This window comes from Macaca mulatta, chromosome 4 (genome assembly GCF_049350105.2).
Source record: "Macaca mulatta isolate MMU2019108-1 chromosome 4, T2T-MMU8v2.0, whole genome shotgun sequence".
In the NCBI taxonomy this organism is placed as follows: domain Eukaryota; kingdom Metazoa; phylum Chordata; class Mammalia; order Primates; family Cercopithecidae; genus Macaca; species Macaca mulatta.
In genome coordinates, this window is record NC_133409.1 from 30,137,924 (window position 1) to 30,268,578 (window position 130,655).

General features: G+C 39.6%; 1 protein-coding gene and 1 long non-coding RNA gene across 7 annotated transcripts; one reads left to right on the forward strand and one right to left on the reverse strand.

Moving 5' to 3' along the window:
* The first annotated feature begins 16,670 nt into the window (after window positions 1-16,670).
* Window positions 16,671-119,117, forward strand: TPD52L1 (TPD52 like 1). 6 transcript variants are annotated; one of them, XM_015137317.3, is made up of 8 exons: window positions 16,671-16,922; window positions 83,100-83,215; window positions 92,106-92,254; window positions 105,199-105,300; window positions 107,719-107,733; window positions 109,413-109,451; window positions 112,842-112,902; window positions 118,454-119,114. In XM_015137317.3, the coding sequence occupies exons 1-8, from the start codon at window positions 16,904-16,906 to the stop codon at window positions 118,580-118,582; spliced, it is 630 nt and encodes a 209-aa protein (XP_014992803.1). In that variant the 5' UTR covers window positions 16,671-16,903; the 3' UTR covers window positions 118,583-119,114.
* Window positions 54,597-61,279, reverse strand: LOC114677481 (uncharacterized). The gene is made up of 3 exons (XR_013416186.1): window positions 61,150-61,279; window positions 58,946-59,341; window positions 54,597-56,990 (listed from the first exon to the last, which is right to left on the reverse strand). It is a non-coding gene; the product is annotated as an uncharacterized LOC114677481 (long non-coding RNA).
* Window positions 119,118-130,655: the final 11,538 nt, after the last annotated feature.

Genomic DNA, 130,655 nt, shown 5'->3' on the forward strand with positions numbered 1-130,655 from the left:
GGAGCCGGTCATGGTGGTTCATGTCTCTAATCCCAGCACTTTGGCGACCCGAGGAGGGTGGATCACTTGAGGTCAGAAGTTCGAGACCAACCTGGCCAACATGGTGAAACCCCATCTCTACTAAAAATGCAAAAATTAGCCAGGTGTGGTGGTGCCTAACTATAATCTCAGCTACTCGGAAGGCTGAGGCAGGAGAATTGCTTGAACCAGGAGGCAGAGGTTGCAGTGAGCTGAAATCATGCCACTTTTACTCCAGCCAGGGCAACAGAGCGAGACATCATCAAAAAAAAAATAAATAAATAAAATAAAAAATAAATTGGAAATAAAAACACACAAAAGGAATTGTACCCCAACAATACCGCACATATTTAGAAATTTAAAACAGAATTCTCAAACAATTCTTAGGTCAAAAACGAATTAAAAATAAAAATTTAAAATTACTTAGAACTGCGTTATAATAGAAACACTACATGGCAAAACTCAGAAGGGATATATAAAACCCTCTATGTATATAGTAGATAAAGAAGACCAGTCTAGGCAACATAGTGAGACCCCACCTTTACAAAAAAAATTTTAAAAATTAGCTGGACATGGTAGCACACCTGTAGTCCCAGCTACTTGGGTGGCTAAGGTGGGAGGATTGCTTAAGCCCAGGAATTCGAGATTACAGTGAGCAATAATTGCTCCACTGTACTCCAGCCTGGGTAACAGATGGAGACCTTATCTCAAAAAATAAAAATCAAAAAAGAAACAAAAAATAAAGACAAACATGAAATAAGTCAGAAAAATAATAAAAGAATAAAGAATGTAGAAGAAAGGCATTAATAATAATAAAAGCAGGAATTAATAAAGAGAAAAAATAGAAGATTGCTAATTTGATGCCAATAAATTTGAAAATTGCAAAGAAATAGACAAATTCCTAAAAAATACAGCCCACTGAAATTGATCAAAAAGAAATACACTAAAATTGCCCTACAAACAACTAACGAAATTGAACAAGCAGTTCAAAGTCTGTCTACAAGAAAATTTCCAGCCCAAATGATTTTACATGTGTGTTCTACTACAGTCAGTAAAGAAATAATTCCAAACTTATACAACCATGCTGACATACATAAGTAGAGAACTCTAGCCATCTGATTCTAGGAGACTAATATAACCTTGATATTAATTACTGATGAGGACAATATGATAAAAGAAATACAGGCTGTTCTGAATGGACATTGCCTATTAACACTTTGCATCCATACAAAAATATTTTTATAGCAGTAATTGGAAGGGAAAAAAAGTTGTGTTTGAAAATTATATAATTATTTACCAAGAAAACTCAAAGGAATCTACAAAAATAATTGAGAGCTTAGCACATATAGTAAGTAAAAAATCAATATTAAATCAATATTAACATTTCTGAACATCGAAAGGCTAGAGATGGTCATTTAAAGGACCTCTATTATTAATAGCAACAAAATATACAAGAAGCTTAGGGATCAATATAACAAAACATATATGAAGTCTTTATTAAGAATATGATACAATTCTATTGAAAGATATTAAAAAAGGCTTAAATAAATAGAAAGGGTTACTCTGTTTATGGATGGGAAATTCAAATTTTTTTACATTTACCTGTAGATTCCATAAAATTTAGATAAAAAGTCTTATAGTAGTATTTGTAGAATTTGTCTTGCTGATTCTAACACATGTGTGAAAGGATAAGGACCATCGAGAGCCAAGATGCATTTGAAGGAGAAGTATAAACTGGGAGATATTCTTAAGCAGATATTAAAATTTAGTATAAAGCTTTATTAATTAAGATGCTGTAGTATTGACCTAGTGGTGAACAAATTGAACAGTGAAATAGAATAGATATTTCAGAAATAAAATCATGCATGTGGAAATGTGATATATGATTGAGTTGGCATTACAAATCTCAGAGGAAAAATTATACTATTAATAGAATTGTACCGGGCCTATATGCAGAAGAATGCACTTGGACCCCTTCCTCACACTATAAGCAATATTAAATTTACTTACATTGGAAGAAAATTTTATTTAAATAAGAAAGGCAAAATATTAAGACTTTTAGGAGAAAATACAATAAGAATATATTTGTAACTCCAGGGTAATGAATGTTTTCCCTTGCTAAACACAAAAGTACAAAAAGTTAGTGAAAACTGATCAGTTTATCATATTAAAATGAGAGTGCCTTTTAATCAAAGATATAGAAAAAAGGGAGGAGTCTCAAAGTGGAGATAATGTTTGCAATCCATGTAACTGACAAAGAACATACACGTAGAATATGTGAAGAACTCCCAGAAGTCGACCAGAAAATGCCAGCAATCCAATAAAAAAGTGAACAAAAGACATGAACATATATTACAAAGGAGGAAACAGAAAGATACTTAATCTCATTATTGTTCTGGGAAATCTATTTTAGGAGTACAATATAATGTGATTTTATACCCACTAGTTTGACAATACTTAAGGAATATTTAATTTTTTAAAATGTTTATAAAAATAAACACACATTGATGAAGTGTGTGCAGATAATAATAAAGAACAATATTGATTATATTTGTACATTCTATTTGTACAGCCTTTACAATTTACAAAATATTTTTACATGTCAGGAAGGACATGGAGCAAGAGTAATTCTTACAGTACACTGCTAAGAAAGTATGAATGGGAATGCAAATAATTTTAAAACTAATCTGGAATTATATCATAAAATTGAATAATATATGCACTCCCTTCAATTCAGCAATTCCACTTTTAAGTATACCTGTTAACAGAAATATTGTACAATTACACCAGAATATATTTACAAGAATGTTTATAGTAGCCCTGATTTATGATAGCACAAACCTAGAAATAAAGGACATTTAAGAGAGGAATGGATACATAAATTGTGTTACATATTTAGCCCAACCAAAATTACACTTGTTTGTTTTCCTAATGTAATTTTAAAGTTTTAAAGTTTTCATTTTGTTCATTAGAAAAGCAGAGAACGGGAAAAACTCAGAAATCAAATCGCTCATACTTCCATAGCTCAAACAGCCACAACTCAATAAAACAAAAATGTTACATTTCCTTCAGTCTTTTAAAAACATTTGTTTTTTGCCTTGAAATGTAGTTGAAATACATTTTTTATATAATTTTTAACTTTTTTATTTGAAAAACATTATATCATATCCTTTTTCATGATACCTTCTATTTTTTATTCACCTCTCTTTGAAATCATAATTTTAAAGAACATTTAATGTTTCTCCAAGTAAATATTTCAATTTATAGCTGGGCACGGTGGCTCAAGCCTGTAATCCCAGCACTTTGGGAGGCTGAGATGGGCGGATCACAAGGTCAGGAGATTGAGACCATCCTGGCTAACACGGTGAAACCCCGTCTCTACTTAAAAAGTACAAAAAACTAGCCGGGCATGGTGGTGGGCGCCTGTAGTCCCAGCTACTTGGGAGGCTGAGGCAGGAGAATGGCGTGAACCCGGGAGGCGGAGCTTGCAGTGAGTGGAGATCGAGCCACTGCACTCCAGCCTGGGCGACGAAGCGAGACTCCGTCTCAAAAAAAAAAAAAAAAAAAAATCAATGTATTTAGGAATTCTCCCACAGTTGGAATTTTTGAGTTTTTGCAAATTTTTATGATAATAAATCTCCATAAATATGATTTTGTGCATAAAGTTTTTTCTGCACTTAAAAATGACTTTAGGATAGATTATTATAAGTGTAATTACTGGGACAATTCGAACGTGATTTTGTGCATAAACTTTTTCTGCACTTAGAAATGATTTTAGGATAGATTACTATGAATGGCATTACTGGGAAAATTCTAAACGTCCCAGCCATAGTTAAATGTTAATGTTAAATGTCGAAAGGGTTGCACCAATTTACTCTCCCTCATTTCCCATTTCGTAGAATACTAACCTCATGTTTGAAAGTGGGATCATACATGAAATTGTAGTTTGGATGTTGTTTCCAGTCTGTGAATGATTCCATCTTCCAACCAGTTGTGCAAGCCTGCAGAGTGAATCCCATGCCACCTTCATTTCCTTCACCCCCGTACATAATCCATACCACATGTTACATCTTATTGCTTTTATCTTCCAAGTACTTCTCACATCCCTCCACTTCTTTCCATTTTCACAAACATCACCTTTGTCTGTTCTGATCTATTTCTACCCCTGCAACTATCTTTTTAAAACTTTCATTTAATTATAAAATATATAAAAATAGTACTGTAAAGGACATAGTATAAAATAAATCCTGTGTTCTTACTATCTAATTCTATCCAATGCTTACATTTTGCCAATGTTGTGTCAGATTTTAAAAACAAAACACTACTGAAATTGTTAAAACCCTGCATGCTTCTACTTGATTCCATTCTCTTCCCTTCCTTCCATATTATTATGAATTTGCTACATTTCATTCCTGGAAATCGTTTATACTATTGATAAATATGTCATACCCATTAGTATCATAAAGCATTGTTTCACATATTTTTAAACTTTATAGAAAAAGAGAGTACAGTAAATATTTTATAAGTTGCTTTTTTTTTTTTTTGCTCATCATTATAATTGCTGAGATTTAACCATAGTGATACTTTTAACTCCAATTAGTTTATTTCAACTTATCTCTTGTATTTCATAGAAGTATACACTTATTTATCCACTGTCTGGTTGCTAGACATTTAGACTGCTTAAAACATTTTGCAATTACAACCAATATAGCAATCAGTATCTGTGCATGTCTCCTCATGCACGTGGGCAAGCGTTTCTTTAAGTCTGGGATGTAGATCTGCCTCTTCAACTTTACTAGACATTGCCAAATTGTCCTCCCATGCTGTCATCTAAATTTACACTTCCACCAATAATGGGTGAGAATTTATAATTCTCCTTGTCCCACCCACACAATTGTTAGTTCTTTTTACCTTTTAAAAATTGATGAATGTGCAATAATATCTTATGATGTGAATTTGCATTTCTTTGATTTCCAGTGAGTTTGAATACTTTTCATCAATTTATGAACCACTGATGTTTCTTCTTGAATCACGTTTTCATTACTGTATTAGGCCATTCTTGCTATAAAGAAATACCTGAAGCTGAGTAATTTATAAAGAAAGGGGCTTTATCTTTCCATGGGTCTGCAGGCCCTCATCTATACAAAGCATGACACTGGCATCTGCATGGCTTCTGGTGAGGGCCCCAGGGAGCTTTTATTCATGGCAGAAGATAAACGGGGAGCAGACGTCTCAGATGGTGAGAATAAGAGCAAGAGAGAGAGTGAGGGGGTGGTACCACATTTTACAACAAGCAGAGCTCATGAGAACTCACTCACTATCCAAATACAGCAAAAGCCTTGAGGGATCCACTCCATGATCCAAACACCTCCCACCAGGCCCCACCCTCAAACATTGGAGATTACATCTCAGCATGAGATTTGGGCAGAGACAAATATCTAAACTATCTCACTCACCTTTGACCACTTTTATTAGGTTAATATCTTTTTGTCTTGATTTGTAAGTGATTAAAGAAAACATTTATCCTTGACTTAGGAAATTATAACATTAAGTGGTGGTTTTACCTTCTTTCCAGACAATCCAGGATTCTTAGAGCACTTTAACTCCTGACATAGATGCAATTATACCATATTCCTTGTCTTTTCCCAGATCTTTCAAAACTCACACCTAATGCTCTAGAGATATATGTCCATTGTGCTTCCTTCCATCCCCCTCACCTCCCATGGCATTAAAATATTCCATTCTCCTTGATCAATTACATGCCCAGTTGATTCTTAAGCACGGCTGGCAGTATGCAAACTTGAAACTCCAGGCTGGGGTGTCCAATCTTTTGGCTTCTCTGTGCCACATTGGAGGAAGAATTGTCTTGGGACACATGTAAAATACACTAACACTAAAAAATAGCTACTGAGCTAAAAAAATAAAAATAAAAAAATAAAAAAGTCGCAAAAGAGTCTTACAGTGTTTTAAGAGGTTCAGGAATTTGTATTAGGCAGCATTGAAAGCCGTCCTGGGCAGCACGCGGCCCGCCAGCACGGGTTGGAAAAGCTTGCTCTAGGCAATCCAATTCAATCCTTCCCCAGTTAAGATTTTAAAAAAGCAGCAGAAGAAAAAGCACACAAGTAAACAAAACCTTCAAAACACAACTGGAATTCATTGCTTAATGTCCAGGCCTTTGTTCTGTGTATCACTTTAAGAGTTGGTGCATGGACTCTGTGCCGTACATTTTAATTCCTGCATATTTTAAACCACAAAATGACACGATTTTTAATTTTATTATGCAGTCTGTTTATTTTGCTTTACCACTCATATTTACCATTTCAATTTCTTTTCATTTCCTTCTGTATTTTTTACCTTTCATCCAGATTCAGTTTCTTCTTGCCTGAATAAAATTCTTTTACATTTTATTTGAAAATTTGACAATCAGCTTTCATCAGACAGTATCAACTGGCTCCAATAATCCACTGCTTTCACTGCTACATTTTCTGGAGTTGAAACCATCCATTGATTCCTCAGTTCAACCTGGACGGGTAAAGTGATACACACACACAAGCACACACACACACTTAATACACAATGGAATTTGAATTGCCTTCATTTTATTTAGAATGTTTGCAATGATAGTAATAATTTTTCATAACATCTTTCCTAAGACTGTTCTTGTTGGGTTTTGGCATCAAGGCTATAGCCATACAAGGTCTTTTAGAGTCTAGAGAATTTGGTCCATTTTCTATTCATGAAGTTTAGGACATACCATCCCAAAATATGACTCTAGGATATCAGAATAGGCCACCCCCAAATATGCCACTTTGGCATACTGATTACTTTGAGCTAAAAATAATTGAGAGCCAGTCAAAGCAAGAAAAGCTCTTTCTCCCCTTCAACATCCTAAAATAAAACATAAAAGTTCCCTTGTGTGCAGGAATTTACACCCATGAAGGAAATTTTCATTAGTAAAGATATGTGACAATTGCATCACCTGAGAGACTTTTACTTGTGTAAGAAAGCAACCTCTATTCACAACACATTTCCTCCGTTTGCCCTCACATAATTTGCCTCTACCATTACCTAGAATCCCTAAACTCCTATTCCTTTCTGTAGGTCAGGATGATATGTAAGCCTAATTATCTGGTGAGTCTTACATTTTTGTCAAACTCCTCTATGGACATAATTAAAATTGTTTTTCTTCTGTTGATCTTTCTTATGCCAGTTTAATCCATAGACCAGCCAAAGAACCTGGAAGGGTAGCTGGAAATACTTTTTTGTTCTCTACATCTTTTTGTTAAATTATTTTTTAATTTGCTAATTTTGGTCATTTTTGATGGACAGAATTTTTAATTTTTGAAGCCACATATGTTAACCTTTCCCTTAATGATATCTCTCTATCACTTTTGAACTCTGAAAGTACTACTTACACTTTAAAACTTAATATTCAATTATATTCTATTCTAGCTTTTCTACATTTTAAAAATATTCAATATTTTAATTTCTATGGAATTAATTTTGATGTATGGAGTGAAATGAATGCATAAATTATTTTTTTTCAAAGTTCCAAATCAGAAACCTAAATGAATGATGGAAATTCTTGGATTCTTTTTCTCATTTTTAAATAAAATTTATAAATTTTTTGTTTAGTCTTATTAAAAGTAACTCACAGATTTTCACTAAGAGAACATGATTGTTTTATGCTTAAACAATTGTTTGAAGTTTTGAAATTAATAAACTAATATAACAATTCTGTAAACATGAACAACAAAATAAAACTTACAGAGTTCTTTTTACATAGATTGTGTGATTGATTGGAATTAGTGAATGTAAAATGTAAATAATTCCTGAATTAATTATAACCTAGTAATGTAAGGGAGGCAAAGGTGTGATACCTTTCCTCACCCATCATAAGGGTCACAGCCAACATTACTATAACAAAAGACAAGTTAACAAGGCAAAAGCACAACAAATTTGTGCAATCAAAGTTTGTCGTGACCCGGGATACTTCACAAACAAAGATCCAGGTAAAACAGTCTATTTTAATGCTTACATTCATTAAAGAATAGACAGCTGTGTAGAAATGTGATTGGACAAAAGGGAATCATCTTATGGTAATAGACTGAGGAGGGAAACCCAGCAAGGCCTCGCTGCTCAGATTCTTCTCTGTCTTTCTGTGTGGCATTCCTTCCTCCTGGATATGAAGCAGGGCGCCTCTGGAATGAGTCTTATGATCTACTATCAGACAAGGTAGATTAGACATTTTCCTTATGCCAACTGGTATACTGAAAGGCAGGTTAAGGTTAGAATAATGTTTCTAGGTTTTCTGACTGCTTTTGGGATTGAGGGGTTCTAATTTCTATGACCCACTGATGTGGTTTGGCTTCGTCCCCACCCAAATCTCATCTTGAATTTTAATCCCTGTAATCCCCAAGTGTCATGGGGGGAACCTAGTGGAAGGTAATTGAATCATGGGGGCAGTTTCCCCCTTCCTGTTCTCATGATAGTGAGTGAGTTCTCACATGATCTGATGGTTTTATTTTTTATTTTTTGAGATGGAGTTTCCCTCTTGTTGCCCAAACCAGAGTGCAATGGTGTGATCTCGGCTCACTGCAACTTCTACCTCCCAAGTTCAAGCAATTCTTCTGCCTCAGCCTCCCAAGTAGCTCGGATTATAGGCAAGTGCCACCACATCCAGCTGATTTTTTGTATTTTTAGTAGAAACAGGGTTTCACCATGTTACCCAGGCTGGTCTCAAACTCCTGACCTCAGATGATCCACCCATATCGGCCTCCCAGAGTGCTGGGATTACAGGTGTGAGCCACCATGCCTGGCCCTGCTGGTTTTATAAGAGTGTGGCATTTCCCCTGCTGGCACTCATTTTCTCTCCTGCTGCCCTGAGAAGAGGTGCCTTTCGCCTTGATTGTAAGTCTCCTGAGGCCTCCCCAGCCATGTGGAACTGTGAGTCCATCAAATCTCTTTTCTTATAAATCACCCAGTCTCAGGTATCTCTTCATAGCAGTGTGAGAACAAATACACTCATCATGGGAAGAGGAATTCTGGTTTCTATAACTTGCTTTGGGTGAGAAAAAGGAATGGGAGACAGGGGGGTAGGAGAAGATCAGAGGGAGACTGCATCTGAGACTGCTTCCGAGCCCTTCCAGTACTTCCTTCTTTGGTTCAAAGTACTCAGCATGTCAAAGTACCACACTTTGCGGTATTGTTCTCTGAGCCCCAACAGTATTATATGGGATATATTGGACTTCTAATTTTTCTGATATAAATTTGCTTCATAAACTGATTGTAGGAATATTCCCTGAAGAATTGAGTTCTGTGCTTCAACTATTACCATGAGAAGGAACTTACCACCAAAAAACAACTCCTAAGAGATAGCTCATGAAAATGTTTTTCTCTGCAAAATTCTATAAGTGCATTTTCTTTGCTGGCTTTTATTCAAAAGTTTAATAGTAGAATATTTGAAGAACTGAATTTTGTAGTGCTCATAAGAATTTTTAAATTGCAAAATGATTCCTTAAATAATTATTTATGCTAGACATTTTTCCTTCTTCCACAATATGCTGAAACATTGGGTAATATGCAGTAATTCAAATTCAAGTTTAAATTGTTTCATTCTATTTTATGGTTTGCCAAATCCAAAATTAATTCACTTATTTACATCCCTAGCAGAGCTGACATTCTCATTGGGTCTTAACTGAGACAAAGTCTACCTACTAGGCCAGGTCCTTGAATTTGACATCAGCTAGTGTAACAGAGCTTACTGTGCCATGTTCCTATTGACCTACTACATAGATTTTTTTAATTTTTATATTGTCCATCATGCTTATTGAAGATTCAGTTTAGGCTGTGTCAACATGTGAAAGTCACATCGAAGATTTAGAAACTGGCTATTGTTGTCACTAAGCAATTATTTGCGGTTTGCAGTGTTGCTTATGGTCTACTCTGTGATCATGAACAATAGACGTGTTTGCCATGATCAAGCTATCACCCAGATTTCTGCTTTCAAAAATTAATGAGCCTTCGGACTCCTTTAAGTTTCCCTAAAGACATTATCAATAATCTTTGTGACATTCTACTTAAACTTTCTTTAATTTGTCTATGTCACCTGTAAACAATGAGTCCAGAAGTGCACATTTGTGTTTGAAAGGAACCTGATGACATATGACTTTCTGCTTTTATTGTATGAGAACGGTATAGTAATATTCATTTACTTAGAGGTCAAACTATGCAAGTGGAGTCATGGAAAACATTACCACCAACATAATAATCCTCTAATCAGCAAAAAGGCATCCTGGAGCTGTAAAGAAAAAAAAAAAAGCATCTTTGAATAAATAAGTAAAAAACTTTTTTTTTTTTTGTATACTGAATCTCCCTCTGCCATCCAGGCTGGAGTGAAGTGGCATGATCTTGGCTCACTGCAACCTCCGCTTCGTGGGTTCAAGCAGTTCTCCTGCCTCAGCTTCCCAAGGAGCTGGGACTACAGGTGTGTGCCACCACCAAAGCCAACTCTCTGGTGGGTAGACTCCAATTTCCAAGTTTCCTGAGAACTGGGAAGTTGGTAGAGGTGGAAAAAAGGTGGTGCTGGCCCCCTTTCTGAGCAAACTATCTCTCTTTATTCCTTTTGCCCAGCTTAGTAGCACGATGTGGGGTGAAGTCAGTATGTCCTCCAGCTAGGCTGAGTTCTGAGTGCCTCCGCCTTTGTGCAGCCCCTCCTACCCTCAGGAATGATTCTCTTCACCCTTTTCTCCGTGTGGCTTCAGGAAACGGAAGCTGCCTTTTCCAGCCTCCTGGTAGTATTGACTTACTAGCTAGTTCTCTCTCCCACTAACTTCCACAGCCCACCTGGGGCTTCAAGGATACTCCTCTCCGCCTTCCTACACCACTTGAGAGGGTGAAAAATTCAAAGTGACAAAGAGCACTTGTTCTATCCCTAAGGTTCTTAAAACTATCTGACCATCAGAGTTCCCAGTGCAACTGTCGAGGCCAGGTCCTCTTTGCTGTCATGGGAGTAGGAAGAGGAAGGGTGAAATCTGTAGGCAGAACCATGTCTAAGTCTTTCATACTTCTCTGCCCTCCCCAATGTTTTTTATCTCTCCAACTCCCCTGTAATTAGGGGTAAAAATTCTAGTGCTGCCTGCTCATATTTCTTTTTCATTATTGTCTGCTTACTTGGGTGACAACGTTTTAATTTAAAAGCTGAGAATATAGATCCTTTCATCTTTGTTGTGGACAGTTTCTAAAATGGTCATTGTGAATCTTGGAAGCACATCAGTATCACCGAGAGAGATTTCAAAAGACAAATCAGAATACTTGGGGGTTAGAACCCAGGTATTAGAAATGTTTAAAAGCCACTCATGTGGTGCTAATGTAGAAGACGACTGGAAACCACTGCTTTAAAAGTACAGGTGCCCAGTGGAAGAGGAGGGAAAGAACATGTCCATTAATACCTCCAATAACATCCTGACGCAAATGCAGAAAGCCAGGCGCAGAGAGGCTGAGACACTTCCTTTAGGTGATACAGCTGGTAGTTTTCAGAGTGAGAATCTAATAGAGCCCCAAAGCTCATGTTCTCTTTCAATGTATTTGTAAGGTTCATAGGCCAGAGCAGCATACTTCACCTGTCCTTTCTACTCATTCCTCTCATTTCTGTGCCCCTTCCACCTCCCAAGATGCCTTCACACCCATACATTATAAGTGACCGGGAACTGGTGTAAGTAAAAACTGTTGAATACACTTTCCCTTTGGACAGTTGAGATTCCTACTGCATTTCACCCCTACAGAATGATCAACTTTCTAAACAAACTTCGTACTTATATGAGTTAGAGTGCTGTTGGTAGAGACGTGAGCTGATATTTCTTACTCCTTGTCATGCTTTCTAATCGCATGACCAGGCAAGCCATGGAACAGGACTGTGAGTTTCTAGTCTTGTCTGAAAACATGACTGTCTCATGTTAATGTTAATGTCAACGCCAATGTTAATGTTAAAGCAACGAAATACATTAAGTAAGGTATTTTTAAACAGAATTTCATTGAGTCAATGAACCACTTGCCCAGCGTTTTCCATGTGGAGTGGCTATAGAGATGAAGGAGGGGGTGAAGGTGGCTGTTTTACTAACCTTTAAAGAAGTTAAGAAAGTTCACCATCTTAAGTGACAAGGAAAAGACAAAGACAGAAAAGACAAAATAGAAAAATCTTCATTTTTATAAAATGTTAACTTCAATAATAGTCTTCTTTGGCTAAACCGTTATTTGGGGGATAACACAAACTTACCCAGCTAATTCCTTTACTCTTAAGACACAGTTGAGGCAAGCATTTTGAAAGAAACATTTCTGCATCTTCTCACCAGCCTGAGTTAGGAGGCTTCCCTCAGTGCTAACAGACGCACTCAGCTTACCCTCTATGCACAGCACTTACCATGAGGTGCTGCTTTATGAAAACCTGTTTCTCCCTCCTTCTCACCAGATCGTGAACTCCCTGGTAAGAAAGGATCATGTCCTTAGCATCTAGCACAGTCCCTGGCATATAGATGTTCAATAACTATTTCGGAATGAATACCAATATTTTATTATTGGTATAAATAATGATTGAAAAATTAAAAGGGTAGTAACTTAAAATGTTATAAATCAGAAAAATGAGTCAGAGTGTAGATGGTTAGATGACTCAAGCTGGAAAATCATTAACTATTTTTAGCTCATTTTAGCAGCTGGGAGTCAACCCTAACCTGGTGTTTAATTTCCAGGGTATAGAAGACCGGAACAACTGAATAGACTCTAACAGTGATTTAAGCACTGATTCTTCACTTCATGCATCCCTAGTCACTATTACCAAAAGTCATTTAAAAGCCCTATGCTTAGTGTTCTACACAGTAATTTTAATGGCAATGATTACAAGTCAGTGAAATCTTCAACATAACAAAAAACACACTGAGGTGCTTGTACATGTGCCAGGAAACCATGAATAGTATTCTTTCTTTCAAGAAAAAAATGTAAGACTCCATTTATGTTTATTAGTCTATACTGTGCAAACTTGGGCATGGATAAAATATAACCTACTGATTAGTTAATTGTTTATTAAATAAATCTTTTGAGCTACAAAATTTTTATAAGACTTTTTTGCAGGAATTATGGGAGGTTTAACATAATATCCACACTCAACTCTGACAGACTTTAACATCTATTTTAAGAAAGGAAGAGGAAACAAAACCCAAATGGCAAACTATTCAAGACCAAATGTAAATAAGTACCACATTGTATTTTACAGATGAAGATTGTGTAGATGTTGAGAAAAAGGGGAGGTCTGTAACACCCAAAAGGCAGTGGAGTAGAGATGGGAGCTGATATTTCTTACTCCTTGTCATGCTTTCTAATCTCATTACCAGGCAAGCCTTGGAACAGGGCTGTGAATTTCTAGTCCTGTCTGAAAACATGACTGCCTCATCGACCTACAAGTACAACCTACAGGGACTCATGGACAGAGACCCCAGAAGACTCAAGTTTCCTGCTGAGGAAAAGCAAGGCGGCTCTGCCCTCTTGTTTTGTCCTCCAGTCTATAAGTAAACCTTTTTTTTTGTTTGTTTGTTTTGGTGATTTTTCTGGGCCCCCAGGGATAGCATTGAAGTACTATCTAGTGTTCCTAGGTGCAAAACGGTTGTGATGTGCCTTAGAGAGAAAATATATACATGAAATAAGCTTAATAAACTTGATTCTGGTATGAGTTCTAGTGCTGTTGACTGTGAGCTCAATGTTAATGAAGCAACAATATACATGATATACATGAAATAAAGTGTCTTTAAACTAAAATATACATAAAATTGTGTATTGATGAACTGACAAAAATGTTGGAACCACGGCTTGTGGAAACCTACCTTCATATCTCCACTAAGAGTGATGGCTCAGTATTGTAAAACCATGTTCTCTTCCTCTGTCCACGGCATAGCATCAGACCTTTACAGGCACCCCTCATCTTATTGTGCTTCTCTTCATTTTTTTTTTTTTTTGACGGAATCTCGCTGTGTTGCCCAGGCTAATCTCGGCTCACTGCAACCTCTGCCTCCCAGGTTCAAGCGATTCTCCTGCCTCAGCCTCCTGAATAGCTGGGGCTACAGGCGCCCACCACCACACCCGGCCAATGTTTTGTATTTTAGTAAAGACAGGGTTTCACCACGTTAACCAGAATGGCCTTGATCTCCTGACCTCGTGATTTGCCCTCCTGCCTCGGCCTCTCAAAGTGCTGGAATTACAGGTGTGAGCTACTGCATTTTTAACAAATTGGTTTGTGGCATCCCCGTGTTAAGCAAATCTATTGGTGCCATTTTTCCAATGCCATGTGCTCACTTGATGTCTCTATGTCACATTTTGGTAATTCTCACAATATTTCAAGCTTTTTCATTATATTTTATCTGTTATGGTGATCTGTGATCAGTGATCTTGATATCACCATTGTAATTATTTTGGGGAACCATGAACCATGCCCATATAAGACAGTGAATTGAATCAATAAATCTTGTGTGTGTTCTGACTGCTCCACCGGCCAGCCATTTCCCCACCTCTCTCCCTCTTCTCAGGCCTCTCCATTCTCTGAGACACAACAATATTGTATTAATAACCCTACAATGGCCTCCAAGTATTCACATGAAAGGAAGAGTCACTTGTCTCTCACCTTAAATCAAAAGCTAGAAATGATTAAATTTAGTGAGGAAGGCATGTTGAAAGCTGAGATAGGCCAAAAGCTAGGTCTCTTGTGCAAGTTATTCAAGCTGTGAATGCAAAAGAAAACTTCTTGAAGGAGATTAGAAGTGGTACTTCAGTGAACCCACAAATGATAAGGAAGTGAAACAGTCTTCTTGCTGATATGGGGAAAGTTTGAATGGTCTGGATCAAACCTGATCAAAGCAGTCACAACCTTCCCTTAACCACAGCCTAATCCGGGGCAAAGCCCTAACTCTCTTCAATTCTATAAAGCCTGAGAGAGGTAATGAATCTGCAGAAGAAAAGTTGGAAGCTAGCAGAGACTGGCTCATGAGGTTTAAAGAAAGAAGTCATCTCCATAACATGAATGTAAGGTGAAGCAGCAAGGGCTGATGCCGAAGCTGTAGCAAGTTCTCCAGAAGATCTGGCTAAGATCACTGATGAAGGTGGCTACACTAAACAACGCATTTTCAATACAGACGAAACAGTCTTATACTGGAAGAAGATGCTATCAAGGATTTTCATAGCTACAAAGAAGTCAATACCTGGTTGCAAAGCTTCAAAGGACAAACTGACTCTCTTGTTAGGGGCAAAAGTAGCTGGTGACTTTACACTGAAGCCAATGCTGATTTACCATTCTGAAAATTTTAGAGCCCTTAAGGATTATGCTAAATATATTCTGCCTGTGCTCTATAAATGGAATAACAAAACTTGAATGGCAGCACATCTGTTCACAGCATGGTTTATTGAACATTTTAAGTCCACTATTAAGACCTACTGCTCAAAAAAAAAATGTTTCTTTCTAATTATTATTGCTGGTTAATGTCACACTTTGTCACTCAGGAGTTGATGGAGATGTAAGAAGAGATTAATGTTGTTTTCATGCCTGGCAAAACAACATCCATCTTGCAGCCCATGAATAGAGGAGTAATTTTAACTTTCAAGCCTTATTATTTAAGAAATAAATTTTGTAAGGATATAGCTGTCATAAATAGTGATTCTTCTGTTGGATCTGGGCAAAGTAAATTGATAACCTTCTGGAAAAGATTCACCATTGTATATGCCATTAAGAACATTCATAATTCATGGGAGGAGATCAAAAAGTCAACATTAACAAGAGTTTGGAAGAAGTTGGTTCCAACCCTCCTGAATGACTCTGGGGGTTCAAACTTCAAAGCAGGAAGTAATTGCAGGTGTGGTAGAAATAGCAAGAGAATTAGAATTACAAGTGGAGCCTGAATATATGACTAAATTGCTCAATTTCATAAGACTTGAATGGTTTAGGAGTTGCTTCTTATAGACAAGCAAAGAAAGTGGTCACTTGAGATAGAATCTACTCTTGGTGAAGTTGTTCACAGCATTGTTGAAATGACAGCAAAGGATTTATAATTATACACACTTAGTTGATAAAACAATGGCAGAGTTTGAGATGATTGACTCCAATTTTGCAAAAAGTTATATTGTGGATAAAATGCTATCAACCAGCATTGCATGGTACAGAAAAATCTTTCATAAAAAGAAGAGTCAATTGATGCAGCAAACTTCATTGTCCCATTTTAAGAAATTGACACAGCTATTCCAGCCTTCAGCAATCACCACCGGGATCAGTCAGCAGCCATCAACATCCAAGCAATGCCCTCCACCAACAAAAAGATTCCCATTAGGTAAAGATGATCTTTAACATTTTTTAGAAATAAAATATCTTTTTAAATTAAGGTATGTACATTGCTCATTTTAGACATCATGCTATTGCATACTTAATAGACTACACATAGTGTAAACGTAACTTTTATATGCATTAGGAAACTGAAAAATTAGTGCAACTCGTTTTGTTGCAATACCCGCTTTATTGCGGGGGTCTGGAACCTAATCTGCAATATTTCTGCGGTATGTCCGTATAGCGCCGGGAGTGGGTGCCTTCCGCCCGCTGTGCAGAGCGCCGGCAGGTGGCGCCCAGCGGCGAGCTCTTTCCAGCTTGGTTTGGGCCAGGTGGACTGGAAGGGGCGGAGGTAACCAGAAGCGGCCAGTGGCTGCTGCCTGCGTCCCCAACCCCCTCCGCGCAGCGCTCGCGACACGCGTGCCAGGAGTGGGAGAGAGCGGCGGGGCCAGCTGCGTTCTGAGGCTGAGCACAGCTGCCATCTGCTCTGGGAAGCACCGGGGTGTCCCCGCCGCCCTCAGCTCGAAGTCAGCCACCATGGAGGCGCAGGCACAAGGTGAGTGGACGCCGATCGCCCCGAGAGTCAGGTCCTGGGGCGCGCATAACTGCTCTTTTCCTGCACCTCCTAACTTAGCTCTCGGACAGAACAGACTGGTGCCATTCTACGCGTCTAGAACTCCACTCCACCCGCGCCTTCGGTATAATGCCTGCTCCCCAAACTCAGGATTTGCTGTGGGTCTGGGGATCAGTAAAGTGACAGGGGATCCGTAAGTGGAGAGGCCCCTCCTCAGGAAATGCGCTGGTGGAATGCTCTACCCTCTTCCGCAGCCAGTCGCCCCCGGCCTTCCCAACCTCGCGTGTGTCCAAAGGACCTGTTGTGCCGGGTCCGGAAAGCGTGTTTCGCTCCCTTTCCCTTGAGCGAGTGGGGAGGGAATGTTACTCTTTTCGCCCAGGGCCGTGGACTCGCGGCTTGTGGGTCCCAAGTTAGGGACTGAGGGGACCGTCAGCCGACGGGGTGGCTCCGCAGCCCGGCTACGCCAGAGGCTTCCCGTGCGGGGACCTGCCTTCGGAGGCCAGGTGAACGTTACCGGCCCCCTGACCTCCAGCAGATTCACACATGAGTCCCAGTTTCCCGCGATCGGGGCGCGACCTCTGCCTCCCGTGGCGCGCGGGGCCCCCGGCAACCCAGCTCCCTGCTCCCGGGCTGCCCGCCGGAGGAACCTGCGGTGGCTTCACGAAGGGCGGCCTCATATCTTGGGGTCACACTTGAACAGGGTTGGGGAATTCCGATGACACCGTTCAAGAATGGGGGTAAACGGACCGTGGAAAGGGGCAGAGGTGGGCGGATGTGGAGCGAGAGACAGTTGGGAAGGAAACGGACTCAGTGGTCTACCTTGGGGAGCAACGCCCAGAAGGTATGGCTTGCGGAGTTCAGCCTTTAAGGCAGTCATCGCCACCACTCTTACACTGTAGGAAACTTTGTGTTGGCTCTTAATATAAATAAAATCTCATTAAAAAAAAAAAAAAAAAAAAAAAAGAGGTTCATGACCTGATGCGCTCGCCCTCTAGGGGCAGAATGCCCTGAATGAGTGTGGGTTGGCGAGTGCGTGGGCCTGGAGTCGCCCAACAGGTTTGCTGCCAGGATTACAATTGTCTGAACAGCACGAACCTTACTCGTTTGTTCCATCTGCCTAGGTCCTGCCCATAAAGCTGCCGCTACCCATATTCTTTCCTCTATTATGTAGATAGGAAAGGATAATTCAACCGAGGGTGCGGGCTGTTGGTCAAATTCAAAAGCAGAGGTCAGGTTGGAGGCCTTCACACCAGAACTGAAGCTGGTGGGAGCAGCACCGGAGATTTCCAACCTGACTTGCAGATTAGAATTTAGAGAGTCTTCAGTACTGGCCTTGGCCAACCCCATCCCAATCAAACTGGAATCTTTGGAGCCTGAACATGGGTATATTTGAAAGCTTCCGGGGTAATTCTGTTAGTGAGGTTGGAGAAGAACTATAGCAGATGGGAAGCATTCATACAACTTCTGAAGACATCCGAAACTACAGACTGGTAACCACTGGTGTCACTGGTTTGCTTTATTGCTTTGCTTTAGTTCCAAGATTTACTTAACAAATATTTCAGTGCTTTCCTTTGCCAAGCACTGTGCTAAGAAGAGCAAAGACAGACTTGGTATCTGCTTCATAAAATTTGCAGTAGAGGAAGAGACAAGTATTAATTTGATAGCTATTTGAAAAATAACGTGTAAAATCACTGCATGCTAATGCTAAGAAACCGCCTCATAGTGCAGCGAGAGCCTGAAAAACTATAACCCTAGTATGCAATAATCAGAAGAGCAGATTGTTTATTGTGTGCCTGTCTCTGTTCTTTGTGCTTTGCGTGTATTGATGGACTCATTTCCTGTGCACAGCAGTCCCATGAGGTAGTTCATGTTCTCATTCCCATTCTACAGAGAGGAAACAAGCATGGAAGGTATTAGATTGTTACAAAAGTAATGGCAATTTTTGCCACGACTTTTTAATAAATTCCTTGTTTACAGCCAGATAGGTAAAAAGTAGCAAAGTTGATGCTGTGAGGGACTCATTCTCACTCAAAGCTTATGACTTTTGGAGAAAAGGTAAACTTCAGTCCCCACCTGAATCTCCAGCTGCCCTGTGGTGCCCTTCCTTTCCCCTCATGACTGGACGGAACCTTTGGGTGTAAAGAAGACTAGTAAAAAGGCAAATGGATATGAGAAAAGTGAACAGATTTAAGAAATAAGAGGCCAGGTGCAGTGGCTTACACCTGTAATCCCAGCACTTTGGAAGGCCAAGGTAGGAGCATCACTTAGAGCCCAGGAGTTCGAGACCAGCCTAGACAACATAGAGAGACCTCATCTCTACAAAAAATAAACAAAATTTGCTGAGTGTGGTAGCATGTGCCTGTAGGCCTAGCTACTTGGAAGGCTGGAGTGGGAGGATTGCTTGAGATCAGAATTTTGAGGCCACAGTGAGACAAAATCCCATCACTGCACTCTAGTCTGGACACAAGTGAGACCTTGTCTCAAAAAAAAAAAAAAAAAAAGACAAAAAAGGCCAGCCACACCTGTAATTCCAGCACTTTGGGAGGTTGGAGGAGACAGATTTTTTTGAGCCCAGGAGTTTGAGACCGGCCTGGGCAACATGGTGAAACCCTGTGTCCACAAAAAAATACAAAAATTAGCCAGGTGTGGTGGTGCATGTTGTATCCCAGCTATTTGGGAGGTTGAGGTGGGAGGATCACCTGAGCCCAGCAGGTCGAGGCAGCCATGAGCTGTGATTATACCACTGCACTCCAGCTTGGGTGAGAGGGCAAGACTCTGCCTCAAAAAAGATAAACAGAAAGAGAACAACAACAACAACAAAAAAAAAAACTTAAGAAAAGTCAAAATTGGATTGAATGTGAAGGAGGGCAGTGTCAAGGATGACCCCAGCTTCCTACTTGTACAATCAAATGAAAGATACTTACCTCTTAAATCTTCATTTGCCTAGCATTTTAAGATTTTCATTTTCAGAGTTTTTGTTATTTAGGAAGCAGACATATTGAGTTCTTTAAGAAAAAACCTCTCACAAACTGTTTATAGCATATATTAAAGATAAATCTTTTTTTCCACTTGCACATTTTTCTGGCTAAATGAATGATTTCCCTCTTAGATTCCAGATAAGACAGTTCTGTGATTTTCAAAGTGTAAGTTTCCACCTTCGGCACAGTTTATTTTAGAATTATCTAGAGCGGAGATGGCTTACCTTTCTGCCCGGTAATCTAGAGACAGGTAAAGATAAGTGAGGTTAAGCAGGCAGGTGCTGATGAGTTGTACCTCATATTGTCCAGAAAGCCACCAAGGCGTTATGGACATGATTCGCCCATATAGCTCAGTAAGTGCAGCAACTTAGTGTGCTAGCAACTTTCCCATAAGTGAAATTATGCAAATATGTTCTTTGGCTTTGTAAAGTAATAGATTACTTCCAGCAAAACAAGAGAACTTTCAGGGGCGGTGGTAGGACAGAAAACAGGAAGTGGGATTATGAGTGGAGCGGTTCACTGAGGAGAGCTGGAAAACAATGTGGAGAGAGATGTCCACAGGAGAATGGCATTCCTATTTGCTTTCCACTGGTACCAGATAATTTTGCTTTAAGATAATTGATGTGTTAGAGAGGGAATTGGGTTAGAAATGTAGCATTTTCCTGAAACATATAGTAGTCCTTTAAAATAAAAACTTCCTGATCCTTTTAAACTACCCTTCAATATGTTATTATTCTAAATGGAAATAACTTTGTTTTTTTGCCTTTCCCAATGTCTTTAATGTTACGAGGAAAACTGTCTCTTTTTAACATTTGCATATATTCAAATTAATAACTGTGTTAGTTTCTCATTGCCACCGTAAAAATTACCGCAAACTTTGTGGCCTAAAACAATAAAAATGTACTGTCTCATACTTTGAAGGTTAGAATTCCAAAATCACTATCATTAGGCTGAAATCAAGGTATCGGCAGGGCTGCCCTTCCTCTGGAGGTCTTCGCCTCTTTCAGCTTCTGGTGGCTGCCGACCTTCTCGGGCTGCGTCACTCCAATCTCTCTGCCTCCATGGTTACACTGCTTTCTCTTCTATTAGTGTCAAACCTCCCTCTGCCTCTCTCTCATAAGGACACTTGTGATTTCATTTAGCGCCTACCTGGATAATCCAGGATAATCTCTCTCTCTCTCAAGACCTTTAACTTAATCACATCTGCAAAAGACTCTTTTCCACACAAGGTAACATTTCCAGGTTCCAGGAGTTAGGATATATTTAGGAGCCATTATTCAGTTTAGTATAATAATTATTTTTTATATTCAGACATCCACTCAAGAAGATTCTCAGATGTCCATGAATGAAATAAAGCAATAAACATCAGATGCATCCTACTGTTTGCAAAGTCCTTTAAATGAAAATGTTACATATACCTTTCATTGTACTTTGCTCACAGAACATTAATATAATTGTATCTTGTTTCAGGAATAATAAGGCAGTTTATATGGATACTTGAAATGCAACAAGATAATGTAAATTAAAAATAGATGAAAGAAAATAAATGAGGATAAGAAGAGAAAAGGAAGCAAGGGATGAAGCTCTAGAAAAATGAATATAATCACATTACTTTTATTGATATTGCATGGAAAGCAAATTATTGCTTTGTAAAGGAAGTATGGCATTTTTATATAAAACAATAAAAGAACCGTTCTTCCCTCTGTCAAACAGCAGCAGGTTCAGTCTCTTATACAGGCATACCTTGGAGATAGTGTGGGTTCAGTTCCAGATTACCTCAAAGAAGTGAGTATTGGAATACAGCGAGTCACACAAGTTTTTTGGTTTTCTAGTGCATATAAAAGTTATGTTTATAGTATACTGTAGTTTACTAAATGTGAAATAGCATGATATCTAAGAAAAGGTACATACCTTTATGTAAGAGATCCTTTTTGCTAAAAATTGCTAACGATCATTTGTGCCTTCACTGAGTGATAATTGTCTTACTGGTGGAGGGTCTTGCCTGGATATTGATGGCTGCTGACTGATCCAGATGGTGGTTGCTGAAGGCTGAGGTGGCTGTGGCAATTTATTAAAGTAAGACAACAAGGACGTTTGTCACATAGATTGACTATTCCTTTCAAGAAGATTTATATATTGCATGTAATGCTGTTTGGTAGCATTTTGTCTGCGGTAGAACTTCTTTCAATATTGGAATCAATCCTCTCAAGCCCTGCCACTGCTTTATCGACTAAGTTTATATAATTCTAAATCCTTTGTTGTCATTTCCACAATGCTGTGAACATCTTCATTGGGAGTAGATTCCATCTCAAGAAACCACCCTTTGCCTATCCATAAGAAGCAACACCTCATTCATTCAAGTTTTAGCGTGAGATCAAAATGTCATAAATTTAGTTACATCTTCAGGCTCCACTTCTAGGTCTCTTGCTATTTCTAACACATCTGCACTTCATTTCCTCTACTGACATCTTGAACTCCTCAAACTCATTCAGGAGGGTTGGAGTCCGCATCTTCCAAACTCCTGTTAATGTTGATTTTTGACCACTTCCCATGAATTGCGAATGTTCTTAATGACATCTAGAATGGTGAATCCTTTCCAGAATGTTTTCAATGTACTTTGCCTAGTTCCAACAGAAAAATCACTATCTATGGCAGCTGTATTCTTATGAGATGTATTTCTTAAATAATAAGACTTGAAAGTCAGAATTTCTCCTGGACCCACAAGCTGAAGAGTGGATAGCATGTTAGAAGACGTGTGTTAGCAATGTTAATCCCTTTGTACATCTCCATCAGAACTCTTGGGTGACCATGTATGATATCGTTTGGCTGTGTCCCCACCCAAATCTCATCTGGAATTGTAGCTCCCATAATTCCCATATGTCATGGGAGGGAGCCACTGGGAGGTAATTGAATCATGGGTGCAGGTTTTTCCCATGCTGTTCTCGTGATGGTAAGTCTCAGGAGAGGTGATGGTTTTATAAAGGGGAGTTACCCTGAACATGTCCTCTTGCCTGCCACCATGTGAGACGTGCCTTCCATCATGATCATGAGGCCTCCCCAGCCATGTGGAACTGTGAGTCCATTAAACCTCTTTTTTTTTTAAATAAATTTCCTAGTCTCGGGTATGTCTTTATTAGCAGCATGAGAATGGACTAATACAATTGTGTTATCAACCGGAAGTAATATTCAAAAAGAAATATTTTCTTCTGAGCAGTAGGTGTTAATAGTGGACTTAAAATATTCAATAAACCATGCTGTAAACAGTTACCCAGACTTTGTTATTCCATTTATAGAGCGCATTTTCTAAATCTATAGATTTAGTACACTTATTTATTTATTTATTTGTATTTGCATTTTCATAGATGAAGGGTCTTGCTCTGTTGCCTAGGCTGAAGTACAGTGAGATCATCATAGCTCACTAAAGCCTTGAACTCCTAGGCTCAAGCAATCCTCCTGCCTTAGCTTCACAAAGTGTTGGGATTACAGTCCTGAGCCATTGCATCTGGTTACAGTTAGAATAATTCATAAGGACCTTAGAATTTTTCGAATAGTAAATGAACATGTAACTTAAAGTCACCAGCTGCATTAGCCCCTAACAAGAGAGTCAACCTGCCCTTTGAAGCTTTGAAGCCAAGCATCGACTCCTCCTCTCTAGCTATGAAAGTCCTAGCTGACATCTTCCAACATAAAGCTGTTTCATCTATATTGAAAATGTGTTGTTTAGTGTAGCCACTTTCATCAATGATCTTAGCCAGATCTTCTGGAGAGCTTGCTGCAGCTTTGGCATCAGCCCTTGGTGCTTCATCTTGTACTGTTATGTTACAGAGATGACTTTTTTTTTTTTTTTGGAGATGAAGTCTTGCTCTGTCACCCAGGCTGAAGTGCAGTGGCACGATCTTGGCTCACTGCAACCTCCCCCTCCAGGTTGATCAAGCAAATTCTCCTGCCTCCACTTCCTGAGTAGCAAGGATTACAGGTGACTGCCACCACACCTAGCTAATTTTTGTATTTTTAGTAGAGATGGGGTTTCACCATGTTGTCCAGACTGGTCTTGAACTCCTGACCTAAGGTGATCCACCTGCCTCAGCCTCCCAAAGTCCTGGGATTACAGATATGAGCCACCATGCCCGACCTGAGATGACTTCTTTCGTTAAACCTCATGAACAAATCTCTGCTAGCTTCCAACTTTTCTTGCCCAGCTTTCTCATTTCTCTCAGCCTTCATAAATTGAGGAGACTTAGGACCTTCTCTGAATTAAGCTTTCACTTAAAGGAATGTTGTGGCTGGTTTGATCTATCCAGACCACTCAAACTTTCTCCCTATCAGCAGTAAGTCTATTTCACTTTCTTATCATTTGTGTGTTCAGCGGAATAGCATGTTACGTTTCTTTCAAGAACTTTTCCTTCACATTCACAACTTGAATCAAGAGGCCTGCTTTTGATCTATCTTGGCTTTCAGTGTGCCTTCCTCGCTAAGTTTAATCGTTTCTAGCTTTTGACTTAAGGTGAGAGATATGTGTCTCTACGTTTCACTTGAATACTTAGAGACTATTATAGGGTAAATTGTCATACTAACAATGTTGTTGTGTCTCAGACAGTGGAGAGGGCCAGGGCCAGGGAGAGAGATGGGGAAATGGGTGGCTGGCAGAGCAGTCAGAACACACACAAGGTTTACTGATTAAGGTCACCATCTTATGTGGGCATAGTTCATGGTTCCCCAAAACAATTATGATGATAACATCGAAGATCACCAATCACAGATCACCGTAACAGATATAATAATAATGAAAAAGTTTGAAATGTTGTGAGAGTTACTGAAATGTGACACAGAGACACGACATGAGCACATGTTGGAAAAATGGCATCAATAGACTTTCACAACCTGCGGTTGCCACAAACCTTCAATTTGTAAAAATAACAGTATCTGTGAAGTACAATAAAGTGAAGTGCAGTGAGGTATGTCTAACTATTAAATTATCCAAGGAAAAAATGATTTTGTATTTTATGTTTCATATTTGAAATGTTACATTGCAGTTTAGGCAACATAATAATAAACCTCAAACTATGAAAGCAAGCTGTTATATGTTTTGATTTATGATTTTTAAGAGTATTATTAAGACTATTCATACTATTTTCAAAGTTGCCTCCGGTAGTTTTATTTCCTAGTTAAGTAAAGGTTTTGAAATAGGTGATGATGTATATTTTAGATGAAGTCAGTCATTTGCAACAAATCATATACCATTGTTTTATTTTAAATTATTTTAAAATCTAATTATACAAATGGCAGCTATTATAGTACATGGGAACATATTTTGAATTGCCTTCCCTAGTATACACTTTATTAATTATCTGGGTAGGCAGAATCTGAGAATTTCTTCAAAAACTTGTAAGCAAAGGAGTCCATTTTTGTGGCCTATAATAAAATATGCTACTTAATAATGTATAGTAAATAATAAACAAATACTTCAGCAGATATCGATTCATTAAATATTTTAACAAATACTTATTGATTACTGTAGTAATAGCAAATATTTGACAACCGCATACTATTGGGAAGGAAAAGGACACAGTGATTGAGATCCCAGGATGAAGGTCAACTGCCTGGATTTTAATTCTGCCAAGTTACCTACCATTAATATGACCATGAACAAGTTATTGATTTCTCTCTATCTTGGTTTCTTTTTTTTTTTTTTTTTGAGACGGAGTCTCACTCTGTTGCCCGGGCTGGAGTGCAGTGGCACAATCTCAGCTCACTGCAAGCTCCATCTCCCGGGTTTACGCCATTCTCCTGCCTCAGCCTCCTGTGTAGCTGGGACTACAGGCGCCCGCCACCTCGCCCGGCTAGTTTTTTGTATTTTTTAGTAGAGACGGGGTTTCACCGTGTTAGCCAGGATGGTCTTGATCTCCTGACCTCGTGATCCGCCCGTCTCGGCCTCCCAAAGTGCTGGGATTACAGGGTTGAGCCACCGCGCCCGGCCTTCTATCTTGGTTTCTACATATGCAAAGTGAAGATAGTAATAGCTCCAATATCATAGGATTGACATGGGGATTTAACATGTTAATACATGCAGAGTGCTTAAAGCAGGGCCCAGCACATGGTAAGTAGTATATAAATGTTTGCTGTTGCTTTTATTAGCATATGCTGAAAACTTTGCATCCATTATTTTATCAAAACCTTATAATAACATCATGAGGTAGATACCTTTACTTTTAACTCATTTTATAAACAGGGAAACTAAGAGTCAGAAAAATTAAATGAAGAAGACAGGATTCAACTCCAAGTTTAATTGGGTCCAGGAGAATGAGCTTAACTGCTATACTGCACTGTGCCTTAATGTGTGCTGTGCCACATGTGCAAAGGGGAAGCTAAGATGAACTTGACATGGTGTCATCTTTTCAGGAGGATAGGCAAAAAAGAGTTGAGAGTTGTGCCTGTGGGTTAACACCTAGAACTAATAAGAGGACATATTTCCATCCTAGTGGAATTTTTTGAGTGCTAAAGTGCTAATTAGAGCTAATTCACATTGAGGGTGATAATAATATTTTAGTGTTTTTACAAATGTCAAATACTATGGCATGCACTTTTTTAAAAAGCATGTTATTTAGCCAGGTGCAGTGGTTCCTGGCACTTTGGGAGGCCAAGGCGGGAGGATCACTTGAGCCCAGGAGTTCAAGACCAGCCCAGACAACATAGCAAAACCCTGCTTCTACAAAAAATAGAAATAAATAAATTGGGCATGGTGATGCATGTCTGTATTCCCAGCTACTTGGGAGGCTGAGGTGGGAGGATTGCTTGAGCCCAGGAGTTTGAGGTTGCAGTGAGCTATGATTGCATCATTGCACTCTAGTCTGGGCTGGACAAAGTAAGACTCTGTCTTAAAAAAAAAAAAAAAAATTCCAAATATGTTATTTAATAAGTACAACAGGCCGGGCATGGTGGCTTACACTTGTAATCCCAGCATTTTGGGAGCCCGAGGTGGGCAGATCACCTGAAGTCAGGAGTTGAAGACCAGCCTGATCAACATGGTGAAACCCCATCTCTACTGAAAATACAAACATTAGCTGGTGGGCACCTGTAATTCCAGCTACTTGGGAGGCTAAGGCAGGAGAATCACTTGAACCCAGGAGGCGGAAGTTGCAGTGAGCCGAGATCATGCCTTTACACTACAGCCTGGGTGACAGAGTGACACTCTGTCTCAAAAAAAATAAATAAATAAAACCTACAATAATAATAACAAACTCACAAGGAAGGTAACATTTTGATTTTACAGATGATGAAACTGATTGACAGACTAGTTCCACAACATTCTCCAACTCATACAACTTGGAAGTGTTGGAGTTGGGATTTGAAATCAGAGAGTTTGACTTCATACCTCGAGATTTCAATTACCATTCTATAGGTACTTTGTATGCACAAGCAGTCAGTGTGCAAAGTTTTAAATAATGGTTTTGCTTTATTTTCTATACTATCAAAGACGCTTTAAAGGGGCAGAATTTAATTGTACAGTTCATTTCATATGTGGGCAGGGTCTAAGTCTGGGAATATGAATGGGACTGGAGATCTTTAAGAATAATCCTTGTGACATGTCAAGTTGCAGGTAGAGGATGCTCATTTATCAACAGCTTGCTATTTTTGTTCTGTTTTCAAGAAGAAAAAATTCTATAAACATCACATGACATGTGATTCTTAAATCAATACAGAGTTTTATCACCAGCTCAAACAAAAGTCAGTTCAAATATGTTATTCCTCTTGGTGTTCATCCATATTCAGTCATCTCAGGACTTTAAAATAAATAAAAGTCACAGGATCTGCATGCTTCTTTCCAGAAAGCATAATCTGTATTCTTCAATGCTAGCTGAAAGGGCTAATTGCAATGAGTACCCCAAAAAAGAAAGCATTTTATTGCCTCATGAACATTATAATTACTTGCGTACATGAATATGTTTTATTCATCTCACCATCTCCCAATCATATTAGCACAATATCTACTTTAAGAAAATATCTAATAAAACTGTTGAAAAAAATGAGCCATCAGTGGATTTGTCCTTAAGCTACTCTAGCCATCTCTGTGTTGAGTTTTCATGGTTTGAAGAGGCAAGTGCAGGAAAGAGGGCATCTGCCTCAGCCATTGATCAGCTGGCATGCTCTCCATGCAGGCAGAGGTTCACCATTACTGCTGTCGCAAAATGTCCCCAACAACACCATAAACACAGTTACTTCTTCAATTTACTGAGTTAAGCTGATCGTGGTGGTGAGTGCTTATAGTCCCAACTAATCAAGGTGCTGAGGCAGTGGGATCACTTGAGCTCCAGAGCTCAAACCCAGGCTAAGCAAAATCCCTGTCTCTTTAAAAAAAAAAAATTATATATATGTATATAAATTATATATATATATATACATATATAACTAAAAGAAAAAAGTAAAACAAGAAAAAATTTACTGAGTTACTATGCAGTTAAGAACATGTAAAAGATGACCTCAAAACGTGGATATTCGCATCTGTCATCCTACTTTTCACTGAATATTTAAGCAATAAAATGTAACGATTTAAAATATATGCATTAAATTGAGAAGCATTGTTAATGTACCAGGGAAGGCAGGAGAATATTTTAATGAATTTGAAATGGCTAAAAGGAAGCTTTGGGTCCTCAAGGAAAGATGAATTTTAAGCAGTTTCTCACAGTGTGAATCGTTTATAAGTGATGCATTTTGATGCAGAGGAAGTGAAGTTCCCAGAATAAAACCACAAATCTCCAAGAATACCCTTAGTCACCAACATATTGCTTCTTTCTCAAAAGGCAAAAATCTAGCCCTTTGCTCTAGCCAGACCATGTACCACACACGAAAAATGCATGTATATGTTACACCTCATCTCCAAACTTACCTACGGTTATTTGTATCTTATACAAATTACAGTTTCCCTGACATATATCTAAAATATAGAAAACTCTTCAACTCCTTGGAAATACATTTTTCTTATAATTAGAGGTTTCTTTTGTCCATTAATAGAAAGAGCGTCTTGTCAAGGATCATGGAAGCAGAACTGATTCAAGATTAAAGAGATCTATAAAAGTCATATGACATGTAATTCTTAGAACCAGTATAGAATTTATCACCAGCTGTTAGGAAAAGTCAGTTCAAATATGGAATAGTTCAAATATGTTATTCTACTTGGTGTTCGTACATACCCAGTAATCTCAGGATTTTAAAATAAATAAGTCATAGGATCTGCGTGCTTGTTTCCAGAAAGTAGGATTTGTATCCTTTAGATGTTGGCTGAAAGGACTAATTTCAATGAGTACCCAAAAAAAGAAAGCTTTTTATTGCCTCATGAGTATTATAATTACTTGTTTACATGGATATGTTTTATTCATTTAACCATCTCCCAAGCATATTCACGGAAGCAGAACTGATTCATTCAAAAGAAAAAGCCAATTTGGGATGGGGGTAGTGGGAGGAGATCTCTTCAGATCTCTCAGTTTTAAAGTCTCTGATGGTTGGATATTTGTAGTTTTTCACTGATTTTTCTCCCCTTCACATGAATGAGCAAAGAGCTAATAGTTCATTGTCTATAAATATTTTCCAACATTTTGTTTTCCAAAATGGACTCATTTCTACATAAAGACATCATGGAAAGATGTTTTTTCTTAGTGAAGGGTTAGGTCAGCCCTGGAAAGAAGTATAGACCTTGGCTCCTGTTATTCCTCTTTAGATATCCCAGGGTTCCAACAGGAAGTTACAAGATACCTGCACTACTTGTAACAGGTATCTTACAAGTAGTGTAAGATACCTGGATGGGAGGAAAAACTTTTTTTCTACCCTCTTAGGTGAAGTGCCTAAGAACCTGTGAATTAAACTTATAGCAGACAGATTGACAAGAGAAAAAGCTTACAAAGTTACTTATTTTAAATTTTACTTGCACAAGGGTGTCATGGAAAGAAATGAATACCCCAAGGAGTGATGAGATTTGATTTTCTGTATCATTTTACTACAGGAAAGGGAGGTGGAGAAAAGGCAATATTGAGAGAGCAAATGACTTCTTTTTTTTTTTTTTTAATATAAATGGGCCCTTAGGAGAATAGATGGGAGATATGACAGTTTGTGACAATGTCTAGAAGAGAAGAAAGAGTTGCTCCCAGTGGGAGGAATTTCTGACAGCTGAGTTCTTTTGGGAACCTCTGCTTTTAGTCAGATAAAGGATTTCAGGAACTCAAATGCCTTCAGCTCAAAATAACTCTTATGTGCTGGGTAGGGTGGCTCATGCCTGTAATTCCAGCACTTTTGGAGGCTGAGGCAGGAGGACTGCTTGAACCCAGGAGCTCAAGACCAGCCCAGGCAACATAGCAATACCTCGCTTCTACTTAAAAATAATAATTTTAAAAAATTAGCCAGACATGGTAGCGCATGCCTGTAGTCCCACTACTTAAGAGACGAGGTGGGAGGGTGACTTGAGCTTAGGAGGCATTCGTCCCACTGCACTCCAGCCTGGGTGACAGAGCAAGACCCTGTCTCGAAAAAAACAAAACAAAACAATGAAAAAAACATCTCTTATGGCAAAGTGGCATATTTTGGCATGGAAAATGCTGATCCCTTTTAGCACTCATCATTTGCTCATATTTTACCCACTATATGAAGGGCATTACTGGAAAGGAAAATACCTGTTTACTGTTGGACTACTGTGTATCTGGTGTGGCTTCATTCATTTCTAAGATGTTCCACCAGGCTCTCGTAGCCCATTCTCAACAACAGTAGCCTTCAAAGCAGGAAGTATATTCTGAGATTAGGACTTGTAATTTTCACATGATAATTTAGAGAACATGTAGAAATAAGAACACACATTCGGAAAGTGTTTGAAATATTGTTACAAATATTTTTGAATTTTTACAATTTTCAAAAAAACCTGCATGTAGAAAATATGAAAGTGCTATTCATCGGTCAGAAGACATGCGATTACATCGTGCAGTGCATAACACGTGCACTTTACAGTTCCTCCTACATGTAGGAGAAGACACCAAGACGCTGGCCCCTCCTTTACGGAAGTCACTGTGGCATCCATAGGGTAGGAAAGCCCCATACTCAGCAGTGAGCAACTTTATACATTTGCAAAGCAAATCTTGTACTGAAAACACAAAACAAAAAAACAAAAAAAACCAGGGTGGATTGAGTAACAGTAAACTATCATAAAACATACATCTGAAAAGAGATTCAGACATACTTTTGAAAAGAATTAAAGTCACCATATATTTGCCACCTTGAATTAAATTCATTTGGTTATGGGGTTGGTGACTTCTTTCATTAAGTGATGGGAAAATAGATCGGTTCTATCAAGCACTGCCAGTTTATCACTCACTATCTCAAATCTTTCAATTAGACACAAATAGAACTTTGTACGACCTTTGCTAATGGAGAGCAACAGTAGAAAATTATTCATCCCACGTTTGGGGTACTTACTATTAAATATGCTTGTTTTCAATGACCCAGGAATTCACAACATATGAAAATACAAAACCTATCTTATTGTGACATCTGGCCTCAGCAAGAGAAAGAACTTGGTGCCAGTGTTCTTCGACTCTTGAGCCATCATAAGGGACTCAGTAACCTCTCCCCTGAGATGATTTCGAGACCCATCACAGGGGTACCTTCTCTTCTTAGTATCCTCTTCTCTCAGTCCCCTCTCCCCTCAAATGATATCCTGAGACCCACCTCAAGGGGTATCCTCTCCTCTCAGTCCCCTCTCCTCTCAGATGGTGTCCTACACCTGCCTCTGTAGAACTGGCTTCTGTCCTGTCCTTCTCAGGGTGTTTTTTGTTTGTTTGTTTGTTTGGGTTTTTGTTTTGTTTTGTTTTTTTTGAGACAGAGTCTTGCTCTGTCACCAGGCTGGAGTGCAGTGGCACAATCTTGGCTCACTGCAAGCTCCTCCTCCTGGGTGCACACCATTCTCCCACCCCAGTCTCCAGAGTAGCTGGGACTACAGGTGCCCGCCACCACACCCAGCTAATTTTTGTATTTTTAGTAGAGATAGGGTTTCACCATGTTGGCCAGGATGGTCTCAATCTCTTGACCTCTTGATCCACCCGCCTCGGCCTCCCAAAGTGCTGGGATTAAGATCGTCTCCGATTTTTATTTTTTGTTTTTATCCCTTCTCCCAAACTGAGGGAAAATAAATGTTTTGGTTTAATGTAATAGGACCTGTTATGTATGTTTCAAACATAATGGCCTCATATAATAGCTTGAATTTGGATTCCATTAGATTTGGAAAAAGAGAAAGTCAGCACTCACTTGCACGTGGTCGCTCTCTTACTCCCTCTTTCTTTGTGCCCTCCCCTTCCTCTCTCTACTCCTTTCCACCTCCCTTTCTCTCTCTCTCTCTCAAAGTACCAAGTCCAGTACTGTATTCTCAGTGCTCATCTTCGTTGACCTATTAGCATATCTTGGCAGGGTTGCCCACTATCTGCTCCTCAGAGCACTTTGTTCACTTGGTTTTCAGGATACTGAACAGTTCTCCTTCTTCACAGGCTCCTTTGCTAGCTGCTGGCTTGCCCCAGGGATCCGTCCTTGGCCTGCTTCTTCTTTCTATCTACGCTAGCTCTGTTCACCATCTCATGACTCATGGTTTTGAATTGGATCCATGTGCTTACAACTCCAAAATTTATTTTTCCTGCCTGGACCTCGCTTCTCAACTTCAGACTGCCTGCATGATGCGTCTGCATGAGTGTCTAATAAACATCTTGAACTCACCATGTCTAACATTGACCTCCTCCAAAATGTCCCTAGTCCTCCTAAATTCATCCTGATTTCAGTTCATGACAACCCCATTTCAAATGCAGAAGCCCAAAACCTATCCTCCACGGTTTAGCTTTGTTTCCCCCCCATTGTACCCCATTTCCAGTCTGTCATGCCAGCTCTACTTTCAAAATGTATCTAGGATGGCACAGCTTCCTACCACCTCTGCTGGTATTGCCTTGGCCCAGCCTTCCTTATCTTCAATGTGCATTACTGCAGGAGTCTCCTAGCAGGTTTCCCTGCCTTGGCCCTGGACTGGCTTCACTCCATTCTCAACATAGTAATCAGAGTGATTCTCTCAATCATGGTGTATCATGACACTCCTTCCTTTGAAGTTCTCCAGTAGTTCCTCAGTTCACTCAGAATAAAGGGCAAAGACCTTACAATGGCCTTTGCTTCTTCCCCTTTTATTTCCTGGACCTCAATTTCCTGATGTTCTTTCCCTTAATTCCCTTTGCTTACTCTTAGGAGCCTTTGAGTTTATTAATCCCTCTTCTTCAAAACGCTTCCTCAGATGTCTTCTGGGCCTGTTTCCTCACCTTCTTTGGTTTCTTACCTAAATGTTGCTGGTCACTACCACCCTTAGATCTGGCAACTGGACCCAGATCTGTTGGGACAGACAGTTATCCCTGGGTTTTGTCAAGTTTCTGCACAACACATCTTCTGATCAAAGGTATGAACAGATCATTTTCCCTGGATTCTCTTTTCCAGATGTTTGAATGTCACTCACAGCAATAGCAGTAGCCACAGTAACATCATTCTACCAGTTCTCTGAGGCTCAATTCCAAAAGGATGATGTGACAAGGGGCAGGTGTTGCCCATTAATGCAGTCAGGTATGTTACAGGAGAGTAACACTGGGGTTAGGAAACACTGAGATTAGGTTGTATAGGGGCTATTGTGTAGCCTTGAAAAATAGAAACTTTCTCTCTTAGGGGCAGATTTATTTACTGTCCAGGATAATAAAGGTGATAAAGACCAGATGTTGGGCAGATTTGCTAGTAGCTCTCATATAAATCGGGTTTTCCTAATCTCAGTGTTACTCTCCAGTAACACACCAGACTGCATGAACAGGTAACACCTGGCCCTTGTCACATCATCCTTTTGGAATTGAGGCTCGGAGAACTAGAACAAGGATGTTTCTCTGGCTACTGCTATTGCTGTGAGTAATAAGTTGTCTTTTGTATATGACCCGGAAGTCTTGTGTCTTCTGCCAACATCCATGAAACTGGCAGGCTAATGTCTTGGCTTGCAAATAGGGTAAAATTCTGACCCTTCACATTTCTGACACCTGTTCAGAGCCTTTGGTTTTAGAGAGCCCCACTTTAGCCCTCTTCTGGCTGAGCCTTTGTTTAGAGTGAGCAGCTCGTAGACTCACGTAGAACCTGTGCCTCCTCTTCTAGACCATGCTCTGGGTATCTGAGACTTCAGAATCCCCTATCCAAACAACCCTGAGTGTGTTACCAGGTGTCCATGAGCCTTTCATGGGCAGACTATGCTGCCAGAATGTGTATTCCTCACCCCAAGAGATGACCAAGGGCTGACTGATTTTGGGGGTGGCAATGAAAGTAGCTTGAACATACAGGCTAGCAAACTAGTTCTCAGTTGTGATTCCTTGACCAGCATCATTAGCTTCACCTGGAGGAACTTGTTAGAAATGCAGATTCTTAGGCCCCAGCCATTTCTGTTTCTACCAAATCGGAAACTTTGAGAATGAACGATTTGTGTTTTAACATGCACTCTAGGAGATTCTGATGCCCACTTATGTTTGATGATATGATGCACACTCAACAGACTAGGTTATCCACGTACATGTGCATAAGGTGCCTATCAATGCTTGTGGCAGACAGACCCTAAGGTGACCCCCAGTGACTTCCAGCTTCTGTTATTGATATTCTTGTATTATCTCCCTAGTTAGACTGTGGGCAAGACAGTAACTTGCTTCCAACCAATAGAATATGACAAACTGATGGGATGTAACTCCCATGATTACATTACATTAATAAGACTTCGTTTTAGCAGACTGGAGCTGAGGCCCTCCTTGTGGGTTGATGAAGTAAACAGTTGAGTTGGAGAAACCCACATGACCAGGAACTGTGGGCAGCTTCTAGAAACTGGGTGTCTTTTAGGACATAAGGCAGGCAACAAAAACCTGGTTCTTTAGTTTTGTGCTGCCAGAAAGTGAGTTCTGCCAACAGTCTGCATGAGCCTTGAAACAGTTCTCCTCCTGTCCAGCCTCTAGATGAGAGTGCAGTATGGCTGACACTTTGATTGCAGCTTCATGAGACCCTGGGCAGAGGACCCAGCTAAGCTGTGCCCGGATTTCTGATCCACAGAAACTCTGAGATAATAAATGTGTGTTGTTTTAAGTAGCTAACTCTGTGGTCATTTGTTATGCAGCAGCATTCCAGAGCTAACACAGGGCAGGGCTCTGTGTGGGAGGAGAGGATGGGATGTATATTTTTCTTTGTGCTCTTGCCTTGCCTTGGGTTCTGCAAATGTTGGTGATGGTCTGTCATGGCCCCTCTATTTAAAATGGTACCCTTCCCCCGCTGCCTCCTTCCCTCCCTCCCTGCCTCCTGCCTTTCCTCTCTTTCTTTCTTGCCTTCCTTTCCGTTCCTTTCCTCTTTCTTTCCTTCTTTCCTTCCTTCCTTCCTTCCTTCCTTCCTTCCTCCCTCCCTCCCTCCCTCCCTCCTTTCCTTCCTTCCTTCCTTCCTTCCTTCCTTCCCTCCTTTCTTTCTTCCTTTCTTTTCCTTCCTTCCCTCCATCCATCCTTCCTTCTTTCTTTCTTTCCTTTTTCTTTCTTCCTTAGACAGAGTCTTTCTAGTCACCCAGACTAGAGTGCAGTGGTGCAATCCTGCTAGTGTTAAACTTCTGGCCTTAAATGATCCTCCCACGGCAGCCTCCTGAAGTATTGGGATTATAGGCATTAGCCACCACATCTGGCCTGGATTTGTGTGTGTGTGTGTGTGTGTGTGTGTGTGTGTGTGTGTTTTGTTTTTGTTTTTAGCCGCTATTCCCCTCTATCATGCTATGTATGTATATACGTAATTTATTTTCTTCATTGTCTCTTCCCACCCCTTCTAAATGTAAGTCCTGCAGGCCCAAGATATTTTGCTGTTGGTCACTGCTTACTCTCCAGCACCTAGAACAGGGCTTGACACACAGTAGAGATTCAATCAGACTTTATTGAATACATAAAGTAAGCTATAATGTTTTTGAAAGTCCACTGGATCCTGGCAAATGCTTCACTGAAATCAACAGGTTTTTCCTACTGTCTTTCCTCATTATTAGGCAATTGCATGAATGGTAAAAGTAAATGAGAAGGAAATAATTTCAACAAAGGAGTCAGCAAATGAAAAAATTTACTTCATTCCCTGCCCTTCCCCCATTAAAAATAATAAATTGACTCTGGGTTTGCTGTTTTTACAAGACCAATTGGTTTATCGACCAATATTGTAATTGAATGTAACCCTTAATTTCTATCAGCCTGTCTCTTCTCACTCCCTGGCGGCCTGACTGCTGTGTGTTTGTGTGTGTGTGAGCACATGCTCACAGAAGGAATCCAAGAGGAAGAAAAGTCCAACTTCCTGTTAACCTGTGCCCCATTTTTCTTTCTCTCTTTTCTTAATTACAAGGCTGTTCCTGGCTCAGTCATTTAAGCTAAAGAACTTTCCACTTTGAGTCAGGCACACGGTCCAAGGAATGGTTTATAGAGCAGCTTGGTTGTCCTCCCCATTGTAAATCTAAATTTTTCTCTGGTAGTTCTTTTCTGTTGTTCTCTGCCATTTTTCTCTTGATCAAACCCTTTGGAGAGGCAGCCTGATGCAGAGAGTGTCCTGGTCCAAGACCCAGGAGGTGCAGCTTCTGATCTTGGTTTCACCACCACTCTGCCACTCCCTTCTCAGGTCCTCTGTTTGCTCACCTCTTTCTTACCCAAGAGGGTTGGATTAGTTGCCCTTTGAGATCCTGCCCAGCTTATTCTTAAAAAAACCTGTTTAAACTCCTTCAATAGGTGATGCTTTTTAAATATATATACATGCGTACATACATACCTACCAATACATGTATTAAGCTGTTCCTTAAACTATGTTTGCTTTTTTATTTCCTATGAGGAAAGTCTGCAGTCAAGTTAGATATTTGCATTTTTTAAAGTAAGTCCTAGAATGTTACTCTAGATGCTGATACTTCTCGTTTAAGGAAGGACTCTGCATGCTCATATAAGTAATTCCTCCAGTGTGAGATGACTGTGGTCATAGGGGAGGAAGTCAGGAAGAAGAACACAGAAGAAAGCAAAGCAAAGGGCCTGTCACATAAAGGGATCCTAGTGTAGTGACAAAGAGCCTACATGTCGTCACAAAGATTTGGATTCATTTCCCAACGCAGTCCCTTATCAGCGATGTGACTTTAACTTCCCCAAGTCTCAGTTTGCTCATCTACAAAATGGTGGAAATGCAGGGCCCCCAATGGATCTTGTGATGATTGAATGACATGATGCAGATGAATTGCTTACGACTGTGCTTGGGTACTGTTATGGCAATGAAAGAGAAAAGTGAGATTCATTTATCAATTTCTCATGAAATATACATTTAACATTCCCTGTGCTGGGCCCTAAATTAGGCACTAGTGAAACAGACATGAAAAAACCAAAGTCCATTCCTTTGTGAGTTTACCACCCTATTTTTGTTATAGCAGTTAGGTGTTAAGTAACTATTTGTAATGCATTATTTTACCCAAAAATTCATTGGATTTTGGTATGCTACCTACCACAAAGTTAAAAATAGCTTTCTGGAGCTAAGGAAAGATGAGTAGGTTGAAGATAGAAATAAATATGTAAGTTGATGGAATTTGGCTATCTGGCCTGCATGCAAATCTGAAGCATAAATTGTACCTACTAAAAAATACCGAAATTTTGCTAATGAGACAATAAGTGTTTTAAATGGTTGCTGCTTTTGGTCCTTCTTTATTTACTAGGATGAAAGCTTAAAGATTTGCATAGCAGATATACAAAGCAATGTTCATTGTTTGGTTACATTTTGAGGAAGAACAGGTTAAATGTTTTGCTTACATTTCCATTGCTTCTTTTGAAATAACTTAGTAGAGCACCAGGGAAAATGCCAACAGTGCTTACCTCTTCAGTTAGCAGATCCTATTTCCGGTCTCTTGTGGCTTGGATATTGCTGATAACAAGACAGACTTGCTGAAAGGAGTGCAAAGTGCATGGAGAAGGGTGCATGTCCTCCATGGCAGGACTTTGACAATCCTGGTGTCTGTTACTTAACACCATGCTTGAGACCTCCAACTGTTCTGATTTCGGCTCTTGCCATTTTAGGTATTTCAAAAAATAAATAAGGCACAAAATGAAAGCTTTTAATATGTTTGTGTATATTTACATATATACGTGTGTGTGTGTGTATCCTATCATCTATCACCTTTACTCTGCCTTATTTTTCTTCATAAATATTTTATATTTTGCATAATCATTTACTTTTTCTCCTAGCTAGCATTTAAGCTCCTTGAGGGCAGCGGCTTTGATCGTTTTCTTTATTGCCATATCCCCATATCTAAAACAAGGACTGTTCATGGAGAGCACTCTATAAATACATGTGGAGAAAACAATGAATGAATTAGTAAATGAATGAATAGTGTTGAGTGCATATAGCATTATATCCAACCAGGCAGGTGGTAGCAGCATGGACATTTCAACTTCTGTAAGAAATGAATAGTTTAAAAATTTTATAAATTATTATAAAAGCTCCTAAAATTAAAGAAATGCTAGGACGATAGAATTTTCAGTACTCCACCACTGGTATTAAATGTTGTTCCCAACACTGAAATCCTGAAGACAACTTTAAGCTTAAGAGTCCAAGTGTGTCAACATAAAGATAGAATCTAGGGTAGAACTAAATTACCCTTCTTAAGAAAGAGTGAGAGGAAGGGGAAAATATGGGAATTGGAGAGGAAATTATTCACAAAGAGTGAGCTCCAGAAGGAGAACAATAAATAGGGAGAGAGGACAATATGCCTGGAGGCTAGGGAGAGAAACGTAGGACAAGAGATGCTTCTAATGTTTTCCCAGGAAATGCTATAAACCAACTCCTAGCTTCCCCTATGAAATAATTAGTAAATTTTGCATTGCTCATTCAAACTTTTGTGGGATTAGAGTTTTGTTGTGGGAGAGGTTAAAAGGAAAGAGGTCACTGGACAGCTGATGTATATTTTACAAAGAAATAGGTATTCATTTTCTCCCTGTCTCCACTAAACAAATATTGAGGAAATTCTTATAGACTATCAGCATGAGATATGCAGCTGAGCCATATGTTTTGCGTGTCCCTGTTCTTCGGCTGTCCTGATTTGGAGGTTCCAACATAGTAGAAGAGATGGTAGGGGAGAATGTAGCCAAATCCCATGGGGATGGTCTCTTAGATTGCCATGGACTCTTAAGCTTAAAATTGTCTTCAGGGTGATTTTCAGAGTGATCACAGACCTTGGATTGGCAACACCTGTTCAAGTTATTTTAACCTGGCAAATCAAAGTCTCATTTACAGAAATAAAAATGACAATAATTTGGTGGCATTTTCTTTTATAATGCACATGCGGCCTGCTCTACTTAGCTAGTTCATAGAGATTTATGAGAAAACATAAATCCGTATTCTTGTTGCTTAAAAACATTATTCTTCATGTTGCAAGTAGTTACTGAACTAAACCCGTAAAATGCTGATTTCCTTCCCTGTATGTGCCATCTCCCCAAGTCCTCACTTATAGCCTGCTAGGGTTTGAAATATTGATGGGTACAAATCCATTCATCTCCAAATTTCAGTGGCCTTTCAATGGAGAGTATTTTTAGCTTTGTTGAGAATTTGGGGCAGAGGAAATCACTTTCAGAAATAGCAGATTATTCTTTTAGTTTTATAGAACTTGAGATGGAATCTGTAAAATGAATCTTTGAATCCTTGTTGGCCTTATACTAATACAGTAGTATAAGATCATTTTTGTGTAAGTAACCGTGAGAGTAATTTAAGAGCATATCCTTTCTGCAAAATCTAATCTTAATACAAATAGATGTTAAAATTATGATAATCAACTGTTTAGGTCCTGTGTGAATACTATCATATATTATTAAACTATCTCTGGCAGCCTGGTGTGGTGACTCACACCTGTAATCCCAGCAACTGTGGGAAGCCGAGGTAGGTGGATCACTTGAGCCCAGAGTTCGAGACCAACCTGGGCAATGTGGTGAAACCCCATCTCTACAAAAAAAATAAACATTAGTTAGGTGTGATGGTGTGTGCTTGAAGTCCAGCTGCCTGAGGTGGGAGGATCACTTGAGCCTAAGAGAACGAGGCTGCAGTGAGCTGTGATCATGCTACTGCACTCCAGCCTGGGAGACAGAGCCAGACCCTGTCTCATAAATAAATAAATAAATAAATAAATAAATAAATAAATAAATGTAAAAATAAAAAGAATATCTGTCATCTTAATGGATACAGTGACAGCTGGTGCTGGTACCTTAGCTTTTTGAGTTTTGAGATACATTCACCAGTACATTGGTGAAGTCCACTCTTGATCAGACTTGATGGCTAGCTCACCATTGACCATTTTCTCAGATTTCCAATTTTCCAAACCCGTTTTCTATGTTTCCTAATTTAGAGCATTTGCTCAGCTGGTTTTGTCCACCTGCACTGCTGTTACCCTCATTTCAGCTTGTCAGATCTCACCCATATTGTTGACAGTGAACTCCTGATTTTCCCCCTGGAAGTCATCCTCCTTTTTTTTCCTCAACTCTCACAGCATTATGAATCTTTTTAATGTCCTTAAAAAACAGCATCATAATTCAAAGTTGGAGAGAACTTAATAAATTTCCTAATACAGTCTCCACATTTTGTAGCTGAAAGCACTTGAGGGATCAGGGGATTGGCCTGAGCTAGTATCTTATATATGGGAAAACCAGAAAAAGAACTGAGGTTTTCTAACTACAGCCCAGTGATCCTTTCTCTGTATTATCAGCCCTTCACCTTCTCCAGCACTTTGCAGTTATTCATCCATATGTCTTATTAAACAGACTGTTTAGAGGCTTATTTTTAATTTAAAAGTTAACGTTTTATTAATTAAAGTTTAGGTTTCGAAAACTTCCACTTTTAAGTGAAGCTTGCAAGTCTTATACTATTTATAAAATTAACAAACCATTACTTTTAAAGCAACTTTGATAAATATGATACGTAAATAGTATGATATTAACTGATATACAAATTCAACTAATATACTCAATTTCATATTTAAGCACTTCAATTTTCTATTTGAGTAGCCTTCCTAAGTACTTAAATCTTATAAATTTAAAAGCTGAATATATAAGAAGTGAATCTAAAAATTCTCTTTAGCTGTTTCAATATTACTTACAAATTTCGTAAGATTTCCACTTAAAAATCCCAAGTTTAAGTCACTAACCTAATTAAACATTTAAAATTATAATTATAAGCCTCAATAGACCATATTCTTTCCATCATAATATAAAACACCAAATATTCAGGTGCCTTCTCACAAAAACATTAGTTCTATGATTTTGCCTTATTTATTTCTTCATTCAGTAATTATCTAAAATATACCTGTGTGCCAGGCAATACTCTAGGCTCTAGAAAAACATTAGCAAACAAAATAAAAATTTCTATTCTTGTGAGGTTCAAATTCTAGGGAAGCGGCAAATAGTAAGCAACATAAATTAGTAAAAAATACAGGCCAGGCGCAGTGGCTTATGATTGTAATCCCAGCCCTTTGGGAGGCTGAAGTAGGAGGATCACAAGGTCAGGAGTTCAAGACCAACCTGGCCAATATGGTGAAACCTTGTCTCTACTAAAAATCCAAAATTAGCCAGCTGTGGTGGCGCATGCCTGTGGTCCCAGCTACTTGGGAGGCTGAGGCGGGAGAATCGCTTCAACCCGGGAATTGGAGGTTGTGGTGAGCCAAGATCGCGCCACTGCACTCCAGCCTGGGCGACAGAGTGAGACTCCATCTAAATATATATATGCTAGATTTTGGCAAATGTTAAAGAAAAAAATCAATGAAGACAGGATGTGAAATGTGAGGGATGGGTGGAATGGTGGTTGCAGATGATGCTGCCTTTTTCTAGGATTAATACTCTGCACAAATACCTTATTAATTAATTAAGGCTACTTTCCAACAGAGAGGTGTTACCTTCTGAGTACACTTGAGGTTGTACCAGGACCAGAGATTTGGCTTGTTACATTGACTGGATTCTCACTGCTGACTCTGGTGAATACTCTGAATTTATTATTGCTTGTCCACAACTCCCGGACTTCCAAAGGGAAACCTGTAGCCGCCACATCACTTGATTGTCTTTGGCTCTTAAAATAATATGTAAACAGACTTCCCACCCAAGTGGAACAACCTTTGACACAGCCCTGAAGTCCTTCAGATTCTTCAGACCATTCAGTCTAAACAGACACATCTGGCTGAATTCTGGGCATCCCTCATGGTTTTGTCCTGAAATGTGGACACAATTTTCCCACTTTCTTGATCAATTTTAGCTCTCCAAGAGGATAGAGAACTTCAGGAGGATAAATACTATTATGTCTTAGCTCTGTTTTTTTTCTCATTTATTACTGTGTCCTGCAGAACACAATGGGTTACCCAAGCAGTCCCTCAATACATGTTGTTTAAAGCAGAATAGTGCAGCTCAATGACATAGGGTCATGTCCCACTCAGCCTCTTGGTTGCAGGCAATGGCTCAAAGACTGGACTTCCTCAAGTGTGAAAAGGAATTATAAGAATCCCTATGTGTCCCAAAGCACTGTCTAAACTAAGAACCACTATAAGAATGCTAGTTTTCCTTACTATTAATGGTTGAATGCTTATTTTAAAAATCCCTCAAAGCATTTCACAAGCAGATAATCCCTTTCCCTTTGTATTTAGGCTTTAGGATACTATGAGTGATACCACTGTTTTATTTTCACAATGCTGATCATTTTATTGTGCCTGGTGTATATTCAGGCGTAAGTTCTTTTTCACAGGATAGCTTCAATATATCAGGATGAACTTTCATTTATTTATTTTCACTCAATAGAACTAACTTCTTTTTTCTGTTCATTCAGTTATCCCACTCTAAACACCAGTGTTCTCTTTATAGATGGAAATGTGAAGAAGGCAGCTCTTACTTAAAGGAGTTTTTTTCTGCTCTCATGCACTATACCATTATTTGAGCATTCTATGGAAAATTCAGGAGTGGTTTTTAAGAGGGCCGTGTTGCTCTGGGGAACATCATCTTGACAATCTTGTTAAAGGAGGGTGTTTGAAAGCCACTTCAACTAGAAAAGTTACTTTCTACCTGGAGTCTGAGTGCACCTGTATCCATCACTGGACAGAACTCTGATGCTGTCCTGACAGTGCCTTTTCATGACCCTAACCTGTGGCTCTGGTCATCGCTGTTCCTCAGTTCTCACTCTATCACATGGGTAACTGTTGTATTCAGAGGCTTTGGGAGTACTCAAATGTCTCTCTTTCCTTCTGTCATTTTGAATAACTGCTGCACAGCCCTTGTTTATTTCTATGTAATTATTACTTCATCATATATGATTTTTTAAGTCAATTTGATTCTTTTATGGGGAGAAAGTGGAAGGGAGGGGAGATAGGAAAAGATAGGCAGGCTTGTACTATTACATTTTCACAGGTTTATTTGAAAAGTGAGTCTTTCCCAGAATTATCTACCACTTCTTAAGGTCAGTTGGAGACAGTTAATGCCAAACGCGGTTTATAACTTTTTAAAATTGATCAAAAATTTACCCTAACTTTTAAGGTCCTGAAATTACTGACACATATAAGAATTTGCAACTTAAATGTGGTACATAGTTTTTAAATATATATTTAAGATACACACACCCATAATATATACTATATATATACACACACACACACACACACACACAGAGAGAGACAGAGAGAGAGTTATTTAGTCTTTTCTTGATAGAGGACGTAAAGGAGAGTGTTAATTACCCCATTCTGGATAATTCAACTTACAATGGAAAACATGAAGGAGAGCTGTTTAACATCTGCATAAAACACTTGTTTCCTGGTCCTTCTAATGATGCATTCAGGTATGAAAAATGTTTTCTATTTACTTGTTCAGAATTATTTTAATAAAGGAAGAGAACCACAGCAGCTTCCTGCTTTGGAGGCCCACAGAGTTGCAGCCAAATGACTTGCTATTACCATAGGTCTTTATATTTGCTGAATGCTTTTCAGTACATTTGATTGTGAGTATTCACAGCCCTTTCTGGTGATGTGAAGGAGGCTGGTGTTGCTCTCATGCAGATTACAAAGCTAGAACCAGAAAAAGGGGGAAAAATGATGGCTTAAGGCATTCTTAGAAGTTGGGTTCAAGCCTACAGTTTGCTTTTCTCTTTAAGATCTGGAAAGATGAAGAATCTGATGGCAGTGAACCCAGTAATGAATATGATGTTAATATTATAATGTTATTTATTTTGTTTACTTATATGCTATAGTAATTAATTTATAGTAATTAAGTAGTAAACCTGATAATATCTGATCTAAATGATTAGCATAAAGAACTATGTCAAGATCAAAATTCAGGATGACTAAGAGGTCAGAACACAAGATACCCATTCAGAAGGATGTAGGAATAACCAAGAGAACTGAATGACCTCTCTAAGAGCACCAAGAAACATTTACGCCAGGATACACAAAGAACTAAGGCATTTGTGGGGGTTCAGTGATGGTGTGAAGAGGTGCTCGGTGTTTTACATTATTATGTGTATGCTGTCCATTTTCTAGAGAGCATAGAGAGAGAGGAAGCAAAACTGAGACTTAATCAGCATCATGGGATTTAAATATCAAACTATGAACAGATAAAGAATATATGTGTTTTACACGAGTACTGCGGAAAGACCTAAATTGAAGCACGTGTTATATTTATTTACTCACAAACATTTGGTAAACATCTTCCTTGTGCTAGGCCATGCATAGATTCTGGGGATACATAGCGTTTGTCTGATGAACTAGAATGGATGCTAACTTGTGTCAGCACAGACAACTCTGAATTACTAGGACTTGCCAGTTTACATTGGCATAGTGCAAGCCATAGATCTTTAGACATATTCTGTCTTCTCCCAGATCTTCAAAGGCCAAGATTTTCCAGGATAACTGGGAGCAAGTCAGTAGTAGATTCTGCACTGACTCCAGGAACTAAGGTGTCTCAGGGATATTATGATAATTTTAGGGCAATGGAGTTTAATTTGGAAAGTTGGCTTTGCACAGCCACTCCCCAGGTGGCCCTTGTCTAGATCACCCCTTCATGTCAGGGCTTATGGACAAGGCTTCCCCTCAGATACCTCTGGCATTAGGAGGCATAAGTGTACTTCTCTGCAGCTGTACTTTCTAAAAATGAGGTAAAGATAATGACCAAGAGCCACTTGAAAGGCAAGTAGGTATAGATGATGAGTAACTGCCTGGGGCCTTTCAAAAGCTAATATTTAGAAACGTGTATTACTTGGCTGGACATCGTACAAATCAATTTAAACCAATTCTGTGCTTTCTCTAGGGCAGATGTGCAAACATCATAAGCATGTAGAGCCCTGAAAAAGCATGCAAACACAGATCAAGTGCACAGCGCTGTGGACTTTTGTCACTTTTCATGATGTATAAGCACAGCTGCCTTTTTCAGGAGTCGTGAGCTGGAGTCGTGAGCAAAGTGTTGTAGGAGTTGCATTTTTCAGGAGAGTGAGGTGCTGATGAGTGTTACCCTCTCTGATAGTCAGGAGAGGATCATTGAGGGGGTGGTTTTTGAGAGTTGGTTTAAGGTAGAAAGGGAGGGAACCTGCCATCTGGAAGTGTGATGATGTTCCAGGCATTGGGTACAGCTTCTTAAAGTAGCCTTTGCTTCTGGAGTAAATGAAAAAAGGGGACATTTAGTTAATTTGACTGAGAAAAGCTGAGAGAGCCGGGCAGTTGAGAGCACTTGATTAGCTGTCAGATACCATTCTCCGTACAGCTTTCTGGCCTCCCAGTCCTGAAGAACTGTCAGCAAATATTGCCATACAGGATCGATTCCATTTAATCTTTTCCAAAACACAACTGTGCAGTAGGTGATGGCATCATCATTTCACAGACGAGCAAACAGAGGCCCAGAGAACTTAAGCAGCTTGTGTGCCAAGTATTTAAAAATTACTGTGTGTTTACATATCACATATGAATTCGCACACACGTAGATGGAGGGGATTACGAATGCAAGAAATGTTATTTTTTGAGTCCTTTAGGCCAGTCACAGTATTATAAACTGTGAGTAGAGCCAAAAGACAAATTCCCCTTTTTTGAGGAATTTCCAATACAACCAGTCTTTATACAATAAGTAGGGATGAAAAGCATAAAAGCAACATTAAAAATGCATGAAGAGGCCAGGCGCGGTGGTTCACCTGTACTCCCAGCACTTTGGGAGGCCAAAGCGGGCGGATCACAAGATCAGAAGATTGAGACCATCCTGGCTAACACAGTGAAACTCCATCTCTACTAAAAATACAAAAAAATCACGAGACGTGGTGGCAGGCACCTGTGGTCCCAGTTACTCACGAGGCTGAGGCAGGAGAATGGCGTGAACCCGGGAGGCAGAGCTTGCAGTGAGCCGAGATCGCGCCACTGCACTCCAGCCTGGGTGACAGAGCGAGACTCTGTCTCAAAAAATAAAAAATAAAAAAAATTAAATAAAATGCATGAAGAATACTGAAGCACCCAGAAGATTTCAGAGTGGCCAGCCTGGGACAGGGCTATGCAGGATAACTTTTGAGTGGTGAGATTGGAGCCGGGTTTTGTAGTTAGAAGTGGAGGCCAGGCGTGGTGGCTCACACCTGTAATCCCAGCACTTTGGGTAGCTGAGGTGGGTGGATCACTTGAGGTCAGGAGTAAAAGAGCAGCCTAGCCAACATGGCAAAACCCTGTCTCTACTAAAAATACAAAACATCAGCTGGACATAGTGGTGTGTGCCGGTAATCATAGCTACATGGGAGGCTGAGGCAGGAGAATGGCCTGAACCCAGGAGGCGGGTGTTTCAGTGAGCTGAGATCACGCCACTTCAGTCCAGCCTGGGTGACAGAGCGAGACTCCATCTCAAAAAAAAAAAAAGAAAAGAAAAGAAATGATAGGCTATATGTATTCAGAAGAAGCATAGATACATGAAGAGTGCCCAGTCAGTGAAGGGCCTTGAGTAGAAGCACATGATGTAGTTGATATTTCTCTTTATGACTCCCCAAGATCTTAAGGGAAGTATTTTTAATGAAAATGATGAACAAAAAGCATCACTGGATTACATGAGATTAGAACTGGAAAACATAAAATCTGTGAAGGTAACTAATATAGAACAATAAGACTTTTAGCAGCCTTTTTTTCTGCAAAGTCCAATTCCCGGAAACGTGGTTGACACTGAAATGTTGGATAAACATAAATGGAATAAATGGATTATGATAGTGACTGGGAATGTATAAGATATGAGCTAAATATAGATTCTTGATACAGAAGAGACATATTGAAAGAAAAACTTTTTCTAAAATTAAAAATATTCAATTATTATTATCTCAGTAAAATCTGGAGATTCTATGGGGACATAGGGAGAACATCTCTCAATCAGGTTCCAGTTGCAGAGGACGGAATCCACCCATCTATTTTAAACAAGAAGGAATTTGTTACAGAGCCATGGTAAGTGGGCCTCAGAATCATTGCACAGCTGAAGTAGTAGATTCTAAACTAAACTTTCAGGAACAACTCTCAAACTCAAAGCTGCTCCCAGAACTGGGGCCCCACATTGCTGCTGCCATGGCAACTTATTAAGAAGCTGTTAGGATCAGGAAGGCACCGCCATCACACCTGCCTCAGCACCAAGCAGTGGCTCCTTTCATTGGCTCCATAACTGCTCCTGTCTGCACCAGCAAAATGGATGGGATATTTTTGACACCACGTAGTTAGGGGCAGAAAACTGGGACCTCAGCCACAGAAAACTGATGCCTCCAAGACTGTGCTTGACTATAGGAACAGCAGAAGTGGCTGCTCTCTCACAAATCTCTTAGAAGGCATTTCACTGACCAGGCCAAAGTTACCCTTCAGTCTCTGGCTCCAAAGAGGCCAGCTTCCAGCACTTTGCAGCGAAGGCAGGTTTGCCCACACAGAGAGGGAGAAGCAATGTAGCAGCAAGTATCTGGAAGGAAGAAATAGTTGGTATTTTGTTTGCATATGATAACAAACATTTGGTTTCATTTGGTTCCTAGTATCAGGCATTTTGTTTTCAGAACACTTTAATACAATTATTTGTGAAGGGAGGGTAACAACTTACAGAATTGAAAACAATGATAGAACATTTACATTAACAAGAGAAAAAAAGGTAATAAGCTGAAACTCTACCAAGCCAGCAAATAGTAGAGGAAAAGAGGAGAAACCAACAAAGTAAACTAAATTGTAAATATAAAATAAGAAAAAAAAAAGGAAAAAATCAAGTGCACCATTGCTACATTAAAATGTAAAAGGACTAAATACTCCTATGTAAAGAAAGATTAGGAATATGTTGGATAAAAATAAAAACACACATGAGTTGCTTACAAAAACTTTAAGCCATATTTCTTAAAGGTTAGGGAAGTGAAAAGATGAACAGAAATATACAAGACAAAGAGCAAACAAAATAATACTAAAAGCAATTTGTGTTGGAAAGGAAGCATAAAATAGTAGAAAGAGGAGCAATTTGTAAAGTCATAAACTTGCATGTCCAAATAACACAGCAAGTATAAATGCATTTTTAAAAACTGTCACAATGCAGGAAGAATTGATTGATAATTCAGTTTTATGGTGGTATGTTTTAATGAGTAGATAGTAGATCACAGGTTAGGATAGAGAGGCTTAATGATCCAATTTAGAAACTGACTTACTAGGTATATATCACAGAATTTTATATAGAATTTCATGTCCTTTCTCTAGCCTCCTAGTGCCATGAAACATTTAGAAAAATTAGTCAAGTACTTGGCCTAGAGTACTTGACTATTCTAGCCAATTTTCTTGGCTAGAAAAATTCAAAAGAGCTTTTATAGGCCACATTCTTTAAGTATTGCCCAATAAAACTAGAAATAAGTATTAAAATATAACCAAAAATTTTTAACAACTTGGAAATTAAGAAACACACTTGGGACAAAGGTAAAATCAGAATGAAATTCTGAACTACCTAGAAAACAATGACAAGGAGAACACTTCAAAATCTATGAGACAAAGAGAGACTGCCAATAATAAAAGTTAATACATAAGAAACTAGAAAAAAAAATACACCAAAAGAAAAGAGAATTTTAAAAGATGGAAGCAGAGGTTAATACAATGGAAAATAGCAAAAACTAAAATAGCAGAATGGATAAATAAATTCAAAAGTTAATTTGTGGTAACATACAAATCCCCTCTGAAACCTTTCTCTGGAGAAAAGTTAGAAATGAGAAAACAAACATAACCAAAATATTGAAGAAATTCTAGAAGATGGAGATACCACGTATAACTTTTTGGAAACTCGATTTTTTTTTTTTTTTTTTTTGAGACAGAGTCTCACTCTGTCACCCAGGCTGGAGTGCAGTGGCGTGATCTCAGCTCACTGCAACCTCCACCTCCCAGGTTCAAGCAATTCTCCTGCCTCAGCCTCCAGAGTAGCTGAGATTATAGATGCATGCCACCACGCCCAGCTAATTTTTGCATTTTTAGTAGAGACAGTGTTTCACCATATTGTTCAGGCTGGGTTCGAACTCCTGATCCACCTGCCCCGGCCTCCTAAAGTGCTGGGATTACAAGTGTGAGCCACCGTGCCTGGCCTGGAACCTAGATTTTTAAACCTAGAGCAGGGATCTGCAAACTTTCTCTCTAAAGATCAGAGAGTAAATGATTTAGGCTTTGTGGACCATACCGCCTCTGTCACAACCACCCAACTCAATCACTGTAGCACAAAAGGAACCTTAGACATTATTATATCAAATGGATCAAATGGGTATGACTGTGATCCAACAAACTTTATTTACGAAAATAGGCCATGAGTGGATTTGGCCTGCAGGTTATAGTTTGTCAAACCCTGAACCAGAGGAACCCAGTATAGCAAAATACAAACTACCAAAATTGAGCCAAGGAGAACTGAAAACTTGAATAGATGAATTAATATTATATTTAGTGTAATTTCATTTAAAGTCCCAACAAAGATATTTTGAAATTAGATTAAGTGCTCCTAGAGCGTCTGTTGAAGAATAAACTGTGAGACATGACAAAGCATTATGATAACTATAAGCAGAAGAAATTGCCTTATGTGCTGTTAATATGTACCATAAAGCCACCTTCATCAAAACAGCGTGATGTTGACACCATAGCTAAGCACCACAGAATAGAGTACAGACAGATCATAGAATTTTCTGGGGTTTAATATTTGTGATTCTGTGGCAAATAGGCTTTATTTAGTAATAACTGACCCATCTACTTAAAAAAATAAAATGTGACTTTTATTGCATGCCTTATAAAGTTAATTTTCTATAAATTAAAATCTTAACCAAAAATTACAAAACAATGCAAATATTCACAGAAAAATGAGATGATTAAATACAATGTAGTAATTGGGGCGACTGTTTCAGCCAAGGGATTGGAAATGCAAAGGTACAAAAGAAAAAAATAGGCATTTTATCCTTTATGAAAATGTTAAATATTTGCATGGAAAAATATATCATCAAATTTAATAGACAAACAATAGATAGGAGAAAGAATTTCATCACATATAGCAGTTAATAAATTAATATCAACAAAACATGAAAAAATCTAATAATTTGATAGAGCAATAGAAAAATAGGCAGATAATTTGAATGAGCAATTTATAGAAGAGCAAAAATAACTGACCAACCATGTATGAAAAGAGTCTTAACTATGCTAAGGAAATGCAGATTTAAGTAACAATATAATATTATGCTATATCCCTTGGACAGGCAAAATATTAAAAGTATGATAATTCCAATTGCTGACGAGGATAGAGAAAGAGTAGTTTCATGTGTTGCTGGTAGAAATCTGAATTACTACACTCTTTTGGGGAAATAATCAGGCAACAGCTATTAAAATGTAAATTCTTCTCCTGGAACTAAAATTAGCTTAAGTAATGATACATGTACAAAAATTATGCATTGCAGCACTGATTATAGTAGGCAGACCCCCTCCTCAGAAAAAACAAAATAAAATAAATGTCCATGAAAAGAGCAATGTTTAAATACATGCAGTATTTGCTTACCGTGAAATATTCAGCAGTCTTTTAAAAGAATGAGTTATAACTCCAACATTTGGCATATACACTTAGTATGAATTGTGAAGATTAACAAGATGGAGAGGAGTTTATAGAATATGAAATCATTTTTGTCAAACAGTGGCAAAGACTCTGGTATGTGTATGTATAATTATATATACTGTAGTGTGTATGTATAATTATATTGTAAATGTATATGTACACACATACACGCACACATTGCCAAAGAATAAATGAAATCTTGTTTTATTTTAAATCCAGAAAGTGTCAGATGGACTTTTATTTGTAATCCCCCCCTTAAAGAGAAGATATTAGTTAAACTACCCTCTCAAACACTGGGAAATTAAGCTCAGATTTTTTTTTTCATGATGTCAAGGAACACAGCATTAGCTGGGGGGGTGGTGTGGTGGAGAGTGGGAGAGCGTTTACATTTAAGAATAATTAATAGAGATCTTGTCTTAGAAGTTTCTATTGAGAAGAGGCCCTGGTTTTATGGCATCACCTATTGAATGGGAGTATCTCATAGTTAGCCAAGCATATATTAATTAGTACATTCTACCAAAGCCTTCAGCTTCTTAGGTTTTGGAACCAGTTACCATATTTGGAAAAAATCAATGACTCAAATGGAAACTTTACAGCGCTTCTCTCCTCTGTTAAGATATCCACGTCATCAGCTTGTTATCCAAGTGGAAAGGCACATTTTTATCCTTCAGTGGATCTGTCTTCTTCACCTAGTAAGAGTTGATTCTTCCTCCCACGGCTGTGTTCTTAGTGTAGCTAAAAGTGGGTGCACCCATCCTGTTTACTCCCACCCTTACCTTCTTGAAAAGAGAGAATAGATTGGTAGTATGTGAACATTTAGATGTTATGTGAAACAATAAAATTAAATATCCTTCTTAGAAGTGGTTTTCAGACTTCTCAAAAATTGACACAGGGTAACAAATACGTTTTACATCACATTGAGTTGTGTTGGTGTGTGGATGCTTGTGTGTGTGCATATAAAATAATGAACACAATTTTATGAAACATTACTTGTTCTTATCATATGCACTCCAAACAATTTCTACTCTCTTCTAGTCTACTTTATTTTATCATGTAAAAAATGATCACAGCACACTGAGTTGACTTAGTGACCCACTAAATGGGGTAGTGACCTGCAGTTTGAAAACATACTGCATCAAAGGACTCCTATCAAAGCGGCATGCATGGCATTCCATGATCAGAAGATTTTCACTGGACTGGAGAGACAGTTGCTCAGTGAGGTCAAATACAGACCTAGGCATGTTTTGCTTCATTTCACATATGCCAATAAGGTCAGCTTATGTGAAAGACTTTCTGATAGCAGGTTCCTTAAGGTAGTTTTAAGTTTGCCTTGGGCAAAAGCATTGCAATACTTTCAGAGAATTAGCTTAAGCTAGAGGCAAAGAAATTTTAACTGCTGTGGTAGATGCTTTAGCTAACGATGTTTCCTACAGTTGGGACTGACATGAGAAGACTGGTTATCTTGGTATAAATAGAAGGCATCTCAATTGATTTCAACTCTGCCCTAAGCTTTCTTGGATTCCAATCACATTTAGGCTTTAAAATAATATGCCGAAGTTGGAAGAAGAATTTCCATATGAAACTAAGCAACACTTAAGTATATTCTTTTATAATAATAACCCCGGTTGGGCATATTGCCTAATTAATTCTTCATAGAGTCAGTAGAGATCAGTTGTACACTGTTCCAAATACAGGATTTGTGTGGGTCATAAGAACACAGGTGACTTATATACAGGTATTTAAAGTGGAAGTGTTTGAAAATCTGACTCATACTTTGACTGCAAAGTAAAATAAAGTGTGTTATATCTAACCAGATTTGGGAGCAAAGAATTTCAAAAAGCCAGTGGAAATTGTACTCTGCCTATGGCCTCTTTTACAATATACCTAATTTAAGATGTGTATAAGAAACATTTTTAAATATTCACTAGGGAAACAAAGCCTTTTCTATTCTGCCATTTACTTTATTTTTTAACCTAACTTATTTTTCTGAATGATTAACACTGATGCCTTTGATTGTGTGGGTGTTGTCAAAAGATAGTTCATCACAAGGGGAAAGGTTGGCAACCTCTCTCTGCCTGGTACTTTTCCATGAGCCTCCTTTCACTATTCTCATTGTTATTTCCTTTCACTCTGAAGTAGTTCCAAATCTGATATTGAAGGAACTCGATTTTATTTTACAGGAGTATTTGAAGTAAATTGAGCCATTTTTGCTTTTAGGTTTGGTTAGTATGCACCACACAGAGAAGAATATAAAATAAAAGCAATAGCAATAATAACTTAGGTTTGACAAAACACAAAACCAAAAAGGGTATGTTGAGACACAGAAAGTCAAATTATAGGTACTCCTAAAACTCATCCTTCCACTTTCCTTTCTTTACTAGAATTCTCTGCCAACACTGGAGTGTTGGTGGTTAGGATAGAAGGAAGTATAGATATAGCTATCTGCTTCTAAGACATTTGCCGTGTCTTTCTACGGCCGAAGACAACTTCCAAGTAACTAAACGTGCCACTGGAAATAGTTCCTGTGAACTATATTGATCATAATTTGAAGAATTTCTACCAGCTGTGACATTGTGAATGGCAGGAATGCCTGTCTTAGTTTGTAGAACTCTCAAAATATGACCCCAATTTTGTGACCAGCCTCAAATGAAGCTGACTGTTGTCCCTGGTGCTCCATTTTCTGCATAGGTTCTAGGTTATTTTTTTCTGAAAACACTACTGAAGTTAGTGGCATGCGGGAGTCACTGCAATAACCAAACTGATGACAGGAACCCATGAGACTCAGAGCCATGAAAACTGTCCCAGCAGGCTTTACAGCAGCAGTCTCCAACCTTTTGGACACCAGGGACTGGTTTTGTGGAAGACAGGTTTTCCACAGACCAAGGTCGGGGGATGGTTTTGGGATGATTCAAGCACATTGTATTTATTGTGCACTTTATTTCTATTATTATTATAGTGTAATGTATAATGAAATAATTATACCACTCACCAAAATGTAGAGTCAGTGGGAGTCCTGAGCTTGTTTTTCTGCATCTAGATGGTCTCATCTGAGGGTGATGGAAGCCAGTGACATCATCAGGCATTAGATTGTCATAGGGAGCGAACAACCTAGATCCCTTGATGTGCAGTTTACATTAGGATTTGTGCTCCTTTGAGAATCAAATGCTGCCAGTGATCCCATAGGAGGCAGAGGTCAGGCTATAATGCAAGCAATGGGGAGCCACTGTAAATACAGACGAAGCCTTGCTGGCTTGCCCGCCACTCACCTCCTGCTGCATGGCCTAGTTCCTGACTGTCTGTAACCCAGGGATTGGGGACCCCTGCTTTAGAGTATGTTGTACTGAATATATCATTCTCTGTTGCCACATTAAGGAAACAATGGCACCATTATTGCAATAGCAATAAGGTTGTCTTGTCTTCACTCTATATATTGACTATAGTGATTTGTATATCATATAACATTATGTGGAATCTTAATATGATTTTAAATTGACTTGTCCTCGTAACTACAGTTAACATTTCTCTCTTACACTGAATCATTCCTTGCTGATCTTGGGTTTTCTTTTCTTGCTGTGGAGTTGTGTTGTTGTTTATTTTGTTCCAGCCATGTTTTCTTTATTCTCAGTAATACTCTTAGCCTTATTTCCTGGTGGATGATTTTGCAGAAGAACAAATTGTCCTTTGGCTTTTGCACCTGTGTGTTGCTCATTGTCCACTTGCTTGATGTGTTTCTGTGAAAGGAAGAAACTTTTCCTTTTCTAAATGAAGAAGAGAGAGGCCAAATGTGTTTTTTTTTTCCCAGCTCCCATCAAAATATGGACTTAATTCCTTTTCTTTGATTTTGAAAAGAAATGGTGAAGGGATAACGATGTATTTAAAATTGGGTGAATTGTGTTCTTTCTTCTAACTGAAACAGTGCAGAGAAACCTACCCATTGTGTAATGTTTCATGTGCGGCATTGTAGATGTGCAAGAACAGCAGTGTTTTCTACTTGTTTGGCTATCCTGGCATATAGTTCATCAAAATAGAGAAAAAGGGTGCAGATATTCTGAGTGTAAGACCAAATGAACTCTAAGCATGTTTACCTCCCTATCATCTGAGGAGAGAGAGCTGGGAGCGAAGGAAGAAGTGAACAACTGTGGAATGTCTCCCTGTCCTCAGTGGCCTCCAGATACCTCTGTTTTTTCTCCCCCTCCCTTCTGTTCATTGGGCACTGACATACCTTGTCATTACGAGCTATTATTATTTTTAACAAGGTAAGTTCAAGAAGAAATTAAAAAGAGCCAGTATTCATACTGTATGATAGCATATGGACCTTGCTATTCTAAAGCATAATCTAAGTAGAATCAAAAGATTTGAACAAAATTATGAATGAAGGACCCTGACATATCAGCTTTCGTGATAGCTTCTGTAGATGCCCGGGGAAAGAAAACCATGTTCTCTCCTCACTGTTCCCTTAGGGCCTTTGTTGTAGGAGAATAGTGGGAGGGGCTGAGGTTGGCTTTGACTACAAGTGGAAATTTTTGTTTTCCTGATGAGCCTGGCACTCAGGACACCAGACATTTAACTGTAGGTTTATGATTGTCACCCAGCCATACTGACACCTGCTTTTAATGCCAAGAGTTTCAGAACCCGGCTGACCTGAGCAGAATAAAGTTCTTTGGGTTCAATCTGCAGCAATCAGAGTTTTGAGAACAACATAAAAAACTTTTTTTTTAATCTGGTGTTGCCTCAGCAGGATCCCAGAATGTACTTGCTGGTAGCTTAGAACATAGTCTATCCCGGGTAGGAGAAATAAAATTGCAGCTGTGATGTGACTCATTCATACTCTGTTCTTTTAATGGAGAAAAACTTGCAGTGACATCATCTGGCCACCAGGGGATGTGCTGTTGCCAGAGAGCCCTTGATTTTATCTGCCAGCAAGTCCTGGGGCAGGAAGTAGACCCTTAACAGAGAGCCCCATCTTAACTCCTAAGAAAATCAGCATCAGTTTTTTGTTCCCTGTGTTGACTTTCCAACTAGGGCTGAGCCCCCTTTTCTGAATTAATAAGAACCCAGAAAGAAAAGGGAAAATTAGTCGTGGTTCCAAATACCAACCAAGCACTTTGCTGCGTATGGTCGGCTTTGGTGGCGGGCCTGAGTCTGCACTGACCCGCATGGACTCACCTCTCTCATATCTGCACCTGACTTGCACATATACTTTGTTGATAAAGCCCAATGACAGTTGGATCTATCACAAGTGTCCCACCTGATTTCTTGGAAGCTTTGATTAGCATCCGTGTCCTCCTTAGCAAACATTTAATTATAAGGGCTGGTTGTTAATAATAATTGTTCACATCTATTTATTATCCTCATGTGTTAAACATTGTGCCCAACGGTTTATACAATTTAGTCTCATTTAATCCTCCAAGTAGCTGTTTGAGATAGTTACTATTATCTTCTCTGTTTTGCAGATGAGGAAAGTGAAGCTTAGAGAAGCTAAATGTGATGACTGAGATCACTCCACTGATAATTGTGTTGCTAGGACTAGGTTCAGGCCCCTCTAACTCTGAAAGCCATCCACTTAAATGATACTTGATTTTCAAGTTGGGGGAATGGAAGCTGTGGCTAAGACCTGTCCTGATAGGGTATAGCAGAAGGACTTAGGAACTTTTTTGTTCAAACTGCTTATGTTTATATTCCCCTTTCCTTTCCCTCATCCTTTCCTTTTCCCTCTTCTGATATGCTTTCTGGGTAGGGTGGGGTGTGGGTGTGTCTGTTCCTGTCACACGGAGTCACTGTTCCTCATAGGTGTGCCATAGTCCTCAGGAATATCGGGGTGGAAAAATAGCTGAGAACCAGTGGACTGAAGAATGGTTGCAAAAGTCCCAAGCAGCTTTTCTGTGAATTATTGCCTTTGGTGCTCTCTCTGTGATGGCAGAACTTCACAGGCCACCAAACTGCTGCGGGTGCTGAGGAAGGACAGAAAATAGCCATATATATGGAAAACATATGACTGTTACAAATATGAAAACATATATATGAAAAACATACATATGCAAAACACATATAGATGAAAAATATATGAAAAACACATATATGAATTCATGTGTGTATATATGTCCTCCTTCCCCAATTCCAGAATCAGTGTAAGAATGCAAGCTGTTATGCATTCATTATACAACCAGTTTTCATTGAGCAACTGCTAGGAGCCTTGCAGAGTGAGCTAGGGCCTTGGTGGTCATGAAGCCCGGCCCAAGTCTTCAAGGAGCTCACAACCCAATGGTTTTTTTGCTTTTCTTGAGGCTAACACTGATGGTTCAATTTTTAGATCAAGTCTCTTAAATCATAATGATTCAGATAGATAGAGAATTTTGTGGAAAAGTCTTCTGAAAAGTTTTTTTTTTTTTTTTCTAAAAAAACAGCCGATAAAAGGACAAGGCCCCATGCTTTTTAGTTTCTAATAGTAGTGGACTGGAACTACTTATGGATTTTGAGTTTTTGTTTTGCTTAATTATAGGATTAGTATTAGGTGTCATTTTCCATTTCCTTTGGAAGCTTCTAGTTTACAATAAACTAGAAATGCCAGCTGACAGCAGGCTAAGATCCAGAAGACCCATTAACTCTACAGTCTCAGCATTACTGAGCTTTTTGTTTAAAGGTTAAGGACGTTTATAACTCAACAACCCCTCAGGTCATGCATGAAATACATCATAGCACCAAGAAAGTAGTGTTTTCTTCCTTAAACACATCTCTTATCCTGTCATTCCCCTGCTCAAAAATCTGTGCTTCTCTACTACTTCCAGACTCCTTATTGTGCGATTCAATGTCCTCTATGATCTGGACCAAATGTCCTTTTTGGCGTATTTCCTACTATCTTTAGGGTGCCCTAGAACCCTGACCCTACACAATTAAGCAACTCTTGGTTCTTTTAACGTATCTGATACTTTGCCAATGACCTTCCATATAAGATGCCCTCCCTACCTCTATCTGTCAAAATCTTGTTTTAATATATGTGCTGCCGAAACGAGAATGAAATCTTCCCACTTTGTAAGACCAAACTCAGACAATATTATCTCTATGAAGATCTTTGGTATCAACTATTGGAATTAAACATTCCTTATTTGTGTTAATAGCGCATAGTTTAAACCTTGGTTAAAGCATTTAATGTCTTCTTTTCTTATTTATCGTTAGTTGGTGTCAACCTAAAATAATCAAAAGGGTCAGAATCTGACTTAAAGAGGGTTTATTCAGGGCAAAGTTTGGGGATAGCCCACCTGTAAACACCAGCTCCAAAGGAATGGAGTCAGCGTTCCGAAGTAGGGAAGTTCAAGTTTCATTTACGTATGGTCAGAGACCAGGGAGTTTTTAGCAGGATTACAACATTTTTCAGACAAAGGTGGCACACAGTTGCAGCAATTTGATTGGCTGTATAGGCTGTGTTTCTTTTTGGGAAGGATACATTTAACATTTGTTACAGAGGGTATAGTAGTTATGGGTTTTCTGTCAACTGGCCTAAGCAAAGCAGGACAAGAAAGGGGAAGTTAATCCATAACAAGCGTCATTAAGATGGCAGCAAGTTTTTGTCCCTGTTGTTGTTTAAGCCTCTCTAGTCATTGTACAGAACAAGAACAATAAGAAACAAGTTGTTCTATGATCTGAGAAACAAAAGTCACAACCCTGTGTGGTTCAGATCACAGTCACATCCCTCTCAAGGCTTAAAGTGTCTTCAGGGTTCCAACAGCTTTTAAATCATATTTATTTTCACAGTGGGTACATCATGGACCTCTAAGTCCTTTGAGATTAAGAAGCATGTCTTATGCATTTTGTGTCACCCATCCATGAGAGGAAGGTTTTATACAAAATGAGTAAATTTTTGAGTGGTATAAGATTAAGTAAATTTTAGATCTATGGAAAAGGCACTTACATGAAATTCTCTGATGGTACTGAACAAATTGCATTGTTGTCTTGCTCCAGTCAACAGGCATCTTTTTGATCCTTTGATGTACCAAGCAGGTTTTACCCTTAGGGCATCTGACCGAGCTGTTACGGCTCCCTGGAAATCTGTTTTATTCTGGAATGTCACATAGCAACTCCTTCTTAAGGCCGAGTGTACTGACCCATCTTAGAGAGGCTTTCTGCAACTTCTCGGACCATTGTTGGTCTTGCACGGTGACAAAGCCTGTCTCCAGTCACTCCATCACATTGCCCTGTTCGCGCTATCACAGCCAGGTCAGTTGTTGCTCACCTGCTCATCATGTGTCTCTAAAGCTTCAGGAGAGCAGAGCCCTGTCTGCTCTGATAATCATTGTCTCTCCAGGACCTAGAATAGTGCAGAGCTCACAGTAATGCCCCTTACATCACACTATATTATTTAAAATCAGTGGGTTTTGACATTGGCTGCCCATCATTGTCATTGGTGGAGATTAACAAAACACAGATGTGCGAAGTTAACCTCAAAGATTCTGATTCAGTAGGACTAGAGCGATGCCCTTAAATTTGGCTCTAAATGTATTAATCATCAAAGACTCAGGAAAACAAGGGAAGATAAGCTTTCCATAGCTTCCGAAGTTGTAGCTGTTTTTAAAATTGTTTATATTTTCTTTTAAACCCTCATCCCATATCCTTAAGCCTTGTGACTGCCGCGGAGAGAAAAATAAGATCAAACATGAGCTTACATTAGCCACAGAAACACCTGGGGCAGTTCCAAAGTTTTAATTACTGCTTCATTAATGTAAAAGCTTAATTATAGTTTTAATGTATAAACAACTTTCGGCATGTGCCCCACAAATACAAAAAAGTCTAAGTAATTATTATCCTGGCTCCTGTCTCAACACGAGACCAGTGATCACCAAATTATTTTTAAGACGCAGACTACATTTAAATGATTATTGAATTATGTTTTCTGTTAGCTTATATAAAGCGCATGACATTTAGTAACTTAAAAAGAAATGCTTATTTTATCTATAATATGTACTTTGGTGTTTATCAGATTCTGTTCAAATTGTGTAGCAAATTTCCTTGAAAGTAGAACTTTCTTTTTTCCTCACATTCCTGTATTTGATATCAGACTATTCTTAGACTCTCCACCTCACTCATCACCATGGTGTTTACGGATTTATATGTATGACATGCTGTCACCCTTACTTATACATGAGGCATGGAGGTGAGAGTGAATAAGAATCTTGCTCAGAGCCAATTAGTTGCAGACCCAGCATTGGAATTCCTCTCCCATAGTATCAAAATTGTAGGCATATTCCTAGATCATTAGGCAGGAAAAAGAGAAAAGAAAAGAAAAACTACTCAGAGACATCTGGCCGGATCTGTGCCTTTCATCAGAATAATCATGTCCTGAATCTCCCACTGGGGTTGTCAGAAAAGACTTTTTCCAAGCTTTTCTACACCACGGAGAGCTACATTTAATTTATAACCTGAAAGTATCCCCTAAAACAGACTCATAATCATGCTTGCTGAAATTTTAGCCCAGCCTTCTTGCTTGCTGAGAAAAGAGCTGACTGTCCTTTCTCTTTGAATAAGCCCCCTTGTATGAACAGTCTCTAGAGATGTCCCTTTTCCAGATGAAAATCTGTTTTATGTGTTATTATGTTGACCTTCCAACCCCTTCAATGATTTTACTTTTTCATCTTGGTGAGTCTGTTCTCTCTATACTCTAGTTTAATAGCTCTAATCTGCACATATCCACCATATATCTAGTTCAATATCAAGCAGGTAGCCAGTGAGTTCACAAACTCAGAAGGGCAAGAAATATAACTTTTCTTATTTTTCGGCAACTCACTTTCACTTCTATTTCGAGTTCTTTTTCTACCAGGAGAATTTTAGGGAAATGTTTGTCCCCAGATCAAGAGACACTCCCCTCTTTCTGCTTGCTAGGCCCAAAAGTACAGACTCTTTTGAAAAGTGCAGAGTTTAGAACTCTAAGAGGAAGTATAGTCAGAAGGATTTTTTTTTTAAAGCAAAGTCTATTTTTCACCCAAGGTGGAATATAATATAAAGCACTAATCATTTATACAAACATGTTATTTATAAAATAACAGCCCACTAAGCCTCAGAGGTGAGGGGTTGCCCCATCCGATTTTCAGAGTCTAAAAGAGGCATTTGAGTGTCCATTACCTGAAACAGCACAGGCACTAGTGTCTCCAGAGAAAAGGAAATGGAAGAGGGACGCAGGGGATGTTACCACAGGATGTGATGAATAGCAGCTCACTGCTGGAGTTCACTCACAAGAGGCTGGGTAAATGCTGCAGCTCAAGGTCAGTGTGAGGCAGGCCAAGGGATCGCTTAGCCCTGGAACTTCTGAGTGAGTCCTTGGCTCCAGTTAAATAAGAAGCAGCCAGGATCTGGGAAGGTCAACACAGTCAAAGCCCTACCAGGAACTAGGATTGTACCCTGGGCTTCAAGCCAAGACCAGGGCACTCTGGCTGATCTGAGTGTGATCTTGAACTCTGCTTTGCCCTCTGAGAGAAGGAGACGGAGCTCTGTCTACCTTCAGGGACAGAGGTCTGCAGTTAGTTTCCTGATTACAGCAGGAACAACCCAAGAGACCATCAGATATTGGGAGGCTCTTACAGTGCTCTAAACCCTTTCAGGCAATTTGAGTCTTCTGTGTCTATTGTCTTCACAGTCATCTTGTATACCGTTGGAAACCTATAGTGATAAGTGATTTTCAGCTACTTACTAGAGATGGGAGAATTCCAAAGTTCTTTCCTTCATTGTCCATCTCTACTCATTTGGGTAGAGTTATACCCGGTTCTATCCCTGCATACATGATTGCATGCATTGGGTAAGGGAGATCTATTTACAAACACGTGACCACAAACACATGACCAGCTTCCAAAGCTGAGAGTGCCAGGGACACACAGGGGTTATTGGTCACCTGAGTATAGAAAAAGCAGGGAAACCCAGCTCAACCACTTTCTGTCTGTGAACATCAATTTTTCTCTTTATAAATTAGGGATGCATATGAAATAATGTGCATAAAATCTTCGGCACAGTGCCTAACGCATTGTGAACACAAGTGTCAGCCAAAATTATGGGCATGCAGCTGTCTCTGTGTCTGATGAGCAGAGCTTCCTCAATGCATTGTCAATGGCTCAATTTTGGAAATGGTCAATGTCTAGAGACAGTGCTGATTGCCACAAATGGGGGGATGAGTACTACTCGTATCTAGTTGGCAGAGGCCAGATATACTGCTGAGCATTGTACAGTGAACGGGACAGTTCCCCACAATCACAACAAAGAGTTCCCCTACCCAAAATTCCAGAGTGCTGAGGCCGAGAAACCCGGCGAAATGGTCATAGCAAGATGAGATGAGTTTAGCTGATTTTCCTTCATCCTTAGGAATAAAAACATGTTAACATATTAACATTATTGACCTCTACCAGCACTTAAAGAGAGAAAGAGCCTATAGAATCTAAACCCTGCTATGAAACAAAATCTGATTCTGGTGAGAGAAAAGTCTTCCTTGATTCTCAAGAGAAAGTAAAAGGTTTTTGTGGTTTTGACTTAAATAATTCTAATGACTCAATTTGTTTATTGAACAATAGATTGAAGGACCTAAGGCTGGATTTTGTTGATTTTAATTTTTACCAATAATGTAGTATAAAAAATGTTTTGCTAGACTTGTGTGATTTACTAAATAATTATTGATATTTGCATATCATGTAGGATCAAGAAAAAGTCACATGTTAAATTCTATGTACAGAGATAATTATTTTCAGTCAAATGAAAGTAAAGGATTCCAGGTGCAGTGGCTCACGCCTGTAATCCCAACACTTTGGAAGGCTGTGGCAGGAAGAATCACCTGAGGTCAGGAGTTCAAGATCAGCCTGACCAACGTGGTGAAACCTCATCTCTACTAAAAATACAAAATTAGCCAGGCGTGGTGGTGCATGCCTGTAATCCCAGCTACTTGGGAGACTGAGGCCAGAGAATTGCTTGAACCTGGGAGGTGGAGGTTGCAGTGAGCCAAGATTGCGCCATTGCACTCTAGCCTGGGCAACAAGAGCGAAACTCCATCTCAAAAAAAAAAAAAAAAAGTAAAGGAGATATTATGTTTAGCTTGCCTGCAATATACAAATTAAATGTGCTAGAATTGAGCACTTACAGCACAAATTATAGGAAATAAGATGGTGAAAAATTAAAAATTACTTAGGTCATAAAAATGCAGAAAATACATAAAAAGGCTTTGGAGTCATAGAGCACCTTTTAAAGCTCGACTTTCATTGTATTTCCATGTTGTTCCATTACATTAGGGAAAGCCTCCTTAGTGGCTTCCCTCATTGCCTAGACTGGGTAAGCGGGGACACAGGGTCATTGCCTAGACTAGGTAAGTGGGGACACAGGGTCATTGCTACCTTTCGTAGTTGCTTTACTGTGCTAAACTTCTGAAGAGTCACCTTTTAAAAGCGAACATACGTTTTCAAAGCCACTGATTATTAAGCCCCTCTTTCAGTCATCTTATTTGCAGACTTTCATTTTCGAGCTTTGTTTGCCATCTGGGAAGGATTTTGAAAGAGAACATAGGCCTCTTCCTGCTTTTATGTTCAGCATGCCATAAATTCCATTAATGAATTCTTAAGATCGTTTGATCTGTTTAAAAAAAAAATCTCTAGATTCAGTCAGTTGTTAAAAAAAAGTGTTCAAGATTGTCTATAATTGCACTAGCCACAAACAGATTTATATAGGTATTTTCTTTGTAAAAAAATCTATTTGAAATATTGGAAATGTTTTCAGGAACTAGATACAAAAGATATACCTGGTTTTTTGAATAATTTAGCATGTCCTAACGTTTAAATGTTCCTCAGTAGTCATTTATCTCCAGAGCAAGTAAATACAAATTAAAAAAAAAAAATTAACAGTTATATATGTGCTTATTGTAACCAGTCAAGTAATACAGAGGAATATAAAACACAGTGAATCATCTTCTCCCTGTCCAACCTCACCCTTTTGCAGCAGCCGACATTACCAATTTGGTGCATATCCTTTCTCACCTTTCTCAATGCTCATACAAATGCATGGACGTTCGTGTTCACATAAAAATGGTGTTTTATTCCTCCCCCAAATGGTGCAGATGCAAATATGACTCAGCAACTTGATTTTTGCATTCAACAATATACAATGAAAATTCCTCCTAGTCAATACATGCCCATCTAATTTATTATTTTGTCAACCTAACGTAGTCAGAAGTGTCAGAATCCAATTTAAGGAGAGGTTATTTAAGTGCATATTGTGAGGATGGCCAACTCAAACATGCCAACTCCAAAGGAATAGAGTCAGCGTTCTAAAGTAGGGAAATTAAGGTTTCATTTATATAGTCAGAGACAGGGAAGTTTTTAGCAGTATTTCATTTTTCAGACAGGGTTGGCACATAGTTACAGCAATTTGATTGGTTTATAGGCAGCGTTTCTCTTTGGAAAGGGTACATTTAACATTCATTACAGAGGGCATAGTGGTCATGGGTTTTCTGTCATGTGGTCTTAGCAAAGCAAGGTACCAAAGAGGAAGTCAATCTATAGCAAAGGTCATTAAGAAGGCAGGAGATTTTTGTCCTGGACATTTAATTATCTCTAGCCATTGTAGAGAACAAGAAAAATAAGAAAGTGAGTTAATGTATAATCTGAGAAACAGAAATTATAACCATATGTGATTCAGATCACAGTCACATCTTTCTCAAGGCTTTAAGTGCTTTGGGGGTTCCAATAGCTTTTGCATTATATTTATTTTCACAAATTTTAAGAACTGAAAAATAGTATACAGTGTGGGTATATTATACTTGAATACTGGTACCTTACTGATGGACGTTTAGGTTTTTGTAGTTTTCTACCACTACCAACAATGATTTATACTCTCTCCTTAGGTTTGCACCTTTTTTTCTGTAAGATCGATTCTCAAAAGTGGGATGGCACTGTCAAAGGCTCTCCCAGTCAGGTGTCACAGTGCAAAAGCCAACAATGTGTGGTTAGAGGATCCGTTTTTTCACAACCTTACCAACACAGGCTCTTATCCCATTTTGGATTCTTTGCAAATATCTTAGATGAAAAACAGTATCTCTGTGATTCTAATTTGTGCTTTCCCTATTGCTAGTGAGGATAAGCGTCTTCATATTTCATCTCACTATTGCATTTTCTTGTCTGTGACTTGAGTGAAACTTTTCTAATTCTTGCATATTTTATTCTTGCTAAACATGTCACGACTCAGAAATACATATTTCCATTTCTTTTAGCATTTATTTTGCTGCTCAGATTTCAGGAGGAAAAAGAATTTTTTTCCTGGGCATTGTCAGTAGTAGCTGTTTGGAATGCTAAAGATTTGATAAGAGACATTGAAGAAATGTGAATGTTACTGAACCGTTTTGCTTAAAGTAAAGGGAAGACTGTCTACACGTCTGACCAATGCTTTTCGAATGTTCAGGCCCCTGAATCTGGCTGCAGTCCCAGTAGGCATGGGTCCAGGCTTGATGTGTTGGTGGTTGCATCATGGCATCACTCTGTAACCCTCGTCATAGCTTTGAAGTTGTGCAAAGATTAGAGAACTGTAAAAATCTCAGGCCTGTCTGAGGAAGTATTTCTTACTATCTATCCCTTTCTTTGAACATGACCTGCAAAAAAAAAAAAAAAAAAAAAAAAAGCTTCATTTTGCCCTGCTTTGTATTCATAGTGAATATCTTTCATTGCCAAGAAAACTTTTTACTGAACTAGTTCTAAAGGATGACCCAGCACTTTCTAAGATCAGTAAACCTTTAAGGAGTGACATAAGATGGAATGTATCCTGTCCGGGGAAGCTCAAGGCATGCACAGGCTGTGTTCATCTCACTCCCTCAGGAGTTGAAGAAGATGAGAAACTGGTCCCAGAGCCCTCAACTCTAGCTAGGGTGTCTCGCAACTACTCAGCTAACCAAAGAAATGAGTGGAAAATCAGTTATCTGGTCTATTTTTGATGGTGTGAGAAGAAGGAGGCTGAGGAGGAGAAGGAGAAGAAGAAGAGATTACTTCTCATTTTAATTGAAATGAGCGACTTTTTATTAATGCGTTTGAATTCAGGATAATTTATTACCTGTAGTTTTCTTATAATATAATAAGTGAGACTGTTTTCCTTTTTGCTTAGGGCAAAAATGTAAGGAGGCTGGGTGTTAAATTTGGAGGTTTATCTTTTTTTTTTTTTTTTTTTTTTTTTTTGAGACAGAGCCTCGCTCTTGTCACCCAGGCTGGAGTACAGTGGCCTGATCTCTGCTCACTGAAAACTCTGCCTCCCTGGTTCAAGCAATTCTGCTGCCTCAGCATCCTGAGTAGCTGGGACTACAGGCGCCCACCACCACGCCCGGCTAATTTTTGTACTTTTAGTAGAGGTGGGGTTTCGCCATGCTGGCCAGGCTGGTCTCAAACTCCTGACCTCAGATGATCCACCCACTTCAGCCTCCCAGTGGAGGTTTATCCTGTCAGGTTTGGCTTCCTTTTCCCAGTCCATGAAATGTGAATTTGAACATGTGTTTGTGTGGTCAGGGAGAGTGTTGGGAAATGAGGGTGGGATACAGAGAGAAGGATGATTTAAAGGTTTAGATGGTCTGGTTATTTTTAGTTTGTCTATTCCCATTTCTGCAGTAGTTTTTATTTTTTCTCACATACTATGGGAGTTTATTTATTCACAGAAGGAAGTTCCTGGAGTCTATCCATCAGGAACATTAACTATTTTTTGTTTGTTTTTTTTGCATAACTATTTGTTTAGTTTTTTCTTCACAAATTTGTGGCTGCGGTATTCTTGTGACTTTTTTGGGGAGTTGTTTTGATCTGGCTTGCAGTATTACCCACAATGCATCTATTTCGTGTGTATTAAACAGTCCCTTTCAAGAGTAGCAAGTAATGGTTTGAAATAGGAAGAGTATCCCAAATGCTTTAATCTTATATTTGAAATGCAGGCGATTGGAGGAGCTGAGGAGATTTGTGACACATATTTTACATCTTTTCATTGAAAATAGAGCTGTTGATTGCATGGTTTTGAGTGTGGTCACTGACATGCTAATGACACAACAGAAGCCCTTGGTGTGTGGGTAAGGCCATGTGACCTCAGGTCAGGAATAAAAGCTCAGGGCTGAGCAGCTCACCCTTTGGTTGGGAATCGAGTTGGCTCCCCTGGAGTGAAGTTCTACACAGACCGTGGAGGAGCCACCCCATCTGTAAGGAACCTAAGTTTCTGTATTTCTGACTTGCATTGCAGAAGACCTGATGCCTTCTATACTTGTTCCCTTGACCTACTTCTAAAACAGTTTTTAAACAATTTCAATGATATTACAGTCAAGCAGAGCTGTCTTTTACTGATATATTGTAAACAACATAAATTAAGATGGAGCTTGGAAAATATAACACAACTATGTCCTAATGACATGAAGAGACACCTTTCTCCTGCAGATAGTCCCAGATAGACATCAGTTTTCAACTTGTCAGGATGGTGGATAAGATTCTGCTGTAGGTGTCTTTAATTACCAAGTGGAACTAACATTCTAGTGTTACCTGCAATGTAATGAAGAGCCTGATTCATCTTGATCTTTTTCACTTTACTTACTTATTACTTTCCTGAGAAACTGTAGATTTAGCATTCGTTTTACCTGAGCATATAAAGGTATAAACTCAAGCAGAATTTGATGGAATGAAAGCTAGACTCTGGCTTAATGTAGTCCTTGAAGAAACAAGATGCATTAACAAAAATGGAGTGTTCGTCCCAGTAGAGCTGGTATACTGATGTGTGCTGATTGTTACTTCTCTCTCACATGTTATTTGCCACACTTGTTAATGGTCATTGCATTGGTTGTAAGTCTTGGTTATTTTATCTTCAGCACTTTAAGAAGAAATGTGCTTCTTCGCTAGTTATCAGATTTAATTTATAGGTATTTGAATAGTGCGAATGTAAGGGCATGATAGCTAATTAAATTATTCCACAAATATTTATTGGGCACCTAGTATGAACAAGGCAGCAGTGACACAAAGAATGGAGCGTCTCACAATCTAGAGGAAGAAAAAGACAATGAATTGTGGAATTAAAATACAGCATAGTAAGTGCTTCAATATTAAGTCACCTAACTCTCTTTATTCTCCACAATGTTTAGCAAATCATCTTTTACTGTTCATTTGGTTTTTCAAGTGGATTTTGTTCTGAGGAAGGAAAGAGAGCACAGAATTTACCTTAAGGTATTTGGCCTACTAGTCAAACCAATCTCCCAGCAGATTTGTTCGTAGAAATTGTCATCCAAGAGGCTAATCACCATTGTGTAAACTGGTGGAATATAATTTCTGGACCTGAGAAAACACAGGTGAAGGCTTGGAATATGGTATCTCTCAAATATGCAGCCAACTTGGTGACCCCAACCTGAAAGGCCAGCTGATCTTATATGGTAATGAAAGCTGGGTCTTAATACAGGGACATTTCCTGTAGTTAGCCCAGTGAAATGACGTCCCAAGCCAACCACTCCCATGGTTCTGCGCAGTGTCACCTCAGATGGTCCTTCCCATCACTTCAAATTTCCACAGCTTCCAGTGCCTTAAAGAGCATACTGTATAGGCACAAGCTAGGGATGGGACCAGGGAGGCCTTGGGTAAAAGCAGCCAGTTCAGGCTCTCAGATTCTTCACTCTGGAGGTGAATAGGAGTCCTTGGTTAGGTCTTGGCCACAGAGATAATAATTTAGGCTTATGTATATTCCTGAAACCTTTAATTGGTTTGAGCTCCTGGAAGATTCCCTACTCTTTAGGACCATGTGGTACTTGGTTAACTGTTGGGTACCGTATGCTTTCTGCTATCTTTAGTATTATATTGAATTTTGGTTACTTCAATAATACACAGTTAACCTGAGATTGTTGTATCAATGGTATATTTTTCCTGGCTGTCAGAAGATGGCCGCCTTGTACATATGGATGAATGAGAAAGGGAAGGAAAGAGTTCCATGTATTTGTGGACCTCTATATGTAATCGCGTATCACTTCCATTTTTAGCCCAAATTAGGTTTTGGACAGCCACAAATCTTTCTGTCAAGACTAGAGTCCATTTTAATCAACATCTAACTACTTGGATTGTCACCTAAGCAGCATATTTTTTTTTTTAAAAAAGGAAAAGATGTTTAATTTAGTCGGCTACAACTTCAGAAGCATCTTCTAATCTCTTTCTATAGTCAACTGATTAGTACATTCTCAGGCTGAACATTACGGACATAATTTCTTTTTTTAGCCACATTATTAAATGAAACCAAAGCTTTAGAAAACAGTACTATTAATAGTGGTGACTCATATGTTCTTTATATTTTCAGAAGGACAATAAATGTTTACAGGACAGTGTCTGAAATATTTTCTTCATGAAGTATTTAACCATAATTATAGTAACATGTAATATTATGTCTCTTAGTGCAATTTATAATGCAATTTGTAATGTCGTTTATACCATATATAGTATGTAGTGGTAAGGTATCTAGTAATGTATATAATATTATATATATATGAGATGAAAAATATTTTAGATCAAATTAAGGCACAGAACATGATACTCATTATTCTAGTGCTGTTGGCAATTTGGTAGGATTCTTAGAAGAGAAACAGAGGAAAAAGAAGTTTTCTAGAGTGACAGACGGCACTAAAAGCTAGGACTGAATAGAACATGACTGAAGAATGCTGTAAGTATGACAGCCTACCTGGCATAGAGGCTTTGGTAGGGACATCACAGGCAGTCTAGGTGGAATCACCACTTACAGCCAGCTATGGAGGGCTTTGAATTATTATATGAGAATTTTCAAATCTATGCTGGAAGCAATGGAGAATCCATCCATTGAATATTTTTTGAATAGGGTTTTGGCATGATGAAAGCAATGTGTTCAAAATACTGAGTGTTGTGTAGATTGGGTGGAGGGGAAAGAGAATACAAGCAGGAAGATGAAATTTGGCTAAGACTTCAGTGGTCTGAGTATGTAGTGATGAAACCCCTATGTTGCTGTCATATAGAAATGAAATTTAAAGGGTTATTTATTTTTCCTCATGCAGTCTGGGAGTTTGTTCAGAGAAGGAAGTTCCTGGAGTCGATGCATCAAGAATATTAACTATTTTTTGCTATTGACAAACAGACATGACAGATATTATGAAAAGAGCATCAGGAAGACTTGGTTGTTTTTATCTTAGGGGATTCATTCAACAAACATTGGTTGAGCAAGTCCTATCAGAAACAGTTTGGGAGACGTAAGCCACCCTGGACACTTCCCAGTGGTCAATGTGGAGAAACTGCAGCTATTAAAGCTCCAGGCTTAGGCCTTCAGTAAGTCCAGATTGTTTGATTGGGGTCTTGAGTGGGATTGGGAGACATTTCAGTTCCTGTCAAATTTCTGCATGAGGTGTTGTGGTAAAGTCAAAATAGCATGAATTCTGCAACCTAATAGATTTGCATTAAGATCTCAAGTTCACCACTCATCAGCTATGTGAGTTTGGGCAATTTATTTAACTTTCTGAACCATCATTTTCCTTTTGGAAAATGAGGAAATGCCACCTATGGAAGATGATTCTCCATAGATCTCTTGTGTTTCTACACATTTTGTAAGCAGAGACACTGATGGTCTTTTTTCTGGACTATTCTTCAAATTCATTTATAGTGAACAACGTTGGAAGACAGAGGCAATGTCTCTTTCTAGAGAAGTCAGTGTTGCTTCTTCCTCCAGAGCAAAGGGCCAACAGGTTTACTTACTGCCTATTAGAAAAGATTCAGATTCCCTGAGCCCAAGTTTCTTCAGCTGAGATGCAAACCCATTGCTTGTGCAGTATCCACCTAGGTCCTTCCATTGCACCCTCCATGGGACTTGGTAGCAAGGGGAACTCACTGGAACATGATGTTCATGCTATTTGCTGTGCCATGAGTGTCTGATCTAGGAGTCTGGAATCTTCTGCTAGCATCCATGACACTATTGTGGATTAACTTGTTAGCTTGCAAGTTGAGTAAAATCTCAGACCGTTAATAGTGCCTGATGCCACCTGCCTAATGTGTTTCTGGGGAGGACGAGGCAAGATAAGATATGTAACACACCTGGAGCACAGCACGTGGTTAAAAAGAAACACACACATTTATTCCACTTCTTCCCTTATTAGAGTGAGTGAGCAGCTGCTTCAAGAAAGTTCCTGCAGTGGTAGCAGCAGTTATCCCTTTTTCAATATAGTTTCAGAGTCAGGGCAGATCCTTTGTCTGAGTTTCAGGATACATTTGGGCATGACTCATAGAGAAGAACTCAACAAAGTTTAAGAACAGTAGATTATTATGCTGCTTGGTTGCAATTGAAGGTCTTGAGTCCCTCATTAACTTCTCCCAAGACCAAGAAATATCATTAGAGAGCAACAAAGAGTAGCCTGATAGCAATTCTTTATCCATGGTACTAGGATTCAGCTGGGGATGAGGAGGAATAAACATAGTCATCTAAGATAGTTTCCTAGGACAGAGGAAAAAGGATTAGGGCCTGGGGAAGAGGAGAAAAACTGCTGTCTCTCAGAGGACATCAATCTGAAGGAGAAGATGCAAGCAACTGTTCTTATAAGAAGGATGGATAGTTCCCAGAAGGGACTGGTGGAGGAAGGAGCATCATCCTTGTAGTCTCTTGACATGTGTTATCACCTAATGCCTTTTTTTTTTTTTTTTTTTTTTGAACACTTTAGTATGACACTCAGGTGGCTGATGCTGGGTTTCAGTTTTTAGAGACATTTTCTTGTTGGTGGCTCCAGGCACAGTGCGTACATTTGCCCTTAGCTGTGGTCTGCCCTTACGCCCTCATGCTAGGACATGTGGAGGTTTCAAGGTGAATAAAACTGATTTTCTATCATTCAGTTACTTACATTGTAAGTAAGGGAGGTAAGACACGTAAGCAAATAGACATAACCTGGGAGAAAAAGTTGCAAATGCCTGAGAGTGGGCCAGGTGCTGAGAGAGTACTGTGTGTTGACAGCACTCCCAGGGAGAGTCTGGGTCCTGAGCCCTCACACCAGTGAAGAGAGAGCCTTTCGATCCCAAGGGCAGGAATGAGCCAGCAGGCCCAAGGTGTAGCTCAAAGCTGTAGAAGCCTATGCTGAGCTGTTGAGGCAAGCAATGCTGAGCACTGTGTTCAGAGTCTCAAAATCTTATCTCCACCATGTGCCTCTGACACAGATTTATTTATTTCCCATACACAGCCTTGAACTCTGATACTGGCAGCCCAACTTGTTTTAGATCTTTGACTTCAGGCTTAATCCCTAGTGACTGCTATCATCAACTTGGAGACATATAACCCTTGGCTGCCATCTATGGCCACATGACCCAAATGAAACCATGGGTTCCAGCTTGGCCTACGCTCTCAGGAGGCCCTAGCCATGAAGGGCCAGGCATATTGAACTCAGCCTCAAACATTGGAGTAGAGAACGCCCATCTGGCATTTCTCAGGGCAGATGAAGACGAACATAGCTTAAAGACAAGCCCACAGTCATGAGGTCTATGCCAAGCTTCAGGAGACTCCAGGAAACCAGTCCTGTACCCTCACCTCCAGGAAATTCCTGATTGGTCTCTCCAGGGATATTCACTATAGTCCCAGAAGGGTCCCTGGCTCTTGTAGTTGAGCCAGCATCCCCGAACTTCTCTGTATACATGTAGAGAATGTTTCCAGGTAAACTATGGAAAGGCCACATCTTAACTACCAGACCTATCTTCAGAATCCAAATAGAGACCACAGACCAACAACTGGTAGGTACAGTCCCATCTGTCTCAGAGAATCCAAATGCCTTGACAATGCTGCTGTGTTGAGGTATGCTGGGGGCACTGTGTGGCCTGTTCACTAGGGTCCCACACCTGGCCCTCTTCCGAGTGAAGGGGGCTGGGCTCAGGGAAAGCAAAGAAGGAAATTGTATATTGTTCAAGTATGGTTTAGACTCCTAGACCATTTATTACAGACAAGATCTTAAGAACTGTACAGAGGACAAAGTGACTTCTTCAGGCTTAGAGGAAGCCAGATTGGGGCAACAAATAATTTATTGAATTTTTAATTAATTTAATTTGAGATCATGGCAAGTCATTGAAGTCATAGAGATGAAACTTGATAGAGAGTTCATAATGATCTCTCTTTCACCTGAATTCTGTGATATTATTAGTCTCTGTTTAACTCAGAGCTCTTCTTTGAAGAAAAAGAACATGACATTCAGACTAGTGCCAATGAAAAATGAGGCTTATTTTAAGGATAAAGACAAAGCTCATGGACGTTCAGAGAAGTCAAATAATCAGGCCTCAGGCCAGGCTGAATTATAAATTCCAGTGAGCTCAGAGACCTGCATAGCACTTAATAGACTCTTAATAAATGTTCGTTGAATGAATGAATGAATGAATGAATGAACGAATGAACTCACAAATGACCTAAGAGAGCTCAGAGAAACACTGAGGCCTACACTACTGTCCTACCAATACCTGACTTAATCTTACTGCACTTAACTCTCCTGTGTCTCGTGGCCCAAAATCTCAAGAGAGGAATCCAGAGAATACCCCTGGGTCAGACGCCCATCTTAGGCCATTAAGCAATAGCCAGAGAAAGTAATGCCAAATGAACGTAGGGCTGGCTTCTAAGGGTCGGACAGATTAAGCCAGAATAAGAAGCTGAACATGGCCTGTGGGTTTGTATTTCTCGAAGTCATTCATTTTGTATGTACTTGCAGACTACCATGTATGGGTGTTACTTTAGGTATATATGTGGGTGGCACCACAGTGAAATATTTTTGCTTCTTCAGGACAGAATAATAGCTTCTGCTTTTTCTTCTATAGGGCTTCAATTTTATAAATAATTCTGACCAAGGAAGAATGTTACTCAGGTATGACCAGATTGGGAGCTAATGTACTATTATACGCCAGACACTGTGCTAGGCATTTTACAAAACTGTAATCTCTCACAACTTGTTCTTGTAGGTAGGCATTATTATCCCCATTTTACCGATGAAAAGAATGAGATTTCAACTATCACAGTTACAAAGTTGAAAAGGGGTGGAGCAGGAATTCTTCCTGAGATTGGTTTGTTCCCCAAAATTATACCCTTTCCATTATCACTATACTATCTTGCAATCACCTGACAGATCATTAAATAAAATATTGGGATGAATTCTGCAGGACAGAGCCAGGTCTCTTCCGTGAGTCATTAGTCAGGTAAAGACACTTAAGGCACATAATTAGGTAAGCACGTAGTTTTTTATTGAATATTGGTTTGAGCAAAGTAGCTCTAAATAAATTATGGGACCAATGGGGAACCTTTGATATGGCCAGCTTTTAGATGAGATGAGAAGGATAACAGGAGAAATTTGTCTGAAAAAAATCAAGTTACAAAATCCTGCAATTTCATTTTTAGATATATGGATCTATCTATCTATCATCTATCATGTAACATATATGTTAAAGATGTAAAATACCCATTGTTTTATATATCACTAAGAAAGAAAAAGTGCTGTCAATTAATTGCAAGACGTAATTGATTATGAAAGTCATCCTCATTTCAAAGATGTTAAATGTGTGGGAAAAAAAAAGTCTATGCTGCAATATGTAGGAAAAGATCCAGGGAAAAGTACCCAAGTGTTACAGTGGTGATCTCTGGGAGGTGAGAGTATGACTTGTGTTTTATGATTGTTCATCTGTGTATGCAGATTTCCCTGCTCCACTCTCATCCCACTCTCAAAGGTTCAAGTAGGTGATCCCAGCCCCAGGAGAACCACTTTTAAACTCTTTCAGCACGTCACACATTAGCGTTCACGCATGAGATTTTATGCGTGGCTTTAGAATTTGGGGATATACATCTCCCGTGGTATTGATCTTGGCATTTGGAGCCTCTGCCAAAACTTCAGAGCAACAGGAATAAAACACACTTTAAAGACCTTTTTACTATACGCCTGATTCAATAATAGGCAAGATATGAGTTGTTAGCAAATGAAGGAAAAGCATCCTGTTCAATGACGGAAGTTCTTCAGAAATAATATCTAGGTTAATGTAGTACATCTAGTAAATGCACAGAAAGTACAATTCTAATAAATAAACTTGTTTTATATTTTTAATTTCCATCTAGAATTAACTCGTGTTAGATTTTTTGTGGTCTTAAAGATAATCATAAATCCAACAGTAATATGATTAACTCAATAATTTTTCCCTTGGGGAATACATTTAGATATTTTGAAGTTTTACGTTTAGGAATGCCTGAGGTTATTTTCACCAAACATCATGAAGAAAATATAATTAAGTAATAAATATTACAGTCTTAAATCTATTATTTAAAACATGGAAAATTTTCATGTAAGCTACTTTATTGCATTCCTTCTTTTATTAAGTCTTAGGATAATTTTGTATTCTTTTTGAAAGTGTATGCTTTTCTCCCTTTGCTTGATTACACAGTTGGATTTGTTTAATTATCTAATACAGTGCAAGATTATTTTACAATTTAAAAGCAATTCTGCAACTTTTACATATTTGCCAACAATGCAGGGTATGACCACTGATCCAAAATCATAGTTTGTAATCATTTTAACTCCCAGCCCTCTGAATTGTTTCAATCATGGCCATGAAGCCATCACCTACTCCACAGGAGAGCTTGCCAGCATGCACTGTAAGTGTGTGGATGCCAATGAGTGATTTCATTGCAAGGTTGAAGGAGACACTTTAAAGCTGATCTCTGGATTCATACTTGCCAAGATTTTGCCTACATTCTTCAGATGGCTTAAGACAGGGAAGGGCATAGGCTTTGGAGCCAGACTAGCTTTAGTTAAAGCCCAGCAACTTGGGACTGAGCCCCAGGTCCCATGATTGCAGGTCTTCATCAGCAAGGCTGGGAGCAGACCACAGTGACCATTGTGACTTCTCAGTTGGAGCCAGTTTAATTTGTGGTGTTGTTCAGCTCTGCATGGGAGATTTAAATGGAGTCATCACTGGCTAACTGTAGGTATAGTGAAAACAGGCACATAGTAACATTTGACAAATATTTTAAGACCTACCTGTTTTCCACAGACCTCATCTGGCCAACGGAGAAGTGCAATTACTCGATTATAATCAGATCTTTGATTATTTCCCTTTATTAAAACAATTCCATATATTTTATTGCATGTAAAAGAGTAAAATGGCTGTCTTTAAGTGCCAAATACTCCAATAGCAGGGTAGCAACATTTATTTACACTACAACTTGGTATATGTATATGTGCTCAATTTTTTTTAACCTATACTTGTATGAGTATGAGCACCTAGGCTTTGAGTAGTGGGAAAAAAACATTAGGCCTAGTCCATTCCAATGCAATTATTTTAAAAACCTCTTTAACTGTTACTCATTTCCTCAGTAAAGTTATCTTCTAATTCAGATTTCTCCTTTTTCATATCCCCCTTTCCTTTGTCCTAGCTAAGGAGGCATCTGGTGTGTCTGGTGTATGGAAGCCTGAAGGACTATGCAGTGCTTTGTATTCTGCTTGTATGGCTCTTCAGGCAGCTGGGAACATGATGTGCCCTGGTGCTGAAGTTATTTGCAGATACTACTCATGATCTTGTCCCCTTCAGCTGAGTTTCGGTTCAGTAGCCCCTCCGAGCTCATTCAGCTTTGCCTTGGCTCTCATTGGAGGGAGATTCTTTCCACTTCCTCCCTTTGTCCTCTGGCCAGCGCTGGTAACCCCAGCCCCTGATGCAGGGGCGCCAACCTCTTGCCAAGGCAGTAAGTTTCTCCCTAAGTACTGTGGGATGTTCTGAATCCTATCCATGGTTAACTGACTGCAGAAGAGTGAGCTGGAGAATTAAACACCAGGGGCCTCTCTGCCTAACACCCCTGGACCTGCCAAGGTTACAGTGATGTGGCTGTGTACCAGATTGGTGTGGGACAGCCTGAAAGATATTCCTTCCTAGAGTTCAAAAAGGAAATTGGGGCAGGCTTCCTGTACCGGTCAGGGACCAGGAAAGATGTAAATGAGTAGCATGCCCAAAAGGGATGCCTGATTCCAGAAAGCTTAATGAATGGGCCATCAGAAAAATGGCAAGAATTAAGGGTGTCGAATAGGGGTGTTGAAGCACCTTGGAACAGCCACAGTAGGAAGTCAATACAGTCCTTAGGCCAGAGGAGAGTTCTTGGAACCAGACAGTGGCTGAGCTGTAGAAGGGAGCTATCTAATGGGAGCTTTGGCCTATGGTAGTTGAAAGCTGAAAGCTGAAACTACAAGACGCAGCCTGGCAGGGAGGGAGTCAGGCAGGACTAGACATTTGCTAACCACTCGCTTCTGCCCTCCAGTGTCCTGCAGGGGCTTCCCATTGGCCAAGGGCAATGGAATCATGTTGATATAATCCTTAGGTCATCTCCTGGGCACAGGGAAGGGTTTAAGAGGGTAGAGGGTGGGTCTGAAGGAGCAAACAATTTCCAGCAGATTCCTCTATAAATGTAACACATTTCATACTCTCTGGGCCATGCCCAAAGAGAAAGGTGGGACATACACATCTCAGGGCTTAGCTCTCCTCATTCTCTCACCCTTTCCTCTTCCCACCATCTACCAGGGATAGAGCCAGAGGCACACACCTCCTTGGTAAGTCCTAGATATCTAAGGGGTATCTAAGGGGAACTGCTTGGGTTGGATGTCCTGGGCTTGGCTTTTGCTATGCCAAGAGAGAAATAATGATATGTAGAACATTGCCTAAAATAAAAATTTATCTTTGTAAATCTGTTTTCTTGCTGGTAAATCCAATTTCAAATGCCAAAATCTTAAGTATTAACCTTTTCTTTGTGTTTCTTTAACTTCTCTGTCCTGCCGCTGGCAGATGGATGCCTTAGACTAACTAGGAAAATATTACATTTTGGGAGAGGCAAAGAGAATATAGCACGTTAATACTTTTAAAAGCTATTACTCCCCAATTTCGTGCTGCTATAGTTTGTATGGAAATTTTAAAATTTTATAGCATTTTCAAGTATATTATCTGATTTAACATCATTTAACCTTAGCAACAATCCTGCAAGGTATCCATTTTACAGATGAGATAATTGAGGTCAAATGTACTCTGCTAGTTAATAGCAAACCCACAGCTAGAATTCCAGATCTCAGTGCTCTTTCTTCTCTGCCAGACAGGGGGCCACAGTTTGCACATTTGGAAAAGAGAACCAAGTTCATGAAATTGGTTCATAATATACTGTACTTGCTAAAAATGGTGACTCAAGCATTTGCCCAGTGATAATTGCTTTCATTGAAAAATATGTTTTTAATTTTTTCTAATATCTACTTCCATGGTAACTAGGTAATTTTATACTTATTTTATTGCCCTTCTTGCATTATCATCTGTCACTTGGTATCTTTTACCATTTGCTTTTTTCATTCCTGGTTTTGACTTCATTTCACTGGTTAGTTACCTTTTTAATCTACCTCCTCTTTTCAACTACTTCTTGATTCTTGAATTATCCTTTGACCTCATCATTTGATTGCTGCTTTTCTAACTCAGTGAGTTGAACATATTCTGCTGAAAACAGCAGGTCTTGTTTTCATTTTGTCTGTGTTTATGTGACACCCTGTGTATAACTCAGAGAGCACCACTGGGACAAGATGCAACCGAGAAAAATAAGTGCCTAAGTGGAGAAAGGATGAGGGGAACTTAGACCTAGACTAACTAGTAACTGGTCTCTGGGTAGATTTCTTGAATGGGTGGCTTCTGGCAGTGAGACTTTGAAAGATTCATGATGTTTCTGAGGAGTGGGATGTTTGGCCCATCAGAGCTGAAGGCCAGTTCAGAGTTTCTCACTTTATAAGGTTTATGCACCTCCTCCTCTGAAAAATGGAAGCTACCGGCTGGGTGCTGCGTCTCCCTTTCCCTAGATTCACTCGAAGCTTCCCAATTCATGTATTACCAGTTAAATAGGATTTTGAACTTTCTTTTCTTTCTAGAATATAGAAGGTACTAAAGATGTTTGATGTCTTGAAAAGTCTAAGGACCTGGAACTATTGTTTATTCCCTGGACCATGTCTTCTCACGCTATGAAGATAGGGAAGATTGAGAATTTGGGTTCCAGCTAAGTTTGAGCAATATCCATAAGTTCTTGGGCCAGGCTGAGTGGAGAGAAGTCCACAGTGTGTTGCAGTACCCCCAGGACTGTCTCCTGACCCCCAATGCCGGGGGGCAGAGCTTACCTTCTGGTTCTATCTCTCATAGCTGTGCTTGGAATTGCTGCTGATTCCTGGTTTAGATAGTTATCCTAGAGCACTGATTAAAACTTTAAATGACCTGTAAGTTACATTGTTTTACCAGGAGTCTGTTCTGTCCTTTCTCTTGAGTCTGTAGTCTCATAGGTTGCTGATGTTGCATAAAACTGGTACAGCCTTTCTGGGTGATAGTTTGGCAGTAGGTTACAAGACGTCTATGCCATTTGACTGAGTAATCCAATGGATAGGAAGTCATCATGAAGTACCTAATAACTTAGCTAGGAGATGTTCACTGCAGCTTCCCAGCAAACAGGGTAAATTATTAATCATCCATAAGACAAAATAATGCACAACCATTGAAAATACATAAATGTATATGTGTGTCTTTAGACATGAAAAGATATTACTATCCTATTGAATAAATAAACCAAGTTTGCAACAGTAAATCCAGTATCTATCTATCTATCTATCTATCTATCTATGAAAATATTAATACACCTATGCTCAGAAGAAGTACCAGAAAGGAAGGATCAAAATACCAATTTCTGGGTAACAGGATTAATGTTGATTTTAATTAATAATGGATAATTTTATCTTACTGTCTTCTATAATGACCAGATATTACTTATGAAAAAGGAAATTACTTAGCATTGAAACTGTCTTCTGGCATAGAGAGAAGGGATGAGGATCTGATGAACATGGATCAGCAATATGCCATGTTTACGAATGTTTGTTACCATGTTGGCAGTGACATCAGGGTGCCAATGGCACCTTATTGATTCAGGCATAAGGATGAGAATACCAGGGACCCAAGAGAAGGGACAGCTTCAGAACTATACACACTTGAGTCATATTTTTCTTCTTTTTATCTAAAATGTTCTGATTTTGTAGGATAATGATTTACCTTTCTCTTTTGACTTTAGACAAAATGCACTTTCATTTGTTTATGAAATAATTATAAGTACACAAAAGAATATTTACAATATAAAGGTAAAGTGGAGAAAATACTCATGAACAGAAAGTCAGTGTCCAGAAATGGAGTATGTCCATTGATCCTGTAAGAGTTCCCTAAGGCAGCAGTCCCCAACCTTTTTGGTACCAGGAACTGGTTTCGTGGAAGGTAATTTTTCCTCAGACACAGGGTGACGGTGATGTTTTTGGGATGATTCAAGCACATTACTTTTATTGTGCATTTTATTTCTATTATTATTACGTTGTAATATATAATGAAACAATTATACAACTCACCATAACGTAGAATCGGTGGGAGCTCCAAGCTTGTTTTCCTACAACTAGACGGTCCCATCTGAGGGAAACGGGAGACAGTGACAGATCATCAGGCACTAGATTCTCATAAGGAGCGCGCAACCTAGATTCTGCGCGTGCGCAGTTCACAATAGGGTTTGTGCTCCTGTGAGAATCTAATGCTGCTACTGATCTGACGGGAGGCAGAGCTCAGGTGGTAATGCAAGCAATGGGGAGTGGCCATAAATACAGACGAAGCTTTGCCAGCTCGCACACCTCTCACCTCCCGCAGTGTGGTCTGGTTCCTAACAGGTAACAGACCGGTACTGGTCTGTGGCGCGGGAGTCGGGGACCCCTGCCCTATGAGGTCCTCCATTCCTTTCTCCTTTCCTCTCTGCCTTGAGAAAACCACAGTCCTGAATTTTTTATTATTGCCTTGCTTTTCTTTATAATTTAATTCCTAAGTAATATTTTAGTTTTGCATGCTTTTGTACTTCATTAAGTGGAATTATACTTCTTATTCTGCAACTTGAGTTTTTCACTCAATATCTTATTTCCAAGTTTTAGTCATTTAGTATGTATAGTGATAGTTCACTCATTTTTCTATTGTCAAGTCTTTGTCATGGAAATACACCACAGTATATTTATGTATTGTCCTGTTTATGAACTTTTGTGTGACTTACAGTTTGTTGGTACTGTGAAAGCTTTTATTAATGGTGTCTGATGTGCATGTATAACATCTAATGCTCATGTAGATTGTCTCAGGTCTACACATAGTGGAATTACTGGGTTATAGGATATGTGAATGTTCAATTTTAATAGATAATGTAGATCATGCCTAATCATTTTCCAATTATTTTTATCTATTTATATTCTTGCCAGCAGTATATGAGAGTTTCTATCCTTTGCATAGTCACCAACATTTAGTAATGTCAGACTTGTAAATTTTTGCTCCTCTATTGAGCATGAACTAATTTAATTTGTATTTCCCCAAGCATCAGTGAAGTCAAGGATGTTTTCTTGGGTTTATTAACATTTGTAATTTCTGCCTATAAATCATCTGTTCAGGTCTTTTGACCCATATTTCTATTGGATTATTTCTGGTTTTAAAGTGGGTCTGGAGGAATTCTGTATATATTGGGAACAAATCTTTTTACTTATATAAGTGAGAGATATCATCTTCCAATTAGTGGCTTGTCTTTTCATTTTCCATATAGCGTCTTTGATAAAGAGACATTCTTAATCTTATTCATCCTTTTTTCATGGTTTGCCTTTTTGTGTCTTAACAAGTCCCTTCCTAACCGGAGGTTCATAAACACAAACTCCTAGATTGTCTTCTAAAATGTTTATAGTTTTGTCCCTGTGAATGGTTTAAAGGTGTCCAGTGTGTTTTTTTTCTATAGAAATAACTGTTCCAGGACAATTTATTAAAAACCCTTCTGTTGTAGGACTTTCTCCTTAGTTCAACTGAAAACGGGGTCCTTGTCACACAACCGTGAAAGATTAGGCTTGCAGACAATTTGAAGGGTGAGAAAAATGAAATTTATTGGGTGAAAAGGAAAAAAACTCAGCAAAGCAAGAGAGCTTCCTGTTAACAAGCCCCCATCTCACAGATAGAATTCCCAGTTACCACCCTGGAACGAGAAAGGTCAGACTCCTACCCCCTAAAAACGGCACAAACTTCCATGGCTCAACCTGTTGTCCCAGTGCTCAGGCCAGTGGGAGTTTCTCCAGGGACCACTTTGTACTTGAATGTCTCATTTCCTTTCCCTACAGAGGTGTAAATGCCAACTCTGACTTGAATCATGTCGTAGATGAAGTTTCCCTCTGAGTAGGGACTGTTTTCTGGGTTCCCCGGAGAACACAGGCATTTGAGTCAGCCAGATATTGAGGGGCCCTACCAGGGAACTTCTTTATATTTTAAATAATAAGTCATTTATCTCACATACCAAGTTAGAAGCTATTCTGGATTATCCCGAGGCACAATGATGGCATCAACAACCCGGCTCTTCTCGTATTTTCCTCTGCCAGAGTCAGTTTGTCAGTGATGGTTCCTCACAGCTCCAGCTGCTTCGAGCCACATCTGCAGTGGAAAAAAGGCCTTCATATTTTAAATTCGGGACCACCCAGGTGGTGTGCATTCAAGTTGCAAGCTGCTTTCCCATGCAATCCCACTCAGGGTCACGAGTTCTCAGGGGAGGATTATTTTTCTCTGTCCATTCAGTGCTGAGTTGCAAGATGTGTGAAGAATGAAAGTATTTATTTCTAGTTCACCTGACTCTCAGGGTGCAGCCCTTGGGACCTCCAATTTACACAGGAATCTCACATTAAACCCCTCTCCATGGGTGGGCCTTGGGCTTTGTCCTCTGCCCTTACACCCCACCAGACAGTGAAGAGCTAAGCTGGAATTCACCAAGGTGGTAAATGTAGACCTCCCTGAAAGCTTGTCTTGTTTACATCTCTGCCTTCTCATTTTCTCTTAAATGTTTTGGCTTCTTGGTATTCTTTGCTTTCTTGGAGCACATCAAACGTTTAGGAGGATTTTTGTCTTTTCTGGAATTTTTAGTTGTTTTTCAGTGGGAGGGTCTGTCAGTGCATCTAGTCCTCCACACTATGGAAGCAGAAGTTGGTTTAAATTCACTTTAAAAATTGCACTGTCTTTTATCAATTTTGCCTAAAGGTTTGCTGGAGACTGAACCATTGCAAGGAAGAGATGAAGATGCAGTAACCAGTGCTGACTTCTCTAGCATGCTCTCTGAGGAGGAAAAGGAAGAGTTAAAAGCAGAGTTAGTTCAGGTATGTTTAGTGATCTTATTGTTGCTATTTCTATCTCTGGATCTTGAGAGTTATTATTAGTTTGATGTAAGTCCCATATTGTAATTATGTTGTCTTTCATTTAGTAAAATTTCTAAACGAATACATTACAAGATGATTCATTTTTCCAGGGCATTTTTCTAATGTTATCTATTACCTGTTGGTTACAGTTGTAGAATGAATCGTTGTGCTGCCTAAGCAACAATCATAACTGGTTTTAAATATGCACTTCTTATTCTTTTTACTATCAGAATACTATGGGAATAATAAATTACTTACAAACTTGATAGAATTCATTCCAGACCATGTTATAGGTGCAAGATCCTTTTGAAGACCAGTTCTGATTTTAGATCAGCAACTTAGCTCAACAATTACTTTGAAATGATTTTTTAAATGAAAAAGTCAATCATAGAAGCAACTGAATTTGTAAGTTGTGTACTTTTTGGCAGAAAAATAAAGCTCTGGGGGTAGAGAGGAAAGCTATGCTTCATCGAGGCATAATTAGATCTTGTGGAGCTGCTCTGGGGATCTGGACCTAGGGAGGAGGAGGATATCAGGTTCATTATGAATACAAGTCTTTGTTCAAGTCTTTCGCTTGCAATACCCACTTTAGACACTTTGTTGAGAAGCCTTTACTTTCTGGGAGGAGAGTGTTATAGAAAGGGCTCCTTGAGTAGGAGGAAGCATCAGAGCCAGAGGAGCCAAGGCCAACATTCCCTCCCCATTCTCTGTCCTGGCTCATAGGCCAGGAAGATCCTGTTCCCACAGAAGCAAGGCTTGGCCTTCCTGCTTTGGCCTCTCCACAGACTGAAGACACAGCTCTGAGCTTCAGCTTACCCTCTCCCCACTTTGTCCACTTTGAACTCTGAGTTCTAACCTTCTGATAGTGTTTGTCTATAACAGCTCAGAATAATAGTAAAGACTTTCAGGTGCTTTTACAAGACACACCCCCAAGTTAATTTCATTTCAAAATAAAAGAGCAGCACATTCCTCTGGTACAACCAAAAATGATTTTAGTAAGCACAGTGCCTCAAATCTTTAGCTGGGTCTGTCTGTGGCCACTGAGTGGCTGCACATACCAGAGTACATGGACCAAAGTTAGCATTAACAGATAATGGACTGACTCCACATATTCTTATGGCCTGAAATTCTGGCTCATGACTAGTTCATACTAACTGCAGGGTCCAAATGTCATATTCTGCAGAGTGGGGTAAGCCAACTGAGTCTAAGCTAAAGCTTCACTCCATCACGGTGATAATGCTAGTTTAAGTTCAGGCACACTATCCGTAACAGACCAATTTCTATAAAATGCCTTGATTTTTATTTCTCTGGGCCCTAGGATTACTGGGGTATACATACATACATACACTAATATATGTTGATTTTTGTACATTCTCTATTTTCTAAATGTCAACAGTGAGCTTGATATTACTTTTATAATCAAGAAAAAAGTATTGGTTTTAAATGGATGCCACATGAATATAAAGAACTAGAAGTGTTTTCAGAAATTCCTGTCTCATTTGGCCACAGTAATACACTTCCAGCACATTTCCTTCCTGAGAGTTTTTGAGCCTGACTTCTGGAAATAACACCAGACTCTTTGTTAATGTGTTCAAGTTACAAGGATTCATGTTTTGCACTAGCCTCCATGCTTCCTGGCTCTTATTTCTGGGTTCTTCAGAGATGAAGAAGTACCACATGCTGCCAAAGGTAGCATCCTGACTTCCAGCGGCACATGAACACAGCTGTCTGCCCCAGGCCCGGTGAAAAGCAGAGGAAGTGTATCTTTGTAATTTTTTTCTTCACATTTCTCTTTCTCCACGTCAGGCCACCTCTGCTTTATGCTCATTCTGTTTTTCAAACAACTTTCCTTACCCTTTTACAAGTCTGCATGCAGATGTGTGGACACAGGAACTCGAGTTCTTTGATATCACATATGCGTTCGGATTTTACCTTCAATGCTAGGATGTAATTTTAACAAGGACACACAGAAAGCCATCTCTGCAGTCTCACTGCTGGCCTTATGGAGAACTGAGGCATCCTCTGCCCCAAATCTCCACAGAGATTCTTTACAGGCCCCTGGTCACAAACAACTCCTCTTTCTGTCTGAGGAAAGATCCTACTGGGTCTGTTAGCTCCTTGGGTACTGAAGATACCTCGGAGACCAGCCTATTAGATGACGGCCTTGGAGTCAGGCACTCAGTTGTGGTCATGATCCAAAGCAAGACCTGTGTGTACAAGGACTTCTGACCCCTGACTGCTTTGCTGAAAAGAGGTCTTGAGTGTGCCAGGTGTCCAGTCTCCTCTTTGTTTCCTTCCTCTCCCTACTTTCCTCATCTCCTCTGTGAAATAAATAATTCAAAATAAAAGCTGTTGGAACTTTAAATTATTTTGAGTCTTAAAGGAATGTGATTATGGGACCTGAGTCACATAACAGGCAGCTATAACCTAGGCAGCTGTAACCAGTTTCTCTAATTATAGACTAGCCTTTTCGTTACCTACATTGTTTTGTAAAATGCTATAAAAGACTAAAGGGCACCAGAGAAGACCTCTTTTATTATAAATTAACTTCCCTCTTTATTCTCTTACACAAACACCTTAGATTGTTTAAGATGGAATGTTAAACATATACTTTTAAATTGGAAAAGAAAAATTAAACAAGCTGTAACTAATCGAATTGCTGTAACTCATAAACCAGCAATATATGGAAGATGCTGTAATCCTATTAAATTTCTTTGTTTTTTGCCTATGTACATAAGACTTTAACTTTTCAGCTTCATAGCACTAGCCACATTCCTTCAGAGTCTGTGTTTCCCAGATGTCTATCCTTAGCTTTTCACTTGAATTAACTCTTAAACTGGATTCTGATCCACTTTATTATTTCAGGTTGACACCTCCTACAGCTTTCTGGCTATGCTGGATTCCTTCCTCCCAGTTCTCTTTCTCTTCCCTCCCCTCTGTCTTATCCTGCATTATCTTGTTGATAATATTCCCATGAGATTGCCCTTAGACTTCAACCAATCTCATAACTCCATTCTCCCACACAGCCAACGTATTTTTGTCTGCTTACCAAGTGCTGGCAAGAGGAAGACTTCCTCTTTTGGTAGGAGATGTAAAATAAGCCAGTAGTGTCCAAAAGGCTTACATCTTGGACAAATTTGGCATTTTAAAAGAGGAATCTCTTGGCCAGCCATGGTGGCTCACGCCTGTAATCCAAGCACTTTGGGAGGCCAAGGTGGGGGGTCGCCAGAGGTCAGGAGTTCGAGACCAGCCTGGCCAGCATGGAGAAACCCTGTCTCTGCTAAAAATACAAAAATTAGTCAGGCATGGTGGCACACACCTATAATCCCAGCTACTCGGGAGGCTGAGGCACAAGAATTGCTTGAACCCAGGAGGCGGAGGTTGTAGTGAGTCAAGATGGTACCACTGCACTCCAGCTAGGCAACAGAGTAAGACTCCATTTCAAAAAAAAAAAGAAAAAGAGGAATCTCTTTTAACATAACTTGATCTTTAATTTATTGTTGTGGTCATGCATTATGTATCTTTTTTATAGTTCGTCAAATGTGAGGCCAGTATCACCTCTGATCTGGTGCACTGGTTCATGCATAAAAGGAAGGTAATTAATATTTATAATTAGCTTGAGTTATTTTATATTTTAAGCAAACATTTATATTTGTAAATGCCAAAGGTAGAATATGCTTTTTTTTTTACAAACCTTGTCAATAAATAAAGAAGTAATCTTCTGTTTCAGATATTTATTCTCATTAGTCTTATTACCAGACACCTTTTCTGAGGTCTTTACACATCTGGTTTTTTTTTCCCTCTCTCTCTTTAAACACACTTGCCCAAAAATCTGTGCCACTATCATCCCACTCCCACTTTAATTTCACTAAGCTGCATTTTATGCTTAGTATTTCCATAACGTTTCTTGCCTTTTGAAAAGGATAAAGTTTTGGCATTAGTACTGTAAATTTGTGATTATATAACAATCAAGTACTGCCAATATCCCTGAGATAAGATGACTTAAGAGAAATAGGCATTAATAGAAATAGGAAAAATACCAGACAGCATTATCAAGTAAGTAAAGCCTATTTTCATGCTCTCTCAATCTCTCCTTTGGCTCTTTCCTCTTCCTTTCGTCTGTGCAGTCCCCACGAACACACAGTGCCCTCAAGCTAACTGTGTCTTACACTTGCAAAGAAGTGCCTTAGGCTCTGGGCGTCTTTCTCTCTCTCTCTCTCTGCTCCTTCCTGAAGACCTTAACTCTCTCTGGACTGAGCTAGTGGACAGCTAATGTGTTCATAACCATAATATCTTATTGTTATGCCCCTCTCAGACAGTATCTACATTTTAATCTTGGGTCTCTTAGCCAAAGGCAGGAGGAGTAGCCCAGAGAGGCAGGCCTTGAAGCCACGTGCACATGAGACCAAATGTGGTGACTCCTAAGCAACATACGGATGATGCCTAGTTTATGAAAGTATTTTTCCTTCTGGGTTGCAGTTAGAAATTTTATGTAATCTAGCAGATAAAACAGAAAAACAAATTTTATAAATTTCATACTGAAGCTAATTCATTAGCTAATTCAGACTAGTTAGTTCACTTTTTTGCATTTTTCTTTAGATAAATTTGTATAATGTACACTTACCCATTTTAAAGCGACCAATTCAGTGGCATTTAGTACACTCACAATGTTGTGTTGTGTAACCACCACATCTGAAAGGAAACTGGTACTCATTAAGCATTGCTTCCATTTCCCGCTCCTCAGTCTCTGGCAGCCACTAGTCTTCATTCTGTCTCTATGGGCTTACCTATTCTTGGTATTTCATATAAATGAAATCATACAATATGTGACCTTTTGTGTCTGGCTTCTTTCACTTAGCCTGATGTTTTTGAGGTTCATCCATTGTAGCATGTTTTAGTACTTCATTTTTTTTATGGCTGAATAATATTCCATTTTATTTATCTACTACAATTTGTTCATTCACCTCTTGATGGACATTTGGGCTGTAGTGACCTTTGGTTTATTGTGAATAGTGCTGCTATGAACACGTGTGTTCATGTATTTGTTTGAGTACCTGTTCTCAATTCTTTGGGGTATATACCTAAGAGTGGAATTGCTGAGTCCTGGGGAAATTAATTCTGTGTTTAACTTTCTGAGAAACTGCGTGACTGTTTTCCACAGTGGTGGAACTATTTTACATTCCTACCAGTAATGTACAGAGGTTCCAATGCCTCCACATCTTTGTCAATACTTGTTATTTTCCTGTTAATTCATATTTAAATAATCAAGCTTAAATATCTAATCTTGGGCATAAATATTCATCCTACAAGGAGATCTTCTAGGGAGTCAAGAAACCAAAGAACTAGACCCTTAATTTGGAATGAAGAAATAATTATTCAAAATTAAAAGGAAAAGATATATTAAATACTTTCATTCATTAACGTGATTTACTTGCACTTCATCTCATTCCAAATTGGATGTGGCTTACAGCAGCACTTATAATATAGAGTTTCCATACTACTTGTATCAGAATATCTCAGGATGCTTTTGCTAAATAACGTAAGTAGTCTGCCTCCACCAAATCTAAGGCCTTGAACTCTCAGGGCATTAAAAGGCAGCAGATGCCAGGGAATCTGCATTTTAACTAGGCTCTCTTATTTAAACTGAAGTTGAGAACCACTGAGATGACTAGACCGAACGATCTCAGTCAGATAAAGGATTGAAGTTCATCAGCAGCAGCCTGTAAGGTATTTGTAGTTAAAGACCTCATTGTGGCAGGACCCTTGGCTCTGCACAAAGGGAGGTGGTTGGTCCTTTGGAACCTTACAAGTTAATGTAATTAAAGAGTGTCTGTTTTTCCAACTTTAGGGATTTGCTTAATAGAGTTTTTGGCATATATTTAGATCTCTGATAAATATTGCACTGAAATGGTTAGAATTTTATTATAGAACCTGAGAATACATCCAACTTAAATAGCTGACTTCATGTCTTCTTATTAGAGGTCTCTTCCCCATGTGTGCCTTTCAAAGTGTGCCTGAATTTTTAAATTATTAAATGTGGGACTTTATATTTCTTTCTTTTTTTTTTTTAATGATTTTTGTTAAATTGGTCACTTTAATGTTTCTATCGCTTTTTGGGGATCAAGATTTTATTAAAAATTTAATGGTAGCTCTGAATCCTTTACTCTCTCCCCACCTCCAGATAACAAATGAATAATCCACAGCCCCCCGTGATTTTCAATACACTTACGGGGCTCCATAGCTATGAGGTTGAGAATATTAAGGTGTTCAAGCTTCTTTCTCCTTGTGTACATCTGTAATTTATTTCAGCAAGTTAAAATTTTTTCCCATTTTTTTTTACACAGTGGAAAATACTGTAACACTCAATATACCAAAAACAAACAAACAAACAAACAAAAAATAAAAACAAACAAAAAACAGACTCTCAGTAATTTCAGTCACTCTAAATGAAAGAAAGCAGAAACGGCCTTTTTAATGGAGAATAAAAGGCTGACAGGAACCCCAAACATTTTCTGTGGTAAAAGAGCAAGAGATACAACCATGAGAAATATTGGGCAGTAGATTAAATGCAGGAGGACAAATTGACAAAGATGAAAAAGAGAAATATGACATGATAACAAAAGAATAGAAGGGCTTAATTTTAAAATAACAGTGTATTCTCATTTAATGGAGAGACTAAAAGCATCATTCTCTTTGGTGGTCCCTAAATATACTCCTTTTATAGTCATCAGTGTATGTGTGTACACTGAAGACTCTTGCTCATCAAGGAAAGACAGGGTTCTGTTGATTATACTATGTTTATAGAATATGTAATTCACTTTAGATTTTAGAAGGGTGTCCATGTACATATGAAAAATGTTCCATGAACATAAAGAAATGGATAATGTTAAATTGCCAGGACATTTTGCTGATATTAAAAACCCCAAGATATTTCTACTTCTTACTGTGGATGCTTAAGATGCTTGTGCTTCAGTATTTCTGCTTGGTTTGCTTACATGATTATTTGTATATATAAAGATTCCCAGAACCATTTCTGTCTGTTCACTATTGGGGCTGGTAAAAGACTGGGGGTTTTATTATATGTTTTGTTTTTGCAAAGGCAGATGCCCTTCTTGAGGTGCTTTCCTAGGAGCTCTGACTCTGGAGATCCAAGGAACGCATTTGCAAGATGACTAACAGGCTGACAGGGTTGGTGTGATACATACAGCTTGTGGTCCAAAGTAAAGTGACACTTTACATGTAAATGAGCCACAGTTGCTCCTTTTTAAAAAAATTCAGTGAGAAATCTACTAAAGTGAGAGGCTTTTATTACCTCTATGCATGTGGGATACTAAGGTAGTTCTAACGATTCTTTTCTGGCTTAACAAGGAAAAGTCATAAAATTTGTTTTCTGTTTTTCAGAAAACAAAGATGTAAATGTAAGCACTGTTACCAAAGCAATATATTATAGAGTATAATAACTAATGAAAATCAAAGACTTTGTGATTTATTCAGATTTATTTTCACAGGATAGAACAGCACTTTCCAAAATCTGAGTACCTTACAGAGCTCTTGTGTTAGAAATTGCATTTGCAAGAGCAATTTTATAGTGCTGAAGAGATCTGCTTTTCTGTAGCACAGGGGACAGAGGAAATATGTCCATACGAAGCCTTGTACATGAATGTTCATAGCAGCTTTATTTGCATTAGCCAAACCTAAATGCCCTTTCAACAGGCAAACAAACAACACACTGTGGTATATCCATACAATGGAATACTACTCTGCAAAAAAGGAGAAGAACCATTGATAATGCAGCAACATAGATGAATGTAAAATAACGATCTGCAAAGTCAAGCAAAAATGAGTATATATGCTATGATTCAATTTATGTAAAATTCTAGGAAATATCTGCAAACTAAACCCTAGGGAAAGAAAGTAAGTCAGTGGCTGTCTGGTGAGAGTGAACTGGGGGAGAGGAAAGAAGAGAGAGGGAGGAATGACAAAAAGCAAGTAAAAGGTGATGAATATATTCACTACTTTGATTGTGATAATGGCTTCATGGGTAGATACATATGTTAGAACTTACGAATTATACATGTACACTTTAAATGTCTGCAGCTTATTGTATGACAGTTACAGGTCAATAAAACTGTTAAAAAGAAAAATCAACACAAATCACTCCTTTACATACATCCTCTATTCCCTTGTTCCTCCCTTTCTTAAGGCATTAGCTTGGCAAAACCCCATTGTCTGCCAATTCCATTCCTGCACCAATGCAACTGTGTGTGGTTGGCAAAAAATAAACTACATTGAGGCCAGGCATGGTGGCTCACGTCTGTAATCCCAAAACTTTCGGAGGCCAAGACAGGAGAATCCCTTGAGGCCAAGAGTTTGAGACCAGCCTGGTCAACATAGGGAGACCCTGTCTCTTTAAAATAAATAAATAAAGTGACGCTTGAGAAGAAGTTATATAAAATAAGGGTACAGTAGAAAACCAATTTTTGTTCAAAAATTATGTCTGTATACAACTTATAGAAAGAACATTTGGAAGTTTAGAAACCAAAAAATAAGCAGTGGCTATTTCCTAGTAGGATACAGGTGATTTTTATTTCCTTGTTTATGTTTTTCTGTACAATCTGACTTTTTTTTTAAACAAGCAGCATTGATTACTTCTATAATCATTAAAATGAAAAATTCTGTTTCTACTTTGAGATATTAGACTATCATCTGTAGGGAGTGTGTTTGGCAAACCCACACGTGGGGTTGTATAAACAGGAGGGTCAGAGGCTGCTTTGGAACACCCAGAGCTTCTGTAAGTATCCTTTTTTGCTGGTCTGACATTTTTCCCCTCCATTTCCCCTCCACCTTATAGCTAGAAGACGAAATTACAACACTACGACAAGTTTTGTCAGCAAAAGAAAGGCATCTAGTTGAGATAAAACAAAAACTCGGCATGAACCTGATGAATGAATTAAAACAGAACTTCAGCAAAAGCTGGCATGACATGCAGACTACCACTGCGTAAGTATCATGTGAACAGTGTTTTATTAACCCAGCCTGCTGGCTCCTCACTCTGTTGTGTTTTGTTTCATTTTTCCTACAAGGCTGATTTGGTGCCTGAAGCTAGGGAAAAAACAATGCTTTCTCTAAAAGCAAAGCAAAGAAATGTGAATAATCATTAAGTATGTTGCACGTGAAGCAGATTCTATGAAGCAGCTTCATGAAATAAAACTTTATTCACTGAAACTCTGTTTTCACTCAGACTTCTTTCATTAGGTTTTATTGTTTGAATGTTTTTCTCTTTATATTTTTAAACATTTGTCAGATATACTTTTTTTAAACTTCTTCTCGTAAAAACTATAAATGAGAAGGTGTTTTCTCCTCAGCACACTTGACACTCATTACGTATGTCTTCCAAAACTGGTTGGCAGTTTCAATACTGACTTGTTGGCAGTTGATTTACAAAGAAAACCTTGTACTTCTCGTCTTTTGTTTTGCACTTTTCATTCTCACTATTCTAGGGAGTATTTAGAGTTGGGTTTAGACCAGTAGAAATTGTTTTGGCCCTGTAATCCCAGCACTTTGGGAAGCTGAGGTGGGTGGATCACGAGATCAGGAGATCAAGACCATCCTGGCCAACATGGTGAAACCCTGTCTCTACTAAAAAATACAAAAAAATAGCTGGATGTGGTGGAACTCCCCTGTAATCCCAGCTACTCAGGAGGCTGAGGCAGGCGAATCACTTGAACCTAGGAGGCAGAGGTTGCAATGAGCCGAGATGGCACCACTGCACTCCACCCTGGCGACAGAGGAAGACTGTCTCAAAAGAAAAAAAAAGAAGAAATGGATTTTGCTTTGCCATTATCATCCTGTCTTATGTTAGGCAAGGTACAGAATAATCTCGATTATTCTACAATCACACTTTTTTTATTATTCTTAAGTTGCGTGAAACATTTAATGATGATGGTACTTTTCTAATGTTGCAAAGTATTTTACCTGCCAGGGGGTCTTGTACCAAAGAAGAGTACTCCACATATGTGATGTAATTTTTCTTCTTTTTGTGTATTGGGGGTTAGGGGCTGGTGAGGAAATCACAGAGGCTTTATCCCTAGCCCTAACTTTAGTCCCAAATTTCACCATTAAGAAATTGTCTTCGGGTTATGCATTTTCTTCTCTACTATCACACTTTGGAAGGTAAAGATATTGCATTCCTAATAACTAAGTTGGAGCCAATTTTTCTCTCTTTCTCCTAGGCATAGAGAGACCTGATGGTAGGAAGAGGTACCAATGATTGACAGCAATTATTTCAGTTTTGCCAGCAGCCAACTTTGCCTGCTGGTTCCTAAGAACTAAAGTGTAAGACTTTTTGCTGCTATGTGAAGATGTCCTTTGTATGAGGAATTGGGTCTAAAATGAGCATGACATCTCCCCAACTTCCTTAGTTTCCATAAGAATGAGAATGTGCCGGGCGCGGTGGCTCAAGCCTGTAATCCCAGCACTTTGGGAGGCCGAGGCGGGCGGATCACAAGGTCAGGAGATCGAGACCACAGTGAAACCCCGTCTCTACTAAAAATACAAAAAATTAGCCGGGCGCGGTGGCGGGCGCCTGTAGTCCTAGCTACTCAGGAGGCTGAGGCAGGAGAATGGCGTGAACCCAGGAGGCGGAGCTTGCAGTGAGCCGAGATCGCGCCACTGCACTCCAGCCTGGGCAACAGCGTGAGACTCCGTCTCAAAAAAAAAAAAAAAAAAAAAAAAAGAATGAGAATGTTTCTCTCCCTTTAAATATGGCCTAAATATGGCCTAGCAGTCCTACTGGGCTCTATGCTTATGCACCCTAAGGACTCAAACAGATAGGTTCAGGGCACAGCCCAGAGTCAGGCAGGATGGAGCCAGGGAGCTTGTCAGTTTATCTCCAGAAGTTAACCAACCTTCCCCAACCTAATGATAACAATTACGGGAAAAAATAAGAACTCACGCACTGATGTGCAGCAATTTAAAAGATAAATTGCAACACCATATGAACAAGCTCCTGAAAGGATAACAGGATTTTAGACATTAAATTAAATAAGTTTATCTGTCAGTAGTTTCGCACTCTGGCCTAAGGACTTCATATTACATTGGTCTGAACTTCCCTGTGGTGTATAAGTACCAGGAAGACCTTCCTTCATGGCCTTCCTAATCACATTGCACAGGTAAACTACCCAAATGGAAGGCGGGGCAATGCTGGCAGTTCTGTTGCTGAAGGAAAGAGGTGCCTGGCAGGGAGGTGGGAATGTCTGAGCAGAGGGAGTGTCAAGTTTGTGCAAGGTCTGCTAGGGGAAGGGAGGGGAGAGACTCATATTCCCTCCTGGGACTGGAAATAGAGCTGGCAAGTTCAAGGAAGGCTTCTAGCCTCTTCCCACAGAGGATAATGTCTACTTTGTGTTTTTCCATGTTTGAAAAACTAATAGGTTTTATAGCCAGGTAGTCTACTTAATGTAAAGCATTTTGTTGGATGAATAGCCCAGATTTATTCCCTGGGGTTATGGAGTTTAGAGTCTAGTTAGGAAGACAGAGTTTGAGTTTTGTTGTTGTTGTTGTTTGTTTATTCTACAAAATCATGGACACGGGGGATAGAAAGGATTTGGAGAACAGATCAACAGTGGTTTGCAGGTGGATGATGAAGGAAATAGGACCAAGTGTGATGTCTAGGCCTTTGACTTGGGCTACTGAGTGTTGGAACTGTTTACGAGCATTGTGGTTAGGCTCATGGTTGCTTGGGTTGAAATCTAGGCCTTGCTGCATTCATGAAGTGAGATCATCTTAATACCGTTCCCATAGGTAGTGAAGACTCAGTAAGTTAATATTTGTAAAGCCTGCAGAAGAGCATCTGACTCTTTGCAGGCATGCAGTGATTATTTGCTGCTGTGAGAAAGATTGAGAAACAAGTCTGGAGGAGAGGCCCAATAATTCGTTTTGGCTCCATAAAGTCTGAAATGCCCGATAGATAAACAGATTTATAGACTGAGAGGACAACTCAGTGGAAAAGTTTAACGCAGAGATGGACATTTGGGACTCATCTGCATATAGATAACATTGAAAACTAGATGACTAGATGAGATTTCCTTGGGGATTACTTAATAAATACAAATGGTCATGAACTCACTAACCTTTAGGAATGAAGTGAACTTTCCCTTGTAGGGAAGAACCAATCCCCATCTTTAGGAGGAGGCATAAGTCTATCAACCTTATAATTTGGAGAAAGGGTCTGTCTCCAACCTTTTCTTCTTGGTTGCTGAGGGAAGGCAGTAGACCTTAATCACATATTTGGAGGAGCGATAAAATCTGTATCCCTCTGAATTAATTAACCCCCTGCTCTTAGTGCTGTTCATGATACCCATTCCAGGACAAAATCTACACCTCATATGATGAAAAATTTGACGTGAAGAAATGATGAACTATGATCAGGTTAGGTTGGGTAGAATTAGATTTCAAAGCAGTAAAAAAAATTTTAGCTGTCAGAGGATGTGTGTGATTCCCAGAGGCAATACTTTGCATACTGATTAAGCAATCATGACCTATTTAGTTTGATTTATAATGAAAAGAAAATCTATGGTATGTTAATGAAAGATCTTGGCATATTTCAGTCTGCAGTAAGATTCAAACCGAAATAGGCCTTGATAAGCAGGAATAATTACACAGCAGACTGAAATTATCTCCTTTACAGAAAGATTCCAGGAATACAGGAACAGGTCAAGGGATCATCGGTATCCAGGGTTTCTTGTTGCTGTCGTTCTTGTCATAGATTTTACTTGCCTAGATTTGTATCTAAGAACATACAAAAAAGTCCTCCCCATTTTTTGATTTTCTGCTGCCTTTTTATGTTGTTATTAGACTTCAAGGAGACATGAGAGAGGTGGGTGACTTTGGGGTAAAGGAGGAGAAATCCAGCCTCTTCTGTAGGCAGAAGTAGAATCAGGAAATGCAATTTTATGGTGGGCTATTCAAAGCAGTGGGTTTCATTTATTCAACAAGTGTTCTGCTTTCTAACCCATGAAATCCCCCCACTAATAAACCCCTCTGAATTGTGCCACAATCTAAATGGTAAGTCGACAGAGGGCAGAGGTTTTGGAAAGGAATTTAAACTATTCTATCTTTTTGAAAGCTTAATAACTTTATCTTATATAAAGAGGACTAAAAGCCTCACATTCAGCATTTTAAAAATGCACAGTGCTCAAAAATTGAAGGTTAGTTTATGATTTATTTACTCTTTGATTTTGTGCTTCTAAGACTTCCAGGCCATTATGGTCAAGAATTCTTATTATCTCTTTTTATGAGGGAGCCTGGTTGTAGCGCTATTGAGTTCAGGAGTGCCAGTGAAGATTAAAGACCTAATTTTAAAAGATGTACATACCCAGTCTCTCACATGGTTGTTCATTCTTTTTACCTTCAGGCTTTCATCCTATTACACAAGGCAGGAAGTAGATTCTTTTTTTCTAGATTCAAGTAGTAAATTTATGTTCTGATAACATATTTAGGGAGCCGTTGGAATAAAATAATCCTAAATGAATTTTTTTGTATCTTTGGTGAAATGTGTATATTCAACCATTAAAGGAATACTCTCTTTTAAATCTCATAAGAGGAAATATATTCGTGGTATAAAATACCTTCTTCTAAAAGGATGAACTTTTTATTTCTTCTAGTTGTATGTAGAAAAATGCTTTAAGTCAAAACAATTTAGAAAACAACATGCTTTCTCCTTTTGATTATTAACACTGATGTTCAAATTAGTAAAACATGTCAAGTGGATTTTGCATGAAAAGTCAACAGAATGCTTTTTATTTGGCTTGCAGAGACCCTTACCTCACACTACTGAAGATCCCTGGTTGGCGTGCTGGCCAAACAGCTAACCTGTCCTTGCCAATAAATGCTATCCATTCCAGCTAAATTGAGTCTCTGAAAAGTAAAGCCCACTTTCCTGTTGACTTTCTTTGAAAAACAGTAAGTTTATGTGTACTCAAAACCAAACATCTCTCAGTAAACAGTCTTAAATGACTTAATGCATATGAGGTGCTCTATAAACATTAGCTGCCATTGTTTTCAAAAACGTGAGCTGCTATTGCCACTGCTGCCAAAGAAAGGCAAATGTTTAACTATGAAAGTAATGGCAGGTAGTGTTCAGCCCTAGACCAGATTTGACCCTTTCAGAAGTGCAGGTCCCTACAGCGGTGTTGTTTGCTGGAATGGCTTTAGAACACACAGGGGTAGATTTCTCTTCACTCACCTGAAAGCTTCAGTTGTTCTCTTGAGTTAGAAGCTTCACACTGGAAACTCCTGATTCTGCTCCTGTAGCTGAAGTGAGGACAGGCACACAACACAGACTCGAAGCATATACTTTCAACGTTTCTGCCACCTAATGCACAACTGACAGCAACTCAAAGATATCTTACACATTCATGCTTTTACTTAAGGAAAACGTATTGTTCTTCTGCTTTATCAATTGTGTAAGTCAGCAATGGTGAACCTATATTTAGCTTAAAGTAAGAGAGCTAGCAATCTGAAATGCTAAATACTATTTGTATTTAAATTAGAAGATTGTCAAGTCAATCAGGGTATTAGTATTTAAGTTGTTTTTCATTATTTGAATATTATAGCACATACTTCTATATGATAGTGTTGAAAAACAATCTTAAGTATTAAAAATGTGCCACATTCCATGGCATAATAAAATGCAATACATCATCGAGGGCTGTGGCTCACACCTATAATCCTAGCCCTTCAGGAGGCCGAGGTGAGAGAATTGCTTGAGCTCACGAGTTCAAGATCAGCCTAGGCAGCATGGTGAAATCCTGTCTTTACAAAAAATGCAAAAAATTAGCCAGGTATGGTGGCATGTGCCTGTAGTCCCAGCTACTTAGGGGGCTGAAGTGGGAGGATTGCTTAAGCCCAGGAGATGGAGGCTGCAGTGAGCCGTGTTCACACCACTGCACTACAGCCTGGGTGACCAAGTGATACCCTGTCTACAAAAAAAATAAAATAAAACAATAATAATAATAATAATAATAAAGCACCAACTTCTTGTGCTGATAGGAGGGTTTTTTTTTTTTTTTTTTCCCAAGACTCAGACTCCTAACTTCTGGATGGGTATCTACATTACTCAGGCAATTTTAAGATCAAGTTCAATCAGGATGCAGCATAATGTTACAGGGCCTGTGCAATACATAACTCCTGAGGCACTATTTGCTTAGACCAGGCATGTCCAATATCTGGGCTTCCTTGGGCCACACATAAAATACACTAAAGATAGCTGATGAACTAAAAAGAAAAAAAAGTTGCAAAAAAAAAAAAATCTCATAATGATTTAAGAAAGTTTATGAATTTGTGTTGGGCTGCATTCAAAGCTGTCCTGGGCCACATGTGACCTACAGGCCACAGGTGGGACAAGCTTGGCTTAGGCTATAGTGTGAGTGGTGCTCCTTGGTGCTTTTAAGTCTTGGAGCCCAATGGCCTATTTCTCTTGGGGTCTCTGGTTACCGTGTTCTTGGAAATCGTTTCCCTACATATAACCCTTTCTCACTGTTTACCCTTTTGAAATTTCTTTCAATTGTTGATTTCCAAGTAATGTATATAAAATAGCAACTAACTGTTTTCAAGAAATGTGATGGTTAGCTGGGCTCAGTGGTGCTTGCCTATAATTCCAGCTGCTGGGGAGGCTGAGGAAGAAGGTTTTCCAGAGGCTAGGAATTTGAGGTCAGCTTGGATAACATAGTGAGATCCCAAGTCTATACATATATATAAAAGGAATATGATGTTTAGCTTAGGGAAGAGGTATAAAAATGTGGGGAAAAAAAATGTGCATTTTAGCATTCTTGAAATGCAATATTGTTTCTCTCTCTGAACACTGGTGCTATAGAAAGCTGACCCAACTCACCTTTAAATGTCTATCATCTTCAAGGCAACAAGATATTTTAATGGAAAGCAGGCACCCTGGACGAGGCCCTAGACTTACCTGTGTCACTAAGAGTCACATAACTCTTTTGGGCCTCAGTTTCATCATCTGTAATCTGAAGGAATTCGGCTCCAATGCCCTTCAGATTAAACATTAAATAATTACTGGAAATAAGGAGTCCTAAAATCTTTAACACTGCATTAAAATACCTGTATAGCTGAATTTTAACTATAAAATTTCACATAGAAATAGACTTGCATTTTTCTTGGTGGGGACATAAATAATATTAATCCACACTAAAGTAATCAGATCACTGCACAGGCTCACCTCCCATTTTGCTGTAGAAATGTGTTTAAAACACAACGTAGCTATCACCTATTTTCAATATATACTTCTCTCTAGCTAGCTATATTTAAATTATGCATTAAATTCAGATTGTCACACACACAGAAAAAAGTGTTTTAAAAATCATATCTTAATTCAAAACATTCTCAAATATATAAAGTTAAACTACATGGAAAAGCTTAAAAGAAAATTAAATATTGGGTCTAATTGTAAGAATTATTGAAGAAATGTGGGACCAACACAAGAATGAATTCTCTAACTAGTAGCCAGTCCCAACTTCATGCAAAAGCCACAGATATTGCAGACTATTTATTTACTTTTCCCTTGAGTCACCTTTCAGGCCACACAGAGTCCGTGGCAGGTGGTTGCTCAATAGACTTTCTGCCTTTCCTCCACCCTTCCCTGGTTTCCTTTTTACCCTTATCACTCCCTTCTCCCTAGGGCTCAGTCCATTTTGTAGGCACTAAGTGGCCAAGGCCCCAGGGAACTCTGGCCTTGATTGGACAGAAAGAGGTTGCTTTTACAGTCTTCCCAAGGGTGCAGGCTTAAGTCTTTTTAATTCTTAAAATGGGACATTTAAAATATAGCACAACCCTTTTCGTGCCGTATTTTATGGCATCACAAAGCTGAACAGCTAGAGCAGAGGCACTAAGGTAGGAGGTCTTGATTTTAGATAACCTGATGACTGTGTGCCTAGGTGATGATCTTTTTGTGAATAATTTCACAGGAGTTCTTTGAGCTTCTTGTATTTGGTTGTCTAGATCTCTAGCAAGGCCAGGGCAGTTTTCCCCAATTATTTCTTCAAATACGTTTTCCAAACTAAAATTTTTCTTCTTCCTCAGAAACAGCAATTATTCTTAGGTTTGGCCATTTAACATAATCTCAAATTTCTTGGAGGCTTTGTTCATTTTTTTTTCTTTGTCTTTGTTGGATTGTGTTCATTTGAAAGCCTTGTCTTTGAACTCTGAAGTTCTTTTTTCTACTTGTTCTAGTCTATTGTTGAAACTTTCCACTGCATTTTTTATTTCCCTAAGCAAATCTTTCATTTCCGGAAGTTATGATTGTTTTTTCCTTATGAAAAATTTTTTTATTGATGTCCTGTATTTTTTTTTTTAATGTTTCTTTAAATTAGTTTTCAGCCAACTTACCTTTCTCTGGTATGTCCTTGAGTAGCACAGTAATCAGCCTTCTGAATTATTTATCTGGCAATTCAGAGATTTCTTCTTGGTTTGGATCCATTCCTTGGGAGCGAGTGTGGCCTTTCATGGGTGTTATAGAACCCTGGTTTGTTGTATTTACTAGAATTACTTTTCTGGTTTTTCTCATTTGGATAGGCTATTTCTTAAAATTGTTCTTGAATTTATTTTGGCTTGAATTTTTTTTTAAACTTAAATTTATTTTTTGCCTCTTAAGGATTAGACGTTAATGTTTATTTTAGCCTAATTTAATTCTTGGTGCTTGTAGGGGTGAAGACTCTGTATGAGATCCTTAGTGACGGAAAGTTTTTTTGTGAGCTGGCTTTCCCTTATGCTGTTTGTAGTCGTTACATTCTTGGTGTGTGGGCGAGTTCACTGCCTCTTATGGGGTTCGAATGGCAGGTAGCTCTTGGAGCTTATCTCTTTCTCTCATGGTGTACCCTTTATTTATTTATTTAACTTTTTTCCCACTGTTTTATTTACTGAGTTGATGATTCAGGCTTTAGGCCACTAGGAGAGGTATCCCTGGTTAGGCACTGGTTGTGGCTAAGGCAGGTGGGTAGATGTAATACCTGATGGTAGACTGAGGTCCCAGCCTTGATGAAGGTGGCTGGAGGAGCTCTCAATTAGATGTGCTGAGGTTTTATCAGGGTGAAGAGTGGGAGCTACCTCAGCTCTCCTACCAGGTCAGCAGGAAAGCTACTCACCGCATAGCCTCATTCCTGTCCCAGTGTTCTGGCTATTCAGATCAGACAGGCGCCTCTTTTCATCTATGGAAATGTTGATGTTCCAAGTAGGGAGGAATTGTGACTTTGCCTGTCATGCAGGCCTGAATCTGGGGTGTGTTCCTCCTGTGGGGTTGCACTCACCCTGGATTCTTCCAGAAAGGCTGTCTATAGGTGCCTCCATTCCTCTGGGGGGAAGTCCAGCTGTGTCTACAGTAGAGTGCCGGGGGGAACAAGGACCCCTTCTTCAAGTCCCTACAATCACAGAGGCTGCCTGACATTTGGGGTAGAGGTGCAGACTTTCCCTACTGCGCCCAGCACGGCAATTGTGTCTCTGCTATGAGAAACTTCCCACCAGTGGAAAGATCTGGAACTCAGGGCCTGTTGTACACATTCTTTCGTTCCATAGGGTGATCCTTTGATGTAGTGCTCGCCCCCTTCCCTTAGAAATGGGACATCCTGAGAGCTGGGCTGCAGTGATTGTTATTTCTCTTAGTCTAACCACCCAGCAGGACTACCAGGCTCCAGGCTGGTGCTGGCAAATGTCTGCAAAGAGTCCTGTGATATGACCAGTTTTCAGGTCTCCCAGCTGTGAATACCAGTACTTGCTCTGGTGGAGGTGGCAAGGGAGTGAAGTAGTCTGTGAGAATCCTTGGTTGTAGATAGGTTTAATGTGCCAGCTTTCTCAGATGCTGGTTATGCTAGCAGTGAAGTTGTCATGTGGACAGACTCAGGACCTCTGCTTAGCCAGGATGTTACAGGCAGCAGTATTAGCTGTTCTTTTCTTTTTCCTGGGATCAGAGTTATTCTGTCATGAGTTGCAGTAATGGCCTGAGTTGGTCCGCCTCCAGCCAGAAGGTGGTGTTTTTAAGAAGGCACCAGCTGCAGTAGTAACAGTGGGATTTAAGCTTGCCCTAAATTGTCCAAGAGAGGTATTCTGGTTTCTCAGGAGATAGTTGAGTCCATAAAGCCCTCAAGAGTTTATGTCTTCTCTACCAGGGCAGGTAGAGAAATACCATCAAGTGGGGGCAGGGATAGACTCTCCTTGGACGGGTCAGACTCTCCTTGGGTGGGGCTTGCTGAAGCCACTGTTGGGGGTTGGGAGGTGTGGTTCTCAGGCCAATGAGGTTACCTTCCAAAGGGGATTATGGCTGCCTCTGCTGCATCATATAGTTCATCAGGGAAGTGGCAGATACCTGGTAGCAAAAGGCCTCACCCAGCTCCCACGCAGTTGGCGAGGCCAGTCTCACTCCTGCAGTGCTCTGCTAACAGAGCTGAGTTTCCATCCAGGCAGTCTGCGCACACTGAACTCAGACCTGCCCCAGGCCATAGGCTTCCCTGCTGAGAAAGCAAGCACAGCTTTCAGGCCGCACCCCTCCCTGTCTGCCCACAGTGTTGGTAGCTCCTGCACTCTTATCTGCAGCAGTTTCCAGTCACCCCCCAGATTCTGCTTAAGAAAGTTCATGCCCAGTGGAAATTATTATAAAATTCAGTTGGAAACTTCTTTCCTCCCATGACCCCTCCCTAATTCCACTGGCTGCCTTCCTTGAGGCGCTCTGTGAGATACAGTTATATACATTCCCTGGGCTCAAGCTAGAGACTGGAGTGCCTATAAGGCTTTTCCCATTGCTGCTACTGCTATATTTCGCCCAGATACCTAAATCCATGCCAGCTCTAAGTTAGGTTAAATCCTTCTCCTGTGATCTGGATTTTCAGATTCCCTAGTGGAGACGTGGGTTCAGAGGCAGGTTTTCTCCTCTCACACTCTAGGAACTCAGTTTTTCACCTGTCTTTCAGAATTTGCAGTAGTGTGCCACTCCTTTCAAAGGATCTGTGAATTCTTTTGGTGTTCCTGTTAAGTTCCTGTGGTGCTTCTTGGAGCAAAAGTTCATGATGTGAGTCTCCACACACTGTTCTGTCTGAGCAAGTGCAAGATGCACGTTAGCCTGTCTGCCTCCTCTCTGCCATCTTCCTCTTGTCTCCTTGATGATATTATTTGATTTCATGTATACACTGCCTGAAATTCTATGGTTTCATGTAGTCAAAAAATGTTTTTCCAAAATTAAAACCCAAAATCATGTAGCAAAATGTAAACATGAAATTTAATTTGAATCAGCTGATATTTTTTGGACCGTCACAGAAAAAAATAAATTAAGCAAACTTCCTCAAAGCTGTTCATTTCTTTCATTTTGTCTCATTTGCTGTTTGACCCAGTGCCATCTGGCATCCACATTCCTTGTTCTCCTCACACAGTCCTCTCCAGAGACACAAATGACCCCCTAGTCACCAGATTCTTCTTTGACCTTATTCCCCTCGGTCTTTTCATTTTTGATAGGAAATGTCTGTTTAGTAAATGAACATTTGGTTTTATGATCTAGTTAATGTATGTCTTTCATACTTCCTAAAAAAACAGGCATTGTGTTAATAAATAACATATAATGCTAACAATATTATAGAAAGATTCCATCCTGCTGACAAAAAGAATACCACATTAATAAAGTTATTTCTGTCCTAGGGAAGACCAAGGCACATATTTTAAAACATTCACTAGAGCCTGAGATCATACTTAGGGCTGGATGACTTGTGGGAGATGGAAGGGGTAGAGGGAAAAGGGCAGTTCCTACACAGCTGATTTCATAGGGTATAATGTTTTCTTACAGGTACCATATACATGCAAGTGTAACAGGGTTTTGGAATAACTTACCTGGGAGCAGCATAAATCAGAAGAAGACAGCATATGCATTTTTAAGATTTGAGTTTTTTTTTTTAATGTGTATAAAAATTTTGCTGATGTACTATTATTCCTCAAGTTATGTACCTTTTATTTCCCACTTTAATAACTAACTCAGAAATTTCAAATTTCTCAACCCTATAAGTAGCACCATTGTCCTTCTTGTCATGATGCTCATATCCTCAGGACAATCTTTTGTCTTGCTCTTATTTGTCACTTACCATCTCCTGTTGAATCTATCCATTTGATCCCTGTAATCCATCATACCTCTTTCTTTTCCTAGTGCCACTACTCCCAGTTCAGAGTCACAGAAGGTTGTCCCTTTTGATATCACCCACTCATTCATCTACTCTTTATGGAGCTTCTCCTTTATCCCTTTGTCAGAGACTAGGGACACAAAGATGAATGGCTTCCTTGCCCTCAAGTAGTCAAGTCTAGTGTGACATAGGCTTATCAACAAATATTCACAGTACCGTATTCCTAAAACTGTTTTGAAAAAAAGTCACTATATCATCTTCAGATGATGTGCTTTTATTATTCCCAGCTATAAACACTAGAAAAGTAAACTAAATAACTAGCTGTAGTTTGCCTTTTTCTGGGTTTTCTTTTACCCAAATTAACAGTATAAGCTTAGATGTCCCTTCAAAACCTAAACCTGCATTCTCTAATTTCTGTGTCACCTTTGGTGCCTAGAGCTTTCATTGACACGTGTCTGTTTTAGAACTAATACACTTCAAGAACAACATTCTTCTCTCTGGGCAGTTCCGTTATTTGTCATGAAAGATCTGCACATTCAGATCTGTATTTGTATTTGTATCTGTATATACTTCCTAAATTCAGATATAATGGTCTGACTTTCCTTCTGATGAACAGCCGCCAACCCGTCATCCCCAGACAATGAATGGAAACAGTTGGTTCTGTGGATCTTCTTCCTAAATCTATTGAGGAAAGAACGTTTTCAAAGTAAGGAGTGAGAAGGAAGATGAATTGTTTATGGGAGATCATGACATAAAAACCATGTTGTTCTGTTTTACTTCTAGCTACAAGAAAACACATGAAACCCTGAGTCACGCAGGGCAGAAGGCAACTGCAGCTTTCAGCAACGTTGGAACGGCCATCAGCAAGAAGTTCGGAGACATGAGGTACTGTGGGAAAATACTATGGGAACAGTGCTAAGCCCTTGGCTTTCCGTTTGAAGGGAGCACTAGCTATCAGCTGGTCATCTCAACATATGTATTTTTTTTATTATAATGGATAAAAATGTTGAGACTCTGTCTCAAAAAAAAAAAAAAAAAAAAGGAAAAGCTTTGACACTGAGAGGCAAATATCTGTCTATCTTTATACCCTTGGGTACCTATTATACCCAAGAAAACATATTTTCCCATGTTTATAAAACTGGTTCTCTTCATACTGTGTTGAAATCTTTCACTTGAACCCTGGGAACTCCAGCATGATACTGCTAACTAGAATAGTGCCTCTGCATCTTTAGGAGACCTTACAAACACCTCTGAAGCTTGTTTAAAATATGTATTCTTAGGTTGCACCTCTCAGAGGTTGTGCTCAGTAAGTCTGGGGTGGAGTCTCGGAATCTGCATTTATAACAAGCTTCCGAATAATCTGACTTCAGAGGGTCAATTTATGAGGAAGACAGACATAACTTAGTTCACCTTAGGTGAGTTCTCACTGATAAAATGGAGATAAGAATAACAATGTTGGCCGGGCGCGGTGGCTCAAGCCTGTAATCCCAGCACTTTGGGAGGCCGAGACGGGCGGATCACGAGGTCAGAAGATCGAGACCATCCTGGCTAACACGGTGAAACCCCGTCTCTACTAAAAAATACAAAAAACTAGCCGGGCGAGGTGGCGGGCGCCTGTAGTCCCAGCTACTCGGGAGGCTGAGGCAGGAGAATGGCGTAAACCCGGGAGGTGGAGCTTGCAGTGAGCTGAGATCCGGCCACTGCACTCCAGCCTGGGCGAAAGAGCGAGACTCCGTCTCAAAAAAAAAAAAAAAAAAAAGAATAAAAATGTCATTGGACTATTACAAAAGTAGCAGAAGAAACCCTGACATGTATTATGCACTCAAAAAATAGCAGTTTTTATCTTTAAATGACCTGCTTGGTTACAAGATGGTAAAAATTAGGGAGAGGATATTAACAGGAGCCCACGGTATTTCATAAATTGTTTTTCCCAGCAGTGAAGAATGAAGCATATGCAATATGTTGACATTCATATTCAAACACTAATTGGGTATAATGTCAAGGCTGTATTGACTGCCTTTCCTCCTGTTTCAATGTGGCTTTGTTTAGTATAGTGGATGGCCTATTTTCCAGGACTTCCAAACTTTCCCTTTGTTATTACCCCATGTAAAGGATACAAAATTTTCATTATACACTGTGGCTAAAAATATTGGAAAATGTAGTCTATGTTGCTAATCAAATACAATCCTGAAATATTTTGAAGAGTTTGAAAATTTCAGAGCTTTATTTTCATAATATTTTATGTGTATATTTCTCTCAAACTATATCTAACACTTGTATATAAATAACTCTCTGTGAAAGCAACAAGTTTTACAAAGATTTTTACTTTTAAATTATGCCAAAGCAAGTAATATACATAAAAGTCATTTTAAAAGTGTTTAAGCTTCATTTAATAAAAGCCCTTAAATGAGAAAAATTAGTAAGCTTTGATTTTTTGGTCAAAAACTAATGTGCCAATTTGTAAATATGGGGGATATGTTAAAATTTGGTCACAGACCTTTTATTTTAAACTTCTTTTTGGTTAAAAGTGTCATATTAGTCTACATTTTTATTAGTTATGTTATAACATTTTTGTGCATTCTGATAACAAATTTCTGAATTTATTCAAAAACATCACCAGCAAAATTCAAATACCTTGGAAGAAAAACAGCACCTCTCAGTTTTTCTTTAAAATTACTCCAAATTAATATTTACAGATTTTGTAAAACCTGGAATTTGGGCCTTTTAATAGCTGGAAAAAAAGAAGCATTATGTTAGGATTTAATTTGTATGTTTTGTAAAAATTAGTTGTATTTTTCTGAGCTAAGTAAGATTCTCATTTTAACCTGATTGTCATGGAATTTTCCACTCCCTTTCTCCATCCGTAAAGTAACATTGTTAATACCCACTTAACCAAAATGTTTCCTGTAAAGTTAAAATGAGGTCACACTTAGGAAAGTACTCCGAAGAAATCCAAGTGGTTGGAATCATTTTTCTAATAACATTGGCATCTTCTGGGAACTTCTTGATTAATTTGTTCAAACTGTGATCCAGTGGGGACAAAATGTTTGGAGAAGGCATGTCATTTTATTACAGTGCAATCAATGTTATATACTTATAGGAATAGCAGTTAGAAGCAAAACCTGAGTTGGTAAAATGATTTGTCAGAGACATTAAAAAGTATAATCAAGACCGGTAAATGAAGCTACCCCGTCTCTGCCCTGGGGCCCTTGGAAGGGGACCACCAAGGGCAGTGCGGTGTTTCCCCGCCTACTGTTTGCTAACTCTGCTCCTGCTCTTCTCTCCTGTGCTTCCCGGCTGCAGGTCTCACTCCATCGGGTAAGCGCCACGGGGCTGCATGTGGGGCTCTGCCCATTGCCTTGCTGCCTCCTTGCTTCCCAGGGCTCCCTGTTTCTTTCACCCTGTGCCTGAACCAACAAAACTACACTCTATTTTCCAGAGAGTGTCCATGACCAGGAAGATAGTTTATAGGGCACTTAATACATTTGAACTTATTGAAGTATGTCTGTATCTCATTTCTGAATCATTGACACCATCTCACTAGCTGAACAATCTCTCAGGAGTCTCTTTCTCTGCACCATTTCTTCCGGTGTTGACAGAGGTCCATAGAATTAAAAGAAGAAAAAACAACGTGGAGATTGAAAGTTATGTATGTTTTCTAAAGCTTCTAGAAAGTAAAGTTGAGAAACAGAAACAGATTTTCTGTAGATTGTCATGTTTCTGTGAATTTCTTGTACCTGTAATTTGTGTTGATGTTTCACCTTCAACTTTCTGTGCCTTCTGAAGTTGAAGGGAAGAAAGGCTACTGGAAAAGCGCATATGTTAAGAAGTTTGTGATTGGTAGTCCCAAGTCCCCAAACTAAGCCTTCTTTTAGCTGGAATCTTATTATACACTTTTATTTTTTAAATTTTTTCCTGAGCAAGTGGTCTATGTTTACAGAGATACACCAATTGGTAATGCAGATTAGGCTCTTTTAGTGATGCTTTTTAAGTGTAATTTCTGAGGAAATATCTGCCTAATAGTTTCTAAATCGAGTGTCTAGGGTAAGACCGTAAGTATCCCATGAATTTCTTTGTCCTTTTCTTTCTGTGTTCTAGCAAAGTGCTACCCATACTAATGCCCTCAGTGGATATTATCAGTGAAGGGTGACAGATTTGGTCCCTGAACTATTAGCTTCTTGAGAGAAGAGAAAGCAGGAGTGCTGTTGAAAAGTGTAAGGTGGGAACCAGCACTAGGCCAGGAAAATGGACCCATTGTACTCCTCCCCCTACCCAGCCTGATTTCTGAGTGGAACTCAATAGAAAGTAATAGGCAGTTAACCAGAGGGAAGATGAATCAGCTACTAGGATTCATAGGATGAGAAGTCTAAATCTCTTAAAATTCTCAGGAATGTTTGTATTTGCACCAGATGTTCTTGACAATCATCTGGTACAAATCAATCATCCTGACAATCAAACCAGAATGGATGCAGAAGTCCCTGCCCTCACATTGGCCTATGAGAACTGTGTTTGCCTGGCATGTGCTTCCTTGAAAGTCTTATGTTAACTTCTTGCTTTCCTCTGGCCAGTTTCTCTACCATGGAATGATTAGCTTCTACCTGCCTGGCTCTATTTCCTGGGTACTGCCTTTTGCTCCTTACTGTCTTCCTGAGCAGAAGGGAGTAGAGACCTAGGCTGGGCCTGGAGAAGATGCTCATGGGCTACTGGGCTCACCTGGGAGAAACCAGACATTCTCAGATTTCCTGGCAAAAGGAGGCTGCAGAAAGTAAAATAATATGCAACTGTGGATCCACCATCTACTTTTCATTTATACCCTTGAAAGCTGACTATGCCCATTATACCCAACAAAAACAAATATCATCTTGGTTGGATGGGCAGGAAATATTTCAGATATTTGGAATTGCTGTTTTAGAACTATAAATAGGGAGTTTTTCGTGTACTTATGTGTGCTCTCTTCTTTTTTCTTTTTTCCCCTTTAATCTGCTTTTGCTCTGAAGCTACTCCATTCGCCATTCCATAAGTATGCCTGCTATGAGGTAATGTGTGTAAAATATTTTATGTAATATTAATGTGGAATGTGTTTAAGGTGTTACTTTATTTATATTTACTTATGGGGTTCCCCTGCTTTATGCGAAAGGAAATTGCTGATGGTCTTCAGAAGAAAAGGTTGACAATTCTGTAGAAGAATTGTGTAGCTTGGGCTTTTGACCAGACATCCTGGCTTAAATCTAGCCTTTCCTGTGTGACTCAAGGCAAGTGACCTAACCTCAATTCTTTTATCCATATATTACAAGAAATAAGACCGACTTCATATGATGTTTGTGAGGCATAAACAAAGGAACCTACATAAAGCACTTAGCACAGTGTCTGAACATGCCAAGCAATCTTGCAAAGGTAACCTTGGGTTTCTCATTTCAGCAGAATTAAATGCCAGCCTGGGGGAAAGTTTAAATGAAAGGATTGAAGACTAAGAAGGCTAAAGTTCTAGAAAGGATATCATTAGGATTTTTTAAGGTAGATATTAAGGTGAGATGTTTGTTAAACAATAAAATGCCAGTATAATTACTGACCAGATAAAAACTGGTGAGAAAGACATTCCTCACTTCAAGTTTGCATGGCATAGTGATGCAGTCAGATAAAATTAAACTAATAGCAAGACAGGAATGAGTGTTAAATTGAAAATCAGAAAATGCAGGCTCTAGCCCAGCTCTGCCAAGGATTAACTTTCCACTCATGGAAAAATCACCTCAACGGTATCAGCTTCATCATGTTTAGAATAAGAGGCTATAACCAGATCAGCTGCTTGCCAAAGGTGCCCCTCCACCCACTGAGCCCTAAGGCTGCCTAGAGATGAAGCCTTTGGGATCTTCCCCCACTTCAGTCAGACCTATGCCTCTTCTACCTGCTTTATATTAATGTTGTGGTTTGAGTGCATTATAGAAGGAGTTCAGTTACTTTCAAAAGTTTGAGACCGCTGAAGCCGGATTCTTTATATATATACTCTTTTCCTCTGTTTTTTAACTGTCATGAAACCAAATTCTTCCTAGGGTCATTTGCAGCGCTAAAAGTTTGTACATCTGATCAAATCTGATTAAAGTTGTACATCTGTTTAAATCTGATTAAAGAGTTTCTCCCTGTTCTCCAGCATGTATCCTAGTATAATTTAATTAGATGAATGTCTATTCTATTATATTTTATGAAGGAAGGCTCTTCTGCACTGGGGTTATGTGGTTAATTGGTTGATTTGGAAATTTAACCACAGTATTTAGTTCTCTGTATTTGGTGGTAAACAGAGAGTACAGATTCAAGATTGCTTAGTTCATCTTTGAATGGCTTGCTCTCCCTAGCATAAGAATACCCAAGGTGGGTAGTGGAACCTACAGCTCTGTTCCCCTTTACCTGTCAAATTTTGAATCTGGGTGTCAGAAGACGACTTGGAAAAATTAACATGGTTTTCCCCTGTGGACCAGGAATTCATCTGGTAGTGGCTTATGGGTCAAACGCAATCTGCATGAGCTTGCCTGAAACTAACTTGAAAAAAAATTATTTTGCTTGTCTAACATACACCCATGAACCATTTCCTCACTGTGGGCCTGTGTAACTGATGGATGACAGGCAGTCATGTGTGCAGGCTTGGCCAAGTAAAATCTGCAATGGAAATGAAGTGCCAATAACTATATACTTTTTGAGTCGTGCAAGTATAATTTTACTAATATTTCATCATGAAACAGGATTATGGAGAATCACTCATAGGAATTTGACTTGTGTTTGAGTCATACACAAAATGTGATGCCATGTCAGGACCCTCTGAACTCACCATTGTTAATCTGTGCAGCCTGAATGCAAGTACATTTCTGACCCTGTGGAGCACCAAAGACTCAGGAGACAATTCCCAAATTCACTCATGAACATCTATGTTCATTGCCTTTTAGTGGTATAAGAGTGATACTTCATTCTTCACCATACAATAAAACCTATATTCTATAGCCGTTCTCCTTTATAAAGTTTTTCTAGGCCATTCCTCTTATTTTACTCTTTTTTTTTTGCACTCAAGAGAGAATAACAAGTGCCTTATTAATTCAACATTTAGTTGAATTATTTGATCTGAAAATGATGGCAGTTGTTGCTGCTGAAAGCTGACATGGATACAGTATTTAAATACACTGAGTTCAGTTCCTGTTTCTTTAGTAGGAGTTGACATTTTTAATGCTAGTCATATCATTAAATTATATTATGGGGCCAAATCCAATATAGAACACCAGAAAGCACCAAATGAAGTTTTTAAGCTTAAAGCAACAAAATGATGTATAGGTTATTTAACACAATGAATGAGTCGCAGATAAAATGTCATTAGGGACCAGGCACAGTGGCTCATGCCTGTAATCCCAGGACTTTTGGAGGCCGAGGCAGGTGGACTACCTGAGGTCAGACTTCGAGACCAGCCTGGCCAACATGGTGAAACCCCGTCTCTACTAAAAATTCAAAAAAAATAGCTGGATGTGGTGGTGGGGACCTGTAGTCCCAGCTACCCAGGAGGGTGAGGCAGGAGAATCGCTTGAACCCTGGAGGCACAGGTTGCAGTGAGTCAAGATCACACCACTGCACTCCAGCCTGGGCGACAGAGCAAGACTCTGTATCAAAAAAAAAAAAAAAAAAAAGAAAGAAAGAAAGAAAAGAAAAAAGAAAAAGCCATTAGGCTGCAAAGGTTCTGTTTGGTAAGAGAATAAATAGGTGTATCCTATTTGGTAGAAAAAATAACACATGCTAATAACACCATTTTCATTGGGTGTTAGGTAGGTAATGTGTATGTTTCATCTTAAAATAATGAAAGCATTAACTTTCCAAAACACCACTTCATGTAAGTTGTCAAAATGATTATTTTTCTAAGGCATGGAAAAGAAAAAATATATGAACATTTTTTTCCTTGCTCTATTTCTGAATTGTCTCACATTTGCTGAAATAAATAACTTTAAATACTGCCAAGTGGCAAAACTCAAACATGACATTCTTCATATGGATTTTCCATTGCTTACTAAAAATCCTGAGTCAGGAAGAGGAGTGTTGTGATAGAAACAATAAATGCTAAATGAAAACTTAAGGTACCTATTGCTCCACTGGCTCATTGGAAACGATTTACAGTGTACCATGGAATTATTACAGTTGTGTCATTGCCAAATACCATATTATTTACTGTATAGTTGAGTATCTGATCATTTTACCTAGAAAAACTCCATGTCAGGTTATGGTTTCTGAACCTAACCTAACAGAAGTAACATACATTTTAAAACGTGGTTGGTGTACATGGCAAGCTGACAGGTAGCTCTGTTGCAGAGGCCATGTTTACAAATATGAGCAGAAAACCAAACAGCATGGTTGCTAAGACAGCTAGGCCTTTGGAGCTGACCTCTCTCTTTTTGTTATTTTAGGAATTCTCCTACTTTCAAATCATTTGAGGAGAGGGTTGAGACAACTGTCACAAGCCTCAAGGTACAGATGAAGTGAATTCTGTGTGAGTGGGTCCATTGACTCAGGACAGCTTAGCCATTGCTGCGGTTAAAGTTGAGGCAGGGCCAAGAAGGCAGACTTGCATCAAGTCAGACCTTTTCCTTCACATATAAATCTATGAATAAAACCACTATTGAATAGTGTTACTGTATCCTTAGAGTTGTTTGTATAAACCATTCAGGGGTGAATTGTTCATTAAAGTGAATTGGGGTATGTGTTTACCACTTAATCTCTTAATGCTATCCCTCCAAAAGTAGATATGTGAGAGATGACTGTGGATAGAATAAAGGCTATATGAATTCTGAATTTAGAGTGTGAGTGAAAGTTCAATAACAGCACATAGCTTCTCTGGTTTGGACATGGAACAGCAAAAACAAACTCAGGACTATGTATCCACTACATCAGCTACCTAGACTTGTTTATAAATTCAGGTACAGAGCACAGCACAGTATGGCTATCATAGAGGGAAAAATTCAACTGAGTCACAAAATGCATTTTATAATAACACTATAATGCATTTCATCCCTGCGTGTAAATTGAAAATGTGCCTATTACAGGGTAAGTGTTTTTAAAATTCACTGGAATTATTGTTTGAGCATAGGTAAGTTTGAATAAAAAGAGTAAAATGAAATCAGTCTAGTCTTTTGAATTTTTAAAACAAGAAAAATCATTAAAACTACTAAGATTATTTTTTAAAGGTATCACTTAATGACTTAATTACATCTTGCTATCATTATCTCTATTTCATATACAATCCATTTCTGTATTTTACCATAACTGGGAAAATTAAGAATATACGTGATCTTTAACCAGATCAAAAACCTTCATATCCCATGCTGATTATTCAGCTGCCTTTGAATCCTGTGTCTCCACGCTGCTGTCACGTGTGCTGCCTGATAAGTGTATGTGAGGTTGTAAGTTATTCCTTACTCGCGGTTCCAGGTGCTCTTGTGGATTTTGACCTGGAGAGTCTTTTTCTTAGGGCAGGGTCTTTCACATAGTCTACTTCTACTTTATTAGACACATAATTAGGTGTTTAAGGCCCAGGAATGAAATTATTACTCAGCATTACCGTGCCTTCATCAGTTTCATTCACCAGAAGTTTCCAGTTGCAGTTTCACCGCTCTGCATGCCAACATCATCCCTTATTGAGCATACAGGAACCAGTGGGAGCTGTTAAACTGCCCCATGGGTAGGAAAATTTTTTTTAAAGAGAGGAGCATCCAATGTTATGAACATTTCTCTTGCTAGAAGATCAAAATGAAAGGCTCAAAAATCCCAGGAGTCAGTTTCTAAACGTTTGGTTTTCAGCCTTAGACGACCCAGTGAGGACAGGTTCCATTGCTTTTCTACACAAGTTCTGACAGAGGAGAAGTTGTACTTTTTAGGTTTTCTTTAGAAGAAGGAGCTATGAAGAAGCAAAAGAAGAATAAAGAAAAACCTATTTTCATTTGCTTTTAGGAAACTCTGGTAAGCTCATGGCTCCCACAGGATTTAAGTGTTTAATCCACATGCTCAGCTTCTCACTTTTCTCACCTCATTGGGATAGAAGGTATAGCCTGCCACCTCCTTCAGATATGCACATAACTAACCCAGCCCAGCAGATACTAGCCTTTGTGAAGACCTTCTGAAAGTGATTCTATGCTTGTATGATTGTGGTTTAACAAGACACACATCCCACACACCTCCTATCTCATAGCCAAAGCCTAATTCCTCTTTTTCTGTCCACCCAGGCAATGGAGAATAGCTGATAATTATGCTTTGTGTCGAACTTCCCACTTCCTCAATAATTACAAATTTCTCAGTCCTTTTTTCCCCACTAGACTAAATAATAGATATGTATAATACTTTTTTTATATAGCTTATTTTTTGCAGTTTACTTTTGTGTTCTAAATCTCCAAAATGTCTATATTGTTCTTTAATTAAGGATCCTTAGACTGCTTTCTGCTGAGGGAATGACTCACAAATCGGTAAAGATGAGTGGAATTTCCTGCAGGTCTATGAGCTGCATTTCCATTCACATACCCGGTTTTCAATTTGATTTTTGAAGACACTGCTGATAAGGAATCATAGTCATATTTATGTTCTGTGAGAAAATAGGTTCTGCTGTAAAGGTCCACTCCTGCCATCTTCTCACACAATCTGTCATGTACCATGTGGCACTTGTACCAAATCCATGGTTCATTCTTTATACCCAATTCTGTAGTTTGTTTTTCCATGAAACACTTTTCCAATCCTATAAAATTTAGTTCTGCCTATGCCCTTACAATGTATTCCTTGACACCTCAGCTGGTGTCACCTGTATAGTCACTGAGCATGCTTTCTATTTCATCCAAAACAAACAAGCAAATGCAGAACCAACTTCTGTGAAACCACTTTTGGTATCTTCTACCATCTCCCAATGAGTCATGAGTAACTACATCTCTTCCAACCATTTTGCATCCATGTCAAGCAGACCATATTTTTAGTGCACCTATTTTTTGATAAATACATCACACAGCCTGGACCAAAACCCTAAAAAAAAGGGGGGGGGGGGCCAAGTTACATTACATGTTTTGTTTCTTTTTGTATTATGAGAGATTAGGAAGCCCAACTCAGCAATTCAAATGAAATTCTATGCAAAGAATGATTATAATTTGGGGGCACAGTGACAAATACTTGTACGAAAAACAATTACGAAGAGAAGGGTCCAGGAGATTTTTATCATTCACATCTTTGCTTAAGGAGGTCCTTACCTAAGGTATTGCGGTAGGCAGTCATTAAACCTACATGGCTGGGAATGTCTTTGATTCCATTCCTTCTTTGCCAAATTGATTTCTTATAAAGCCATTCCTTCCTTCTTCATTTTACTACTCTGGTTTGAGGAAATCAAGAAACAGGGAAGAATAATGAAACAAAGCACAGAAGAAAACATCAGTAATTGTTATTCACTGAATTCAATATTGTGTGTTACTTCTATTGCAAGAGAGAATGTGAATGGAAGAAAAAAGAGAGAGGGAACTATTAATAGAGTAGATTACATGGAATTAATCTTATTTGTTTCTCTCAGGGAAGAAATAAGCATAGTGAAAAATCACACAGTGGAAACCATCCCTTTCCCCCACCAGTTCCCAGTGTTAAGATAACAGAGGGAAGGCAGAATCAGTGCTCTGCCAGAGGTCCACAAACTAAGCTGACCCCTTTCTTTTGAATGGTACATAAGCTGAGAGTGGCTTTACATTTTTTAATGGTTGAAAAAAATCAAAATCAAAATAATTTTTGTGACATTTGAAAATTAAATTATATAAATTCACATTTCAGTGTCCATACATTGTCTTACTGAAATACAGCCTTGGCCAAGCCTGGTGGCTCATGCCTGTAATCCCAGCACTTTGGGAGGCCAAGGTGGGCAGGTCACCAGAGGTCAGGAGTTTGAGACCAGCCTGGCCAACATGGTGAAACCCCATCTTTGCTAAAAATACAAAAATTACCTGGGTATAGCGGTGGGCGCCTATAACATCAGCTACTCAGGAGGCTGAGACAGAAATAATTGCTTGAACCCAGGAGGCAGAGGTTGCAGTAAGCCAAGATTGCACCACTGCACTCCAGCCTGGGCCATGGAGCAAGACTCCGTCCCAAAGAAAGAGAAGGAAAGAAAGAAAGGATGAAAGAAGAACGAACGAACGAATGAACGAAAAAAGAAGGAGGGAGGGAGGGAGGAGAGAGAAAGAAAAAGAAAGAAAGAAAGAAAGAAGGAAAGAAAGAAAGAAAGAAAGAAAGAAAGAAAGAAAGAAAGAAAGAGAAAGAGAGAAAGAGAAAGAAAGAAGGAAAAGAAAGAAAGAAAGAAAGAAAGAAAGAAAGAAAGAAAGAAAGAAAGAAAGAAAGAAAGAAAGAAAGAAAGGAAAGAAAGAAAGGAAGGAAAGGAAAGGAAAGGAAAGAAAAGAAAAGAAAAGGCATGCTCATTCACTTAGGTATTGACTGTGGCTTTTTCCTACAAGAACTGATTTGAGTATCTGTGAGTGTGACAATGTGGTTCCCAAGTCTAAAGTATTTACTGTCTGGCCCTTTACAGGTAGAGTTTTCTGACACCAAGCAGAGTACAAAAATTCAATATAATAAATAAATTTAAGATGCAGAGAGAGATTTTAGTGACAATTGGAGAAAAGTGTGTTTTGTAATGATGGAACTGCCTTTGAACCCTGGTTACATTTTTAAAAGGGCGGGCCAGGCAGCACGGACACACTCCCCAGTGTTGTTGGTGTCTGTGAGTGATTACTTTGGTGACAGTGAGGCATCAACATCAGTTTGGCAATAACAACATTATGTATTCTATATCTTTTTTTTTTTCTTCAAAGTGTTTTTCTACATTATGAAAAACAATGGGAGGGAAGGCAAATGTGACTATTAATGGACTTGCACTAAGTATTTTGCATCATCAAATATACAGCAGTTTTAATAAGGAATGTTTCAAAATACTTAGCCATATTTTTAAATTGTAAGTTAATTCCTTCAGGTTTCTATTCTTAGTCAATAACAAATACACGAGAAAAAGGCCTTGTAAAACATCATAACTGCATTGTAAAGAATATTCCTACTATAAGGATGTATTAATTCCATTTCACGCTGCTGTGAAGAAATACCTGAGACTGGGTAATTTATAAAGGAAAGAGATTTAATTGACTCATAGTTCCACAAGGCAGAGAGGACCTCAGGAAACTTACAATAATGGCAGAAGGGGAAGTAAACATGTCCTTCTTCACACCGTGGCAAGAAGGAGAAGTGCAGAACAAAAGGTGGAGAGCCCCTTGTAAAATCATCAGATCTTGTGAGAAGTCACTCACTATCACGAGAACAGCATGGAGGTCACCGCCCCCATGATTCAATTACCTCCTACCAGGTTCCTCCCTGGTAGGATTATGAGGACTATGGGAACTACGAGTCAAGATGAGATTTGGGTGAGGACACAGCCAAACCGTATCAAAAGGCAGTTGTCTAAGATGATGTGAAATCACCAGTGATTAAGACTTGATCCATCTTCAACTTTCAAAGCAGAAACCAGAAATCATTTTCCATTGAGCCACTCTGACTTTTCAAAAGACATTTGTCAGAAATCCAGTTTGCCCTGCTAACTTCCAAGTAGAAAAATCTAAGTTTATGTCATGTAAGGATGCTTATACATTGTAAAATTGGAGGAATTAATAAAAAATCAAATTCCATTCTGATTAGATCAGTTATCTGGGTGAGTGGGGATAGATGTTCCAAGTCCATGGATCCGATTATGCTTCTGAAGGAATTAAAATCTTGGATGTAGAAGAGATAAAAAGAGGTTGCTAAAATAGTACAAAATTAAAGTTTGGAATCCTATCCCAGAACCCAAGTATGAATAACATTCTAGCACTCTGCAAAAGGAAACAAACTTCTGTACATTCTTTTGTCTCTAAAGATAGAAAGTATTTCTGAATTTGAAAGTAATCCAGCCTTTGGCATTCTTATAAAGACATTACAAAAATGATAGTAACAACTCACTGCATTTTTGTGGATCTGCTCATTTCAGACGAAAGTAGGCGGGACGAACCCTAATGGAGGCAGTTTTGAGGAGGTCCTCAGCTCCACGGCCCATGCCAGCGCCCAGAGCTTGGCAGGAGGCTCCCGGCGGACCAAGGAGGAGGAGCTGCAGTGCTAAGTCCAGCCAGCATGTGGCTGCATCCAGAAACCGGCCACTACCCAGCCCATCTCTGCCCGTGCTTATCCAGATAAGAAGACCAAAATCCCGCTGGGAAAAACCCAGGCTTTGACATTGTTATTCAAATGGCCCCTCAAGAAAGTTTAATGATTTCCATTTGTATTTGTGTTGATGATGGACCACTTGACCATCACATTTCAGTATTCATAGATGACTGTCACATTTTAAAATGTTCCCACTTGAGCAGGTACACAACTGGTCATAACTCTTGTCTGTGTAATTCGATGTATATTTTTCCAAACATGTAGCTATTGTTTGCTTTGATTTTTGCTTGGCCTCCTTTATGATGTGCATGTCCTTGAAGGCTGAATGAACAGTCCCTTTCAGTTCAGCAGATCAACAGGATGGAGCTCTTCACGACTGTCTCCAGTAATAGGATGATTTACTATAAATTTCATCCAACTACTTGTGATCTCTCTCACCTACATCAATTATGTATGTTAATTTCAGCAATTAAAATAATTGATTTTAATGACTTTGAATTCTTAATTTCTTTGTCTTAAAAGTTGCTAGTTATGATTTTACGGATGCAATTTTAAATCAACTTTTACCCAGGTGTGGTGGCTCACACCTGTAATCCCAACTCTTTTGGATGCCAAGGTAAGAGGATTGCTTGAGGCCAGGAGTTAAAGATCAGCCTGGGCAACACAGACCCTGTCTCTACAAAAAAAAAGAAAAAAATTAGCCAGACATAGTGTTGCTTGCCTGTAGTCCCAGCTACAATAGAGGTTGAGGCAGGAGGATTGCTTGAGCCTAGGAGTTTGAAACTGCACTGAGCTATGATTGCACTACTCCAGCCTGGGTGACAGAGTGAGACATTGTCTCCAAAAATAATAAGTAGTCAACTTTTACGCTGGTTTGGTGAACATGAGAGAGGATATGAAAATAAATATTACCTCAGCTGTCCTAGGATGTTAAAACAATCTCCAATTTTAAAATTCTCTCCCATCTACATACAGTAGTAGTTAGATAAAGGATATCCAAAAAAGAGAGAGCTAGAAAATGGGAGAAGCAGAGTTCTGCAACCCCTTTCAGTTTGTAAATTGTTCACATGTTTGAAAATGGTATTTATCAATCCACTCAGATTTCTGCACTAACTTTTATCTTCCATATCATATGTATCTCTTTTCTTTTTCTAAATGGGAACATATATTTGTTATTAGGTAGCAGGGATATAGACTTAAGATATATTTGTAAAATGCACACTGAACAGACATCCAACCTAAAAAAAAATCACTGTTTTAGAAAGCCCATATAATATATACATATTTGTTAGCATGCTAATTGTTCATTTTTTGTGTTTCTTAAATAGAAGTAGATATATATGACATTTTGAAGTAAAGCACATCTGAAAAATTCTACTCAAATTAATGGAGCATGACAATCTGTACAATCTGTACACCTAACCGAAAACCAAGGTGGTTCAGGACAACATCATCTCTGATGCCTGGAATCTTAGCACAGGGAATGAGGCTGTAAACTTGAACCACAGTGGATGAATGTAAACAAAGAAGGCTCACTAGCAGGGATGCTGGAATTCTCCCATACTTGTGCTTCCAGTCTGTTGGTTGAAGCAGAGGCAGGAAGCCAACTCTGCCGAGCTGACTCGCAGGCCGTGCTGGCCCGCCCACCACAGCACGCAGGTACTCAATCTCTGCGCCCAATCTGTAGTTGCCTGTTGAGTGTGAAGTGGCCAACTTGTGAAAACTCCCTGCCACCTTCTTTTTTTTTTAACCATACTCGGCACACCACATTGTATTAGATAAAGTTATGGTACTTTAAACAAATATCTCCATTCACCAACCAGTTTCTGCACACATTAGTCTCAGCCTTACAATCTGAAAACACAATATTAGAATTGGATAGAAAAACAATCAAGAAAACTTAGTGGTAATATCTTAAAGCCTCCAACATATTTTAGCTATTTATTTTATTCCATTCATCAAAATTCTGATTTCATTAGTTTGGAAAGAATCTTATTCACATCATCTCTATTCATCTAAAAGCTTTTCATTATTCACTCTGACCTAGATGTGATATTCATAATGGTCATGGCATAAGTAACATTTTTTCTTTTTGTCATAAAATGTGTGTGAATAACTCAGATTAGATAAATCAAACACTTGTTGGTAGGTGGGCAGTCTTGCCTAGTTTAGGCAGTGAGCCTACTTTTAGCCTCGGGAGCATCACTAAGAGCTGTCTGGTTCTCCCTCACCATGGGTGTGCAAGCTCATCCTGATGCAATTGATTGCTGAGCTTCTCAATGACATCTAGTGGGGCTCAGTTCACAAGCAGTAGTTTAAAATGTTTCACAAGTCCTAAAAAGTAATTGCACACAATGAACATAACCTTTTATGAACAAACCAAAATGACTTCAGGTCAACACCATGTGTGTATGAAAGGATACCTCCACAGAAAATGTACAGTTGACCCTTGAACAACAGGAGTTTGAACTGTGAGGGTCCACTTATGTGCAGCTCTTCTTCTGCCTCTGCCACATCTGAGACAGTGATACCAACCTCTCCCCTTCTGCAGCCTACTCAACACGAAGACAATGAGGATAAAGACCTTTATGATCATCTGCTTCCGCTTAATGAATAGTACATATATTATCTCTTTGGGTTTTTTTTAACATTTTCTTTCCAGAGCTTACTTTATTGTAAGAATACCATATGTAATGCATATAGCATAAAAATACATGTTAATTGACCATTTATGTTATCAGTAAGGCTTATGGTCAACAGTAGCTGTTGGTAGTTAAGTTTGGGGGGAGTCCAAAGTTAGAATCAGATTTTTGTTTTATTTATTTATTTATTTTTGAGACTGAGTCTTGCCCTGTCGCCCAAGCTGGAGTACAGTGGCGCAATCTTGGCTCACTGCAACCTCTGCCTCCTGGGTTTAAGCAATTCTCTGTCTCAGCCTCCTGAGTAGCTGGGATTACAGGTGCCTACCACCACATCCGGCTAATTTTTGTATTTTTAGTAGAAACAGGGTTTCACCATCTTGACCAGGCTGGTCTTGAACTCCTGACCTTGTGATCCACCTGCCTTGGCCTCCCAAAGTGCTAGGATTACAGGCGTGAGCCACCGCACCCAGCCAAGAATCGGATTTTAAAAGTGCAGGCCTAACCCCCGAGTTGTTCAAGGGTCAGTTCTTTAAATTATCAAAAATTCTGATGTAATTGTGATTATAAAACAAACTAGCTTTTAAAAAAAAGTAAGCCATTCTGAAATTTAACCATTTACCACATTTTAAATACTGTGGTATGATGAACATATTTGTAAATTTATAATGCTAACTTTATCTCACAACTCACATCACATAAAGATTATGACTATTGGCTGGGCGTGGTGGCTCACGCCTGTATTGCCAGAACTTTCGGAGTCCAAGGTGGGTGGATCAACTGAGATCAGGAGTTCGAGACCAGCCTGGCCAACATGGTGAAACCCTGTCTCTACTAAAAATGCAAAAATTAGCTGTGCGTGGTGACGCATCCCTGTAATCCCAGCTATTTGGGAGGCAGAGATGGGAGAATCTCTTGAACCAGGGAGGCAGAGGCTGCAGTGAGCCGAGATCATGCCACTGCATTCCAGCCGGGGTGACAGAGAGATGAGACGCTGTCTCAAAAAAAAAAAAAAAAAAAGATTACAACTATTGGCAGGTCATTTTTAGCAATGCAATCTGCATATCTTACTCTAAATTACAAATTTTGTTAGAAATCTGTTCTTGAATCATAGCAAACAGAACAAACTGCATGCTTTAGGATGTAATGTGATGATATGCCATACCATTCACAGTGGCCAGTGTGGAGGGAGCCCAGGGATCTACATGGCTCTTCTGTCACCATTCATTCCTCCAAAATTATATGTAAGCTTGAAAGTTGTTGAACATCAACCCTATCGTCCTCCTCTCACTTAGTATTCAATTTGAGTAGAAGTAGCGTGATAAAGGAAGATGGTGGTAAGGTTAAAAAGTAACTTAATATGAAATGTGAAACAACTTCTTCAAACCTGGCATTCAAATGTAACTTCAAACTATAATATTTGGCAAATATTGTTATATTTGCTATTTATGGCTACTTTTGATAACCTCTAAGCATGGTAAAATTCTTTATGCTACATTTCTACTTGACTTTCAGTTCACACCAGAGGGTATATTATGTACACACACATTATATATAAAATATATAGAATACATATATCTATCCATCATATATTTTATATATATATATAAATTAAAGCAAACCAAAAATAACAAAATCATGTCTTTCACAGAAATCATCCCATTTCACCTTTGAATGTGAATACTGACAAGTTGCTTAAATGAAAATGCTGAGTACAGAGATGCTTTTTTACAAAGCACTTCATCAGTCATTTACCCCAGAGCATGTATCACCACCACAAGGTTTTGAGGTGAATCAACATTTTCAAATACAAGGGCATTGAGAATTATGTAATAGCTGATAAAATACCGATCCATAAGGGAAAAACAGTGTCGGGAAGATGGCTGCACTTTAATCAGGAGTAAGCTGAGGTGGTGTTGCAAAACTGAACGTGTTTAGACATACTAACTGCTACCCAAGGAGGCACCTGTATCCTTTTAGGAATACAATGTCGTACCTTTATCCCTGACAATTGGCAGAACATAACAGCAGCGCTGCAAGCAGTCTCATGGGAAATTAAGGTGGTTGAGAGCCTTATGGATGGCCCCTTACAGAGATGGTGGACATTCCTGGGCTCTGGCCTATGCTGGGCCCTAAAAGTCATAAGTAGTATAGCTGGGATCCTAGTAGTGAGCTGTTGCTCTCTGTACTGTTGTGGGTTATGGATCCAGGGCTCTGCCCTATAGGCATGTATCCCTACCTGAAAGACTCCCCTCGGCCTAGGGGGTCGAGTGTAAGGGAAATGGTTGTGCTTTAGTCAGGAGTAGGCCGAGGTGGCCTTCTGGCGCACCATGACTCAGCAGGTTTGGAGCACAGGCACACAACTCCACACATTATGTAACCCTGCCACATGAGGCACATTAGGTGACCACTCACATGAGCTTGTGCTTGGCTTGGAGCCACTATTGTCTATAAAAGGTACAACTATCCTGCTGATGCTGTACATATAGCTCGCACCCAGAGAAAGAATAAAGCCATGTCGAAACTGCCTATGATTCCTTGAGTGTTTTTCCAGCTACCGATCACCTATCCACCGGCTCCCTTCAGACCTCAGCTTGGGCTAGAACCTGACAATTGATGCTGTGAGCAGGATCATGAGGTGAGTGAGCCTTTGGTTCCTGCTGATTCTGGGTCGGCCACGTGGCCAGAACATGGGCTGTGGTACCCAGTGGCAGCTGTACTGCTCAGATGGGCTCTGTTGGAAACCTGGGCAGTGTTAGATGGGTCACGCTTCAGCGCATAGAGAAGGCACTGAAGCAGCTGGAAGCACAGAGCACCAACAAGGAGTGAGGCTTCGAGGTCTGGGTCTGTTGTCTTGGCTGAAGATCCCCACTCAGTCTGATACCGTGGAAGAGGGACCTCTGTTGTGGACTTGCTCAGTGGTCCATCAGAAGGTAGATCATGAACAACCATTGGGGCCCCAAGGGTGGGCTCAGGGACCCCCTCCCAGAGTGGTAACATAACACAGTTCATATATTGCCTACCCCAACTGAGTTGCAAGAATTAGGCAAGTAGAGCTGCCAGCGTCCAGGGGAACCCCTGCCTACCTAGATGCTTCATTTGTGGGATGAGGGAGTAGATAGTATCTCCTGTTCTGCCTCTGGGATGGAAAAGCTGGCCTCTATCATGACTCGCCTCCATCATGACTCCCTTCCTTCCTTCAGTGGTTGCAAGTGAGCAGGTGGTTAGTGGCAGGGCAAGGTGAACACACCCTGATTGAGTGGCTTTGGGCAGCCATATGGACTGTGTGAAATGACATTGGTGAAATATCTGAAACTGTGAGTAAATGGCAGTCATGTGCTGATTTGGTGCAAGTCATCTGGGCAGTGGTTATGTGGCAGGCTATGTGTGACCTGAATATCCGGGGCCAGATGATGAACGTTTACCTCTGCACCTCCGAGTGCCTTTGGCTTCCTAGCTGCTGTCCTCACCCTGTAGGGAGGGCACCGCATAAATGAAGTGACCACTGCTTTGGCGGCTCTCTGGGAAGCAGAAGGCTGTCGGTGGTACTGAGGGATCCACACCATAAAGAGGAAGGTGCCCTGCCCACAGAGGGCTCCCCCATGGGCAAAAAGGGGGCCCCAGCGAGTGACACGCTCACAGATGTGGATAGATTTGATTTTGGCCAGGGTTGACTGAGAAAAATATCAATAAGCTGCCCAATGAAGTAGTCTTAACTTTGTGGAGACAGTTGTCTCCAGAGAAGCAATTCTGGAAAACACCAAGGGGAAGAAGGACGTTGCTGCGTGACCCATTCCCTCCCAGGTGCTCCAACTCAAGGACTACTTGCTGCAGCCAGGTTGAAATGTAGCACCTTTCCTGTTTGATTAGGGAACTGGCCAAAGTGCCCAGCTTGGGGGGACACCAGATGACCAGTGGCCACATGTAGAATTAGCAATTCACCAGTCCCCCACTAACTTAGAGCAGGTGCCAGTGCTGGTAAATATTGGCACAGATTGTAGCCTTGTGTATGGGAATCAGATAAGTTTCCGGGCAATGCTGTTGCATTGATGGTTGTGGAGGCTGGTTACTGAAAGTGAAACCTGTGTCTCTGTACCTCAGCATTGGCTGCTTGGCTCCCTATTTATATACTGTGTATGTCTCCCCCAGACCTGAATACATCCTGGGGGTGGACATTTTACATGGCCTGATGTTACAAACCCCGGCCAGGGAATTCAGACTTCGAGTGCATCTGGTGAAGCTGGTGCTGTGCGGGCATAAGCATCACCAGCCTCAGGTCCTGCCACAACCCCAACTGGTTACTTCCACCCACCAATGCCATTTGCTGGGTGGGCATACGAAGATAACTGAGACAATTAAAAAGCTGGAGGAGGTGCAGATAGTGTGTGGCATCCACAGCTCCTTCAATTCTCCAGTGTGGCCAGTTAGAAAGTTTGATGGAACTTGGCAGATGACGGTAAACTATCAGGAACTGAATAAAGAACACCCCCTTTGCGTGCAGCTGTACCGTCAATCATGGATTTGATGGAATGCTTGACAATGGAACTGGGACAGTACCACTATGTAGTGAACTTGGTCAATTCATTTTTCTCCACCAACATTGCTCCAAGAGGCAGGAACAGTTTGCCTGCATGTGGGAAGGGCAACAGTGGACTTTTACAATGTTGCCACAGTGCTATGTGCATAGCCCCACCATATGTCATGGTCTTGTTGTCATGGATTTAGTCACTTGGCAATGTCCAGAAGGGGTTCGCCTATTCCATTATATTGATGATATTATGTTAACCTCTGATTCTCTTGTAGATTTAGATGTGGCGGTGCTCCTCTCGTGACATTTGGCAGCATGCAGTTGGGCCATCAATGAATCCAAGGTCCAAGGGTCTGGATTATCTGCCAAATTCTTGGGAGTTACCTGGTTGGGTAAGATGATGGCCATACCAGAAGCTATTACTGACAAAACTCAGGCATAGCCCTGGCTCACCACAGTGAAGCAGCTGCAAACTTTTGTGGGCCTCCTGGGATATTGGTAGGCATTTCTACCCCATTTAGCTCAAATAATAAAACCGTTGCATGATTAACAAAGAAGGGAGCTACCTGGAATTGGGATGATATGGCTGAGACTGCTTTCCTGGCAGCCAAGCAGGCTATTCAGTAGGCACAAGCCCTATGGGTAGTTGACCAGGGGCACCTGTTTGAGCTGGATGTGCATGTGACCACAGATGGTTTCAGTTAGGGCCTGTGGCAGCACACAGAGTGCCTGAGAACACTAGTAGGCTTTTGGTCCCAACTATGGAAAAGAGCTGAGCTCCAACAGTCCTTGATAGAGAAACAGCTAGCAGCTGTATATGCTGCACTTCAGTCTTGTGAGAGTGTGACAGAATGGGCTACAGTCATCATGTGGATGGCTTACCCAATAGCAGGGTGGGTGCATTCATGGGTAATGTCCCCCTGGACTGGGATGGCCCAGACATCCACTTTGGCACAGTGGGGTACCTACTTGGAACAGTGAAGTTTGCTGAGTACAAGACCCTTAGCAGCAGAGTTGCAAGAGGTCTTGGAACCCATAGACCTAATGCAAGAGGCCATAGGGCCTGAGGCACCCCTAGACCCCAAGACATCACTGTTTAAGGAAGGGTAACCCCCATTCCTCATGGGGCATGGTACACAGATGGATCTAGTCTAGGATCTAATGCTGCCTGGACCACTGCTGCTGTCCAACCCTAGTACAGACACCATATGGTTTGAAACTGGGTGTGGGCAAAGTAGCCAATGGGCTGAACTTAGAGCAGTATAGATGGTGATCACTAAGGAGCAGACATCCATGGTAATCTGTATCAATAGTTGGGCAGTCTCTCTAGGCTTAACCTTGTGGTTAACTACTTGGAAAATACAAAATTGGCTAGTCGGCCACTGGCCTATGTGGAGCCAAGTGATGTGGCAAGACCTCTGGGAAATGGGTCATCAGAAAGATGTAACTATTTATCATGTGTCAGGCCATGTGCCTTTGGCCCCTCTTGGTAATGCTGAGGCAGATGTCTTGGCCAAGGTCCAATGGTTAGTCGGCACCTACACAAGATGTGGCCTTGTGGCTACACCAGAAACTGGGACATGCCAGGGGCAAACTGATGTAACAGAGCAATAAGCGTTGGAGTCTGTCCCTGCCGATGCAAGATATTTGGGAGGCTCATCAGAAATGCCCAGCATGTACTCAGTCATACCCTAGATGGAGGCATCTGCCCACTGTTACACAAGTGACAATAGTTCGAGTGACCTTGACCAGGTGGTAAGTAGACTACATCGGGCTGCTGCCAAAATTGCAAGGATATGCACATGTGCTAACAGCTGTGGACATGGTCACAGGCCTGACTGTTGTACATCTACCCTTGCAGGGTGGCCAATCAACAGCACATCCTCCGGGTCTTGCAATACTTATGTGCCCTGTATGGTTGCCCTCTGGCTCTAGAGAGTGATAGGGGAACCCATTTCACTGGACAACAGGTACAACAATGGGCACAACAAATGGACATAAAGTGGGGATTCCATGTGCCATACAACCCACAAGCTGTAGGTATGATTGAGTGATATAAAGGGCTCTTGAAGAATGGGTTATGCTTGCATGTCACACCCCTGTCTTTGCAGGGCTGGAGTTCCAAGCTGGACCTGGTGGTTCAAACCTTGCATGAATGGCCATGGAAAGATGGCCCGGCCCTTGCAGAGGCTTTGTTATACTGGGCCACCACCCCTATTCAGTTGCAGATACACACTAAGGATGACCTCCTCTGACCAGGTATGGGGACAAACGGTAACCTTTTGTTGCCTGCCCCAACGCCCCTGAAGGGAGGGGAACAGAAAACCTGGCTGTGGCCATGGACCCTCCAGGCTCCCCACTGCTGGTGGTTGACCATTGTAGCTCCCTGTGGGGAGGGCCTACAGTATGACTTGCATGTCACTCCTTGGGCGTTCAATGCATGTCACTCTTGGTTGACTGTTCTTAGGGCAATGGCCAGGGAAGAAACGCTCCTCTGGGGGACGTAAGTACTGTCTGCATGGCCTACTATGAGCTCCTCCTTGACTTTGCTTGACTTTGGCATAGACACTGGATCCATAGGAGCCATGGGGAGCTGAGAAGGTATGGTACCATTGCCCAGGGCAGAAGCTCTTGGCAGCTGCATTGTTATCCATGGATGAAAAGTTAGCCTGTATTTTGTCTGAGGGACATGATTTACCTGTTCATAGCTGTGCCTGCTCTACCATTTTAGCCATAGGTTAACATGCTCCAACTGCATTGTAAACTGCAACCACACCTATGCTGAGGTGACCAATGATTCCAACTTTTGGGTCTGCACTGCCCCTCCAGCAGCAGCTGCAGATGACTTGCCTTGGCATATACATTCAGTGACTGCAGAGAACTGGACCTGGTTGGAGACTTGGGGTCCCATGGTTGACAACTGGAACGCAACATGGCAAGCTTTAGACAAAGGATGCTGCAAGATCCATGGTGCTCCCATCACCTGACTGGCCCATAGCATTTATGATGGCTAGGGCTGGCTAGTGGGGGAACACGTAGTACCCCCAGCCCAGGTGTCACAGTGCATAGAGCAACATTGGGCTAACACTACTGTGGGATGGGTACCCATCACGGCCTGTGTAAACATAATACATGTCACCATACTGAAGGTATGCTGGAACAAGCAGCCCCACCAAGGTTGGGCCCCAATGGATTTTGTGCCCCCGGGAGTTTATGGGTCTGTGGGGACACAGGGTGGCCTCATCTACCAGTGAACTGGACTAAATGTTGGACCTGGGGGTGGTATTATGTACCTGCCACTGTCTGTCCACATTGCCCAGACACTGCATAACTGGGAGGCGCTACACTCTCGTTTCTGAGTGCGACGAGCCCCTTGGTGGTTCTACCCCTTGACAGTGACTATCCCTGGAGTGGGTGTCACAACTGTAGAAGCACGAGTTACCTCTCTTGCAGAGCACACCACTTGGGCTCTGAATTACACCCAAGTGGCCCTCCTCCTGTTAATGGATGAGGCTCATCAGATGAGAAACGTGGTGTTGCAAAACTGAATGTGCTTAGACACAGTAACCTGCTGCACAAGGAGGCACCTGTGCTCTTTTAAGAACACAGTGTTGTACCTTTATCCCTGACAATTGGCAGAACATAACAGCAGCCCTGCAAGAGGTCTCATGGGAGATCAGGGTGGTTGAGAGCCTTACTGGTAACCCCCTGCAGAGATGGTGGACATCTCTGGGCTCTGGCCTACGCCGGGCCCTAATAGTCCTAAGTAGCATAGCTGGGATCCTAGTAATGAGCTGTCGCTCTTTGTATTGTTGTTGTGGGTTATGAATTCAGGGCTCCACCCTATGGGCACGTATCCCTACCTGAAAGACTCCCCTCAGCCTAGGGGATGGAGTGTAAGGGAAATGGCTGCATTTTAGTCAGGAGTAGGCTGAGGCAGCCTTCTGGCACAGGATGACTCAGTGGGTTTGGAACGCAGGCGCACAACTACACATTATGTAACCACGCCACATGAGGCACATTAGGTGACCATTCACAGGAGCCTGTGCTTGGCTTGGATTCACTATTGTCTGTAAAAGGTTTAACTACCCCCCTGATGCTGTACATATGGCTCACGCCCAGAGAGAGAATAAGGCCATGTCAAAACTGCCCACGATTCCTCAAGTTTTTCCAGCTACCCGCCACCAGCCCACCAACTCCCCTTGGACCTCAGTTTGGGCTACAATCTGACAAACAGTAACAAATAATTCTTTTTTCTTGAGTTCAAACCACGAATAATTATTTACTCTGCATTGTAATTATAGGGTTGTCATTCAGAAGACAAATTCTAGGTAAGTGGCAGGTATCTTCTAAGGAAAACATTTTTAAGTAATAATGCTCAAATATTTATAGACATTGCTGACAGACTCAGGAGCTGTTATTTTATTGATCTTCATTTTGTTATCTTATCAAATGTTTTATTTATAACACTATTATATTTTTTCTTTATTCCTTTAAAAGGTGTATTTCCTCAGGAAGGAAGGTTTAGGATTAATTGAAAACTCCCATTTGGCAGGTAGATGATGAACTGAGATAATGGTTAAGTGACTAGTTATAAAGTTTAACCCAGTAGAAGTTTCCAAAGTCTCTCTGTGAACTGTGTTGTTAGCTATTTATGAAAATCATGGTAGACAAAACATTGAAAATAAAACTGTGAGGCCACAGAACACCTTCTGGTTAGAAATACTTGAACTTTATCTGGGGTTATTTTGTGTGTATGTTTTCATGCCAAGGCAAAATCTCCACATTCCTAATAGATGGGGTTGTTTTCCTACTAACCATATATCCAGTATCAGACTTTACCCTCTTTCTTCTTTTTGATA

Bases quoted from the DNA above. Each gene is read 5' to 3' on its own strand.
- TPD52L1 (XM_015137317.3), top strand. The intron at 109,452-112,841 runs GTAATGTGTGTA...TTGTTATTTTAG, and splicing joins ATAAGTATGCCTGCTATGAG to GAATTCTCCTACTTTCAAAT. The intron at 112,903-118,453 runs GTACAGATGAAG...TGCTCATTTCAG, and splicing joins CAACTGTCACAAGCCTCAAG to ACGAAAGTAGGCGGGACGAA.